Source organism: Cupressus sempervirens, chromosome 10 (assembly GCF_028749045.1).
Source record: "Cupressus sempervirens isolate cs-2001-9-10 chromosome 10, ASM2874904v1, whole genome shotgun sequence".
NCBI lineage: Eukaryota > Viridiplantae > Streptophyta > Pinopsida > Cupressales > Cupressaceae > Cupressus > Cupressus sempervirens.
Window position 1 is genome coordinate 830048270 of NC_143127.1, and position 144179 is coordinate 830192448.

Genomic DNA, 144179 nt, shown 5'->3' on the forward strand with positions numbered 1-144179 from the left:
GGAGAGGAAGAATTAAGTGGGAAAGGGACTCCAGATTTCTATTTAAGGAGTCATAAGGTCACAAAGAAAAAAGAAGGAAAAAGGTCAAGCATGAAAGCATAAAGTGCTAAAGGAGGTGCTAAGGAGTAAGAAAGCACAGTTACTCTACTTCAACAGATAACCACAGATATGGTTACATTGGTATGATGAGTAAGAAGACTCAAGGAGACAAAGCTTGAGATGACAAGCTATCAGAGCTAAAGTGATTAAAAGCCAAGCAAAGGATTGAACTGAAATGTGATCTGTAATCTGCAAAATATGTTGTAAGTTGTATCAGATCAAAAAGCCATTATTGTTACTCTCTAGCAATTGTAATAGTTAGTTTAAATCATATGGACTTAGGTTGGTTTAATAGCCATGTTGTAAATCCTTTAACAGGGTGACATTCCAAGTGAATGTTCCAAAGTCCTTTCACCAGGCTCATTCCTAACAATATGGTGAAATCCTCTAACAAGGTCACATTTAACAGTGTGTTGTAAGCCTTTAATAGGGCATCACTTTAGAAGAGTGAGAATTATGTAGCATGTTACTCGTGGTTTTCCCAAATTGGGTTTCCACGTAAATCACTATGTCATGAGTTGATCTTGCATGTTTTATTGTTGTATGTTGATTTGTTGTAACTTGCTAAGATGATTGATTTAAGCTTGGATGGATGAAAATTTTACGGGCTCACTATAATTTGAGAAAAAGTATTATTAGGGCATTTAGACCTTGGATAATAGATTCGCCTCCCTACCCCTCTTAGTTATTCTAAAGAATTCTAACAATTGGTATCAGAGCCTTGCTATTGACTTAGTTTAAAGGGACTAGAAGCAGAAAAGATCAAAATGCCTAAGAGAGAAGTCCCCAAGCTCAACAAAGACAACTTTGTTGCATGGAAAAGTTTGATGAAGCTACATCTTAGATCCATAGGAGATTATGCCCAAAATTTAATTGTTACTGAACATGTTGATCTAACTAGTACTCTTACTGCAGAAGATTTGAAAACCAAACAGGAACCCAATCAGAGAATGCTAGAGATTGCTTCTGCACTCAACTATGCTAAATTCAATGATATCAAAGGATGTGATACTACATTCAAGATGTGGAAAGCTCTATCAGTCATTTATGGAGGAGATCTGAATGTCCAAAGAGAAAAAAGAGAAAGTCTCAAAGGAAAGTTTGATGATATGAAAATGGAGGAAAGTGAGAATGTTGCTTAGTATGGCGCTAGAATAAAGGAAGTGGTAAGTGAAATAAGATGTTTGAGTGGTCAATTGGATGAAGATACTGTTAATAGTAAGTTCTTGAGAACCTTGCTCCCTATCTATGCTATTAGAGTATCAACAATACAAGAACTAAGATGTGTACCAGGAAATAATCTAAGTTTTGAAGGTATAGTGGGTAGACTCACTGCATTTGAGTTATCTAACTTTGACAACTACAGATCAAAGAATGTTGAATCTGCTTTCAAGGCCAAGCTATCACTAAAAGATGCTGAATAGGTGAAATCAAAGAAAGGAAGAAAATTGAAATATGTATCCAGTGACAGTAGCACTGATGAGGAAGATGTGGAACAATTGGAAGCATTACTAGCTAGAAGATTTCATAGAGGTAAAGGAAAATTCAAAGGAAAAATACCTATTATTTGTTTCAATTGCAATGAAGTAGGACATATCACTGCTAGATGTACACAAAAAAAGGATTACAAGGAAGGGAACAAGTACAAATACAGAAGAGAAGATGATAAGAGAGATTACAAAGACAAAGGCAAGAAGTGTTATATCGTTGAAGAGAATTCTGATGATAATGATGATGAAGTTGTTTATGTAGCCATGAAGGACCAATCTGATGAAGAAGAACCTACAGCATTGGTAACATGTATGAACAAGAATGACAAATGGATCATAGACAGTGGATGCTCACATCACATAACAAGAGACAAAAGTAAGTTTGTTAACTTTACTCAGTATGATGGAAATAGTGTTAGATTTGGTAATGATGCTCCATGTCAAATAAAAGGAAAATGCTCCATTAAGCTTACAGAGGAAATTTCATGTGATAATGCATACTATGTTGAAGGACTAAACTATAATTTGTTGAGTGTCTCATAGTTAGGCAATGTAGGATGCAAAGTAGAATTTGGAAACAAAATTGCAAAAATCTATGATATTGATGGTAAATTGATAGGAAAAGGAGATCAAACAAGAAGTAATCTGTTTTACCTTGATATGGATGATGTTTCTTGTTTTGTTGCAAAATTTGATGATGAATGGTTATGGCATAGAAGGCTATGTCATGTCAACTTTGACAATCTGGTCAATATTAGTAAAATGAAGAAAGTCAGAGGTTTACCTAAATTGAAGAAGCCTGACAATATCATGTGCAAACAATGTCAGCTAGGAAAGATGACAAAGTCAAGTTTCAAAAGTAAAAACTATACATCTAAAGAAGTACTTGAGTTAGTCCATACTGACTTATGTGGTCCAATGGAAGTACAAAGCTACAAAGGAGATAAATATATAATGTTTTTTGTTGATGACTATTCCAAGATAATGACTGTTATGATCTTAAAGAAAAAATCTGATGCTTTTCAAATGTTTAAGTGGTATGTGGCTAGAGTTGAAAAGGAAACAGGAAAGAGTTTGAAATGCCTGAGATCAGACAGAGGTGGTGAATTCACATCAAATAAATTTGAGATATTTTGTAATGACAAAGGAATCAAAAGACAAACATCAACTCCTAGAACTCCCCCACAAAATGGAATTGATGAGAGAAGAAATAGACCTGTGATTGATTGTGCCAGAACATTAATGATGGAAAAGACTGTTGCTCTAAAATACTGGAGAGAAGTTTTAAGTGTAATTGTTCATACACCGAATCATGTACAAGTCAAGAAATGTACAAATACAACACCTTTTGAATTATGGTATGGTCACTCACCCAATGTAAAACATTTCAAAATATTTGGTTGCAAATGCTTTATCCTTCAAGATGCTAGAAATGGAAAATTTGATGCAAAAAGTGATGAAGGCATATTCCTTGGTTACTCCACTAGAAGTAAAGCATATAAGTGTTTGAATACTAACACTAATAAAATTGTGGAAAGTGCAAATGTAAACTTTTATGAGCATACAGAAGTCCAAGCTGAAGAACCAAAGAGAATGGATGAATATAGAACCTTTGTGTATTCCTATGAAGGAATGCTTGTTGACGAGGATGTTTTCAATCAAATTGGGATTCAACAAAAAATTTCAATTTCAGTCGAGTCACAACTAGTGAATGTTGAGTTACATTCAAAAGATGAGTTGCAGAATGAAGGAAATGCACAATCTGATCCTGAAGTCAGTACACATGAAGAGATGAAGAACAACTTGACAATGCAGTGCATAGTGATCCTGAATCTAAAAGATCAAACATGGAAACAAGGACAGAACCAAGATTATCCAAATATGTAAAAAGACATCACCCTGCTGAATAGATAATTGGTGACAAAGATGCAAGACCAATGACAAGAAATAGACTAAGACATGAATAATGTCTGATCAACAATTTTGAACCTAAGACAGGATATGGTGCATTACAAGATGATGACTGGTATAAAGCTATGGAAGAAGAAATTTATCAAATAAAGAAGAACAAAACCTGGAGTCTGGTTCCCAGACTAGTTGACAAAAATGTGATTGGCACCAAGTGGGTATTCAGAAACAAGCTAGATGAGAATGGTGAGATTACTAGAAACAAAGCTAGACTAGTATGCAAGGGTTATGCTCAAGAAGAAGGATTGGACTATGGGGAAACATTCGCTCCTATTGCTAAAATGGAAGAAGTAAGAACTTTACTTGCATATGCTACATATAAAGGTTTTAAAGTCTATCAAATGAATGTAAAATCGGCCTTTCTAAATGGTATATTAGAAGAGGAAGTCTATATTGAACAACCAGAGGGATTTGTTGATGAGAACAACAGGGATATGGTTTGTAAATTACATAAAGCACTCTATGGTCTGAAACAAGCACCCAGAGCATGGTATGAGAGACTTCACAAGTATCTAGTGCAAATAGGATTTGAAAGAACTGATGATAACAACAACATGTACATCAGATAAGAAGAAAGTAAGGATATTATTGTATCTAAAATCTTTGTGGATGACATAGTTTTTGGAGGAAAGGAAGTGATTTGCAAAGGTTTTGTTGACAAAATGAAACATGAGTTTGAGATGTCTATGTTTGGAGAGATCAATTTTTTTGTTGGTTTGCAAGTACATCAACTAAAGCATGGTATATTTGTGACTCAATCAAAGTACATCAAGGAGATACTTAAAGCATTTAGATTAGAGGAATCCAAACCAGTTAGCACACCAATGGAAACAGGGAATAAGCTATCCAAAAATGATGTATCAGCTGAAGTCAATCAAGAAATGTATAGATCCATGATTGGAAAACTACAATATGTTGTACAAAGTAGACCAGTCATAGCATTAGTAGTTGGAAAAGTGGCTAGATTCTCTGCTAATCCCAAAGAAAATCATCTCATAGTAGTAAAAAGAATAATGAGGTATCTTAAAGGAACTGATAACTTTGGTCTATATTACAAAAAGGATGAGAAGTTTGAGCTCAATGCATATAGAGATGCATATTGGGGAGGCAACATTGATGAAAAAAAAAGAAAAAGTGGAGGTGCATTACTTTTAGGTAAAAAGCTAGTTACTTGGACTAGCAAGAAACAAACATGCACATCCTAGTCTACTGCAGAATTAGAATATGTGGTAGAAGCAGTCAATTGCACAAACATTCTGTGGCTCACACATCTATTGAAAGGAATGAAAGAAGAGGTAACTAAACCTGTGATATTGTATTGTGATAATACAAGTGCTATAAACATATCCAAAAATCCAGTAATGCATGCAAAAACCAAGCATATTGCAATCAAGTATCACTATGTCAGAGAATTGGTAGAAGACAAACAAGTGAAATTGGAGTACATTCACACAAAGGAACAAACTGTAGATATCTTCACCAAACCATTGCCCAAGGATGCTTATGAATATCTTAGAGGCAAGCTGGGGGTAATGCCCCTAACTCAAGAAGTCTAAAGCAACAAGGAAGCTGCCTTGCACCAATAGGAACAAATCATTAAAATACCTAAAGAATGATGCAGAGGATGAGAACAGGAGTAGAAACTCTAAATCAGTCACAAGCATGGTGACAAAGGGAGAAAACAAGAAAGGAAAAACTTATATTTTACATGTTAAAGATGCTACATCTTTGGCATTTATGTCAAAGAGGGAGATATATGTAGAAACTAATCAATACAAAGCAAGATGGAGATATATATGAAAGAGGGGGAGATATGAGATCAGTAGTAAGGATGCAACAGTCAAGAGGAAGAAATAGAAAGAAGCAGAAAACACATATAAATTTTGGTGGTAACTAAGTTGATCAATTGATTAGTCTGGTTTTCCATCAATGCCAAAGAGGAAGATTGTTGGAAATGATTGAAAAGATCATGAGGGAGATCATACATAAAAAGTAATGGAATTGGTAAAGAATGTTCTCAATCATTGTTTTGTCATTGATGTCAAACTTGCTACTTGTAGGAATGACAATTGCTTTAGTGATCCAAATATTACCAATTGGTTGATTGACAAGGAGGAGGCAATCAATAAGATGTAACTAGAACACTTAGAGAAAGGTTGAAGTTATGATGTTATAATGAAGTACAAGGATCAACTAAGCCATTGATGAAATAATGTATTGATGACATACTCTAAGACATAGAGAATGGGCACACTAAAACATATCTTAAATGTAAGGTTTTAGCTAAGTCATTTGTAAAGCCTAACTAAGTTTATTAGAGAGAGAGTCGAGTAAGCTAGTTAGTGCTGAACAGATTCCTAGTTGAAGCTGAGCAAGAAACAAGTGCCGAGTAAATATCAGGTCCCAAGAAAGAAACAAGTGTTGAGTCAAGAAAAAAGTACTGAGTGAAGATCAGGTGCCGAGCAAATACAAGTGCCGAGCAGATACAAGTGCCGAGTAACACAGAGGTGCCAAGCATCAGTAAACCAATAATGTCGAGTTGCTGCATTATTTCAAAGATTGGATATTTGCCAGATCTGAGCCAACAAGGTTGTTATCTAGAATTTTATGAATCAAATAGAAGATAAGAATGATGAGCTGGTGGCACAGAACACCATGTAGAACATTTTTGGAGTATACAATTGGACTCTAGATGAAGTTTCTAGATAAAAGGAAGATATGGCGTAGATACATTGTATCCTACCTAATCTACCTAAAATCATAAAATTGGAGAAGAAGAATCAAGTAGCAAAGGGACTCCAGATTTCTATTTAAGGAGTCATAAGGTCACGAAGCAAAAAGAACGAAAAAGGTCAAACATGAAAGCATAAAGTGTTGAAGGAGGTGCTAAGGAGTTATAAAGAATAGTTACTCTGCTTCAATAGATGACCATAGATATGGTTGCATTGGTATGATAAGTAAGAAGACTCAAGGAGATGAAGCTTGAGATGACAAGCTATCAGAGCTGAAGTGATTAAAAGCCAAGCAAAGGATTGAATTGAAATGTGATTTGTAATCTGCAAAATATGTTGTAAGTTGTATCAAATCAAAAATCCATTATTGTTGCTCTCTAGCAATTGTAATAGTTAGTTTAAATCCTATGGACTTAGGTTGGTTTAATAGCCATGTTGTAAATCCTTTAATAGGGTGACATTCCAAGTGAATGTTCCAGAGTCCTTTTACCAGGCCCATTCCTAACAGTATGGTGAAATCCTCTAATAAAGTCACATTTAATAGTGTGTTGTAAGCCTTTAACAGGGCAGGCTTTTAACAGGGTATCACTTTAAAAGAGTGAGAATTAAGTAGCATGATACTGGTGGTTTTTTCCAAATTGGGTTTCCATGTAAATCACTGTGTCATGAGTTGATCTTGCATGTTTTATTGTTGTATCTTGATTTGTTGTAACTTGCTAAGATGATTGATTTAAGCTTGGATGGATGAAAAGTTTATGGGCTCACTATAATTTGAGAAAAAGTATTATTAGGGCATTTAGACCTTGGATAATAGATTCACCCCCCTGCCTGTCTTAGTTATTCTAAAGAATTATAATAGGGAATCACTCAAAACTCAATAGGATGATCAGAATAAGCATCGATGGAAAATTCAAAAATAGCTTCTCCTTTGGCGGGTTTCGAACCAAGAAGTAAGTTTTTTGAAAAGGCCTAAATAGAAGGGTAAAGTTACTTGTGGGCCCCATTTTTCACTTGCGAAGCCTTCTTTATATTTTTTGAAGGCTTATAGTAAAGTGCTTAAGGCAGAAAAGATAAAGCGAAAGCTTAAGCGAAAAAATGGAAATCACCTTCTCCATTGCGGGTTTTCTACCCTCGAAACCAATTCTTTGCATCTAATGAAAAATTGCTACTACAAGCATGGTAAGTGTTTAAATAGATCACAAGATGTGTTTAGGACAAAAATGGAAGCAAATTAGTGAGATTTGTATGGATATTTTGAGCAAAATCTAGCCAAGCGGATCTTCCTTCAGGGGGTACTCCAATCTTGCTTTTTCGAAACTGGGTGAAAATGAAAAGGTAAGTCAGTAATAAAGAAGAGTTACCATTGGGCTAACAAAAATAGTGAAATGACAAGGAGAAATCTGTTAGAACCCTTACATTTACTAACCCAACAAATTTATCCTTAAATTCACTCGTGTGGTGCAAATTATTGAGTTTAACGGGCATATCAAGGGTTTTTATATAAAGAAGAACATAACAGAATTTCAAATCCCTGCTTTACTATTATATTGTTATATTGAATAGTGCTTCTGAAAAGCTTCAAATTTTAGGGTTCATTTTCTTACATTATCATAATTATTGAATTTCTATCATTCTATATCAAGAAAGATTGCATCAAGATTCTTCAGTTTTGATTGGCTTAGTGGAATCAAGTCAACATGGTAGAGTATCTTTGATACTTCACTACATTTCTTTGATATGCAAGATTTTTAGAGAAGGTTGAGAACTTCGCTGATGCATCCTATAATGGAGAAGCTCCAAGGAAGCGGATTGGTGGAGGCAGCCAGGTTTCCTATTGCAGTACAAGCTCCAGAGCTGATTGTGGAATGTATCAATCATTACAACCTAGACACCAAGCAGATCCTATTGCTTGATCAAATGGTATTGATTTCAATTGATAGGCAAGTAGTGGTGAATTGTCTACAAATTTTGGAACAAGAGGACTTCTCTGAGCTAACAATTGGAGGAGCCATGTATGAATTCTCCCTGGAGAAGATGGTGTGGCAGAAGGAGATCATGAATTCCTGGTTCCAAAAGCCTAGAGGGGCAAAGAGTAAGGTCCCTAAAATCCTGTTTGGCATGGATCTTAAGCCCAAAATTGTGGATATTTTAGTCCTCTTACATCAACTAAAAGGTGAGGTAGAAGCACTCAATTTTATAGAACAATTCTTCTTTATGGTGTAAATTATCTGCTTAGACACACAATATGTTGACTGGTCATATGAAGTTAGTGAACATATTTCTAGGACTCTCAGTGTAGCTAAGTTTTACAATTCATTTTATATGTCATCTTTCTTGATATATATGTTGGCTTCCCTACAATTGTGGCTGGGACTCCCTAGAATAGAGAATTTTCCTAAAAATGTTAAGAGTTATGATTTTTATCCATGCTTGTAGTTACAGAATAGCTCTGAGGAGTATGTATGGGTTAATGATGCATTTACTATGAGAATCTACAAGGAGCTCCAAGGGTGTCCGGATTGGAGATTCAGCCCAAAAGAAATGGCAGTCATCAGCCAGTTTGGCTATTATTTTATCCAATTCTCATCTTTCTCTTATTTGCGTCTTGTAGCATTTGACAGATTTCCCATGAAGCTACCTAGATATTTAGATGATATGATCATGCTCATCGAGATCGTCAGGCAAGCAATTCAAGTAAATGTGCTAAGCGCCAGTTTGAAAAAGAAGGGGTATGAATTCCCCATACAAGTTGGAGCTTATAGTTGTGAATCCAGATCTGATGCAAAGAACATACTCAAAGCATTCGAGAATAAATACAAACTGGAGGAGTATGAAGTGGTAAGGTCCATGTTTGATCCAAATGGGTATGCTAGAGATGTGCTCCAAATCGAAAGCGTCATCAAACATGTAACTATTGTGGAAGATTATTGGGCTGATTATAGAGATGAGCTAGAGAGCTGGGACCACGCCTTTGCTAGACTTACAATAGATCAAATCAAGACCTATGGCATCAACTTGGATGTAGAAGGGCTAGAAGATGATGGTCAAAATATGTATAGTAAGACATATTTGACCAAATTGAGAAGCATTCCAATCAGCTCTAAGCCATGTGTAAATATAGAAGAAGATATTGATGTTATGATGGCCCAAATCATCAAGAGAATTGGGAAATGGGTTGAGTGGATAGTAAAAAAGAGCCAGAGCAAGAGAAAACCTACTCAAGCCTCTCTAGCCACTACTACTCCCACTTCCTCTCAAAGTGCCATGCCAAGTGCTACAACTTTGGCTACTCAAGGACCGGCTCAATCTGCAGGAGGAGGTGATCAACCCCTGGAGAAGAATATTTCAATGACTCCAACTTGCCAAGGAGGTTTTATACTAGTGATTGGTGCTCAAGCTGGTACTAAAGAAAAAGGAACAGAAGAGCCAAAAGATGGAACCCCTACCCCAATTCCACTACCCCAATTCCATCTCCACATGTAACCCCAGTTTCATCTCCTCATCATAGCCCTACCCCATATGTAGGTGCTTCTCTTTTGAAGCCAACTAGTTGTCCTATCCAAATAGTAGAAATTGGAGATGATAAGAGTAGCAGTAGTGAGTCCACCAAATCCAATGAAGCTGCAAAGAGAACTCGAGAAGAAGAGAGTGTCTTAGGTTCATCTCGATTCCTCTCTCAAGATCTGAAGAACCCCTTCTCTACAACAATAGTAGCAAAAAATCCAGTAAAGAAGAAAATGTTCAGCAGAGAGTCACTTGGAATGGCTTCTAAGGTGATTGGTACAGAGTCCTGGCTTGAAGACACCTTAGAATGAAAATGAAAGAGGAAAGATGAAAGTATTCCTACAAAGGGTGTTGTGTCCCAAGCGGTACACTTTGGGTTGGCCATGGTAAAAGCTAAGAAATAGAAAACTTTATCCATACTTGAGCAGGATCTAGATATTGGACATTTGACTATGGAGATTGCAAAACCAAACAAGGCAAGGAGGATTGAGGATATGACCCCTGAGGACTTCACTCTGTATTCAATTGATCTTGGAAAGGCCAAGCATGATACAAAACTTGGCTTATGGAGATCAGGCAATGAGATAATAGAAGGATAGTTATAAAGCCTCAAATTGTCAAAGATTAAGATTCAAGCTGAGATAGAGGAACTCAAAAGATTCATCAAGTAGCTAGTTGTTCCATTGGCAACCATTACTGGTGTGCCTGCTACTAAAAATCCTATAGCATAAGAGGTGCAAGCATTCATCTCACAGCTTCAGAAAGATAGACATTTCGGTTAGATTGGGAAAGAGTGGATTGATAAACTCAATGCAGATGGAGTTTCTCTGATTGATCAAATTGAGAATGTTATCCTTCAATTGGAGACTAAGAAAGATAATATCTTGTCTAATCAACATACTTTGATCATGAAGAAAGCACGATGTGATGAGTGTATTTCTCTCTTGAAAATGGTTATCTAAATGAAGGCAAAGGAAGCGGTTGAAGTAAATTTTTTGAAGAAAGGAACTGAACCCCTATTTGAATGGCTCCAGGGTATGCAATTCAAGCTAGAGATGATTCAAGAAGCTAAAAAAGGACTTAAGGAAATAGGATATCAAGTGAAAAGAACTCAAGATGGGGCATTTGAACTTATGAAAGGATTACACACTGATCGACAAACTAGTGGTCAAGGGAGAGCCCTTATTGGAGTAGAGATAATGAAGAACAACTTCTCCATGTATTTAAGTAACCTATCAGGAATGGCTTCAAGCATTCAAAATAGAGTGATAGAGCTCCAGACATTGGGTGGATGCATACACATAGCTGCTGAAGAATTGACAGGACATCTAAACTCTATGAAAGAATTGACTCAAGAACATTCCAAATGGCTCTTAAGATTGACAAATGTACATGTGCCTAGTCATGAGGAATTAGTTGCCATTATAGTTGCTGCCAAAGCATATAGTGCGAAAGTTGAAAAGGGGAAGAAGTCTAAATAATTCGATGATCCCTCCTTTTCACCTTTTTGTGTGACTTCTACCAATTTTGTAAATTTTGTAATATGACAAATTGGCATCTTGCCATTTGTCTCCTCAGAAGATGAACCGATTTAGATTCCTATTGTAATGGTCATCTCTCAAAATCTATATGTATGAAGTTGATATATTAATGAAAGGTTGGAAAAAATTTTGGTGTGAAGTATTGTTTGTTGCAGAGACAATTGAATGGTATTTTATTTCAAATCATTTTTCGTTCCAAGTATTGTGATTAGTTCGTATTTCCTTTCTGTATCACGAAGAACTAAGGAAGAATGGAGTTTCATTTTTCTTGTTTTCCAAATATAAATGAATGTAATAAGTATTGTTATACTCCATTTGGCGAAAGGATTCTGTTAGTTTTTCTCGATTCATTAGTTGTATTTCAGATTTGAGTTTGATTTAGTTTAGCATCAATTGATTATGCAAATGGATTTATGGATTCATAAGATGTGTGGACACATGAATCTATTTCAGTATCGAGAAGTCTTTCTTGCCTAAATTAAGTTCTAGTTAGGCTTAATTTGGTTTGCCTCTTCTCCTCTCAGGTTAAGAGCATACCCCGCATTAGTTTTAGGAACAAAACATAATTCCTTGAACATCATTCATATAGGGAGCTATACCTACTAATTCAGAGAAAAGCCAGTAATTACAGAGCAGCTTTTCAACTATTGTATTCAGATATTATTCCTAATTTGAGGTATTAAGAGTCATATTTTCACAAGAAACAAGAAAAGAAAAATCTATTTACCAACATAGAGCTGAGTTCTCACAAGGAGAAGCCTTACAGCTTGGAGAAAATATCTAGAAATGGAAGTCTACAAACTTGGGAAGATCATAGAAAACTAGGAAATTGAGATACATCTCATTCTACACTCTCTAGAAGAAGCTAGGGAAGAATTGAGAAAATCCTTAAAGAGAAGAAGAGAGATTGCCATAGCTGAGAATGATGCATAGTACAAGGAGATTAACACCTCAAAAGTGTTTGCAAATGGATATTCCAAGGAGTTTTATGTAGCAATAGCATATCTGATGGAGAAGAATAGAGCTCAAGCAAAAGAGATCAAAACTCTCAGGCCTGAACAAGAATCACAAGCCATAATCCTTTGTGAAGTGACTGAATAGAAGAAAAGAGCCATTGAAGATAAGGCTATGAGAGAAGATGATAAGAGAAACCTAGCCAATAAATTGGAGGAAAAGTCAATTGAGCTTGCAAGAATTTCCAACATGCGGCTAGACACCCTAAGCCAGATGATGAATGCACATCATGAGCTGAATATCAAGGACATTGAGATCTCTACACTGAAGTTGCAAAATGAACAACTAGAAAATGACTTGAAAAGAGATAAGGAAATTGTGGAAAGCTTCAACAAACCTAATGAAGCCATCAAGTATTTTGAAGAGCTACTGAGATCACCAAGATCTAGTAATGAGACTTCAGGACTAGGATACATTAGCACTAAAAAAGGAGAATCATCCAAGACTACAGAAGAAAGAAGTGACAAAGGTAAGAATACTAAACCCACTTGTCATTTTATTGGTAGAAAGGGACATAGCTCTAATGTGTGTAGGAGCAAGAATGCCAATCAACATGACAAACCTAAAAACACGGGTTACTATCACAAGTGCAACAAGCAAGGTCATCAGGCACATGACTATAGGACAAGAACCATCAGAACACCAAGATTTGAAGGTCACTACTACAATTTCAAGAAGTATGGACATAGAGCTTTTGAGTGTAGATCAAAGCCTATGTGGACACCAAATCAACTAGCAAAGACCAAAAGTCATGGACATCACTACAATTGAGAATACAACAGTAGCTAAAGTTATCGCTACAGTCAAGAGTATCGACACATCATTGAAAATTGCATAAGAACACATTTCAATGGAAACTATAGTAGATGGTTGAGCTAAACTACATGCTTCAGTTGTTTGAAGACTAGACACATCAGCAAAAATTGTCCAACAAGGTCAAAGGCACCCAAATCAAAGTTCAACAAAGGAAAAGGAAAGGTAGATGTTGAACACATCAAAGTTGAGATTAATAAAACATGGAAGAAGAAAGATGGAAGTAGCACATCCAATGGAGGGATCACTTCACCTAAAGGGTCAAATGGTCACACTTCATCCAACTAAGAAAAAGAAGGTATGTGGGATTGATATTTAAATTCTTTATCATACATTAGTTTAAAGACAAGTAAGTATTGAAAAGGATAGGTCATCATGAATAGAGATGCAAAGTTAAAGCTTCAAGTTTTCACAAGTGTTGTTGAGTAAGGAAAGTTGCCTTCAGAAGCTGAGTGAAATCCTAGTATATGTCAAGTTGTCTTTCAAAGTTAGTAGAAGCCAAGTGATTAGTTGCAACTGAGTTAGTAGTGGATGCTGAGTGAAGGGAAATTTGTATTGAAGCTAAGTAAGGGAAACTCCAATGTATGCTAAGTGTTGGAAAGACAATGGAAGCTAAGTAAAGCAGAATTGCTTAAGGAGTCAAGTGGACAACTATAAACACACTAAGCATTAAATACTATGAAACAAGAGTATATGATCACATTTTGAATCATTTTTCACCATTGCAAGGAAAGAGAAAAAGATGAGAAGAGTACAAAATGATTTCCAAGAAAAGTTTGAAGCATTTGAGCAGATTTTTACAAAGATTCAAGACAGTTTTGATGATTCAAGGTATTTATACTTGTGTCGAGCTACACAATTTCAAAATTTTGTTGTGTTTAAACCCTAGCTTGAAAAAATTGCTTCCATCTTTAGATAAACTTAGGATAAGGAGCCATTTTAAGCCTAGTTAGTATCAAATGAAGTTAAGCAACCTGATTTCAAACCTATCCCTAAAGTTGTGTATAAAAATGACCTTCCCAGAGCTCTATCCATAATTCCTCCTAAGGTTGTAATGGTTCAAGATGTTAGGAGATGCTATAACTATAAGATTGGTGTTATTAGAGACATGAAAATTAAGGAGGCATATGATAAATTGTGTGAAAATAGAATCTTGAAAGAAGAATTCCAAATCGTTGAAAATAAGGTCTTAACTCATGCCCAAGATTTTGCTACCATGTTTAAGAAAAAATGAGATCAGAATTATGTTAAGTAGGATACATGATGGTAGTTTGTGCTTGGAAGATGGGCTAGTCAAAATCTCAAAAAGGATTATTCATAGGGTAATAGGGTATCCAACACTAGATTAGCCCAAAACACTAAGGAGTAACTCCAAAGAAGCTATTGAGAAGACTACTGGAGCTAAGTGGAACAAGAGAGGCATGACCATTGATATCATTAAGGATCCTCTTGTTGATTTTTTTGTTAGTGTCATATCTCATAAATTCTACCACTCTAGCAGACTCAATAGTGTTCCATGTATTACAATGGATGTTGGTTATAAACTTTTTAAAAAGGATCATACTTATGATCTAGCTAAACTGCAATTACAATAGATCAATGAAGATTTGGGAGCTATAAGAAGAACAGAGGGAGCTCAATGTAAATCTAGAGCAATTTTGATATGTGTATTTTTCTATATACAGAATGAATTCCCCTCTTATGGAAAGATAAACTAGAAGACGAATAGCTCTATAGTAGCCTAGGTAAATGAATACATTGAATAAATGGGAGACAATTTTGAGACTATTATGACCAGTTATTTTAGAGACTTAGGATTCCAATCTCACTTATGGAGTAGCACATAAATGATATTTGTTTTCTTGTTGATATTGACTACACCTACATTCAAGCAACCATACTAAGGGTAAGATGGCTTAGACCACTTGGTTATGAAATAAATATGGACGAGGCATCTGCAACAATTACAATATTGCTTGTAGAAGAAGTACATAAAAGTGTCCAACACTTTGGAACATATGATGTAGTAAGATCCAAGGTGGATATGGAACTAAAAAAAGCCTCAACACTAAAGAAAAAGGATAAATTAGTGAAGAATCTCAAAGCAAAATTTGGTGAAGGCTCCGTAGCAGAAGAAGAAGAAGAAGAAGAAAAAAATAGGGCCAAGGACCACTAGCACTAACACAAGGCATGGGTGAAGATGCTATGGAACAAGAAGGTGCTGAGTGAGAAGAGGAAGTACCAAAGATAGAGCCTAAGAAGAGGAAAGCATAGAAATATCTTGTTGAACAACCTAAAGGTGAAAAGAAAGCTAAGCCAAGCCCTACAAAACCTACCACAAGGGAAGATACAAGGGCTATAACAAAGGTTGCAAAGGAATAAGAAAAGACGAAAGCCATAGAGTAGGGAGGACCAGCATGGAAGAAGCAGAGGAGAAAATATGTGGCACCTCTAGAATTAGATGAGGAGAGGATAGAGTCTGATGACAATGGTTAGTTTAAAGTGGTAAGCCACACCACTAAATCTGATTTGGAAAACATATGTGACAACATTAGGGACAATGCAGACTTGCCAAGACTCAAAGGCATTGATTTTAATAAGTTGACAAGAGAGGAGCAAAACATGGTGGAAGAATCAATATATACCATGGTGGCAAAGTTCAAGAATACTCCACTTGAACTAGATAATACTATGCCTAAGGAGTTATATTCCATTGTAGAAAATAAATGGCATTATTGCCTAAATATGGAAAAGGAGATAAGGGAGTCAACATTGGATCATGTGATATTTGAACTCACAAAAGGTCAAATAAGCAAGGCTAATAAGAAACATGGGAGAAAATTTGGACCCAAATACAGGGCATTTAGTATTTTGCAAAATAAAATTGAAGATGTTGTGAAGAAGTCCACTCTAATGTGGAAAGTAATTTATGGGCTCACAACTATAAAGGAAGGATAGAAAGATCCCTTTGAGGAAAGGAACAATGACGAGGAAGAAGAAGAAAATGATAAGGAGGAAGAAGGAGAAAAGGATAAGAAAGAAGAAGGAGAAAATGACAAAGAAGATGTTACAATGGAGAAAGACACACAAGAAAGTGAAAAGGCAATTGCTAAGGAGCAAAAATAGGAATAGAGTGTACAAGACACACAAATGCCACCACCAAGTCCTCCACATGTAACACCCACATCTGTAGAGACAATAATTGTGAAGGATGTACCTGACACCTTTGATCAAAACATCAACCCATTGAATACAAAGGATCTTAGAAAGATCCTTCACCAAACTACTTTACAATCATAGCTATTGTACCAATCTAATTTTGGTGAGTGTGGATGAACTTTAGAAAGTTTTAGTTGAGATAACAAAGGATAAGGTGAATCCACAAGAACCACCTTCACAAACACCAATAGCTACAAGTGGAAAACCACAAGTACAAGTAGCACAAGACGCATTAGCCAAGGTTGACACCATAGTCACAATGACTTCAACTATTGAGGAGCAAGAAAAGGGGAAAATAGGATAGAAGTATAGCTCTATTCCTATAGCACAAAGTCAAGGTGCACTCCCTCAGATCACTATAATTGATCAAGTTAGAACTGAAGAAGACAAGGAAGAGAGCCCTAAGGAGAAGGAACAAGAGGCAATTCAAACATTGGTCAATTTTCCTACTACAGGGACTTCTACTAGAACAACATGGCAACTGAGCACTGATGTAGTACCACTACAATTATTAGCACCAAGCTCAACCTCTACCAAGTTAGCAAGGGTACTTCATAATCGAGACCCTGCACTTGATGAGGAGATAGTCATTCCAAGATATGACTATAAAACTATGAGTATCAATTAGATTAATGAAGTGCAAGAGGCACTAGAAAAGAAGAAGAAACAAGAGATACTCAGGAATGAGTATAAGCAAAGGCAAGCATTGATAGAAATGAAGGACATCTTTCTAGACGCATTCAGCTTGCAAGTACCTGATGAGACAAAACCCATAATGGAGAAATTATCCAACATAGTGGACTAGATACAAAATGAGGACCTAGACACCAATGCCAAATTGCTTGAATGGTCTGAAAAGAAATTCTAGATGAAGGTGAATGAGAAAATATCTAGTGAGATAGCACTTTCTCAAGTAGAACTAGCAAAGAAGATAGAGAAGGTAAAAGTAGTACTTAAGAATATATTCTTACCATACTCCAAATTGTGTGATTCCTCATACTTCAAAAAAGAGACTAGCCAGAGGATATTGAGCTTCGAGAGGAACCTTAAAGTATCTAGCATGCAACTAAAAAAGGATCTAGCTCAAAGTGAGAAGCATTTTTCTACAACGCTTCACACACAAAAGGAATTAGTTGTACTCATAGAAAATGAGGCAAACACCAAGGCCAAGCTATTACAAATTCATTATGCTATAACCCGTGACATGGAATTTTTGCACAAAGAACTGGCCTATGCAGAGAATGTCTTGAAGAAAGATCCCAATCTTTCTACATTGGAAAGCCTAGTACACCTTGCAGTAGAGACATCCATCTAGCTTAAAGAACTAGAAATTGCATTAGATAATTGGGATGGTGCTCTAAAGATCATAATGGAGATAAACAAATCCTTTTTGGCTAAGTATTCAATTAATGCATAAGAACCCTTTGACATAAGTGTCAAAAAAGGGGGAGATAATAAAAGAGATACCCAATAAGGGGAGATACCCAATAGGGGGAGATATAATAAATTGGGTCAGATAATAAAATTTTGAGTTTTGAGGAGAGAAAAGGAGATAAAGCCAAAAGGATATAAAAATTGCAAGAGAAGATGTGTGAAATGGTGAGTAAAAACAAAGAAAAAAGAAACAAAGTAGATAGAAATAGGATAGAGAAGGGAAGGAATGACAAGGAAAAGTTAAAGAGTATCAGAATAATTAGCATGAGACAAATCTAGCATAAGGAGTTTTGGATACAGAAGTGACACATCAGCTCAGGGGGAGTTACAAGTTTTGAGGTATATAGTTTTCTACAAAATTTTAAAAAAGTTTTTTGAAATTACGTACATATGTTGAACAAGATGTATATTATACTTAGAGAGATCAAATTCATAATGTTTAGTTAAGCGTTGTTAACACTCATGTCAAAGGGGGGAGATTGTTGATCTCAAAATTGGTTTTGACAATTGAGTGTCAACACACTTAAGCAATTTCTAAGTTGATGTCAAGTATAATATAGATTCCAAACTATAGTATTTGTTGAGCCAGAAGTTCAATAGGTGTCGATTTATTCAAGTGATGAGTAAGTTTCAAGTTCCAAGTGAAAATTGATGTTGAGCTAGTATATGTGCCGAGAAAAGTATAGGAGCTGAGCAAGATAGAGTTACTATAGAAGCTGAGCAATATAGAATTTCTATATGTGCTGAGCATCAACAATCAATAAGTGCCGAGTAACATAGAATCAACATAAGTGTTTGTGCCTTCACAAACTTAGATGTAAACCATTTTTGAGCTGACTCAAGATGAATCTTGAAGGATCTAAAAGATAAGATCAAATTTATTACATTTCCTATGCAATCAACATGCAACCAATCAAAAAAATGGAGAGAGCATGCAACCAATCTAAAAAATGGAAAGAATTGAGTGGGAAAGATGGATGAATCTGGATCATAGATTCATACCTAACCCTAAGTCTCAAAACCTTTTTAAGGAAGATGAAACCCCATAATTTAGTGTAATATGAGAATGCATGAGAGAATGCTAGTGAAGTTTTGAAGGAAGTGATAGGGGTGTGAAGACTTAGAGAAGAACAATATTGCAGAATTAGGTTATCAGAATAGAGTATCAACACTACGAACAAAGTTATATCAAATCAAGAAGGATCAGATCAGATTGGACAGAACAAGGATCTAGAATTAGCAATTGAGATTGTAAGTCATCAGGTCAATGCATTCTACTATACTTTCTAGCCATTGTATTAGGGGAATGAAAATCCTATGATGATAGGTTGGTTTAGCATCCATTTTGTAGAACCTTTAACAAGGTGTTAAATCCTTTAACAGGGTGACATTTCAAGTGAGTGTTTGTAAATCTTTTAGACAGGTCACTTTTAACAGGGTGTAAAGCCTTTAATAGGGTAGGCCTTTCACAGGGTAGACCATTGATGGTGGTCAAACTTTGTAACCTTAACTGGTTACATATTGCTGTAGTGATAAGTTGTCAGTGTCATCCCCACCCCAATTTTACCTTCTCATTTTGGAGGGTTTCTAGGTGATCAAATCTTGTGTTATTTATGTTCATGCATGCCTTTACTTTCATGTTTATTAGAAGATGTTAGATGCATGTGATTGGTTTTAGTTATATAGTTTTAGGGGTTAAAGTTTGTTACTTCTGATTCACTCCCTATTAGAAGTAAATCTTCCCACTTGTAAATTCCAATAGTGAGCAAGGAGTCCTCTTAGGTAATTGCACAATTAGTGCCCTGATTTTAGCAGAGAACTCCTTATCACAATTATGGGTCCATTTTCAAGGGACCAAAAATTTTGGAGAAGGAATTTTTGAAGATAGAAGGCTTTGAGAGAAGAAATATCTCTCACAAATCTTTTTGGTGTGTGTGATTTTAGCATCATAATCTAGGTAGATTCTTGTGTTTTGTTTTTCATAGTTAATTATGTTATTTCCTTTTTCCTGTCTTCTTCATGACTATGAAATGTTTATGGAAATTCTTTGTGATGAGTATTTCAATATTGTGAATTTTTGGTATGCATGTTCATTCTTTTGTATATGTACAAATTGAAATATATTAGAATCCTAGTGTAAGTAGATTTTAAAAGTGAAAATTAAACAGGGAGGGTTTTGAGATGAAATGGAACTTTTAAATTAATAATTTGATTGGTTCGCTATAATTTTCCTATTAGAGGAAAATTAGAGCTGTTATAAATTATATATAAACATTATTATGGAGGAAGATATTTGTTGTTTTAAAAATTTCTATAAAAATATTTATAGAATAAAACAATTTTATAAAAATTAAAAAATTAAAATAATTTGGAAGGGTGGGGAAAGCCCACACCCCCCCTCATCTAATCCTGTTAGCAACCAAAGGGTTGTTGTCATAGGTACTATGACAGTAGTGGTATAGGGTACCACTATGACTGTAGGCCGTATAGAAGCAAGAAGGTCGCATGATAGCCTCCCTTTTTGGGATGCTGGGCAATTGTAAGAATATATTTTATGTTATAATTTTATTATTATTAATTAATATTAATTATTAATTTTATTAAAACATTTTTATTAATTGTTAATTTATTATTAATAAATTTTTAAATATATTTAAATATAGTAAATAATTAATAAATTTGTTAGTTATCGTTAATTAATCAAATATTAATATAATAATTATTTATATAATTATTAATTAATTTAATTAAATGTAATTTGATTGAGTTTAATTAATAAATGAAAGTATTTAATGGTTTTAGATATATTTTGTTAATAATGATATTGACTTTAATAAAACTAAAAATATTTTATTGGAAGATCAATAGTTATTATTTTAATAATTCAAATAAATAATTACCCTTAGACTATTTTAGAAAATTGACTTAAAATCAAAGAGGGGTACTTCTGTATTTTATTTGAATATAAGAATGGGTTAATTTGTACGGGTAAACTATGAATCTCATCTTCTTGAAACTTACATTGAACAAAAACTAAAACCTTAGTGTTAACTTAACAATATGTTTTCAAAATCAAACCAAACTATGTAACCTACACTATGTTATCTATATATTGTCTATGTTTTGGGTTTGGGTTGACTAGAGTGTTGACCAGTTTTAAGACATCTACCAAAGGCCTAGGAGTTCTGTGATTGTGGTATTATGTTGTAATTGATCTTTATCTTTTAAACTCAACCATGGTAATGTGTTGGTATGCTCTATAATGAGTTGATTATATTGTTGGTTTTTGCTTTTAGTGTCCTTGTGGGATAATGAGATGGATGTAATGACATACTTGAATTGACCATTTTTGAAGTCTTCAATCAATGTATTTGGGGATACTTTCCATTTTCTTGTAGAGAATTGATGGGTTATTGTGATTTATCTTTTGATGCTTTCCTATCACTTGTATAGGACTAAGGTGAAATATTATGATTATTTGATTTGTGATTTCATGAGCTTAGGGTAGGTTATCTATATATAATTTTAGGAAGTGGCTTGCAATGGAGGTCAAGGCCCTAAGTGGTTGCTAGGGTAACCCATTGTAATTTTTTTAATAAGTGAAAACACTACACTAAATAAGTGGTAACCCATGCATCGAGTGCTACGACAGACTAGGAAGGGAGTAGAGACTACTTGATTGCGACCATGCATCATTACTATGCCTTGTTAATACAAAAGGATAATAGTGATGCACAGAGTCACTAGGGGGCTGAGGTCAAGTTAGACTGCCAGGGTAACTTTAACATTGATTCATGTGATGACACTTGCCCACTTACATAGTAGATTCCCTCTGTTTCTTTGTGTGCCTCTGAGTCTAGATGTCGATTTATCTTGGAAACTTTGTGTTAGATTACTTTTAGGGTTTCCTAGACTTAGATATTACTTTTGATATTTGGATTGATATCTTGTTTGGGACTTGAGACTATCTCCTTAGCCTGGTGGAAGTGGGCTTTTTTGATTACCACATGGTCGGATGGTAGTGCTTTTTACTCTTACCATTGAGATCTGTCTGTATATGTCGTGGCTGGAGTTCCTTGTTTGCATTTCTTTTCATTCTATTCTTGTGTATTATGATGAATGGTTATATCTTTATGATGGATGGTTATATCTTTATGATGGATGATTTCATTTATTGTATTTCACTTTTTTTCATGGATCTAAAAAGGATGATGTAATCTATTTTTATAAATGTATATTCTTTTAGCCTTTCATACTCTATGACATGTATCATGGATGATTGAGCATTCTAAATTTTATTGCCAAGTGGCATTCAGAGAAAATGTATATTATTTAAATAGACTTGGACTTATAATTATTCTTTCATGAAGAGATGGTATTTATTAGACTTAGTATTAATTAATTTTAAATGTGATTTAATGTCTTGGGATCCTTAAGGAATGTAATCAGTTATGTTTGCTTATGTATGATTTTATGTTATTGCTTCCACTACTTTATGTTTCACGTGTATGTTATTCTTTCAAAAAAATTTTTTTGGAAAACTTATTAAAACTCTAGGTTATTTATTTTTGGATCCCTTGGTTGGGCATTACATTATAAAACTACAATATTTGGGGTCAAATTGTGACAGCGTTATGAATTGTGATGATTTTCATGTTTTTTTTGCAATTGTTCCTGATGTCATCACAATACTAATGTTGGCATCATAATTTCAATGTAGATGTGATTATAAACAAAAACAAAATTAAAAAATGGCATAGATCATTCCCCCCTTTTTTTTTATTGTGGAGAGTTGCATGCAAAAGAGGTGGAGAGCTCTAAATGAGGGTAGAGAGCTTTGAACATTTTTGTGCCCTTGTGATCAATGCATTTCTTTGTTGTGATCTCTTCATTTCATTGTTGTGCCTTTGCTCTCTAATTTTTTATTGTCATCATTTCATTTTGCTGTCATCCCCTTGCTCTACAATTTCCTTGATGTGATCTTTTTATTTCATTGTTGTACCCTTGCTCTGCAATTTCATTGTCATGCCATGTCCTTGTGATCTTCGTGTCCTTTCTCTATGATTTTCTTCAATGGGGAAGAGGTACCTATGTAAATGTTATTTTCTTTTCCTTCTAAACATACATGTCTTTATATTTCCTTCTAAACATGTATTGCTTTATATATACAAGGAGATCTTTTTAAAGTTTCTTATTACATATTAGCTCACAATAGAAAAATTGATCTAGCTGCATACATATTCAAGAATCCAAATAATTAAACAATAAAACTCACTCAACCCATGCTAAGTGACTTACCTCAAGATCTTGCACAAAAATAATGTAGACTGAGAAAAATGGGTAGAGTTCACAAGAAATTTTACAAAAACATATCATAGAAGATATTTTTAGAGACAAACAAGACATAACCCAATTAAATTGGTATAGTTTCTAATTAGCAAGGTTGATTAAAAATTCATGTAGAACTATCATCGGATTGGCTATAATAAATTGAAAAATTAGTTATTCCCAACTAGTAGGATCAAATATAGTTTTTGAAGGTGATAAAATTACATACGCAGATGCATGACTTGCATTCCATACATGAAGTGCATTCCCCGACTTATAATGAATGGTTAGATATAAAGGCTCCTTACATTGCCCCAACAATGGAAACCAAGGATGTAACCATGCATGTATTGGCACAGTCTCCTTGGACAGGTCCCAAGTATCTATGGTTGTTGTTAATTTGGGCATTGTTGTATGATCCAGAATGTTATGAAGTACTAAAGCCTGTAGTAACTTCTCTGATGTCTCTGGAAAACATAGGATAGGTTCAAGGTCCCTTGGCTCCCAGAAATTTATAGTAGTTATTCTCACTACTAGAAGAATAAATTCAGTGAAGATTTGAGTGTAAGGACTTGAAGAAGAAAGTTTTACTTTTGTGTAAATGTTATAATCACAAGGCTCATTCCCTTGTAGAAGTCTCCTCCATAATGAAGTTGCCTCTAAACCATGCAGAGGATGTTGAAGTGATTCCCAATGTTGTTATAACCAATGGAAAATAAAATGCGGATACAATACATGACACATTTCACAACTTGTAGTCTTTATATATAGAGATGTATTTTTAAGGTGCTTATTACATATTAACACAAAAAAAAAATTCATCTAGTTGCATACATATTCTAGAATCCATATAATAAAATAATAAAACTCACTCAACTCATGCTAAGTGACATAGTTCAATATTCCTCATGAAAAAATGTAGACCAGGAAAAATGGGTATAGTTCGCAAGAAAATTTACAAAAACATATCATAGCATATATTTGTAGAAAGAAACAAGCCATAACCAAGTTAAGTCGGTCTAGTTCTTGATTAGATGGGTTGATTACAAATTCCTATAGAATTGTCATCAGATTAGGTAAAATAAAATAAACAATTAGTTATTCCTAGCTAGAAGGATCAAATACACTTTTCCAAGGTAATACAATTACATTGGATATGCATCACTTGCATGTCAGGCATGAACTAATGAAAGATGTATAAGAACTAAATAAGGAATCATGTGAACAAATCCTTGAATTTTCAAGAAAACAAGAAGGCCAAAACAAGAAGAAGAATGGAGGGAGTGACAATGAGTTACAACAAAGACGAATGAAGAGGAAGGGGATAGAGGACAAGGGGCCACCTAAAAAGAAGAAAAAATCAAAAGGAAAGATCACTTCACAAGTTGTGACTAAATTAGACTCAACAAGAAGTTCAAGTTCAGGGTACTCACCCTTATGTCCAAGTAAGAAAGAGATGGATTTTCCCTCTAATGAAATTAACAAACCACATATTGAGAGACATTTTGTGGTCAACATTAAGGCCCTTTCAAATTATGATAAAATAGGGCCCTAGGGCACAAATGTCTTGGACATTAATTTGAGCACAAAACATTATGATTAAGCAATTCAAATTCATGATGATGAACTAGGTGAGATCACCTCCCTAACATGGCTATCAAAGTGAATGTGATAGGGACAAATAATTATAGCCCAACCCATCAAGAGTTAGAAAGGTAGATCTAATATTTACCTTTAGATTTGGTTTTCTTCATGCAATCTTATTTCATTTCCAAGGTTGATTTCTAGATAGGTGTTCCATTTCCCCATCCTTTTCATATTTTTATGTTTTGGTGTAAATGTTGTAGCAAATTCATAAAGGTTATACTTATGGGATTACAACTAGTCAATTTTTTGTGAAATTTCCCTCGGGAAAAAATGCCTAGCCCATTTTCTTTCCTAAACTAGAATGTGATAGGCATTTTTCTACACTTAGGAAAACTTCAAATTTAGTATAAAGGTTAATATTTTCAACTTTTCAATTATGGTGATTACAAGTTTTTTTTAAAAATGCCTCCACAAAGAGAGTGTGGTGGAAGAGTCAAAGGTCTTACACCTAAGATTTTTAGAACCCTCTAGAGGAAAATGCAAGAAATGCAAGAAAAAATGTGTAGAGAAATGAATCTTTCCATAGGAGATGATGAAGGAAAGGATGAAAAAGAAGAAGAAGGAAACAAAAACCTAGATGTAGTAGAGGAATTTTTAACCTATAGGAAACAAATCTTTTCAAAGCCATTTCCATTATTGGAAAAATACCTAAGTTTGATGTTCCCACATTTTTGGGAAACCTCAACCTGGAGGAATTGATCGACTAGATCAATGAATTGGAAGAGTACTTTGAATATGAAGATATTGAAGATCTAGACAGGGTCAAGTTTGTGAAGGCCAAACTAAAGGGTCATGCAAAGATTTGGTGGTAGGAGATCTAGTTGGTTCAGAATAGAAGATAAAAGGAAAAAATCACCAGATGGTTCTTAAAATGAAGTGACAATTCATTCCTATGGATTATGACCCTGATCTATTTAAGAAAATGCAAGGCTTGAAGTAAGAGAGATTTTTTTTCAAGAGTATACCAAAGAGTTTTATCGAGTTCTCATTAGAACCATCCATGTAGAAGATGATAAGGAGAAAGTGTCCTATTGTCTTAATGGGTTAAGGCAAAGCATTTAGGATGAGATGAGACTAGTTTGAATGACTAGTATTGAGGAGGCATACTAGTTTTCCCTAAAAGTTGAGGAGAAAATGAGAAAAAAGTTTGACAAAAAGAGTAGTGGAAGAGGTCATGGTGGAAGATCTAGTAGATGATCTTATGGAGGCCAAAATGATGATCAAAAGAATAAGGATGAGGCTAGTAGTAGCAATCAGAAACATAGGGGAAACAATTCCATCATTTCCATGATCACAATAGAGATAAGAGAGGAAGATGTAGAGGACAAAGATCTAGAAGCAGAGGCTTTCGTGGTGGAAATGTTTTCATTGTGGAGAAGAAGGGCATAGAACATTTGAATGTTTCTAGCACCAAGGAACGATAGATCAAAGAATAGAAGGTCAAGTCAGAGTTACACATGTTGATGAAGATGCTAGATCATCACATTTTGAAGAAGCTGAAAGAGGAGAAGTCCTAGTTAACAGAAGAGTCCTACTTAATGGTGAGAATGAACTTGATCAAAGGAGCTTGTTTCACACAAGGTGTAGATGTGAAGATAAGTGTTGTGATGTGATCATTGATGGTGGAAGTACTGATAATTTGGTGTTAGAAATGATGGCCACAAAGTTGAAGCTAAAGAGACAGAAATAACCATAGCCATACCATATTTCTTGGGTGCAAGATGACCACAAGGTCATGGTCAATGAGAAATGCTCAGTGAAGTTCAAGATTGGAAGCTATTAGGATGAGGTATTTTTTGATATCATACCAATGGACATATGTTATATTTTTCTAGGTAGGACATGACAATTTGACATGCATACTACACATGATGGGTGAGAAAATACCTACACTCTAACAAAGGATGGTGTGAAACATAAGTTGAAGACATTGACGAAAGGTATGTAGTACTGCAAGAATATGTTTGTTGATGGAAATGAGTTTTTGCAAGGTATGAAGTATGAACATATGTGTTTTTATAAAATTCCAAAAGATGGTAAAGAAGGAGTAGAGGAGGTACCTGGAGAAGTTGCATATATGTTGGGAGAGTTTTCTGATATTGTGTCAAATAATATACTTGATGGATTACCCCCAATGAGGAAGACCAATTACTAGATGAATTTGATCCTAGGATCTAGTTTTCCAAACAAAACAGTGCACATAATAAAACTAGTAGAAAGTATTTTTTGACCCTTGGCTAAAAAATGAGAGGGGATAGGAAAGAGTTTAAGTGGACTGTAGGAGCAGATAAGAGTTTTATTCTATTGAAACAAAAAGTTACAGAGTATCCTGTTTTAGCACTTCCAAATTTTAACAAGATGTTTCAAGTAGATTGTGATGCTAGTGGTACTACAATAGGAGTTGTTTTGAGCTAAGAAGGTAGACCCATTTCTTACTTTAGTGAGAAATTGAATGATGCCAAAAGAAAATATTCTATTTATGATCAAGAATTTTATGCTATAGTTTAAGTATTAAAGAAGAGAAGACACTATGTTCTTCATAAGGAGTTTGTTTTGTAAACTGATCATTAAGCTTTACAATATTTAAATAGTCAAGGAAAATTAAACCAAAGGCATTTGAAGTGGGTTGAGTTTTCATAGAGTTATATAGCTATTTTGAAACAAAAGATTGGGAAGTCTAATAGATTTATAGATGCTCTTAGTAGAAGACAACTTGTGATAAAAAAAACATAGATTGAGGTGGTTGGTTTCAAGGAACTCTGTAATCTGTATTAAGAGGATCCTAATTTTCATGAAGCTTGGAAGGCATGTATAGAACCTATTACTCTTGATAGGACAAAGTGGTTGGATTTCATAATCCAAGATGGTATGTTGTTCAAAGGAAGTTAGTTATGAATTCCAAGAAGTTCAATGAGAGAGAATCTCTTCAAGAAGAAGCATACTAGAGCATTGGCTAGAGCTTTGGTAGAGACTAAACTATTTCTTTGGTTGCTAAGAATTATTACTCGCCATAGTTACAACAAGATGTGAAGCAGTTTGTATAGAGTTGCACAGTATCTCAGATGGAAAAAGGAGAGAAGCAGAATACAGGGTTGTATCAGCCATTACCTTACCAAATAAGCCATAGGAAGATGTGAGCATGGATTTTGTTCTCGGGTTATCGAGGACACAACATGGGCATGATTCTATTTTTGTGGTGGTTGAAAGGTTTTCAAAGATGACACATTAGATTCCTTGCAAGTAGACTAGTGATGTTGCTCATGTGGTAGAGTTGTTTCTTAGATAAGTGGTGAGACTACATGGCCTGCCAAAGAGTATCATTTCAGATCAAGATATAAAGTTTGATGGGTATTTTTGACATACATTATGGAAGAAATTAAAGACAGATTTAAAGTTTAGTTCATCACATCATCCATAAAGTGATGGACAGATAGAATTTGTAAACTAGAGTTTGGGAAATTTGCTAAGATGTTTGGTTGGAGGCAAGCCAAAAGGATGATATATGATTTTACCACAAGAAAAATTTGTATATAGGAATTCTATCAACAGGAGTACTGGTATACCAACATTCCAAATTGTATATAGGAGTAGTCCTAGAAATGATTCTAAATTGCAATAGTTGGAAAATAGAGAGATAAGTAGTGCTAAAGAAGAAGACATTTTTGAACATTTGAAGAACATCCATGAGGAGGTAAGGAAGCACATTATAAAGATGAATACATAGTACAAGGCTAAGGTAGATGTGAAAATGACATATAAGGAATTTCAAATTATAGATGAAGTCATGGTTCATTTGAGAAAGGAGCATTTTCCAGTGGGTACATATAATAAGATGAAGATGAAGAAGTTTGGACCATGTAAGATAGTGAAAAGACATGATTCTGGAAATGCTTATGAGGTGGAGTTTCTTGATGAATTGAATACTTCACTAGTTTTTAAAATTTCAGATTTGACGTCATATTATGAAGGAGGTGATAGAGATGTTCAGTTGTAGAAGTATATTGGAGTATTCCAAAAACTAGTTCAATTACAAAAGAGACTGAGAAGATACTGGACATTTGTGTTGGAAAAAGTACAAGGAATACAACTTATGAAGAATACCTAGTCAAATGGAAAGGGAGACTAGTAGAGGATTCATCATGGCTAGCAAGGGAGGAGGTAACCATCTTGGCTTTCCTTTGGACACTTAAGATGTGATAATTCACTTCTCAAAATACCCCAAGTGTCTGATGCAGGAGCATCCTGGGTGTAAGGGAAATCTTGCATCACCCAAAAATACTTTTATTTTTAGTCTTTTCTATTTTAATCAAGAGTGTGGGATTACTATTTCTAGTAACTTACTATTTTTAATAAGTTTTTCATTCAAGCTTAAAATGTCCTAATTTCATAGATGGATTTTTATCTTGGATATTTAGCCCACCAGTTGAAGCTCAGTGCCATATCATGCATATTTATGGATTTATTACTGATTTTTGGTTTGCAATTTTGGTATATAAACTTTAGGCTCACCATGGCAGGCCTTAAATTTCTTGGATGAGGCCTAAAAACTCAATGGATGGGCGTTTGTGCAGATCCAAGAGTATAGATTAGGAGCTTGGGTTTTTGAAAAGTGGTTATAATAGCTAATCAAAGTAATGGTTCGAGAGTTATGGTCTTCCAAAGTTGGGCCGACTGAAATGTCCAAATTAAGTGTCAAAGGTGTATTTGGCTGACTTTATATGTATTTTTAGGTTTTTTTGGCCCTAGGTATTAAGTTTGAATGTCTAGAACCTTCCCTAGTGACATAGAATTGCTTATTTAAGAAATGCTCAAACATTGTCTAGGACAACTCTTTTCTCTTGTAGATTATTGTAATGAAGGTGCCATGTGGGTTACCATATTGTAATTGTGAATTTTGTAATTTTGCATTTGTGGTGATAATAAGAATCCCATATTTTGTTCTTGCAATTACTATTGTTTCTTTGTTTCTATTATGTTGTATGGTTTTAAGGGGATCACCCTTCATCAAATATGTATAGACATCATAAGATATCCATCCCAATATTAAATTAAGGTGTAAGATCATCATCTTTCAATAATTTTTATAGATACAAGTGACATCATTGGGAAGTTGTCACTTCCTCATGATATACATAGGGGGTAGGCCCATTAAACCACAAAGTTACCTGCATGATACCAAAAGTTTGCATGAATTCAAAACTCCCTCTAATTTTGATATGATCAAGATCTTCAAAAAATCAATTGAACATATCCTCTATCTACTTCTTCAGATGAATGTGATAGAATCCCTTTGAATCTTCTACCAATCTCTCCTTTCTTTTTCTACAATAACATTCTCAGAGGAAATGATCAAGTCATAGATCTCTTATAGTATTAAAGAAAAAGAGAGAGACTAATATAATACTCATGAATAACAAATACTTATGTGTACATCATCACTCATAATGGAAGATGCTTCAAATCCTTTACTCAATTCCTATGACATTTCAATACTACTCTTTATTTCTTCATTATATATTCTTATGTATTTTAGCATCCATGCCTATCCATTGAGAAGACACTCTATAACCACTCGACATGCTTAGCCACATATGATTATCTCCTTATTAACCAATCATGAGGGGTCCACCTTTCCAATGTAGCCACGTACTAATTATGGAAGTTATATGCTTTCAATTTTATTTATTTTTCCCTTTTTTACATTTATCTTTATTAAATGTCTTCTTATCTTGAGTTGACTATGATTATGGAATTTCTCGAACATTATTTTTGATGATAAACCCAATAACATGTGTTATTTTCTAATTATGTATTATGATCGAGGGTTGGGGGAGATATGGATGGATGTATCTTCAACACCCCTTCTCTCTTGGTATCACCTAATAGAATTTTATGTCATTTGATTCCTCATGGTGATCTCCTTGAACCCACTTATTCATTTTACTAGGTGACTAACAATTGAGTCAAACTTGCATGTGATACTTACCCATGTAGGTAAGAAGCACTACTTTCTAAATTATTGGTCTTCATAATTTGTAATCACAAAATTCTATGAGTCACTCTCAAATTTCTTCATTTAAACTTCACTCTCTTCCTTTGGTGGCTTACGCTTCAAATTCTACTTCTTCAATAATCCCTTCTGAGTTTCCTTCTTTTTGATACTTTTGTTTTCTTTTGTTTCCTCTAGCAATTGTCTCTATGATGATGTAGGTATTAATGATGCCAAAGAGTGCATTCTCTATCCATATTTGTGGATTCCTCTATATCCCCTTTGATCATATCCTAAATGATGCTCCTATATATCTTATTTGTATCTCCCCTACTATTGGTGAGAATTTCTTGCTATTGACTGTATATCTTACTCACTAAATCACTTAAATTATATTCCTTATGATCAATAGAGATAGTTCTCAACTTCATAATGATGCATATTCTCAATTCAAACATTAGAAATTGTTGCCTCTAATGTAATTTCATGTATTGGATTGATCCAATGGAAATTTAGAGTACATGAATGTCATCGTAAAATACATAGGGAATAGGCTAGGAAAAAGCCTGTATTTTGTTAGTGATTCCTATTTTATCAAGGTTGTGGTAAGACCAATAAACAATCTAACTATTCAACACATCATTGAGTCTTTCACTATCATGCTTGTGACTTCAATCAGCTCATGCAACCATGGTAAGAAAATTGATATTTTATTTTTCTAATCTCTTCAATGTCTATGATCTGAAGCTTCCCTCCAAAAGAGTAATATGAGATATAATATAAACTCTATTGTTATAGTCTAAAAAATTCTTTTCATCTATGTTTATCATTGCCAATCTTTTGATTTCAATACTTATGTTAATCCCAAGGATTCATTCCTTTTCTAATACCATGTTAGTTTTGGAGGATCTTTGCATATGTAATTGCATTACCTTCTTGGTGTATGTTTTCCAAAGGGAAATTCCCTCTCTTATAGCATAATCCATGAAGGGATAGGGATATACATTTTTTAGTATAATAATTTATTATTTAAATAGATACACACAGACATATAATAAAAACTATATATAACTCCAATTTAGTCTCTTGAGTTTATGCTATTGAAGCTATCAAATGCTAACAATTATTACACCAACCAACAATGTTTTGGATCAATCTCCAACTAACCTTAGTCATAAGGTCTCTATTCAGGTCTCCAATTTTCCTGAGATTCAATCTTCCACTTGGTTTGTATCTATAGACTTTATCCCAGCCAACGAGGCTTGTCAATGATTTATCTTTAGTACTCAACCATAGGAATTTGCATTATATATTTTTAATTATATCCCCAAATATTCTAGAAATGTTAAACAAGGATATAAAATAGACATGAATTCCTTAGAGAAAAGAAAAGAGAAGCTATAACTTTCCTATCGAGCTTAAGATCTTGCCTTTCCAACAAGTAATTTTTCTTTGTGTGTGCTCCACCATAGATTTTTAAAACTGATGAGAAACCTATTTAATGGTGAGTGGTTGACCAGGATAGGTGTGACAGAGGGAGGCCACCTAACAATTAAGTTCCTTGGTCAACTTCTTTTGTAGGTCCAACTCTGTATTCAAAAAATATAACTTTTTTTTCTAGTAATATACATGTGTTGTTTAGAAGCTACAACATATTGGTTCAAGAGACCTTTCCAAGCCCTAGCCTCATAGATTGAAGATAACCCATAAAGGAAGGTGTCACCAAAAAAATATTGGAGGACTTCCAAGGGTAGAGTAGTGGGTGGCTTAATTCCCTTGATCTTTCCCTATTCAGCTAATACCCTAAAGTTCCAGCCAAGGATCACCGCTATAATAATAAATAAATAGCAGGAAAGGGGGTCAACCTAGAGAAGTCCCCCTACTAGTGTTGAAAGAATTCCTAGGGGAATGATTGATTAGTACAACAAATTGAATTGTATTAATAACTTCCATAATTAGGCATACAAACTTCTCATCAAAACCAAGCTTATGAAGGAGTAAATAGAAACCGCCTTTAACCTTGTCATAGGGTTTGGAGATGTCAAGTTTCATTACCAAACAAGATTCCTACTTTTCTGCATGGAATGCAACACTTCATGGGAGGTTATTATTGTATCAATTATATATCTTCCTGAAACAAATCCACTCTAAGAAGGACCAATGAATCTATCAAGAAGGGATTTAAGATGATTCACCGCCACCTTAGAGAGAATATTATTAATAATGTTATAGAGGCTGTGGTGTAGGAGCATTTCCAATATCTACCATTGCAAACACATCAAGAGGATAAAAAAAAAAGGGTTAGGATAGGATTTCTATCTAGAATTCAATGATATAAATAATTTCCAAGTTGTAAGGCAAGGAGACATTAGGTGTGTTATAAACCTAATTGTCTACCTTAGTCATTTTATGAGCAATTTCTAGGTAAAATGAGGATACGATAGTCTAGAATGTTAAATAATGATTATTTATTGATTAAAATCTTCTTGTAATCCTAGGTATGATCTAGGATTAAAGTTACTAAAGGTTGAAAGCATTTGATAACTTTTGCAACAGGCTGTCAAAGTTGTTAATGTTGCATAATGCAACTTTTGTGCAAAAATGCAACTTTTAAATCCCAATGTTCACAACAACCTTTATTGGTTGGAATTGTTTTGGAATGACATAAATAAGGTTGATAAATCTTTCTCAGCACATAAGAGAAGAATCTATTGTAATCATTGTTTCAAATTAATAAAAATTATGGTTTCAAGGGAAAAATTATAATTCCTAGAGATTCCACCATGGAAAAAAGATAAGCCTCAGTGGAAAGAAAGGGGAGAGGATGTAAATTAATATTTTTTGGGTGTTAGAATAGGAAATGTAAGATGTTGGGGGAAAACACTAAATTCTCTAGACAAGCATCTAAATGTGGCTATCCAATTTTGGGTTTTGGAGGCACAACTTGGCCTAGGGGTGAAATAGACCATGGGAAATTAGACTTAGATGTGTTGACATGTCCCTAAAGTATTCCAATAGGATTGGTTGGAATATTTTTGGATTTCTTGTACTTTATTTGGAAAAGATACCTAATTAGCCCTATTCAACCTAGGAGAATTCTGCAAATAACTTGAGTTGGGAGATTGGGCAAGATGTCTGAACTTGGCAGGGGTTGTTGATTTAAGGATTGTAGAGTTCAAAGGTGTTTAAGACTTTTTTTAGTGGAGTTAAAAGAAGGTTTCCTTCAAAAACGCTTAATTTCTCCTTGTAGTCCTATTTGGAGTTTTAGGTGAGCATGTTGAATTCCAAAGTTCATGGTTTACTTCCAAATATCATAGTTGATTTTCCAAAGTACATATTGCAGGGACTTGTGTATGAGAACATTTGGAAACTACATCTAATGTTGGAAGAAGCCCTATTTCATCCCTAAATATCTCAGCCTAAATTTTGTGTCTTGTTAGGCCTCAAGGATGTGTCTTAGACTTTGAATTTGATCTAGTATAAGGAGAGTGGATATTCAGAATCACATAGTGAAGTCTAATATTGTATGGTTGTGAAATATTTTGTGCAACTATAAGTGACACACCTTGGGTATAAATAAGGGACTCTACTCTAGGTGGTATCAGAGCCACTTAGTAGATCGTTGGAGATAAATAAGTTGCGACTATGTTAGATGGTGGAAAAGAAAATGAAAATGAACTTCCTAATAGAATGAAAAATGCTGAACTACTAAGAGTGGTGAAAAATTGTGATACTGAGAGGAAGAAAATGAAGAGAGAGACAGGAAAATTAAAAGATAAATTGAAAAAAGAATTCAATGGTAAGTCTAAGAATGAGGAGGGGAGTGATGAAGAAACCCCTTGGCAAGAGGAAAAAGAAGAGATCCCTACAAAACATAGGTTATTCCTTAAGACTTTGAAATCCATGGAGAGAAGGACCATGCACACTAAACTTGATCTTCCTATCTACAATGGGAAGATGGATCTAGAAGAATTGATGAATTGCATTGATGCACTCATTAGTTTCCTTGACTATGAGGAGATACCAGAGCATCAAAAGGTCAAAATAGGGAAATCCAAGTTGAAGGGGTCTACCTTAACTTGGTGCAGCTTCACTCAAGTAGAAAGGGTGAAGATGGACTAAAACTAGGTAAACACATCGAAGAAGATGGTGACCTTGATAAAGGAAGCCTATGTGCCCGAGAACTATGAAATTCTACTTCACAAGAAGAGGAAAAGTCTAAGACAAAAGTATGTGGGTGTCTCTAGTTACACTTCAGAGTTCCACAAAGTAACTATGAATTCTAAATAGATGGAACCAGATTGTTTGAAACTTGCTAGGTATATGCAAGGGTTAAGGATGAATATCCAAGATGAAATGAGTCTGTGCTCTCCTAACATAGCTGATAAATGCTTTCAAATTGAATTGAGTGTGGAGGAAAAGCTTAAGAGGAAACAAGACCAAGGAGGGAAAGGAAGAAAAGTAAGATATTTTGGAAATAGAGGAAAAGGAGTGAGTGGTGGTAGAGGACAAACTCCTAAAGACTATGGGGAGACCAATCAAGAAAATTCATTTGGTGAGAATAGTGCTAGATTATCCCATAGGGGTAGAAGAGGAAACTCAAGGGGAAGATTTGGAGGAAGATCATCAAGACCTCCAAGATGTTACAGATGTAACCAATCAAGGCACTTAGCATCTAAGTGTCCAGACAAGAAAAAGAATCAGACTAATAGGAGAGCAAACCTAGTCAGGGAAGAGGATAGTCAAGAAGAGGAAAAACAAGGGTCTTGTGCAGCACCTAAGAAGGGAGAAGCCCTAATGATGATATTGACACTTTTGATTGCACCAACTAGCCATGAACCACTTTGTAAAAAGAATTTGTTTAGAACCACATGCAAGTGTGGGGACAAAGTTTATAGGATGCTGATTGATAGTGGATCTACTAACAACTTAGTATCTAAAGAGGTAGTTAAGCAGTTGAAATTGAGGAGGGTACCACATACAAACCCTTATAAGGTGTCTTGGCTTACAAAGAAGCAACAAACCATTATAGAGGAGCAAGCTTGGGTGGAATTCCAGATTGGAAAGTATAAGGACAAAGTTCTATGTGATATTATACCAATGGATGCCTATCTCTTTCTATTAGGGAGACCATGGAAATATAATGTGGAGGCACACCATGATGGTAAGCTGAACACTTACACCATCAACCATAGAGGTGAAAAGATAACTCTCTTACCCTTACCAAATTCTACAAAAGAGAAGAAAGATTCAAAAATTTTGTTTTAAGATGGAATTATTTTTCTAAAATATGTGAATTAGGAAAAGCCTCCATGCTATGCCCTAGAATTTTTTCCTAAGGTTGAAATATCTAAGAAGGTTGTGAAGGAAGTGAAGCCCTCGAGACATGTAGGTCCTAAGGAGGTTGTAGACCCATTAGACTAGTATAGGGACATTGTCACCAAAGAATTTCCAAGTGAGTTGCCCTCAATCAGAGATATAAGTCATAAAATATATTTGATCCCAGGAGCAACCTTGCCTATCAAAGCAACATATAAGTTAACCCCAAAGAAAAATCAAGAGATGGCATGATAGATACAAGAAATCCTTGATAAAGGATTGATCTCAAAGAGCCTTAGTCCTTGTGCAATACCTGCCCTATTGGGACCCAAGAAAGAGGGCATTTGGAGATTGTGCACTTATTATAGAGCAATAAATAAAATCACTATTAGGTATAGATTACCTATGCCTAGGATAGAAGATCTATTGGACCAACTAGGGGGAGAAAGATACTATTCCAAGATAGACCTAAAAAGTGGTTATCAACAAATAAGGATTAGGGATGGTGATGAATGGAAAACTACTTTTAAAACCAATGAAGCCTTGTATGAATGGCGAGTGATTACTTTTGGTCTGTCAAATGCTCCAAGCACATTCATGAGACTAATCAATGAGGTGCTATAGACATTCCTTGGAAAGTTTTTCAAAGTATACCTTGATGACATCGTTATATTCAGTAGGAGTAAGGAGGAACATATAGAACATCTTAACTTGGTGTTGTATAGATTGAATGAAGAAAAGATTTTTATAAACTTAGACAAGTGTATATTTATGCAGAGATAAATTTTTTATTTGAGAGCTGTGGCCTCTGAAAGTGACATAAAAATGGATCTTGAGAAGGTGGAATCCATATTGAGTTGGCCTTCCCCTAGGACCATGAATGAAGTCAAAAGCTTTCATGGGCTTGCTTCTTTCTATAGAAGGTTCATCCAAGATTTTAGTCAGTTGTGTGCTCCTATCCTTTTGACAATCAAGGGTGGTAAGAAGTGCATGTTTGTGTAGAACAAGGATGTAGAGGAGGCCTTCCAAATGCTAAAGAATAAGGTAATGGAAAAACCTATCCTAGTGTTCCCTAATTTTAGGAAAAGATTTACAATTGAATGTGATGCTTCTAACTTGGCTATAGGGTTGTCTTGAGTAAATAAGGGAATACTCCTCTTATGACTTCAAACTATATGCCTTAGTCTAGTCATTGAAGAAATGGAGGCACTACCTCCTTCCAAAAGAATTTCTTTTTTCACAGACAACTGAGCCTTATGTTTCTTGAATAGCAAGGAGAAACTATGCCACACAGACATGAAATGGGTATAATCCATTCAAGCCTACACATTTTCAATAAAACACATGAAGGGAGTTGCCAATAAGTTGGCAGATGCACTAAGCGAGAGGAATCTAGTTCTGCAAGAAATACAACTCCAAAGTATAGGGATCAATGCCTTGGAAGGCATGTATAAAGATGATAATGACTTTAAAGACATATATAAGGTGTGATCTAACTTCTCTGAGGCTTATCACACTAAATATACTGAATACTTGATTTAAAATGGGCAACTACTCAAGGGGCATCAAATTTGCATTCCCCAATGTTCTATGAGGGAGAATATCATTAGAGAAAAACATGCAGGAAACATGGGAGGACATTTTGGATTGGAAAAGACCTTGGAATAGGTGAGAAGGTTCTCATATTAGCCAAAAATTAAGATTGAAGTGAGGAATATTGTGGATTCATGTACAATCTATCAAAGGGCCAAGGGTACATCCACTAATGTAGGACTATACCAACCTTTTCCTATTCCTACAATGCCTTGAGAGAGTTACAACATGGAATTTATGATGGGATTTCCTAGATCACAGAAGGAAAATGATAGAATATATGTTGTAGTGGATACATTTAGTAAAATGGCTCACTTCATCCCTTGTAAAATCACCAATGATGCATCAACAATTACAAATTTATTATTCAAGGAAATTTTCAGAATTCATGGTTTACTTTTAACCATGCTATCAGATAGAGATGTAACATTTATTGGTCACTTTTGGAGGACCTTATGGAAGAAATTGGAAACTAATCCAAGTTTTACCTCTGCCTACCATCCACAAACAGATGGGTAGACAGAAGTGGTTAACAATTTACTTGGAAACCTACTTAGATGCTTGAAAATGTAGTATGGAGACCAATGGGAATTAGTCCTACCACAAGAAAAAATTTCATTTAATGAATATGTCAAAAAAATCATAGGGAACATCCCTTTTCAAATAGTTTACGGAAAAAATCCAAGAGGTGTCCTATAACTTAGGGAACTACCTTCCAACACTTCATTCAATGCTCATGGAGAGGATTTTTTAGAAAGCATGAAAGAGGTTCGTGACCTAGTAAGGTTGGAAATTGAGAAGAGTGCAGAGAAGTATAAGAAGGCTAAGGACAAACATAAAAGGGATGTTCATGAGTTATAGATTGGAGACTTGGTTTGTGCATACTTGAAGAAGGAGAGGTTACCAAAGGACAAGCATACCAAACTACTCATGAAGAAAGTAGGACCTTGTCATATATTGAAGAAGCATGGAATGAATGCTTATGAGATAGAGTTTACCTCACACCTTGGTATCTATCCCATATTTAATATTTGTGATCTAACCCCATATAAATGTGATGTGAATGTAGGTTCAAAGGTGTAACTTGAAGAACTGGAAGAACATGTTGCAGGAATACTAGCCCATGAACCAAGAAAACTTGACAAGATCTTGGACACCAAGGTCATCAAACAAACCAAGAAAAATGCATATGTGAACTATTTGGTTTAGTGGAAAGGATTTCCTAAGAGTCTATATGGATGGATGAGAAAGAGTTCCAGAAGCATGGCCTAAGTTTGCAAGAGCTTTTCTCAAGAGGACTTGAGATTAGTGCACCCCAGGGGTATAGTGCAGGAGAACTTCCAATATCTACCATTGCAAACACATCAAGAGGATCAAACACAAAGGATTAGGATAGGATTTGGATATATAATCCAATGCTAGAAATAATTTTCAAGTTGTAAGGCAAGGAGACATTAGGTGTGTTACAAACCTGATTGCCTACCTTAGTCATTTTATGGGAAAATTGTAGGTAGAATGAGGATAAGATAGTATAGAAAGTTAAATAATGATTATTTATTTATTAATATCTTCTTAGAATCCTAGGTATGGTCTAGGATTAAAGTTAGAAAATTTCAAAAATATTTGACAACTTTTGCAACAAGCTATCAAACTTGTTAATGTTGCATAATGTAACGTTTGTGCAAAAATGCAACTTTTGAATCCCAATGTGCACAACCACCTTTATTGGTTGGAACTATTTGGAAATGAAATAAATAAGGTTTAGAAACCTTTATCAACATAGAAGAGATGAATCTATTGGAATAATTGTTTCAAATCAATACAAATTCTATTATTTTCCTATGAAACTGTATCAAAAACTACTTGTACACAATTGTATAGACTTATATGTAATTCTGAAAGATTGGATGAATCAAAGAATGTTCTTATGAAGGATTTTCAAGTGATTTGATACTTTTAAGATGTAATTGTTAAGAAAAATCAAATTTTGATTGCTTGCTAGTCACAGTGAGGCCCAAACTAGGGTTTTGAGAGAAAAAATTATGTTTCCAAGATATTCCACCATGGAAAAATGATAAGCCTTAGTAGAAAGAAAGTGGAGTAGATGTATATTAAGATTTTTTGGGTCTTAGAATAGGAAGTAAACAATGTTGGGAGAAAACACTAAATCCTCTAAACATGCATCTAAATGTGAGTGTCCAATTTTGAGTTTTTGAGGCACAACTTGGCCCAGGGGTGAAATAGAACCATAGGAACTTGGACTTAGATGTGTTGAAATGTACTGGAAGTATTCCAATAGGATTTATTGGAAGATTCTTTTAATTTATTATAATTTATTTGGAAAAGAAACCTAATTATCCTTATTAGGCCTAGGAGAATTCTATAAAAACTTGAGTTGGGAGATTGGAAAAGATGTCTGAACTTGGGAGGGGTTGTTGATGTAAGGATTGGAGATTTTGAAGGTGTTTAAGACTTTCTATGGTGGATTTTCAAGAAGGTTTCCTTCACAAATCCTTAGTTTCTCCTTGTAGCCCTATTTGGAGTTGTAGGTAAGTAAGTTGATTTTTGAAGGTTATGGTTGACTTCTGAAGTTCATAGTTGATTTTTTGAAGTACATATTGGGGGGAACTATGTATGAGAACATTTGGAAACTACATCTAACATTGGAAGAAGCCCCATTTAATCTATAAAAGCCTCAACTTAATGTTTGTGTCTTGTTAGGCCTCAAGGAGGTGTCTTAGACTTTGAATTTGATCTAGTCTAAGGAGAGTGGGTATTGGGAATCACATAGTGGAGTTTGGTCTTGTATGGTTTTGAAACATTCTATGTAACTATAAGGACACACCTTAGGTATAAAGAAGGGGGCTCTACTCCAGGTTGATGGGTCTAAAATATTCCATTATAGAAGGATCTCCAACTTTGGGAACACAAATAATATAGGTCGAATTTAGCCCTCTCAGTAGTCTTCCCATCCTTATGAAATCTCTATCAACATCTAGATCCAATCATACTTCATGGTCTCTCAGAATTCCTAAAAGAAAGTCAAATAGAAGCTATACAACCCTAAGGCTTTGAAATCTACCATAAAAAAGACAACATTTTACACTTCCTCTTCACTAACCTTCTTGATAAGATATTGTTTAATAACATCATTAATAACTAGTGTGATGACTCTTAAGAGAGAATCCTTGACCCCAATATCCTAAATTTATAGCTAGTTGTTGTATATATTCTAGAAGTACCTAGCTACCCAACCATTATTATCAACTTCCTCCATTAATTTTCTATTATTTCCATCAAATATTTTAGCACATTATAGTGTTTTTTTTGTTATGTTTAGAAGCATATCTATGGAAAAAAATAGTGTTTCTATCCCCTTTATTCATCTATTGGATGCAAGATTTTTGCTTCTAGTAAATTTCCTTCCTCCCAACAACCAACTTCCATTTAGCACACCATTCATATTCCTCTCAGTTAATAGTCTCAAAGGTATCCCTATTGGACAATACACCTTGTAGAATCTCCAGATTATCTTCAATATCTTTCTTCTATTTAAAAATGTCTCCAAAAGAAGATTCACTCCAATCCAAAGCTTCCTTCCTAATGATGTCAAATTTCCTTGGAATCTTAAACATGGTAGTCCCCTCAACTTGTGTATTCCACCATCCATTTTCAAAATATTTGAAATGGGGATGTGAGTGCCACATAATTTCACATCTACAGGGTCTCCTCTTTGAGGACTTTCCAGAGAACCACCTAAATATAAGCATATAATGATCAAAGATTGTTGTTGGGAATGCTTAGAGGGTGGTGAAAGGAAGAATATTCCAACCCACATATATGATTACTCTGTCAAGTCTTAATTGAAATATATTAGGGTTAGATATTTTGTTGGACTAGGTAAAAGAAGCATCTCGAAGGTTAATGTCTAGGAGATTATTTCTACTCATGAAGTCCCCTAGGTCATACATGCTATCAAAAAAATCCACTAATCGACCCACGTTTTTTGAGGGGTATTGAAATCCTTAGAAAAATCAACATTTTCTTTTCATTGGAGGATAATGTCCTGAGATGATTCCTCCCACACAATAAACCTACTAGATCTATTGTCAGTGGCATAGAAATTGAAGAGAAGCCAACTATGATATCTACTAGTAAACTCTACAACTAGAAAATTAGGATTTGTAAAGACCTCCTTATCTATAATCATTGCAAGATCCCAAAGAGTTTTAATTTCTCTAGAGTAACCCACAACTTCACTGTAAGAGAATAGAGCCCCTAGTCATATATAGCCAACATCTTTCATAAAATTTAGTCTAGTCATTTTAATTTCCTAAATGAGGATAATGTACAAATTATTTTTAAAAATATTTTTCTTTAATACAACATTCTTCCTGGGCTATTTAATCCCCTTACATTCCATTAAATAAAATTTATTTCTTTTGTTTTTGAGTATATTCCAAGATGAGTTGTATCTCCTGTGCAATTTCCCATGCTATCACTTTGGTCCTAGCAGTTCTTGCAGGAGGTCTCCCCAATTTATTTTTTGAACCAAAATCAACCTTCATTGCACCTTGAGATTTCCTTTTAGAAACCTACCAATGAGATGTAGAGGGGGAAGTTAAGGTCAAAGAGCACAAACAATCTTGATTATGAAGGTGACAATAAGGTTGATAGAGGTGAGCCATCTATAAGAAAGAACCAAACCCAACAAAGACAAGGGAAAATATCATCTAAAAGTGTGAAGCCTAAGAAACCAACTTGTCAGTGTTGTGGTAAAGAAAGTCACATATCAAATGTATTTTGGCATATAAAGGTTTAACCCAAAAGATATAATACCTTCTACGAGTATTAAAAAACATGCCACCAGTATAGTCACTCTTCTCAAGAGTGTAGATATCATTTAAATAAGAAAAGATTAAATGGGTACGATCACTTCTATAATAAGTAGAGTCACACGGATAAGGTCTATAGATCAAGAAAATGGTCAATCCAAAAATATTAGAGAATCTCTAGTCATCATTGGAAGAACAAGTTCAATAAACCTATATGTTCAACCTGTGAGAACACAAGACTTACAATAAATTATTGTAAACTGAGAACTAGTCAAAGAAACTACTCAGGACCATGGAGAGGAACATGTATGACTTGTTACTATTATGGAATGATAGGTAAAATTTCTAGAGACTATAGGTCAAGAAGAGAGTCCAAAGTGAAAAATATGGGTAACATGAGAAAGAGAAAGATTGTGGACAAAGAGGAAGTCAAAAGAGACTTCAAATAAAGTATGGGCGAAGAAGGCCAATGAGAGCAAAGTGGCTAAGACTATAGATCAAGAAGAGGATCCCAAGTTCAAAATATAGAAGAAATAGGAAAGAGAAAGATTGTGGACAAAGAGGAAGTTAAAAGAGACTTTAACAAATTATGGGCAAAGAAGGTCAATGAGAGTGAAGTGGCCAAGTCTAAAGAAGTTGGAAGCTTACCAGTTGAAGGTGAGTCTTCCAAGGAAAACTAAGCTAATTCAATATTATAATAGGTTGTGTGTGAAATAAAATATCATTCATTCATCCCCTATTCAAAATTGGTAAAAAATCACAAATGAAGCATGAGGAACTTGTGATGAGACAAGAATGTTTAAGAATTATGACCATTGTTACACAAGTTATTGGTATTAATTACAAAATGATTGGTAGGAAACATTTTTTTTTTCATTGTAAATTAATTTTAACCTTTAATAATTATTTTTTGAATGGTATAAATAGGTTAACAAGGTTCAATCAACCACTTTTGAAAACTCAAACTCTTCAATTGAGAAAAAATTGTGAAAAATCTAGCTGAGAAATTACATGCCATTCTACCCACAAAGAAATCCATAACCTAAAGATGAAAATTTGTTAGCAAGAAGAGAATATTAGTTTCAAAATAGCACAAAAGGCATCATGGAAAATAGAATTCACAAGGTTGAGCTGATTGGAAACAAAGAATTTGATGAGCTAGATTATGCAATTACCTCACTAAGGGGAGACATAGGGAGTTGAACAACAACACTATCCTCACTTCATGCAAATGTGATACTAATTGAACATGTTAGTGCATATTTAAAGTCCAAATTCATGGAGTTATGAGTAATTTTTTATGAGGTATTATATAAATTCATGGAGAATGGAAGACTAAAGAAGGGAGGACAACACCTATTGAACACCACATTGGATCATGCAATAGATATTTCTGACTTCATTTTGGAAGAATAGGCTTGGTTTGTAGTACAAAGATTATACAAAGAATACATATAGCTCAGAAGACCCTACATAATCATGAATAAAGTCTTTATAAAGAAATAGGTTTCAAACATACAAGAATGAAGCTTAAAATAGGAAAGGTCACACTTTGGGAAGTGGCTAGAATGAATAGAGAAAGGAAGGAAGGATAGTTATTAGACATCAATGATATACTAGACCCTGAGATGAGGTTGTTTGCTACAATGGTAATTTCATAATGAATCTACTTTTATAGCATACCAAACAATGAAGCCTATGATATGGTACATGGAGCATACCAGATTATTCACAATGATGGCCCACTTGACCTAAGAAGAAGGTTGTATGAGTGGACAATGAAAAATCTAGAAAAGATAAAGGAAAAACACAAGGAAGGCCAATATAAATATCAAGCTATGTTGGTATGTATATTCTTCCATTTTAAGTGAAAATACCCTGATTAGGGTTTAGTTAATTGATTACAGGATAGGTCCATTTCTAAACAAATTTGAAAAATGTATTTGATGCTGAAAGATAATAAATATGATTTGTTCAAAAGATATTTTAATAGATTCAAGGAAGTAATATGGAGAAAAGAAAGGATACACTTTACTCTTGTAAAGGAGTATAAGAATAAGGTGTGTTTTATAAACCCTGGAGAGATACCTACATGATACAAAGTATGAAGCCTAGAACACATTAACTTAAAAATTTCAGTATGAGATGAAAAACAAAGAGGATAGACCCTATATTAAGTTACTACCATTAATTCTTGTTGATCCCAAGCTATGAATGTACAACACTAACATAAAGAGGAGGAGTGTAATCACAAAAATTGAGAAGGGAATAGATGAAACCATAAAGGAAGGAAGGAGGTGAAGAAAAATGAATGATAAAACCAAACCTCATTCTTGTTGAAGAAAAAAGAAGAAGGTTATTAGTGCAGAGACACCAAGCCCAAGGAGGTAGGAAGGTGAAGAGATAAATGTCAACACAGAAAGAGAGTCTTCCTCACCTAAAATAGAGTATAATGAAGAGGATACAACCAAGAAGAGGGGGGGGAGAAGGTGAAACAAGAATCATTCTCCTATTAAAAGGAGATTAAATATTTCCATGGATGAGTCACCATCAAGGATGAGAAAACCTATAAAAAGAGGTAGTAAATTTTAAACCTCTCCACTTTCAATTGAGGATATAGTAAATAATATAGGTCATAGTGGAAACTATAACACAATAAAGTATAGATATTCTCTCATGAGTGAAAAGGATCAAAATGATGCTATAAGCATTGTACTAGTTAGTATGAGAACTTACAAGAGGACACCAAAAATGGTGAAAATTGACGTAATAAAGAATCAGTGCATATCATTTGGAAAAGATGACAAGAAGGAATTGGTAAACTCAAAGCAATTATGGATGATGCATTGACTAAAGTTAGAGCATAATGTATTCTATTAGATAGGAAAATATATGTGGATGAATACTTTGAAGAATTTGGAATTTAAGAAAATGTTGCACTAACAATTACATTAGGATAAAAGGAAGTATTTGAATTTGTAGTCAAAAGATGAAATTCCATAGAAGAAGAAATGAAACTAATATGTGCTCAAACAAAAAGTGAGAAACACAAAGTTCAAACTTTGGAAGATCCAAAAGGGAAGGGAATTTAGATGTAGGGGAAGAAGAAGAAGATTATGTCCATTAGATCTATTAGAGAAGCTGAGGCAGAGGGATATTTTGAACAAATTCTAAAGATACCTATTGATTTCAACCCTCTTACATCACTTAGGAGAGAAGAGAACACAATCTCTTATAGTGGAGTTATTCCAAAGAATAGAGATAACCCCTAGAATAGAAGAATAAAAGGATGAAATAGATGTGTTGATATCATAACGAGATAATTTAAGCATAAAAAATAAGAGTGCAAAAAAGAATATCACTAGATTTGTACAACAAGAACCAACCAAAGAAACTAAGAAATAGTAAGATGACCCACTAGTCAAGAAAGCTGCTCTAGAAAAGTCCAAATGGATATCATAGTCACTTAAATGCCTCAAGACTCAACTAAGTCCAAACCTATAAAGAGAAAAATATGGCTAGAAAAGACACAACCATTACAAAGAAAGATGAAAAGGAGGAAAAGGAGAATATTTCCATCCCTATGAAGGATCACCATTTGAGAAACATGCTCAAGAAGTAGAAGACCTTGAGAAAATTCAAGAAGAATTTTTTATAAATGTAAGGAGAATAAAATAGATGAGAAATTAAGATATCGATCACCATCATCAATTAGTTTGAGTTCTCAAAAAAATCAATCAATCTCACTTGAAGTAAGCACAAGAATGAACATTGATCAAAGACAAAGAAGTGATCAAAGGTCTACTTATTGATGATAAGTATGACACAAATGTAGATCTCATAGATCAAATTGAGAAACTAATCAAGACTACATATATCAAGGAGTCAACTAGTGAAATATGAAAGAGGAAACAAGAGGATAAGATTATAAAACTCATTGATCGCTACACAAAGGAACTTGAAAGAGAAAAGGACAGTACAATAGATTTTTTGAAGAATGTTTCATCCATTCTAGTAAAATTTCAGATTCAATAAATTATATGAGAGATTGGTTGAAACTCTAAAAAGGACTCATAAAACACTACAAGTCACCCAAAATCATTTGACATCACAAAAATTTCAACAATTGAGGATATAGGCCAGATCCGAGAAAATCTACATCTAATCAATAGTATCACTGCAGATGAATATAAGAGTACATCTACACTCTGTCAGTTGTAATGCTTTCTATCCTTAGTGATAGGAATTATCTAAGGACATATACAAGAAGAAGAGAAAATTCTATCCATCAATCCCATGGATACCTTTTAAGATATGGAGAATGAATTACCAGAGATCACAACTCTTGTACTAATACTTAGGAATATACACTAGTCATGGAAGACACACCTGGATGCTACAAAGACAAGATACCTGAATATTCTATGACCCTTTTTCATTGATGATAAAAAGGGGGAGATAATATAATTGTTGAAAAGGGGAGATGGAGTTTGAGGGAGATAAAGTGTCAAGAAAAAATGTGGAGAAGATAAAAGAACAAGGGTAGACAAAGAGAAGATCATGTAGAGGCAAAGTATAACATTAGGAAATAAAGTGACAAGTAATAGACCAAGGAGATGATGAGAGAAAATATGAAAAAAGGGGAGTTGACCCAAAAAGGGAGCTAAACATACTAAAAGGAAAATATAAAATAAAGTAAAATGAAAATAGAGCTAAGTATAGATGAATGAGCATAGGGGGAGTGACAAAGAAAATGGCCAAGTCCATTTACTAGTTAGATTCTATTGTTATCAATCCCATAATAGATGAAGAAAAAAGTGGATCAAGATCAAAAGGATCATGCATTTTTTCATCAATGCCAAAGGGGGAGAGTGTTGACTCTACTGATCTCTTTGCCATTAAAAAGGGTAGCTGGTGTTGTAAATAATTGAGACAACAAAGTGTTGTCATTGATTGGAATCACTTAGGTTTCCTGGGTTGTTCATGAACCACTTGTTGATGGAATTGAAATTTTGAACTCACTAGTTTTAGTAGGATAATTTTATAAGGTTTTGACACAAATAAATATAAGATATCATACATCTAAAAAATGGTGTGGATGTTAGTTTGCACATGAAGACACACAAGTATGTACATAGAGAGACAAGAAGTATGAGCATATATGCTGAACCAATTTGAGAAAAGAAGGGAATAAAGAACAAGTGATGTTGAATAGAGGAACGAAATGAAAGACTATATCAACCCAAAAGCATCTTTTTGCACTATAGACATATGCAAGAGGATATAGAGAAGAATAGTGATACATATACAATTTCCACAATCGCCTAAGAAGAAAGGGAAGATCAAATTATCTTCTAAAGGTATATACTAGAGATCTTTTAGGAAAGCTATGCTACATATTCTAGATCACAATTTACATCTCCCTAACCATTGTAATCATTTAGTAAGCTCTTAATTGAACATGTTTCAGTATCAAGCATATGATAAATCCTTTGACAAGGTGCCTCTTTGAAGGAGTGTTACAATCTTGTAAAAAGGTAGCCTTAATAGGATGATTGTAATCCTAATAGGTTGCATGCATTGTTAAATACATGTGTCTCTTAAAGGAACAATTTTTACCTCTATATTGGGTAACATTTTATCTACAGTAAAATGCTAGTGGGTATATTATCCCCATTGTGGTTTTCATCCTCTCATTGAGGGTTTCCACATATAAAATATATGTTTATATTGATGATTTATTTTTCATGTGAGTATACATACTTCTATTTGAATACATTTATACTTTTTTTGGTGCTTGAGTGGTCTCTATTAAATGTATTTGAAATGGCTAAGTGAATAACTTGTTTTTGAGGTGGTATTATTTCACCCATGTTGTTAATATAGGTTGGGACCAACGCCCAAGTCCCATCTCCCTACCACATCTATTATTTGGTCTAATTAGACATATTAGGAAAAGTAGTATAATTCATGATTGCACCAGATACCTCCTTCCTTTTGTTTGATTTTGATACTTATGGGAATTATAAGGTTGGGAATTCTATGTATTATTTAGGGTTCCAAAGAAGTGAAATATGTCATGGTTGGGTAGGAAAGAATCCTTGTCCTTTTTTATCTATTAGTGATGATTAAATAGTGAGAAGGACTTACATCACAACTTGTCCCTATGTGTAGGTTAAGCACACTTACATAGATGTGATTATGAATTCTTAATATATTATGATGTAATATTTGTTTTGCTTAAAATTGTTTTGAAATATTATGGTGATGAGATGGGCATAAGGGCCTAGGTCTCACATAAATGGAAAAAGTGGATCCACTAATCTATTATAGGTGATTGACAAGTACACTTAGATGACTTACTTAGCGAGCACCACACGTTAGATGGTATGTATGATTGATTATTTTTGTAAATCATGATCAATATGTGATTAAAGATGAGTTTAAAGGGGAAAATTGATTCTTAATATTTAAATTAAAATATTATCTCCTTGAGTTTAACATTGTGAATGAAATTTCATTATTGCAAGTGTATATGTGACTATGATAGGAAGTAGATATGAAGCATCTACTAACATGGTCAATTTCATGAGATGTCAAGGTATAGTAAGTAAACATAGTTATGTGTCTACTTTCTTATGCATTCCAAGTATAATGAAACAACTAATTTTTTTAAAAAAAATTGAGAGAAGATAATATGTTATTTAATCTTTTTTTTTTTTAAACTTATGATATAACATGGACTGATACTAATTTAACATCTTATTAAATAAATTCAACTCTTTTTTTTTTCCTACTTTGCAACTAATGCATGTCTATGTTTATGGTGGTTGTGATCTTTAATGGTGACAAGCGTGGGAGGTTCTGACCCTAGACCCCCTAACTTGTTCTTGGTTCTTGGTAACTAGTCAATGCAGGTGTAACCCCTAGTTTTTGCTAACTGTGTTGACATCCCTCTTGCCCCTCCTATGTCAGACTGTTAGAGTGACGATCTAGATTTTATGAAATCTTTCCTATTGAAGGTCTCTCACTAGGCTATTGGAAGATAGTGGAATGATATATTTTTCAAGGAAATTATTGATAATAAGGGTGATGTCCCAATGGTGGTTATGCGTGTGAAGGGACCTGAAATATTCCTCTAGGACTCTTTGGATGAAAGCATCACTTCCTCTTACTAAATTTTCTTAGTAGAAAGGTTCCAATCTTTTAGAGCATTGATTGAGGTGGTGAGGAAATGGAGTATTCATTGGAAACTCAAAGGTAGTGTGGTGGTTTCTGCAATACTAGGAGGAATCTTCTTATTTAAGTTCATTGGAGAGAGTGATGTCAATACTATGCTAGCAGCATCATGAGCTATGGAAAGCATGACCTTCTGCTAGATAGATGGAAAATAGAATTTGAACCAACAAAAAATCTATACTATTTGGCCCTGGGCTAGGTTAGGATCACAAGTCTTCACCTCAAGTTTTGGGATGAACAGGTTTTGAAGGAAATATGAGAAACCTTGGGCCATTTCATCACCCTAGATGAGTTTATTAGAGCTCATACTTAACTAGTGTTTTATAGCATTTTGATCAATTTATTACTAGCTGACCCCTTCCCACCTCCATCTCTCTCAACCTGAAGTGGGCTAAGAGAATCCATGTGTTGGTTTATGAGAATGTAACCCAATTTTATCAAAACTAATCAAATTTTGGGCATGTGGACCTAGAATGTAAATCTTTCATTCAAAAGGACAAGAAAAAAAATCTCTTTCATAAGAATTTATAAGGTCATCAATATTGAGATGGGTACCTCCTTGTCTACCCATGAGACATGTTTTGAGCCCACACAAGTGGCCTTTCCTTAGGTCAAAAAACTTAAGTTAACTATCATAGGAGAAGGTGAGAGGTACCCATTTACCATGGAGATCAATGATCTCCTACAATCCCCAAAACCCACCTAGGATCAAGGAGAAATATCCACAGAGAATGGAGAAATTTGAGATACTACCTAGGGATAGAGACAAATAGCCATGGAGGAAGGGGTTCTAGAAAAACCCATGTTTATGGTTATTGATATTACTAAGGAGAATGATATTTGACAATATTTGGCACCCCTAGTAGAAATGACATAATAAAGAAACTATGGGGAGATTTTCTTGTTGGCTATCCTAGCTTGGTTATGAAGGCCAAGGATGTGATGCTCTTTGAGGAGGATAAATTTGTCTAGGAAGAAAAAAAAAGTGTTAGAAGCCCAATTTGAATGTGGGAAGTGAATCCAAGGTGGGACAACATAATAAAATATTAGGGAGAACTAAAGCTACAAATATGGAAATTGCTAGTGGAAAGTAGTCCACTTTGGAAAGATCCCAAAGGAGAAGGAATAAATGAAAGTCATATCTTGGAATACATGAGGATTGAACAAACTCCAAAAGAATTTTTCTATGAATTTTATTTTTTTTAGTAATAAAGTGGACATCCTACTCTTGCAAGAGTTAAATATGAGGTATGATAATATTCCCACATTATTAAAAACATTTGGCTCATAGCGAATTTACACTGTGGAAGCCAATGGTACATTTGGAGGTATTGTGACTCTTTGGAACCTGTGCCTATTCTCATGTATGCTCATTTCACATTCACAAAATTTCCTTTCTATCATGTTTGATAATCATGATTTTTTCTTGTTGTTATTCAATATATATGTCCCCAACTCTCAGTCTGGGAGACTTATGATATTGGAGGAAATAACTGATGCTAAGGCACCTTTTAATGATTAAAAAACCATCTATATCAGAGATTTCAACACCCCTCTCTTCCCCTCTAAGAGTTTGGATGGGTATTTGGACTTCAATGATAGTATCATGGACATGGCTAGCTTTATTAGTAGGAATGACTTTGTAGATTTGGAGCTCATGGGAGCTAAGTTTACTTCATCAAATAATATGAAATGATAACATCATTTTTAGGTCTATCTAGATAGATTTTTGTGCTCTACTCAATGGGATCTCAACTTTGCCTCATTCCTTCACATCATCCCCCATACTGCCTTGAACCACTCCCCTATCCTTCTACTTTGGAAAGAGAATAATTGGAAGGGACCAAGTCCCTTTCAATATGAAATAATGTGACACTCTCACCTTGAATTCTAAGACATGGTGTTTGAGTGGTAGAATATTAAAGTTGAAGGAATGAATATCTCTTAATTAACTAAGAATTTGGTGAGCATTAGGAGATAGGTTATCTCATGGAATAAAATCCTATTTGGAAACATCTTCAAGTACAAGGTAGCCATTTAAGAGAACCTAAAAATGCTACAAGTTAACATAGAAGTAGGGAGGATTACTATTGAAGACAACCTGGACGAATACAAATAGAGGAAAAATGGAAGGAAAATATTATGCGAGAGGAAATCTACTTGAAGAAATGCTCTAAAATTCAATGGATGACAGAGGGAGACAAAAACACATCATTCTTTCATAGATCAATGTTGGTCCACTGTAAGAGATATTTTATTACCACATTGCTTGATGCAAATAATACCCTTCTCTCCAAAGTTGAAGAGCTCAAAACTTGATCTTCCCAATTCTTTGAGGATACTTTGGCTTCCTAGAATATGAATAGTGATGGTGAGGTTAGGGAGAACCTACTCAATACCTTTCTTACTATCTTAAAAAATGTTGACAATGAGATTCTCCTTAGCCTAGTCTTTGAAGAGGAGATGAAGGTGACAATATTCTCAATGAAATCTTACAAAGTCACTACCCTTGATGGCTTCCACCCCCCTTCTTCCAATTTTTTTGGGAAGTCATTAAAAGTGAAACCACCAAATTTTTTAGGGATTTTATAAGAATGGGAAAATTATTGAAAAATTTAAACAAGATGTTTACTATTTTGGTCCTTAAAATTTGAGAACCTAAGAGTCTTGTGAACTTCTGACCAATAAGCTTGTATAACATATTTTACAAAGTTTTTTTCTACAATTCTAACCAACCACATCAAACCTCTTCTAAATCTATTTATAAGCCCCTCTTAGAAAGGCTTTTTTTCTTGGATGAAAAACTTTGGATACAATTGTCTCCTCTCATGAGATAATTCATTGTATGGAGAAGTCTATGAAGCTTGGGATGGCTCTTAAGATGGACATATCAAAATCCTATGATCATATCAATTGTTACTTCCTCTTCAAAGTGATGGAGAAGATTTAGTTTAACAAGATGGTCATTGAGCTTTTCAAAGTTAATATCAACACAATTCAGTTCTCTAAGATTTTCAATGGTCCTCCTTGGGGTTCCTTGTTAGCATGAATATTGATGGTATTCCTTTGGGGGAGTATCTTAAGAATTTCTTAAGCATGTGGGAGATTATTCTAAACTATGTCTTGATGAAGTGACTAAGTCACATAGAGAGAGTCAAAGACATGCAAAAGATATGTTTGATTTATGAACAATATTATATAGATAGAGTACCTAAGAAGTAGTTTCTGATGTTTAGATTGTATCTCCTAACAAAAACAAAATCATGATTGTTAGAATTATTTAGAGTAATTGAGAGGGGGGGTAGGAATTAGTTACTCAAGGTCCAATAAAACTTTTCACTTATCCTAGTGAGCCCATTAAACATTCATGCATCCAATCTTATCAATCTAAACTTGTAGGTAATTGATGCAACAATAAAACATGAAAGATCAATACATAACACAATGATTTATGTGGAAACCCAAATTGGGAAAAACCACCAGTAACATGTTACCTTATTTCTCGCTCTTCTGAAGTGATGCCCTATGAAACGCCTACCCTATTAAAGGGTACAAAACACACTATTAGGTGTGACCTAGTTAATGGATTTCAATCACTCTATTAGGAGTGAGCCTAGTTAAAGGATTTTGGAACATTGACTTGGAATTTCACCCTATTAAAGGATTTTTCAATGGATGTTAGACCAAACTAAGTCCATAGGATTTTCCCTAACTGATACAATTGCTAGAGAGTAACAATAAGGGCTTTTTGCCTACTTTAACTTACAACATAACTTGTATATTTTAGATCTCTATTCACTTCACAACTTTGTTTGGCTTTTAGTCTCTACAATTTTGACAACTTGTTCACTCTTCAAGCTTCTATCTCCTTAAGTCTCCTTTCTCATTGTGCCAATACAGTCACTCTTATGGTCACTTATCACAGCATAGTCTATGTACTCTGTTCTTCCTTATCAGTGCCTTCACCTTGATACCACACACTCTCTCCAACATTTTTTTGCTTCTTGACCTATAATTCCTTAAGTAGGAGTTTAGAATCTTTTCCTGCTCTCATTTTGCGTTTGAATGGATTAGGTAAGATATCATGTACCTTCCCCTTATCTTGTTTCTTCTAGAAACATCATGTGGAATCCACTTGTATTCACCTAAAAATGGTTAACCTAGGATTCTATACCACCAGCTCAACATCCTTATCTTCCATCCTATCCAAAAAATTCAAGGTAACAAACTTATCAATTCAAATATAGTGAATCTTTGACTTTTAAAATAATGCAGCAGCTTGACACTATTAACTTTTTGATGCTTGGCACTTACTATGTTACTCGGCACCTACTACATTTTCACTCGGCATCAACTATGTTTTATTGATGCTCGACACCTATTACATTTTTCTCAGTACCAAGTTACTCAACACATACTAGATTTTCCATTTACTTGACACATACTAGCAATCTACTCGGTATGAACTAACTTTGCTTAGCACCCATGATAGACTTTGTTCAAGCTTTGCAAATAGTCTTTGTTATAACTTGTTTTTCTTAAGTTCTTAAGTGTAGCCAACCTTTGTATCTTCAAGTATATTGAAAATACATAATTTCACCATTGTCTTAACTGATCCTTGCACTTCATTACGACATCCTAACTCAACCTTTCCTCTAGGTGTTGTTGTTACATCTTATTGATTAAATCCTCTTCATCAATCAACTAAGTGATAGTTCTTGGATCTTATAAGAAATTGTCTTACCAAAAAATAAAACGGTTTGATATTAGTGATAAAGCAATGATTGAAACATACTTCTTCAACAATATCACTAATTCATCAATGATCTTTTCAATCAAATTCCAATAATCTCCCTCTTTGGCATTGATGGAAAACCAAACTGATCAACCAAGTTACTAAAATGAAAAACATAACTAGGTTAAAATAGTAAGACAATGCCAAAAAGAAATCTATTATCATTTCTATCTTAATCAGCTTTCATATCTCCTTTTTTTCTCATACATACTATTTTTGCTGATCTTCTCCCTCTTATATCTGTTATCCTGATTAATTTCTTTGCTTCTCCCTCTTAGCTGATGTATCCCTTTCTCTACCTTTTTGTTATAGCTCTCTCTATTTTTCTACTATTTCTCCCTCTTTTCTTTTGCATCATCAAACTTAATCAATTTCACCCTTATCATTTCTTTTTCATCCATTTTGATCAATTTTTTTTATTTCTCCCTCTTTGACAACAATTCCAAAGACATAATAGGTTAACATCTTTAACTGTGTAGATGTAGATTTTGTAGTTACCATTGTCTCTCTCTGTCACCATGATTGTGACTGATTTTGAATTTTAGTACTTTAATTACTTCAAGAAAAACCTAAAGTAGGATCCTCTACATCAACTTTTTTCATTCAACAATTAGCCTATTTGATGCAAGGCAATTCTGCTATTGCTCAAACAACCTTTGATAGGGGTATTACCCCCAACTTACCTCTAAGATATTCGTATGCATCCTTAGGTAATGGCTTTGTGAAGATATCAATTTTTTTTTCCTTTGAACTCACATATTCCATCTTCACCTCTTTTTCTTCCTCTAATTCTCTTACATTATTATACTTGATTGCAATATGCTTTGTTTTGGCATGCATTATAGGATTCTTTGATATGTTGATGGCACTAGTATTGTTACAATAAAATATCACTGGTTCAATTATTTGTTCCTTCATACCTTTGAGTAGATTCTTGATCCAAACAATGTTTGTACAATTTATGGTAGTAGCAACATACTCAGCTTTAGCTATGGATTGTGAGGTACAACTTTTCTTTTTTCTAGTCCAAGTGACTAATGTTTGTTTTGGCATGAATTATAGGATTCTTTGATATGCTGATGGCAATGGTATTGTCACAACAAAGTATCATTAGTTTAGTTATCTCTTCCTTCATACCTTTGAGTAGATGCTTGATCCAAACAATGTTTGTACAATTTATGGTAGCATCAACATACTCATCTTTAGCTATGGATTGTGACATACAACTTTTCTTTCTACTAGTCCAAATGACTAATCTTCTACATAAAAAGAGTGTTTCTCCACTGGTGTTTTTTCTGTCATCCATATTACCTCCCCAATCCGCATTTGTGTAGGATTTCAACTCAAACTTTTTAGGTTTTCTATAGTATAGGCCAAAGTCATCTGTTCCTTTTAGGTACCTCATTATTCTCTTTACTGCCATAAGATGATTTTCTCTTGGGTTTGCAAAAAATATTGCTACTATTCCATTAGATAATGTAATGTCTAGTCTACTATTTACAACATACTATAGCTTTCCAATCATTGATTTGTACATTGTCTGATTCACTTTAGCTGATTCATCATTCTTGGATAACTTATGTCCTATTGTCATTGGTGTATCGACTATTTTGAAACTTCTAAGCCAAATGTTTTGAGTACGTCCTTGATATATTTTGATTGGGTCACAAATATGCCACATTTTAGTTGATAAACTTGCAATCCAACAAAGAATTTTATTTCCCCAAGCATTGACATCTCAAACTCATGTTTCATCTAATCAACAAAATCTTTGCATAGGGCATCCTTTCCTCCAAATATTATATCATGAACAAAGATTTCAGATATCAAAATGTCTTTGCCTTTTTTAGTCTTGATATATAGGTTGCTATTGTCATATGTTCTCTCAAATCCAATCTTTACAAGATATTTGTGAAGTCTCTCATACCAAGCTCTAGGTGTTTTTTTCAAACCATAGAGTGCTTTATGCAATTTTTATACCATATCCTTGTTGTTGTTGTCATCAAGAAATCCCTCTAGTTGTACTATGTAAACTTCCTCTTCTAGTATACCATTTAGAAAGACAAACTTTACATCCATTTGGTAGACTTTAAAACCTTTGTAAGTAGCATAAGCAAGTAAAGTTCTTACTCCTTCCATCCTTGCAATAGGGGAAAATGTTTCCCAATAGTCTAGTCCTTCTTCTTGAGAATAACCTTTGCAGACTAGTTTGACCTTGTTTCTTGTTATCTAACCATTCATATCTAGCTTGTTCCTAAATACCCACTTGGTACCAATCACATTCTTATCAGCTGGTCTTGGAACTAAATTCCAAGTTTCTATTTTCCTATATCTATTCAATCTCCTCTTCCATAGCTTTACACCAACCTTGATCTTCTAGTGCATCTTTCACTATCTTGGGTTCTATCTTGCTCAGCAAACATGATTCATTTCTTCATTTGTTCCTTTTCACTGGTCTTGCTTCCTTGTCCCCAATGATTTATTCAGCAGGGTGGTGTCTTCTTACATATTTGAATAGCCTTGGTTCTATCCTTGTTTCCATGTTTGGTCTTTCAACTTCAAAGTCATTGTGCACATCTCTTTTAGGTAGTTCAGTATCTCCTTCATGTAAACTAATTTTAGAATCAAAATGTGCATTTTCTTCATCCTGAAACTCGACATTTATTGGTTGCGACTCAGCAGATACTAAGATTTGCTGCTAGTTTACTATTTGATTGGCAACTTCTTCTTCATTAGGCATTCCTTCATAGAAGTATACAAATGATCTGTATTATTTCGATCTTTTGATGGATTCATCATTTTGAACTTATGTATGCTCATCAAAGTTTACATTTGCACTCTCCACAATTTTGTTAGTGTTAGTATTTAAACACTCAAATGCTTTACTTCTAGTGGAGTATCCAAGGAATATACCTTCATCACTCTTTGCATCAAATTTTCTATTTCTAGAATCTTTAAGAATATATAATTTACAACCAAATACTTTGAAATTTTTTACATTGGGTGAGTGACCATACCATAATTCAAAAGGTGTTTCATTTGTACCTTTCTTGATTTGTACTCGATTCAGGGTGTAGACAGTTGTGCTTACTGCTTCTCTCTAGTGCTTTAGAGAAACATTTCTCTCCATCATCAATATTCTTGCACAATTCATCACTGATCTATTCCTTCTCTCTTCAATTCCATGTTGTGGGGGAGCCCTTGGTGCTGATGCCTATCTCTTGATTCCTTTGTCATTACAAAACATCTCAAATTCTCTTGATGTGAACTCTCCTCTTCTGTCTAACCTCAGGCATTTTAGATTCTTACCTGTCTCTTTTTCAACCCTTGTCAAATACCACTTAAACATTTGAAAAGTGTCATATTTTTGCTTTCAGAAAGTGACAGTTATCATCTTAGAGTAATCATCTACAAACAACACTATGTATCTATCTCCTTTGTAACTTTGTACTTCAATAGGTCCACACAAGTCAGTATGAACAATATCTAAAACATCTTTTGAAGTATAGGTTTTGCTTTTGAAACTAGACTTGGTCATTTTTCCTAACTGACATTGTTTTCACATTATATTGTCAGGCTTCTTTAGTTTAGTAAAACCTCTTACTTTCTTCATATTGCTGATGCTAATCAGGTTATCAAAGTTGATATGATAGAGTCTTTTATGCCATAGCCACACATCATTAGTTTTAAAAATAAGATAAGTGACATCATCAATATCTATGTAAAATAGATTGCTCCTATTTTTTTCTCCTTTTCCTATCAAATTTCCATTGTGTCAAAAATCTTGGTAATTTTGTTTCCAAATTCAACTTTGCAACCTATATTGCTTAGTTGTGACACATTCAACAAATTGTAATTCAATCCTTTAACATAATATTCATCGTCACATGTAATCTTTACTATGAGCTTAATTAAACCTTTTCCTTTTATTAAACATGGAGCATCATTACCAAATCTAACATTGTTTCCATCATAATGGGTTAAAGTAGTGAACTTACCTTTGTCTCCTGTCATGTGGTGTGAGCAACCACTGTCAATGATCCATTTGTTATTCTTGTTTACATAGGTTACAAGTGTAGTTGTTTCATCTTCATCTAATTCATCCTTCATAGAAACATAGACTACCTCATCATCATTTTCATCTGAGTCACCAACTTTTGCAATGTAGCACTTTTTGCCTTTGTCTTTGTATTCTTTGCTATCTTCACTTCTTTTTCCTTTGTATTTGTCATTTCCTTTGAAGTTTCTCTTCTCTGCAAACCTAGTAGGAATATGTCTTACTTCATTGCAATTGAAACAAATAATGGACAACTTACCTTTAGATTTACCTTTTCCTCTATGAAACCTCCTTGCTAGCAATGCTTCCAACTGTTCAACATTTTCTTTAGTGTCACTGTCATTAGAAACATACTTTATCCTTATCTTCTTCATTTGCTTCTTTTCATCAAAATATTTGAGCAGAAACTTAGCCTTGAATGTAGACTCAAGACTCTCTGGCCTGTAGTTGTCAAAGTTGGATAACTCAAATGCAATGAGTCTTCCCACTATACCTTCAAGAGATCGTTTGTTTCTTGGTACACATCTCAGTTCTTGGATGGATGATACTCTAATAACATAGATAGGAAGAAAGGTTTTTAAAACTTTGCTAGGAATAGTTTCATCATCTAGATGACCAACAAAACTTCTTATTGCACTTACTACTTCATTTATTTTGGATGCATATTAAGCAATGTTTTCACCTTCCTCCATTCTCATGTCATCAAACTTTTCTCCGAGGCTTTATGCTTTTTCTCTTTAGACATTCTTATCTCCTACATAAATATTTGTTAGAGCTTCCCACATATTGAATGTAGTTATACATCCCTTGATGTCATCAAATTTAGCATAGCTGAGAGTAGAGGCAATCTACAACATTGCCTGATTGTGCTCCTTCTACTTTTTCATATCTTCAATAGTAGGGACACTAGTTGGATCAGCATGTTCCACTTTAATTGAGCTTTGTGCATGGTCACCTATTTATCCAAGGTGTAGCTTCATTAAAATTTTCCATGTAGCGAAGTTGTCTCTATTAAGCTTGTGAAATTCTCTCTTAAATATCTTGATCTTTGTGCTTATAGTACCTTTAAACTAAATCAGTAGATGGCTTTGATACCAATTGTTATAATTCTTTAGAGTAACTAGGGGGGTGAATTAGTTACTCAAGGTCCATTAAAAGTTTTCACTTATCCTAGTGAGCCCATTAAACATTCATGCATCCAAGCTTATCAATCTAAACTTGTAGGTTACTGATGTAGCAATAAAACATGAAAGATCAACACATAACACAATGATTTATGTCAAAACCTAATTTGGAAAAAATCACTAGTAACATGCTACTTGGTTTCTCACTCTTCTAAAGTGATGCCTTGTGAAATGCCTACCTTGTTAAAGGCCACAAAACACACTATTAGGTGTTAACCGGTTAAGGGATTTCAACCACCCTATTAGGAGTGAGCTTGGTTAAAGGACTTTAGAACAGTCACTTGGAATGTCACCCTATTAAAGGATTTCTCAATTGTTGTTGGACCAAGCTAAGACCATAGGATTTTCCCTAACTGATACAATTGCTAGAGAGTAACAATAAGGGCTTTTTGACCTAGTTTAACTTACAACATAACTTGTATATTTGATATCTCTATTTAGTTTACAACTCTACTTAGCTTTCAATCTCTATAGTTTTGACAACTTTTCCACTCTTCAAGCTTCTATCTCCTTGAACCTCCTTGCTCATTGTGCCAATACAGTCACTCCTATGGTCACTTATCGAAGAACAGTCATTGTACTATATTCTTCCTTCTCAATGCCTTAACCTTGACACCACACACTCTCTCCAACCTTGTTTTGCTTCTTGACCTATAATTCCTTAAGTAAGAGTTTAGAATACTTTTCCTACTCTAATTTCCCACTCTCATTTTGGGTTTGAATGGATTAGGTAAGCTATGATGTATCTTCCCCTTATCATGTTTCTTCTAGAAACATCATGTGGAACCCACCTGTATTCACCTATACATGGTTAACCTAGAATTTTGTACCACTAGCTCAACATCCTTATCTTCCATTTGGTTCACAAAATTCAAGGTAACAAACTTATCAACTTAGATCTAGCAAATCTTTGACTTTTCAAATAATGCAACAACTTGACACTATTGACTTTCTAATGCTCGACACTTCTTATGTTACTCGACACCTACTACATTTTCACTCGGTATCAACTATGTTTTACTAATGCTCGACACCTATTACATTTTTCTTGACACCAAATAAGTTACTCGGCAGACACTAGATTTTCTATTTACTCAACAGATTCTGGAAATCTACTCAGCATGAACTAACTTTTTTTGACACCCACTAAAGACTTTATTTAGGCTTTGCAAATAGTCTTTTTTATAACTTGTTTTTCTTAAGTTCTTAAGTGTAGCCAACATTTGTATCTTCTAGTATATTGCCAATATATTATTTCACTATTTTCTTAACTAATCATTGCACTTCATTACAATATCATAAATCAACCTTTCCTCTAAGTGTTGTTGTTACATCTTATTGATTAAATCCTCGTAATCAATCAAGTAAGTGATAGTTCTTGGATCTTATAAGCAATTTTCTCACCAAAAAATAGTAGGTTTGACATCAATGACAAAAAAATGATTGAAACATACTTCTTCAACAATCTCATAATTCATGAATGATCTTTTCAATCAAATTCCAATAGTGATATGTGCAGTAAGAAAGTGATAATAGATATCTTGATGATGAGATCAATGAGTGTGCAAGGTACGAGGTTACACAGTAAGAAGTTCTAAAGATTGTGAGCTAACAATGTTGTGTAATTTTAAAATAATTAATTATCTAAAAGAGGTCCTATTATAATGAACTAGAAAGCCTCAAGGATAACTCAAAAAATTAATTTGAGGATATGGTATAAAGGAAGTTTATTGACCTTTTGGTGAAGTGTGTATTCAAGTGTGATATGTAAAGTATTTGGTAATGCGAGTAAGAGTTCCAAGGGATTGTTAGATGTCAGGTTCGTGATATGGTATCGAGATCAGAAAAGGAAGTCCAATGGACATGATAGAGGAAGTAAAAGTACAATTCATTTCTATTATTTTGCAAAGAAAAATATGAATATCAGTTGAATAGTGAGTTCAGTGATCTTGGCCTTAAATTTGTTTGGATAGTGAGTCCATTTGCCTTCTACAAGTCCTAACAGGGTTGGAGTCTCCTAATAGGGATTCAAAGTCTCTTAATAGGGACCCATATGTACTGAATGTATTTTATTGGCTCCTAATAGAGTCCATCCTCTAATAAGGAACATTTATATTAGTACATCATTTTGTGGGTACCATACCCATTGGGTTTTTTCCTTCAATTAAAAGATTCCCTAGTTAACATATATGGTGTTATTGTGTATGAGTATCTTGTTATGTTTGTTGATTATATTGTTCACATGCTTTAAGGTTAATAAGATTGATAAGTTCCTTATAAATGATTCACCCCCACCCCTCTACACTAGTAAATTTGGACTCAATTTTTAATGAATTTTGGTCAAAATTTTGACCCAAGTTGGTTGAAATTTTGACCAAACAATTTGTAATAAATTTTATCGTCAAAATTTTGACCAACCTGCGAGTTGGTCAAAATATTGACCAATACATTCATTGAAAATTTTAAATTTTTGCAAGCTCTAATTTTTCATTGTTAGTCAAAATTTCCATCAATGTTTGGTAGAATTTTTTAAGAATTGGTGGAAATTTTGACCAATTCTTGGTAGAAAACTATCAAGAATTGGTCGAAATTTCCACCAATGTTTGGTTGAATTTTTTTTTATGCTATATCAAGAAATTGTTTCTTATCCAAGCCATTTAATTTGTAACCTTTTAAATCTCTACAAAGATAAAGTTGGAGCAGGAGAATTTTTCTTCTCAAAGGTATCCACTAATTGTAAAGTAGATGCTTTACAATTAGAGGACACCTTTGAGTTTTCTTTACAATTAGAGGACACCTTTGAGAAGAAATATTCTCTTGCTCCAACTTTATCTTTGGAGAGATTTAAAAGGTTGCAAATTAAATGGCTTGGATAAGAAATTATTGCTTGATACATCATGGACCAAAGAAGAACATAAACATATAGCATTGACATGTATTCTTTGAAATGAAAGAATCTAAGAATGTAAGCAAAAGTAGAACTATTCAAGTGTAACATGCCTCATTATCCACTCTTGATATTGCCAAAGTTGACAGAAATTTTTTCAACTGTGAATAATGATATATTATATAATCAAAGTAACAATGGAATTTCATATTCATGATAGTCAGTTTTCAAAGTATAGTACAATACAACACATAAGTTGGAGAAGAAAAGTATCCTAAACTAAACAACACTATATGAAAATTATGAATTTTATTCCATAAGAACTTCAACACTGGAACAACTACTTTTGAAGTTTACTATGGAACAACTACTTTTGAAGTTTACTTGTGCAGTCATTTTTCTCTTTTTTTAGAATTTAATGATTGAAAAGTACTTCAGTTTCTTCAAATTGTTATGGAAATCATAGTTGCACTTGTCAATCTAAAGAACTTCCTTTATATTTCACCTTGTATTCCAATTGCTTTCTCCCTTAAGACAGGAATAAATTCTATATAGCATTCAATCATCACTTTAGCAGCACTACAGGAATGCCATTCAATTAAAAGTAAGAATTGACACAAACCAAAAGAAATCCAACTTTCCACTACAAAACTTATATTGGAGCCAAAATTTTGTCCAATTGTAAGTTTCCAAATAAATTGGCATCAAATACAGTGAATAATAAATTCCCTTTCATGTTCAAAAACAATTAGTAAAGCCTCAGTAGCTTCACCATGATTTATAAATAAAAACCTAACCTTTGGAGGAATTATCTTCTTGAGGTTTCATTGTAGGGAAGAGCAAGATTTCCTGAAAATGGTGTATAGTTATTAGTTCTTCCATCAATTATGTGTCATTAGAAATAAGCAATGAAGCAAATAGAAATGACCTTAATATTCTAGGAGTCAGTCAAAATCATACCAAGATGATCTATTCACATTCCCCATCCACCAATTGGTGGCAACCCATACTCTAATGTAGAACAAAATGTTTCATCTAAAGCCATTGCTTCATCATCACCAAATTGCCTATCCTGAAATATTTAAAAATGTGCAAAATGAAAAGTATTAGAAAAAATTTAGATAAAATATTCATCTACAACAAACAAACATGCAACTTTGGAAATTTTTTGAGAGTTTAATCCCTCATCTTAAATTTTTAACATGAGGATGCAGCTACATCATGTTCCTACCATAGTGCTTTGTTTTAAAGTTGAAATTGTTGTGAATTGTAATAATAACATTAGAATGTTGACATTTATTTATCATTAATCAGAATTCTTTGACTGATAATTGTAGTAATAATATTGTTAGATGAACATGTACTATATTATTACTGCAATAAGTTAAATGTGATGTAATTATTGGCATTAGTTGAGGAGAAAGGTGTCACAAAAGTATTATTTTCTTTTGCCAAAGCCCAAATTAATATCTGAGATCAATGTTTCTAAGGTTATCCCTTGAAATACATCACATTTGAGAAGCCAACTTCTTTGATCAATTCTAAATAGTTCATAAGATTTTCTAACATGAAAAAATAGCTGGTATGTGCCAGAAGATAGATATTGAACAAGAAGATAATATGCAGACACTGACAGTCAATATAATGCCTATAACATTAGGTAGTTGGTATTTTAAATTTATTTTTACCAAAATGAAGTTTTTGAAGTGAAGAAAAAAACTTGTTGGTTCAAATCAATTAAATAAGAAAAGATTGTTTTATGAACTTCCATATAGAATCTAGTGAGAATTAAAACAAATGCTAAGATAGAAGCAAGATAGGAAACCACTACACTCATTGGAGGGTAAGAAAGTCCCTAGAGAAAAATGTCTTATCAAGAAGAGTGGATCCTCAAGTCAATCAGTCAAAAGAATCACTGGTTATTAAAGATATACAATTTTATAGCAAGCAAGTAAAAATATTCCCAATACTATATCTAACTATTAAATTACATTTCAGGCCTCTTCTCCCAATAATTGATAGATCTCACACAAAGCATTAGCAATTAGAATTCAAGGAGCCAATAATATTTTATACTAGGAAATTAAAATTCAATTCATTTTATTCTGATGTTTAGTAATATACTAGAGCACAGTCATTATACTGAAACATTATATCTGCAAAAATAGGTAGAGTAATTATATTGCAAAGTTTTGATCAAATGCAAATCTATGCAAAAAGAAATTCGAATAGTATCTCATTAGAATAGTATGTACACTTACCTACCTATAGCAGCACTATTCGTGTGCTTCCTTGAGATCAAATTTGGAACTATTTACCCTAATCCAGTTGATAGAACCTTCACTCACAACATCGCACAAATTAAATCAATTTAGTATTTGCTCAAGCCTAACCCCATTTGAATGAGACAAAGATGTCTTTACCAAAATCACTTCCATTAAGAACTGTATTCTAAAACTGATGCCAGAAATATACAATGCTAGAGTAACTATCTTACTTATAGTCATAACAATAAGTGCACTAAGAGCACCAGAAAAGACAATGGACTATGGATGACACATTGCCATGAGTGTAGCAATAATGAAAGTCTCATCTCCAATCTTGTACAGATAAAAAAACATGTAATCAACATACTAGAAGTATTAAAAATCATACTACAAGAAGCAATTATGGTGCAAAGATCCTAGTGAATTCAATTTAAAAGAAAAATATTCAAAAATAGAATACTACCTCACTAACAATGATAATAGACTAACTTACAAAAAAACCATCAAGAATACCCAGCCAGGGGATTCCAAAGCACCATTAATTATATTCAAAATTGCAAAATTACAATTCAATGCAAGTATGGCACTCTCTACCTGCATCAACAAAAAGTATGATTTAATAGATTTAAGTAATGTCTTCCTTGAAGATAATAAAAACATTTAACTTGGTTTATGACAAACATGCCAACTAACATACAAGGCATTCTATAAGAAAACACAACATCCATGAATTAGGTAGCCAATAGTTGAATCAAATCATACATTTAATATCTTCCTAAAGAAATATCTTGACATGTATTTAGGCTATTTGTTAGACATTAGAAACAACCTCCAATCTATTTCTTAAAAAAATTCCTGATTTTGAGTACGGACATGATAAACATCCTTCAGATGGATGTGCATGTTTCACAATAGAAAATTTACCTCTAATGACAAGCATGTCTCATTTAATCAATAATAGGAGCAAACTAAGTGCTTTTCAAATTGGACTAATATTTACCTCTAATGTTTCTTTTGAAATAGTTATTTTTTCTTGATGACAAAAGTCTAATTTGGTTGAAAAGGCCATGGCATGGGGGTCATATGGGTCCTCATTGTAGCTAGTCGACTGTCCACTAGTGAAAAGACCTCATTCTAATATGAAAATCTTGAAATCAAAGAGAAAAATTAGCAGAGATTGGCTTTGAAAAAAATTGTCTTTTAATTAGCACAACTACATTAGAACTATAGTAATTAGACTCTCTCTAAGAAAACCATAAAGACTAAGTGGAAAGTGAAACAAAATGACTTGGAATGGACTATCTCTCTAGGTTTTGATGACATACCTCCAACTTTAGCTAAACTCTCCAACTTTGGGTAAACTTGAGGAAGGGAGTCATCCAAAAAATGGCTTGAATAAGACTATTTTTAAGAAGCTGAGTCTTTTCTCTATTTTGGATTAGCCTTTTTTAACACATTCAAATCTTCTTAGTAAATCAGTCCATCTCTAGCCCAAGTTCTATGTCAATTAATAGGATATATTACCACACAAATTAAAAAATCTGCAGTTTAGAAGAATGTCAAGAAATTAGGAGATGAAGATATTCGTAGGAAATATGAGTCATCATGTGTGAAAGGAACTTTGAAAGGTGAGTATAGGAAAGTAGGAGAGATAAAACTAGTATAGTATGTTAACATTATCAAATTTTCATTGAACCTGAACAGATATGAATCATATGGAGCAAAATTTGTGATCAATTTTTTTGGCTTAGAGACAAACGAGGCAAGATTACTAAGAAGGTTTTAGAAGTAGTCACAAGCTTCAATGAATGAGGTGATGTATCTACTCTATGGATTACTAAGAAAGATTTGGTTATATAGTTGACAAAATTGAAATGGGATTGAAGAGCTATGACAGTAGAAGATATTGAGCAGGAAGATGTTACGGTAAAAGTTCATTTTCTGAATTGAAAGATAGGAGAGGTTTATATCTAGATCATGGATCAAGATACAAAGATATAGAGATAGTGGGAAAATTGGAAGCCCCAGACGCTTAGATTGTGACACCAAATGTGTTGTGACTGGCCAACATTTAGATTTGAAACCCACTATTGAGACAATTCCTAATGAGAAGTAGAACACAAGTGATGTACACAGAAATAGTTTTAAGATCCAGTGCAATGGCCACAATTCAAATGAATTGGATATGATTACAAAACAACTTGTTCAGATTGAAAATCAGCAATCCAACTTGATTGAACTTATGAAGGTAACTTGCCAAAATCTTGATATTTTTAGGTCTACAAAATATCCCATTGTTTTGAATTGGAAGAGCTAAAGACATATGAGTTTATAGTCAATATCATAACAAACTTGTTAGTTATAATTCTTTCAAGAATAGCTATCAAGTATTGCTCCTAAGATGCCCTTCAGTTGACATCTATGAGAAATAAATACCATTCAGTCTAATTGTGTGCAATCTATTTCTTTTTATGTTTTCTAATAATGATCCATTCATCTCTATTACAAATCATATATTCAATAGAAAGATAAAAGCAAGGTTCTATTATTTATATTCAAGTTTCTCATTTCAAATTCCAACCACTTTTTATTGAGTCCAACCTCAGACCTTCTAATTTGTCATAAGTGTTTCTGGTCACTATTGCTAGTTTAACTACTTGTTTAGTTGTTTTTTAATGACAAAAATCCTATTATCTTCTCACCTATCTTAGTAAAAGGCTAAAAGCTCTTATGATAAATTTCAAAATTAGTAAGGTGATTGTAATTTCTATTGTCATAGAATCTTTCCCAAGTCCAACATAGTAAAAATGTTCCTTTTGTTTCCTAAGGATTTGGAAAGCTTACAGTACAACTCCATGGGTAAGGCTCAAAATTCTTTGACAGATGTTACAAAATTCAAAGGATCGCTAAGATATTAGTGCAAGTGCATGGAAAGTCAAAGTGAATTAAGAATATTTGCAACATATAGGGAATAAGAGATATTTTATGTTAACTCCTGAAGAGTAAAAGATAATTTGCAAAAGAAGGCTACCCTAGTTTGTCCTTAAGTTATTATTGACTTTAAAATTAGTTGGTACTTCTTGAAAAAATGTATTTGGAAACTATAAAAATTTTAAAGTGCTAACAACTCTTTTGATTGTGTCAGTTATTTAGACTTCTTGATAACTCTAGTTGGTAAACTTAATTTTTGCTTCCAAGATTTAACCATGTAAGTTTTGAGTCAAATTCATCAACCCATGTTTCATGAGTTCTGGTTCACAAGAACCCATCTCTCATGAAAATGAAATGAACACTACACTCACTACATCTAGGTGAGAAATCATGATGAAGAGGCCATTGTTTAATCTCACCATCCATGTTTCTTCAAGCTTAATATTTTTGTGGTTTTTGCATTGAGAAATCATGATAAAGAGATGTCTTAAGAAAGAATTGATACACATGTTCCCATGGGAGTACTTTATCTATGCTTGTGAATGGTAATTGTTACCACATATATTTTTCTTGTGTCTGGGAATGGTTCAGTCTTGAGTCTTTTCTTAATCTTGAAGTTGAACTTGAAGTTTTGTATGATTTCAACTTCAAGTTTGAGCTTACATCAGCCTTCCATGTGTCAAAGTACACTTCTTGTCCTCATGTCAGTCTTCGTGAAGTCGAAGTTGAAGTTGAGGTTCGATCCATCCAAACTTTAACTTCAAATTCGATGCCAATTCGGTATACTAACATATTGTTTTCATGCAGGTTTCCAATCTCTGAACCAAACCAAGGTGGGCCCTAATAGAAACACTTCCCAAGGTAGGTGGATTAATAAATTAGAACTTTAAGGCAGTACATGTTCAGAAATGGAAATATCTTGCGAAAGGGAAAATTTTTCATTTCATGATGACATGGAGTGCTAGTACGTGTGTTGATTTGATGGGCATTTATAAAAAAATTACTTAGAGAGTATTTCCAATGCATGGTGCATGCATAAGTAATTATTGCATTTACTTTCCATATTTGTCCTATAATTTACCTTGTAATTCATCCCTTAAATGCATTCATTTTACCTCTTTTCCCACTCATTTTTCCATTTGCAAAGAAATTCCAACACCGCTGAGTAGGGAGAACAAATCGCAAGCTGTAGCTCTGTTAAACTGTAAGTGTTTTGTCATAACCCTTGGAAATTTAATTTGTGCTTGCTTTGTTTTGGAAGTAATTCAATTTGTATCTTTCCAAACCCAGTTTTCAATTAGCAAGTCATGATGTTATTTAATCCTAAAATGCACAAGTTTGAAAAGCCATTTTTGCTTAGTTACTTGCCTGAAATTCGTGATACATTTTGGTTAATAAAAAATTTCCCAAAGTCATCGAGAGAACTAGAAACACCCAGTCAAGTCCCATTCATCAAAAGCTAGCTAATAGTGGGTTACTAGAAGCTGTCACCTTTCCCATTGCAATCACACACCTAGATATTGTTATTGAGTGTGCAAATCATTATGACCCAAACACTACAAGCATCAAGAAAGTTTCAGGGGAGGTAATAGTTAGAATTAATAGAACTAGTGTCTATTCAACCTTTAAAATTCCCCACAAAGACCCCTATGAGCCATGGACATTTGAAGAAGTAGAGTACCTATATCCTGAAGGGAAAAATAGCTATGATAGTAGCCTAGCTCAATACTGGCTCCTAAAACCTACAGAAGGGGGTTCAAGGTTGCCCAAACCTTTAACTATCAAGCATTTCATAAAGGAAATTGTAGACCTTGTACTCCTACTAAATACGAATAAGGGTAATGAACATACATTTCATTGGGAGTCTTGGATGTATTTCTTAATTCAAAAGATTGTTGAAGGAAGTAAGTTCATTGACTTAGCTAACCTGATTACTAAGAATTTGCACAAAGGTTTAATAGCTGTCAACAACTCTGGTTCATTTTTCTTATCTTCCTATCTGATTTATATCCTAACAGCATCTAAAGAAAAATCTCCCACATGCACCTTGGACCGATAAAATGCCCATTTACCAGTATTACAGTGATCTTTAGGAGGTTGTGTTATGTAAGGAGTTTAGAAGGGTAAATGATAGGCTATCTAAAGAAGCCATGCAAGTTGTACAAATCTATGGGTACTTTTATATTAAATTTCCTAGGTTCACATACATTAGGATGGGTGGCTTTTCTGGTGAACCATTGAAGTTACCTCATTATTGTCTAGACTCTATAGTTTTATCTTAAATATGTAGATAGTTCATCTTTGTGGTAGAGTCTTTTGAGATTCCTAAGAGATCTTCTTCTGTATTTTTTTCCTAATGAAATTGGATATTATAGATGCGCCAGCCTAAAACAAGCCATGTTAGCAAAGGAATCATTGGCTCATTTGTATTTTAAACCCTTCTCCTCCCTAGAAATATTTTGATTATTCAAGTTTTATCAGAAATAATTTTAAAAATGTAGTCTCTCTTGTGCACACTCCATAGTTGGAAGATTATTGGGAAAATTGGTTTAATGAATTTGAAGTAAGGAAAAGGCTGTGGTCACGCCTGACTATTAAACAAATCATTATGTTCAACATGGATCTTGATACATGTGGGCTGAAGGAGGAGGATTCTAAAGAGGTGCTTGATCCATTCTACATCAACCAAATTGAGTGCATGCCCATTCCCAAAATTGATTGGAGAAGGAGGGAAGAAGATGATTTTTTCCCTTGCACTAATGATGTGCTAGCTAGAACCGCCAATCGGATAAAGTCAAAAACTGTTGTCACTTTTGACCTTTCTGGGAAGTTTTCAAAAATTAAAAGTAAAAAGGTTCCCAAAAATAAAATAGAGATCACTAATCAAGATATTCATGATCCTGTTGCAGGTCAGGTTGAAGTTGAAGTTGAAGTAGTTCTAGAGCCACTTCACCTTCAAGTTCAATAGGGTACGCCTAAGGCAAAGCGGGTGACCCCTTGAAGCATGAGGAAGGCATTAGCCACCAAAAGCAAGGGTACCATAACAATTGATCTCAAGGTAGTAGAAGAACTACCTATGGTGAATAGTGTACCTGAACCTCAAAACTTGCCAATAAATACTAAGCGTCTAGAAAGTACTCTTGCCTTAGCCAAATTCTCCCCTACTACCAACATAAAATAGATCACACCCAAATGGTTGGAAACTTCTGTGGAGAAGAAGAGGAGCATGGTCCCTCTTTGTATGCCAATCAATGACTTAGTCAACAAATGTCTAGGAAAAACACCCAAAGTGAAGAAGGCAAGAACTAAACCAAGGATCAACTTTGATAAGAATTCTAGGTGTTGGTTAGCTAAGATAGGTACACCACCAGATGCAAGCTCACGTGAGTCATTGGCTTCTTAGGATTACCAGATAACTAAAGTTGATCTATTGAAAGGGAACCATGAGGTGGACATGGAATTCTTCGAAGCCTCTAATAAAAAGATTGTACATAGGGTATGGAAAGATGGACAAGAAAAATAGGAAATGAAGGAAACTATCAAGAACATGGCACAATATATTAATGCTATCCTTCATCCTAAAGCAAAGCTTATTAGAGAGAATGTCAGTGATCATCGATGTGTCCTTTGAAACTAACCAACAATCTCTTGAGAACTTGTAAAAATGTAAAGCAGTTGTAAAAACATTAGGAGAATGGGTGCAAGGTGTCCTAGATGACACCGTGAAACATTTAGGTCACCTGGATAAGGCTTTGAAAGAAATATTAGTCATTACTAAAACTGTGGAAATGAGCAATGAAGGATATGAGAAGGAAAGAAATAGTTGGGAAAAGGCAGTGATATGGATAGAAGATGTCCAAGAATTTGGATTGTAGAAATTCCAGGTTGAATGTCCTATGACAGGCTTAGATGAGAAGGCCCTGTATGTGATCAAAGACTATATTGAATGGAGAAACAAAGCATTGATATAGGTTGTGACTAAGATCAAGGAAAAACTGTAAGAACTTAGGATCATACACCAGATAATTTAAAATGATCTTAAGTGGTTTGTCAAGTAATTCACAGGTAAGGAAGATGACTTTGTTGCCCAATTTGAAGAGGTAATCAGGGATGTTCAGAAAAAGTTCCAAGAACTCTAGGACAAGAAGGCACCAACTAAGAAAGATTTTTCTAATGTAGCACATATGAAAGCCATCCTAATCATTAATTTGAAGCATTTAGAAATGCATGAAGAGAAGATAGTTGAGCTAAAGAAAGAAAAAGAAATCTGGAAGTAGTAGTTTGCCTACATCGTTCTGCCAAATCAGTCCATCATGTTAGCCTTTTTGACTGCTTATGAAATGTGGAAAGTGGCAAGAAACATGGCCAATGGAGATGGTGCTACCTAATTGAAAGAAGTAGTTATGCATAGTTTCTTAGTTGTTCTTTTTTTGTCATTTTTCTTTTCTTTCTTTCTGGTTAACAGTTATGTTAACCAAGGGACTATCTTACTCTTGGCAGGGTAATTTTGGCATCTATCCAGCCCCATGCCTATAAATATGTAATAACTAGTATGGAATAGGGGGAATCTCTAGTAGATTGATAGACATAACTATTTTTGTTTGTGGTTTAAATTTCAAGTTTTAGAAGTAGCATTTCAAAACTTTGCAAATACGAAGAAAACTTTGCAGTTTGATTTTGGTTAAAGACTTTGTAAGTAGATACTATTATCTTCTTGTTTAAATTAGTATTTTTAAATATACTATTTATGCGAAAGCTCTTAGTTGTGTTTGTTATTGATTCTGAAGTTGTCAATTCAGAATTTGTGATGCTATGAGTAGTTAGTTTTATTAAATCTGCCTACTTGATTGTTTAATTTTCAGTTATGTGGATAATCTTGATAATTAAAATCAAGTGGTTCTTCAGCATAATTTTTTTTTTTTATATTGATGAGACAAAATAAGTTGATTCAACAATGTTAGTAGATGATATTCTAAAAAGGTCATTCTATTGAGTTATAAGATCAAAAATTCTTTACTTGTAATAAAGGCAGCTGTGCCTGTTGTTATTGAAGAAACTTTAAGCAGAGAATTCATTAGACTTGTGTAGGAACTCATTTGTTGGTATACATTTTTTCTCTATTTTACATATAAAAATTATATGGGAAAAATTGTTTACTAACAGTTTTTGGCGACTCCACTAGGGAAGATTAAAATGGTTTTTCCTCATCACAAAATTTTCCCAATACTTCAACCAGGCTTAAGGTTTGATAATACTTAAGAGGACATTATTTTAGATCTAAGTACACAAGCCTAGAATAGTTTGCAAAGGTTAATCAAGTGCTTGAAAGAGAACAAGAAAGGGTAGAACTCATTACAGGTGTACCAATTGCTAACGAAGAAGCGATAGTTGATAGACTAATCCCAAGGCCATTCAAACTATTGAATGTTAGTCTATATTGTGGTAAACTGGCTAGTAAAAAGTATACTTGAAGTGAATAAAGGAAGGGGTTTATTGATGAGTCTTATGAATTTGTGAGGAGCCTTAATTTTTCCACTGATCTCTCCAAGAAGTGAAAGAAGTCTGTCAAGAGTAAAAGTAAGCCAACTTCTACTAAGAAATCAACCCTCGTACCTGCAAGTCTTCAAGCCCTAATCTTACAAAGGAAATTAATACCTTCTCATTTAAACATCCAACCTTTGAATTTCATTCCACCCAAAATGGATGCTAACCCGTGGGGTGCACAAGTAGGTCCCTTGGTTCTTGGAGGTAACTTACATACACTTCCTAAAGGTGCTAGAGAAGTGTTACCCAAATTTTATGGTGATGGAAATAAATCAACTGATGAACATCTCAATGCTTTTAATACTACATGTACAGTCCTTGTTGTTGCACATGAAGATGTGGCTATGAGGATATTTGTACAAACCTTAATTGACGATGTTGCTAACTAGTTTTATCATCTCCCACAAGGGTCCATTACTAACTGGAATCATATGCGTACTACTTTTGAAGATAGGTTTAAATCTACTAATGGTGAACATACCTTGCTACTTCAATTAACCCAGTTAAAAATGGAAGTACATGAACCGATGAGAGATTTTGTAGCAAAATTCAATAAGATAATTCAAAAAATTCCTACTACCAAGAGACCCAATGATGAAAATCGTAAAGGATTCTTTGTTAATGCAATGCCTCCAGACATTAGCTTTCACTTAAGGAAAAATAGAGTAGCAAATGTTGAAGCTGCCCAAAGACTGGCAATTGAACTAGAAGATGACCTTTTAGCTGCAGGGAAATGGAAAAAAGAGATACAGAGTTCCAAACCTCAACCATCTTCCTCAGAGTTCAAAAGCTCATTAATGATTTGATGACTATTAAGAAGCAACTCCCTAAAATGAATACATATTACCAAGATATTCCAAGAAAATATCTAGGGAAAAGTAGTTTTTAGGGATAACAGCTTACATTACCCTCAAGTCAATAAAAATTACAAATTGAAGCTCCACCTAGAAAAAATAACCTGTTTGTTTTTCATCTTAAAAATGATCATGAGGGAAGTTCTTGCCCAAAAAATATTAGATATCGGCAACTTGAAGCAAAAAAAGTGGCTTCCACTAATGTAATAATAGAGGAAGAACCTTCTGAGAACCTGGTGACTCCATAAGCTATTACCTCAAGTATGAATTGGATTTTGACAAGGGTAATGACATTTTATTAACCTTGGAAGAGGCTTTGTGTTTGGTCTTGACCTGAGGGCAAAGAACCACAATAGTTGATGTTCATGCTAAAAATAGTATGACTCCTACTTAGACCAAGGAGCAAAAGGCAAAGGGAGAAACTAAGGGTAAGTCATCACCTGTTTTAACAACTACTCCTCAAATCTTGAAAAGGGTTGATTCTAATTCTACATTTGACATTGTTGAGTTTTGTAAAGCATCAAGGATACAAATCTCTCCTGCAAAATATTTGAGAATGAATCCTGGAGAACTAAATAAATTGATTGAATATGTTAATCAATCATCTCCTAACATAGCAGCTAACCAGATCAATGAAGTCAAGGTTTTAGGAGATAATGAAATAGTTGCTCAATAGAAGAAGGAATCTTCCAAGGGTAAGAAATTTGAAACACAAAAGTCCCATAAACAAGAAGAGGCAATACAACTAGAAAAAATTAGTCCTGAACCTTGCTATAATCACAAACCTAATCCATTCTATGCCTCCCTCTTTCTCCATGGCTTTAAGCTTAGCAACTGCATCATAGATTTAGGCACTTCTGATAATATAATGCTAGCAATAGTAGCAAAAGCTTTAGATCTTCCTTTAACTAAAAAATTTGGCAAATGGTATTCTAGGGATTCAAAACAAGTACCTTTAATAGGTCAAATTAAAGATGCCCAAGTTTATTTAGCTACTTACCCTTAGAAAAGAATTAAGCTCACCATCCTAGTAGCAGACATGCTTACAAGTTATGGTATGCTTCTTAGCTAGGCTTTCTGTTGAGACTTGGGAGGGGAAGTTAAAATGGATTGGTCCCAAGCTATTATACCTATGGGGAAGGAGAAAGTAACCATGTTACCTGAAGCCAAATCCAAATATATAGTCTTTCCATCTGATGACCCCAAATCTAAAATCCTTTATCAAGAGATTGATTTTGCTAACTATTTGATCTTGTCTAAAAATGAGAAAACAAGTGAGAAATCAGCAAAAGAAGATTCACTGTGGACTCTTGAGTTTGATAGGAGCTATTTTTCAAATGGATCTGGGGCTAGTGTAGTATTGATATCAACTGATGGTGACAAATTCCTTTCTTCTTATAAACTTTCCTTTGAAAATACTAATAATATAGTAGAATATGAAGCTTTACTTCTAGGTATAGAAGAAGCCAAGAGGAGAAATATCAAATTGCTAAAGGCAAGAGGAGATGCTGAATTAATAGTGAAGCAAGTTAAAGACATGTTCTCAATGAAGAATCAAAGGTTAAAACACTACAGAAATCATGTATGGGATGAAATTGAAGGTTTTGATGCTTTTGCAATTGAAGTAATTCCCTAAGAATAGAATGATAAAGCTGACTCCTTGGTAGTATCAGCTTCTTTGTTAATTGCCCATTCTGATTTTATAAATAGAAACTATTCAATGGAGATCACTCATAGATCCAGTGTCCTTGATAATAACAACTAATGGAAAGTATTTAAACATGATGCTCACATTAATGCTTTCTTGCAAAGTATTGAAAATTTTATACTAACTATTTTGAAGGCTTGGATGTTGAATGTAGAGAATTTTGTCCTAATCTCATTGATGAGAGTGGTGTGTTACAATTAAAAGGGAATTTAATACACAAAGGCCTGGTTGAGCTTGAAAAACTCTTTGATAGGTGAGATACTTTCTTAGCTCAAGATTTAACACCTAAAGAAAATCCAAATGCTGATTATGAAAAGGTGAATTTGGGAGATAAACATGATCCCAAAATTATCAATTTGGGAACCTATTGTGAAGAAGGTGAGAAGGCTAGATTCATCAAGCTCCTTAGAGAATATATAAATGTCTTTACCTAGTCTTATGATGACTTAAAGACTTTTAGAAATGGTCAATTCAAACACCATATTACTTTGAAACTAGGTACCTCTCCTTTTAGGCAAAAATTGAGAACATATAATCCAAAAGTTTTTGATGTAATATTTAAGGAAATAGATAAGATTCTTAAAGCTCACATTATCTTTCCAATTCATCATTCTACATGGGTGGAAAACACAATACCAGTCAGAAAGAAGAATGGGGAGATAAGGATTTGTGTTGATTTTAGAAACTTTAATCAAGCAAGTTTGAAGGATAATTTTTCTTTGCCAATAATGGATCAAATTCTTCAAATAGTTGTTGGTTCAAAAATGATTTCATTCCTAGATGGTTTCTTAGGTTATAATCAGATAGAATTTTCTTAAGAGGATGAACACAAAAAAACATTTACAACACCATAGGGCACCTTTGCCTACAAAAGATTGCCTTTTGGCTTAATAAATTTTGGTGCCACCTTTTAGCGAGCTATGAATTCAACTTTTGGTAACTTATTGGATAGATGCATCACAATGTGACAATTTTTTCAAGAAGGTCAAAGAAACACCTAAAAGGTCTGACGAAAGCGCTCCAAAAATGTAGGGAGCATGGAATTTCATTGAACCCTAAGAAATCAATTTTTTCTGTAATAGAGGGAAAGTTAGTTGGGAACATGGTCTCAAAAGAAGGAATCAAAATCGACCTAGAAAGGGAAAAAGCTATTCAACAATTATACCTTCCTATCAATTGCAATGGCATTAATTTTTTTTTTGGACAGAACAATTTCCTGAGAAAATTTGTACCTAATTTTACAGAGATCGTCAAGCTTATGGCCAAATTACTTAGTGAAAAGTAGAATTTTAAATGGGATGAGCTAGCATCTAAAGCATTCGAAGAGGTAAAAGTGGCTATTGATAAAGCTCCAATGCTTTTTCATCTTGATTTCAAAAGAGATTTTATAATGTATTGCTATGCATCAGAACATACCATGTCTGGAATATTGCTTCAAAAAAATGGTAGAGGAGAAGAGATGCCTATCTCTTTTATGAGTGTTCCATTGAAGAAACATGAACTGAATTACTCCTTGTTTGAAAAGCAAGCCTTTTCTATTGTGAAAGCAGCAAAATACTTATGGTACTATATTTTACATTCACATTTGGTAGTTTATGTGCCATCCATTACTGTTAAGAGTATCCTCACAAAGCAGGATGTAGCAGTCAATAATGGAGCAACATGGGTAACAAAAGTGCAAGAATTTGATCTAGATATCCAACCAACTAAATTGGTTCAAGGACAAGGGTTGTGTAAACTTATTGTAGAAAAAGATAAAGAAGAACCTTACCCCAATTGTTTATTTGTTGGCTTGAAAGATGAAAGGTTTTCTAACATAGCTTATTTCTTGACATATGAAGATGTCCTAATAATTTAGAAGGAAAGGACCAAAGGACTCTTCAACACAAAGTAGCAAAGTTTGTAATCATTGATGATGTCTTGTACAAAAAAGGTCTAGATGGTATGCTTTTAAGATTTGTTGATACTAACCAGCAGGAAAAATTACTGAAAACCTTCCATGATGGAGCCTACGATGGTCATTTTTCATCAGAAATGATAGCTTTTAAAATTTTAATAAGTTGATACTATTGGCTAGGTATGTTTAAAGTTTCTTATCATTGGGTAAGGAATTGTGAGAAATGTAAATTATTTATCGGGAAACCACAATTAGCCACTCTCCTTCTTAAACTTGTGATTATAGAAGAACCCTTTCAACAGTGGGGATTGGATTTTGTAGGGCCTATTAATCCAAGTTTGAGAGTAGGACTTACACACATCATATGTTTAGACAGTGCTACTGATTATTTTACTAAATTGGTTGAGACAGTCCCTATTAAAGCAACAACATCACATGTAGTGTGTAAATTCTTGACAAAAAATATTTTGACCCATTTTGGTACTCCCAGCAAAATAGTGACTAATACTGCACATAATTTTTCATCTTGAGAAATTCAATTGTATTTCTTCGATCATGGTGTCCAATTGTCTCATGCTTCATATTATTTCCCTCAAGGCAATGGATAGGCAATGTCCACCAATAAAAACCTGGTGAATATTATAAAAATGTTGGTAGATGAAAAAGGAAAAGATTGGCACAAGAGGTTATATGAAGCAGTTTGTGTTGACAAAAATTCTCCCAAAAGAGCCATAAGCATGACACCTTTTGAACTGGTGTATAGATTTGAAGCACAATTGTCCCTACCTTTGGAGCTAGCTACTCTGAATTTTCAAAAAGCAATTGAAGATGAAATTTTTTCCATCGAAAAAAGAATACTGTACCTCTAGAAAATAGAAGAAGAAAGAAAAGAGTTAGTGGATCATATCAAAAACCATCAATCAAGGGTCAAAATAATTTTTGATCGAAAGGAAAGGCCATGAAGATTCATGAAAGGAGATTAGGTATTGTTGTGGGACAAGAGGAAAGAACCTAAAGGAGCCCACACCAAATTTGAGAGCTTATGGAAAGGCTCATTTATGATATCTAAAGAACTAGGTTCAAATGCCTTCAAGCTACAATAACTTAATGGAGATGATCTTCCCCTATCCTATAATAGGTAGGACCTCAAGCTGTACCAATTTTGAATATGTTGTTTGTCTCATTGTAAATACCACCTTTTTGTTTTTTGTTGTTTAGTTTCTTCATTCTTTGTGTTATGTTTTTGTCTTTTTGAGTCAGTCTGCAAAACCAGAGTCCCTGGGTTCATTGATGATCCTTCCACTTTCATTCCCCAGCTAGAGTCGATTGTTATCACATATATTTTTTGTGTGTCTAGGAATGATTTAGTCTTGAGTCTTTTCTTAATCCTAAAGTTGAACTTGAAGTTTTGTTTGACTTCAACTTCAAGTTCGAGCACGCATCAACCTTCCATGTATCGAAGTCCACTTCCTGTCCTCAAGTCGATCTTGGTGAAGTTGAAGTCAAAGTTGAAGTTTGATCCATCCAAACTTCAACTTCAACTTTGATGTCAATTCGGTATACTGATGTATTATTTTGATGTAGGTTTCCAATCTTTGAGCCAAAGCAAGCTGGGCCCCAATAAAAACACTTCCCAAGGTAGGTGGGTTAATAAATAAGAACTTTAAGGTGGTACATGTTCAGATACAACAAGATCTTGCAAAAGGTAAAATTTGTCATTTCATGATGACATGGAGTGCCAGTACGCATGCAGATTTGATGGGCATTTATAACAAATTACTCAAAGGGTCTTTTCCAATGCATGGTGCACAAATAAGTAATTATTGCATTTACTTGCCATATCTATCCTACGTCTGCCCTTGTAATTCATCCCTTAAATGAATTTATTTTACCTATTTTCCCATTCATTTTTCCATTTGCAAAGAAATTCTTGTACCGTTGAGTAGGGAGAATGAATCACAGGCTATAGCAGTGTTAAAATGTAAGTGTTTTGTGATAACCCTCTACAATTTAATTTGTGCTTGCTTTGTTTTGGAAGTAATTGAATTTTTATCATTCCAAACTCATATTTCAAGTAGGAATTCATGACGTTATTTTGTCCTAAAATGCCCAAGTTTGAAAAGCCATTTTTTCTCAATTCCTTGCCTAAAATCTGTGATACATTTTTGGTTAATAAAAACTTGTTCGATGTCATAGAGAACTAGAAACACCTAGTCAGGTCCCATTCATCAAAAGCCAGCTAATAGTGGGTTACTAGAAGTCGTTGTCTTTCCCACTACAATCACATGCCCAGACCTTTTTATTGAGTGTGCAAACCATTATGACCCAGACACTAGGAGCATCAAGAAAGTTTCAAGGGAGGTAATAGTTAGAATTAACAAAACCAGTGTCTATTCAACCTTTAGAATTCCCCACAAAGAGCCCTATGAACCATGAATGTTTGAAGAAGCAAAGCGCCTATATGCCAAAGAAAAATGAAACTATGATAGTAGGGTAGCTCAGTCCTGGTTCTTGAAACCTATAGAAGGGAGTTCAAGGTTGCACAAACCTTTAACTATCAAGCATTTCATAAAGGAAATTGTAGACATAGTACTCCTACTGAATAGGATTAAGGGTAATGAACATTCAATTTATTTGGAGTCTTAGATGTATTTCTTCATTCAAAAGATTGTTGAAGGAAGTAAGTTCATTGACTGGGCCAATCTGATTGCCAAGAATTTGCACAAAGGTTTAATAGCTATCAACAACTCTGGTTCATTTTTCTTATCTTCCTATTTGATTTATATCCTAGCAGCATCTAAAGAATGGGAAAATCTCCCACATGCACCTTGGACCGATGAAATGCCCTTTTACTAGTATTAAAGAGATCTTCAGGAGGTTGTGTTATGTAAGGAGTTTAGAAAGGTAAATGATCGTTCTAGGAAGGCTGGTCTTTGAACTTCAAGGTCATGAAAATGATAGGCTATCTGAAGAAGTCATGCAAGTTGTACAAATCTACGACTGCTTTTATATTCAATTTCTCAGGTTCACATACATCAAGATGGGTGGCTTTTCTGGTGAACCATTGAAGTTATCTTGTTACTTTCTAGACTCTGTAGTTTTATCTAAAATATGCAGACAGTTCATCTCTATGGTGGAGTCTTTTGAGATTCCTAAGAGGTCTTCTTTTGTATTTTTCCTTATTGAAAATGGACATTATAGATGCCCCAGCCTAAAACAAGCCATGTTAGCAAAGGAATCATTGATTTTTTTGTGTTTTAAACCCCTCTCCTCCTGGCCAGATTTTGATTATATAGGTTTTGTCAGAAATAATGTTAAAAATGTAGTCTCTCTTGTGCACACTCCATAGTTGGAAGACTATTGAGAAAATTGCTTCAATAAATTTGAAATTACGAAAAGGTTGTGGTCATGCCTAAGTGTTAAACAAATCATTATGTTCACTGTGGATCTTGATACATGTGGACTGAAGGAGAAGGATTCTGAAGAGGTGCTTGATCCATTCTACATCAACCAGATTGAGTGCATGCCCATTCCTAAAATTGATTAGATAAGGAGGGAAGAAGATGATGTTTTCTCTCACACTAAAGATGTGCTAGCTAGAACTGCCAATTGGATAAATTAAAAAATTGCTATCACTTCCAACCTTTCTGGGAAGTTTTCAAAAACTAAAAGTAAAAAGGCTCCCAAAAAGAAAAAAAGAGATCACTAATCAAAATATTCATGATCCTATTATAGGTCAAGTTGAAGTTTAAGTTGAAGTAGTTCCAAAGCTAGTTCAACTTCAAGTTCAAGAGGGTACCCCTACGGCAAAGTGGGTGACTAGTTCAAGCACGAGGAAGGCATCAATCACTAAAAGCAAGGGTACCATAATAGTTGATCTCAAGGTAGTAGAAGAACTACCTATGGCGGATAGTGTACCCGAACCTCAGAACCGGCCAGTAAATACTGAGGGCCAAGAAAGTAGTCTTCCCTTAGCCGAATTCTCCCCTACTACCAACAAAGAATAGATCACACCCAAATGGTTGGAAACTTCTATGAAGAAGAAGAGGAGCATGGTTCCTCTTTCCATGCCAATCGATGACTTAGTCAGCAAATGGTTGGGAAAAACACCCAAAGTGAAGAAGGCAAGAACAGAAGCAAGGATCAACTTTGATAAGAATTTTTGGCATTGGTCAGCCAAGATAGCTACACCACTAGATGGAAGCTCACACGAGTCATTGGCTCCTCAGGATTACTGGATAACTAAAGTTGATCTAGGGAAAGGGAACCTTGAGGTGGACATGGAATTATTTGAAGCCTCTAATAAAAAGATTGCGCATAGGGTATGGAAAGATGGATAGGAAAAACAGGAAATGAAGGAAACTTTCAAGAACATGGTGCAATATATTTATGCTATCCTTCATCCTAAAGCAAAGCTGATTAGCAAGATGTTGGCAATCGTCGATGTGTCATCTACAACTAACTAGCAATCTCTTGGAAACTTGTACAAATCTAAAGCAATTGCAAAAATAGTAGGAGAATGGGTGCAAGGTGTCTTGGATGACACTATGATACATATAGGTTACTTGGGTAAAGCTTGGAAAGAAATATTAGCCATTACTAAAAAGGTGGAAATGTGCAATGAAGGATATGAGAAGGAAAGAAATAATTGGGCAAAGGTAGTGATATGGCTGGAAGACGTCCAAGAATTTGGATCGCAAAAATTCTAGGTTGAATGTCCTATGGTAGGCTTAGATGAGAAGGCCTTGTATGTGATCAAAGACTATATTGAATGGAGAAATGAAGCATTGATACAGGGTGTGACCGAGATCAAGGAAAAACTACAAGAACTTAGGATCATACACCAGATAATTCAAAATGATCTTAAGTGGTTTGTCAAATAGTTCACAGGTAAGGAAGATGACTCCATTGCCCAATCTGAAGAGGTAATTAGGGACGTTTAGAAAAATTTCAAGAACCCTAGGACAAGAAGGCACCAACAAAGAATCATTAATCCGAAGCACTTAGAAATACATGAAGAGAAGACAACTAAGTTGAAGAAAGAAAAATAAATCTAGAAGCAACAGTTCACCTACATCAATTTGCCACATCAATCCATCATCTTAGCCATTTCAACTAGCCATGAAACATGGAAAGTGGTGAGAAATATGGCCAGTGGAGATGGCGCTACTTGATTGAAAGAAGCAATTATGCATAGTTGCTTAGTTGCTTTTTTTTTTGTCATTTTACTTTTCTTCCTTTCTGGTTAACAGTTATGCTAACCAAGGTACTATCTTACTCTTGGCAGGGTAATTTTGGCATTTTTCTAGCCCCATGCCTATAAATATGTAATAACTAGTATGGCATAGGGGGAATCTCCAGTAGATCGATAGACAAAACTATTTTTGTTTGTGGTTTAAATTTCAATTTTTAGAAGTAGCGTTTCAGAACTTTGCAAATATGAAGAAAACTCTATAGTTTGATTTTGGTTAAAGGCTTTGTAAGTAGATACTATTGTCTACTTTTTTAAACCAGTATCTCTAAAGATACTATTTATGAAAAAGCTCTTAGTTGTGTTTGTTATTGATTTTGAAGTTGTGAATTCAGAACTTGGGATGTTGTGAGTAGTTAGTTTTATTGAATTTGCCTGCTCAATTATTTAATTTTCAATTATGTGGATAATCTTGATAATTAAAATTGAGTAGTTCTTCAGCATAAAAGTTAATTTTTTATTGATGAGATAAAATAAGTTGATTCAACAATGTTTGCAGATTGTATTCTAAAAAGTTCATTCTATTGAGTTTTAAGATCAAATTTCTTTATCTGCAATAAAGGTAGTTGCACCTGTTGTTATTGAAGAAAATTTAAGTAGAGAATTCCCTAGACATGTGTAGGAATTAATTTTTTGGTATACATTTTTTCTCTATTTTACATATAAAAATCATATGGGAAAAACTATTTACTGACAGTAATCATGATGCTTGTAAGTTATAGTTGCCCCAAAATGTCTTTGTCAGCAAGCTTTGATATGTTCCTTAGTAATGTGCTAAAGCCTAAATCTAAAGATATTATATTTATATAGGCTCTTGTGTTCTAAGAAAAAGTTGGCCCACTAGATGATGTTCATTTAATAGAGTCTACATGATGAGTGTTCAAGTGTTGCTCTGATTATTTTCACTCTCTGCTTTTCTCTAGGCATTTTTAAACAAATATGTTTATCCTTTTATTGGATAATTTTATAAAGATTATAATAGATTATAGGACCAAGCATAAGTTGTATTCATTGTTGATCTGGCTTTTTAGTTGATTTTATGCATGCCTAGATGGAATTTAAAACTTTCTGGGGGCCCTATGAAGTACAAACACAGATGATAGATCAATAATTAAATGAGCATACAATTTTATATGTGCTTAGTACTTCCATTATTTGTAGTTGTTTGCATTTTGTTTCTAGATAGTGAAAAGCTGAAATTTTATTTTCAATTGTTGTGCTTCCAAATGTTTATGGGAAGCTCACAAGATGGGTCGCATTCTCTAGAAAAAGGGTACATGGTTTAGAAAGAACTGTAGATGAAATGGCTCAGAGTCCTTCTCTATCAATTGGTAAGATTAGTACTATTGAAGATGGAAGGGCTACTTGTTGTAAATTCCATAGTTCTATGCTTTTAAGCTCCAAATTTTGGAGGAAAAATGAAGGCAAATACCCACCTGCACAACTTACCGCATCTAAGGGGTCATTAATGAGTAGATCTGGAAGAGATGCATCATACAGAGTTGAAATGGGGACCAATATATGGGATAGGAAGTTCAAAGGCTTGTGGGGTGGTTTTATAGTGAATTCCTTTGTAGATGTCTGAGGGACATCAAAGAGGGTGACCACTAAGTTTATTTCAAATGACACTCAGAGGTCTATATTCAAAAATTTGAAAGGAAATCAAATATTTACCAAAGCACATGACATAAATAGGTTTAATGAGAGTCCCTTGGTAAGGAGTACATTGCAAGTATCAGAAGATGAAGTTGTTTCTTTCTCTAGTATGTACGTTGCAGACAAGGATGCAAAAATAGAGGTGCATAATTCTATGAAATAAAATTCACGGCCAACAACCACTGACAATTTATTGAATAGCAAGGTAGGTCAGGGCAGTGATAATTTTTGGAGTGTTTGGACACGAATAATAGAATCTCTATGGAAAGGGGATGTGGAGTAAGGATTTGGTGAGGTCCTTTGCATTGGGGATGATATCTTGTTGATTAGGCTTATGAATTGGACTAGTCCTATGCTGGAACATTTATCTAAAGGAACCATTTTGGAAATGATGAAAGCTCTTAAACATTTCTTGTTGAATCATAAATTCTTGGGTTTAGTAATCCCCTGGATTCAACATCGGATTTATCAAATGAACCTATACTAATAGGATGTGCATTCTTTTTTTGGGTATAATGATAATTATAGTTTATTTCTTTAGCTAAAGGTTATGATTTTTTGTTAATTCCAAAGATTATATCGGTGTAGTCCCTTAAAAAAATTACTATGACTACATCATTTATATGTCATCCCCCATCTCTTTGTTATCAAGAAATTGTAAGAGGTCTTTTTAAATATTATATCCCTCAACATTTGCATGATTGTTATAGAGACTAGTCCAGATCAATAGTGGGGTTCACTAATTTTTGTTTTGAATCTAGGATATCATCTGTGCCCAACATTTAATTTTCTTTTCTCCAAATTTTTGTAAAGTATCCAAACCAAAGCACCATTTTGAAAGAAATAACCAATATAAGTTTCTTATATTATTTCATTTATATTACATTTTTTCTTGATGCTTAGGTTGTTAATTTTATTGCAAGCAATGGCTCGGATTATCTGGGCCTCTCTCTTGATATAAAGAAAGACATGTTATCAACCTTACAAGAGGCTTCATCAAACATTTTTCTAATCCTTGAAATAGAAACTTCATTGCTCAGAGTGCATCCAAGTTGTCTGTTCTTTGGATGGTGGAGTCATTGAAAGGAAGGTAATTGGAGGAACATAAAATATTTTTTGTGTCAACACTACTATTTCTTCCGATGGAGATTGACAAAAAATGAGTCGAGAGCTTCTCTTTGTTATCTTCTTTAGGCATGCAAATGTCCCAATCGAACACTCACTTCCACCAAAGAGTATGTTGTTCCTTTGTCATGGACACTAGTCCCATAGTCTTGTTAGACTCTCAACATTGTATTCTTTTGATAGAACTTGATATTTAAACAAGATATTTCTTTCCAAGCCCTATAATTTATTAGAAAGGTCACATTTATGAATAGTACATCTGCAAGGAAGTGTGTCAATATTGAACATAAGACCAACATTATAAAATGATCAGCATTGAGAGTAGTCAGCTAATTTTTTGATTGTATATTCATCATTTAAACCTATTTATGATTTCAATTACTTAAGTAAAATGAATCTCATTGATATGCCAGTGTTGCAACTCACCTTTCAGAATTATCACAAACATTAGACTTCATTTTTTAAGGTTCGGGATTGATTTCTTAAATCTTAAACATCTTTCAAAGCTATAACTTAAATAAAAAGAATCTGTGAACACACAATCAATTTAGGATTGGAAACATTTTAATCCAAACCTATTCCACTATTAGTACTCAAGAAAAGTCATGTTAAAACTATTAGTTTGTTTGACATAATGTTTCAGTATTGTTATTTATGACTAGTTCAAACCTTTGAATCATTAATAAAGATGAGTATCGAGATACACCTTGACCAAACACCATGCAACACTTCATTAACAAATAACGCCATGCGAAAAACTTGATAGGAAACCTTTGAATAAAGATATTTCACATTTTTTTCCTCAAGGTCAGCAATAAAGCTCCAAGACAGAACTAAAACTTGACTTGATGTCAAATCTCAAGCCTTCGTCCAATTCATGTGTAGGATTTCTGTTAATAATTGAGACACCAGAAATGCTTGCTAATGAAATGCATTGATCCAATACCCAGTCAATGGTCATATGCATGCAAGACTAAAGGATTCATTTGATTATTTGGAGAACATATGACCCAGCATACAGGTAGGTAGTAAACTATACATTTGGAAAACATTGAAACTCGAAGTTTCCTTTATTGGGCATTCACAATAAGCACAGAATAATTCCCCCTTACAATATATACATGCTACTTCACAAAGCACAAGATAAAATTGTTTAAAAGAAAATATAAGATAATATTACCAGTCACCATGGTATAGAGCCTAGATTTAGAACTTCCCTCTGTTCATAGAGTTCTTGGATGGTTAGGACTAGTTTCTCAAACCAAATGTTCCCAACCCACTTTAAAAACTAGTGAATATAAGAAAATTTATTCTCCCACATCATAATAGCAGAGACAACTATGTTAATAACACATTTGAACAAGAAAGCCACCATGGCTTTATATTGACCTACTATTAGTTAACAAAACTAAAAGCTCCTAGTTTGCAATAATCTCAGTCCCAGAGCTATGACATTGATGCTCGTAGCTAGCAGGAATAACCTTAAGAATGAAGACCAATAGATAAATTCTATTTAATGATGATTTTGAGATTTCACAAGCATTTTAGCAGCCTAGTAAAAAAATTTGTCAGTTTATAAGAGATGGAGAACTACTTGCTAGATCAGATATGTGGACGTGTTCCACTATTGAGTTGTAAATAATTCTTCATTAGTAAGAATGTAGTTGAGAATGAAATTAAAGAGCTATTACAGTAGAAGATATTAAGTAGGAAGATGTTACAGTAAAAGTTCATTTGCTAAATCGAAAGATAGGAGTGGTCCAAATCTAGATCATGGATCAAGATACAAAGATACAAAGATATAGAGATTTGGTTACACAGTTGACAAAATTGAAATGGGATTGAAAAGCTATGATAGTAGAAGATATTAAGTAGGAAGATGTAAAATTTGCATCTATGGTACTTGGCTACAAATTTTATAAGAGCAACAGGATAAATTCTATTTCTACTACCACTATACAGTGCCTTAGGATGTTGAAGGAGAATGCACAAATAGATGTTTGTGAAATCTTGAGAGAGCAGTTCATGGAGCATTTGAAGAATATTAAGAAGGATATTTGTCAAAAAATACTACTCATGAAACATGGGTCAATGAAATTGACTAAAAAAACTACATTATCACAATAATTGTTGTACCTAAACGTTTGTAGAAATTGGTGTTACTCCTCTATCGCAACATCCTTTTTGCGAAAATTCACCATCTCAAGAATCTTATAGAAGTTCAACTTTTAACTTCATTATAAAAATTGTATTGGTTATACAAACACTAATTATTGATATTACATATGTATACTTATTTTATCAATTTCTTACATGTGTAGGGATTTGATAGAGATTTTTAAAAGATATATAAGCTAGTTTATATTGAATTTGTCCCAAAATTGAAAAAGGTGAATCCAACATTAATGTGTTATGTAATTGGCATGTATATATTTAAACTAAACAATAGTTAAATATTATCAAATAGGTGCAACTTGGAAAGCAACCCATGCATTGATGAACTTATAATCCAAATGCCTATAAATTTCAATAAGTTAACCTTAAAATTGGATGCATATAACAATCACAGATATTTTTTGCTAGTGTAGGGCATACATAAATTCAAAATACTGAAGAATTACTTACCATTACAAATTCAACAAATGCAATATGGGTTGAATGAACAAAATCCCCAAGCAGTCTTAAATGAGAAACTTGAATGCATGCTTTAAAAACAATCATTAGCCAAGTCAAAAGTTTTCTAAAAAATTTTAAATAAAAAAGAGAAGGATGTTGTCCTCGTACCCACCTCACCACAAAGTTATTCAAAAAACATCTGTATGTCTACTTAAGAAATCTACAAAGAAATTGAGAACCTACCATTAACTAGTAATTTACACAACTATTATAATAGTACCAAAATGATACAATTCAATGCAACTTTGACTTAGATATCACACACTAAATGTCATTAAATCAGTAAACCTCACCTTTTTGTCAATGTTTTTACAGTATATTGTGTGAGCACACATCTCCTTCTCATCTTCAGACTGCAAATAGAAATCAAAACAAATGGAATCCACTAAACTACAGCTGCAATGCATCCTTGCAATCATTTAGATTCATTTGCATCACAAAAATATTATAGGTATATGTACCAACCAGAAAATTAAAATTAATTACACCCTAACTCCTCCCACATAATCTCATGATTTCTATAAATAAAAATAAAAAGGATTGATCACATCGCTCACTTTTGGAAGATATGTAGGGTTAATTGGAAGAATTATAGTCTTTGAAGGAAGGATCCTGATAGGATAATATTCCAGCATGGTTCCTACAAGGCTTAAAGCTCTTCTTGCACCCTCTACAAGAATAAACAAGTAGAGCAATATTGCATTCAAATTATAGTCCCAATGAATGTAAATTTGTCCATGTACACAACCAATTAAATTGAACTGCACTAAGAAACAAATGTGGGACTCACCTCCATTATGAAACTCTACAAAAGAAAATTGAAGAACTGAATTGGGGTCACTACATATGTGGCAATCAATAACCTTTACATCAAAAAGAAAGTACCCTTTTTAGAAAAACATGTTTTGTCCAAAATCTGTGTTACAAGATTACTAACTAGTAAGTAAATAAGTAAATATATACCGTAACACAAATCAAATCAATGCAAGAGATTGGTAAGTATCCTAAGGATCTAAATATTTTAGTTAAGAATTGGTTAGGTAGGGCGAAAAAAACATGTCAAGCCATATTGGCCCATCAGACTGAAAATATACAGGGCAACCGACAGGCTATCAGAGGACCACGAAGTCATAGAAGAGTTCAAGTAAATCCCACCTCTAAAAAGTCCAAGCATTGAATAAGGATTCAAGTGTAGGATATTATCATATGATATCCTTACACAGAAGAAAATAATGCAAAAGAAAACCCTTACATAGCTCTAACTCCTTCACGTGCTCCATCAAAAATAAAAATGTTTTTTTATTGTAAAGTTAAGCCTGTGTTGGTCAAAATTTTGACCAACACGAGCTTATATCATTTTTTTTTTTTTTTAACTCTCCTTTTACAATCTGACCAACCTAAACTTTTTTAGTTGATGGTCAAAAGTTTTGGTAGAAAAATGAGGTCAAATGTAGTAGTGCTAGTTATATTGGTGGACTCTAGTTTCTAAGAATTGGTATTAGAGCAATAGGTCTTTGAAGGGAAATTTTAACAACTTTAGGAGATAAATGGCTAGTCACTTCGAAAAAGAAAGTCCTAAATTTGATGGAGTTAATTATGATGGTTGGAAGGAGAAGATGAAGACTCATTTGTAATGTATAGGTCTAGGATATTGGATTTTGACAAAGAATGACAAAAGGTTTTAGAAGAAAGTAATCTTGAGGAATGGAGTAAAGATGAAAGAGATCTATTTATGTGGAATATGCAAGCAAAAGAATCGTTTCTATCAACTCTTTCCAAAAATGAATACAATTAGGTAAGATCTTTAGAAACATCCAATAAAATTTGGAAGGCTTTAAAAACTACTTTTGAGGGAGATAAGCATGCTAAAAGAGTAAGACTACATAATCTTATATGTTTATTTCAAGATACTAAAATGATGGAAGATGAATCTGTGAGAATTTATATTGTTGCAGGAATTAAGTCCTGTGAAGGAGCTAAAGAGGAAGATGAGATTGTATGGAAGATTCTAAAAACTTTAACATTGCCATTCAAATAATTAGAACATATAATTGAACTTTTCATACCTTGTACTAAGAAGTTCACCATGGATACTTTTCTAGGAAGATTCGAAGCAACAAAATCAATTTTGACATACTTTGGAGAATTGACAATAGTGGAGAAAAACTTTAGTGCATTAACTCTTCATCCTTGTTTTACAAGAAGTGCAAACACAAATGGAGACTATGCTAGTAACACTAGATCCAGATATGAAGAAGACATAAAGATTAAAGAATGAATATCACTTCTTATGAGAACATAACCAAATGGTAAGAAAATATTTAAATGTTGGACTTGTGATGAATTTGGTCATTATTCTTCTAAATGTCCTAAGGAAGACAATGAATATAAGGAAAGAGTTCAAAGTGAAAGTGAAGATGAGTTAGTATTTGTGGCTATTAAAGAAGAGATTTTTGAAATTGAAATTTGAGAAGAAAATGCCCTAGTTTCTCAAGTTGGAAAGAAATTTGATTCTATTATGAACAATGGACATTCACATCATATGACTAGAGATATGAGTAAGTTTTTTAAGTTCATAAATCATGATGGAGGAATTCTTAGAGTTGGTAAACATATATCTTGTCCCATCATAGAAATATGATCTATTACTCTTGATGGAAAGAATAATATTGATGATGTTTATTTTGTTGATGGATTAAAGCATATGTTTAGTGTTGGACAATTGGTTAATAAAGGTTATCATTTTTAGTTCATACAGAAGACTTTCTATATCAAAGATATGGATGTTAAGCTGATTAGAACATGTACAAGATCCAGAGGTAATGCATTTCAATTGAATTCTACTGAGATGACTTGTTTGGTTATGGAATAGAAGGTTTTGTCACATAAAATTTGATAATATTGTGAAGGCTAGTAGTACATTTGCAGTAAGAGATTTATGTAGAATCATGAACCTGCTAATGTTGTTTGCAAAGAATATATCATGGCTAAGCAGAAGAATTTTTCATTTACCAACAAGAAGTTCACTACCAGAGATTTTTCATATAGACTTGAGTGGTCATACTAGAACAAAAGGATTCTATGGAGAAAGGTTTTTTATCAATTTTGTTGATGATTTCACTAGAATGATGTGGGTAGCATTTCTTAAAGAAAATTCTAAGACATTTGAAAACTTTAAGGTGTTTAAGAATAGACTTGAGAGTGAATCTGGCATAAATATTAAATGATTGAGGCAAAATTGAGGTGGAGAGTTTAACATGTTTTTTGAAGAAAATGAAATTAAGATATAGTTATCATCACACAAGACTACTAAAAAAAAATGGGATAGAAGAAAGAAGGAACATATCTATATTAGAGGCAACAAGACCTATGATGTTTGAGAATGATATATCCAAGACATTTTGGAGAGAAGCAATCAATACAATAATATACACCATGAACACAATGCAAATAAAAAAGGCTACAAACAAGACTCCTTATGAATTATGGTTTGGACATGCACCATTAGTAAAGTATTTCAGAATATTTGGAAGAAAGTGATACATAAAGAGAGATGATGACATTGGTAAGTTTGATCCAAGAGGTGATGAAGGTATTTTCCTTGGTTATTCATTGAAAATAAAAGCCTATAGATGGTTTAATTAGAGAACTAAGACAATTGCTAAAAGTGCAAATGTAAAGATAGATGAAAAATTTGGAGTTAAAGAGAGAATGGAGGATTATGTTTCTAATGATGAGGAAGATAATCCTAATCCTATTAGAGAAAATATTGAACTTTTCTTTGAGACTAACAATGATTTACAAAATGTTGAGCAAAGAGGGGAACATAGAACAAAAAAAATAGAACAGATAAAAGTTGAGTTAGGAAATCCTACACTTAACATAAATTTGACAGAGAACCACCCTACATAATAGATTATTGGAAGTAAAGAAAAAGGAGTAATGGAAAGTATATTGTTGGAATTACAATAGGAAAGGTAAACTTCTTGTGGGGGGCTGTGAATCAGTAGTTTGAACTTTGACCCATAAAACTTTCACCACACATCCATCTCATGCTTTTAATGAGAAAACTAAAATAACGTAATATTTAGGAAATCACACACAAATAAAACTAGATATGATTACACAGAAACCCTCCAATGAGAAGGAAAAACTGGGATGGGGATGACACTCACAAATCTTCACTATTATAGTAATGAAGTGTATCTAATGAAGCTTACAATGTTTTGACCATGAAACATTATCTACCGTATGAAAGATCTACCTTGTTAAAAGCTTACAAAGACTATTAGGTCTCACCTTGCTAGAAGATTTCAACACCCTATTAGAAGTGTGCCTTGTTATAGGACTTTAACTTACAAATAAGTAAGCACCCTATTAGGGATCCTCTATTAAGAGATTTTGACTGAAATCACCTGTTAAAATTTCTTAGCTTTGATCTATTAGCCAAGTCAAAAGTTTTCTCAAAAATTTTAAATAAAAAAGAGAAGGATGTTGTCCTCGTACCCACCTCACCACAAAGTTATTCAAAAAACATTTGTATGTCTACTTAAGAAACCAACAAAGAAATTGAGAACCTACCATTAACTAGTAATTTACACAACTATTATAATAGTACCAAAATGATACAATTCAATGCAACTTTGACTTAGATATCACACACTAAATGTCATTAAATCAGTAAACCTCACCTTTTTGTCAATGTTTTTACAGTATATTGTGTGAGCACACATCTCCTTCTCATCTTCAGACTACAAATAGAAATCAAAACAAATGGAATCCACTAAACTACAGCTGCAATGCATCCTTGTAATCATTTAGATTCATTTGCATCACAAAAATATTATAGGTATATGTACCAACCAGAAAATTAAAATTAATTACACCCTAACTCCTCCCACATAATCTCATGATTTCTATAAATAAAAATAAAAAGGATTGATCACATCGCTCACTTTTGAAAGATATGTAGGGTTAATTGGAAGAATTATAGTCTTTGAAGGAAGGATCCTGATAGGATAATATTCCAGCATGGTTCCTACAAGGCTTAAAGCTCTTCTTGCACCCTCTACAAGAATAAACAAGTAGAGCAATATTGCATTCAAATTATAATCCCAATGAATGTAAATTTGTCCATGTACACAACCAATTAAATTGAACTGCACTAAGAAACAAATGTGGGACTCGCCTCCATTATGAAACTCTACAAAAGAAAATTGAAGAACTGAATTGGGGTCACTACATATGTGGCAATAAACAACCTTTACATCAAAAAGAAAGTACCCTTTTTAGAAAAACATGTTTCGTCCAAAATCTGTGTTACAAGATTACTAACTAGTAAGTAAATAAGTAAATATATACCGTAACACAAATCAAATCAATGCAAGAGATTGGTAAGTATCCTAAGGATCTGAATATTTTAGTTAAGAATTGGTTAGGTAGGGCAAAAAAAACATGTCAAGCCATATTGGCCCATCAGACTGAAAATATACAGGGCAACCGACAGGCTATCGGAGGACCACGAAGTCATAGAAGAGTTCAAGTAAATCCCACCTCTAAAAAGTCCAAGGATTGAATAAGGATTCAAGTGTAGGATATTATCATATGATATCCTTACACAGAAGAAAATAATTCAAAAGAAAACCCTTACACAGCTCTAACTCCTTCATGTGCTCCATCAAAAATAAAAATGTTTTTTTATTGTAAAGTTAAGCCTGTGTTGGTCAAAATTTCGACCAACACGGGCTTATATCTTTTTTTTTTTTTTTAAACTCTCCTTTTACAATCCAACCAACCTAAAAAAATTTAGTTGATGGTCAAAAGTTTTGGTAGAAAAATGAGGTCAAATGTAGTAGTGCTAGTTATATTGGTGGACTCTAGTTTCTAAAAATTGGTATTAGAGCAATAGGTCTTTGAAGGGAAATTTTAACAACTTTAGGAGATAAATGGCTAGTCACTTCGAAAAAGAAAGTCCTAAATTTGATGGAGTTAATTATGATGGTTGGAAGGAGAAGATGAAGACTCATTTGTAATGTATAGGTCCAGGATATTGGATTTTGACAAAGAATGACAAAAGGTTTTGGAAGAAAGTAATCTTGAGGAATGGAGTAAAGATGAAAGAGATCTATTTATGTGGAATATGCAAGCCAAAGAATCATTTCTATCAACTATTTCCAAAAATGAATACAATTAGGTAAGATCTTTAGAAACATCCAATAAAATTTGGAAGGCTTTAAAAACTACTTTTGAGGGAGATAAGCATGCTAAAAGAGTAAGACTACATAATCTTATATGTTTATTTCAAGATACTAAAATGATGGAAGATGAATCTGTGAGAATTTATATTGTTGTAGGAATTAAGTCCTGTGAAGGAGCTAAAGAGGAAGTGTTGGCATTATGATACATTTTTGTCATTAGTTACAACACTTATTGGATTCTGAATGCTTACCGAGCTCTCACCGGAAGCCAGGCTTTACCTAGTTATCAGAGTTTACCGAGTGATCAAGGTGAACAAAGATGTCAGTGTTTACCGAGTGATCAAGGTGAACAAAGTAGCCAGTGTTTATCAAGTGTTCGAGGTAAAGAAAGGAATCAATTTTACCGAGTGAAGATGTACTTAGTATTGACCGAGAACTTCATGATAACCGAGCTCAGACGGTTATCAAGGAAATTAATTTTACTGAGCTCAGACGGTTATCAAGGAAACTAACTATCACCGAGTCACAAGGTTCCATCGAGTGTTTCCTTTGATCACCGAGCTACAGTTCAGATAGAAGTATTCATCGAGTGACATCTCTTCTACCGAGTCTCCAGTGGTTACCGAGTTCAGAACTACTCAAAGTGTTTAGTATGAACCGTGCCTTCACTTCTACCGAGTGCATGACGATGCCGAGTAACGCAGTGGACGTCGAGTATCAGAAGGACACCGAGTCAGTTCAGTGAACCTGAGTTTTTATCTTGGGCCGACTTTGTATAGAGATTTGCACTTGTTGTTTTGGCTGACCTTGAATGTATTGTTTATTTGGATGGTATATGTATGTAATGTATTGTATCATTCAGATGTAAGGGAGTAAGAAATGAAAAGAAAAGCAATTGCAATGGCAATAGAAATTGTAATTAATGAAACTGCGAAAGTGTGAAATAAATACATGTGTGCGAAAGTATGTGTGCTGAGTTGTGAAGATATTCAGCAAGGTCGAGTTTTGGAGCAGAAAAGTTTTATCTATCACATCAAGGTGAATTAGAGCATAGCGGATCTTATCAGCAACCAGTTGCAATCAAATCCATTGTTTCATTCTAACAGGTGAATCAGTTTTTGTAAATCCTTTAACAAGGTAGACTTAACAGTCTTTTGTAAATCTCCTAACAGAGTGCATACTTTATTGTATGTTTGTAAATCCTCTAACAAGGTGGATCTAGCAATCCTTTGTGCTCCTAATAGGGAAGATCACCAGAAGTGGTCATTGTAAGCCTTAACCGGCCAACTTCATACTGCAGTAATGAAGCTTTGTGGGTTTCATCCCCACCCCAGTTTTACTTTCTATTTGGAAGGTTTCTGGGTCACCAAATCTGTGTGTTCAAGTGTTGCAAATGATTTTTCATGCTTACAGTAGGTTACTTGGATGAATGGTGAATATATCAGTATGCAGTTTTATTGTTAAAATTTTAGAAGTTACTGATTCACCCCTCCCCTCTCAGTAACTTGTCATATCTTGAATATTTCCAACAATTGGTATCAGAGCCTAGTTGGTTCTCAAGATAAAAGTTTTACAGCTTGAACAAAGATCAAGGACAATGGAGATATTTAGACTTGACAAAACTATTGAGAATGAAAAGCTAGATTTGAAAATGGCCATGGCTCAACTCAATGAAGCAAAAGAGCATCTTTCACAATCCTTGAAAAGAAGAAAAGAACTTGCAAAGAAGATGAATGACCATCAGTATGTTGAAGAAAATATTGAAGATCTCTCACCATCAAATAGTTCAGATGAAGCTAACAAAGCAATCAAAGAACCTTTAGAAAAGAATGGATCTCTGCAGGAAGAAGTAAGAAAGCTCAAAAGGGAACAAGGAATCTAGTCCATCAGGCTATGCGAAATCTTGGAGCAAAGGAACAAGGCAGCTGAAGACTTAGAGGTAAGGAATAATCAATCCTCTCAGCTTGAAAATATTGTAACTCAATTATCTAATGCAAATGAAGAAATTATGAATCTGAGATCTGAGAATGAGAATTTGAGAAATGACTTAATTACTGAAAGAAAAATCAATGCAAGCTTACAAAGTGATCTAATCTCTGAAAAAAAAGTCAATGAGAGAATGGTAAAATCTCAAAAGGACATGGATCAATTGAATCTGCAAAATGAAGAAAACTTTCATAAACAAAATGGTAAAGCAAACCTTGGATACAAGGAAGAAGGTGAATCCTCAAAACAGGGTACTCAAAAGAATCAAAAACCTACTTGCAGCCACTGTGGTAAGATAGGTCATACATCTAACAGATGTTGGAGCAATGGAAAAGGCAAATTTAATGGAAAGTGCTACAATTGCAATCAGCATGGACACAAAGCCAATGAATGCAAAGAGAAACCAAAATTTGAAGGTAAATGTCACAAATGCCAAAAGCAAGGTCATAAAGCATCACAATGCAAATCCAAATCATTTAATCTAGCTGAACAACTTGTCAAAGAAATATTTGGTTGGGACTACAACACTTGGTGCAGATGTCATTATTGTGGAGAATATGGTCATACTGGCATAAACTGTGCAAGGCATCACCTAAGAAAAAGAGATACCAGTGTAAGATGTTATACATGTACAGAACTTGGTCATATATCTAAAAACTGCATGAACATAAAGAAAGTCGAGGATGAGAAGAAAATCAAAGTAGACAATATTTGGAAGCAAATGAAGTAGCAATAGATTCCAAAATCTACCAAGCCAGATAATTCAAGTAATGGAATGGTCACTCAAGAAGTGAGTGACTCTCCCATTTCCAATTAAGACTCATCAGGATAAGACCAGGACTGTATCTACAAAGCAATATCCTAAGCAGTCCTAGAATGAAAATATGATCAAATCAGTATTTCAGATACATCAGGATCATGGTCGATACATGACCTTACCGAGCTTAGTCGGGTGCAATAAGGCCTCTTTCACCAAGTTGCACTTACTGAGAATGGTTAGTTCTTCTCTTACCGAGTTAAGGGCAGTTTAACCTATTTTCTTTTGGTCACCGAGTTGCGAAGTTTAAGCCTAACTAGTGGATGACAGTCTGTCGATCGCAGCTACCTACGTACTGAACATTAATAGCGAATTTTTCATCAAAAGGGAAGATTTCAACCTCATTTTTCACCACGAATTCGAAAAAAAAAAAGAGGGCTTTCAAGCGAGTTCAAGTGATTTGAAGAAATTTTCTAGCGAAGTATTCTTACGAAATCTTTTCACTCACCAAGTAGCAATGGCTTCCGCAAGCACCAGCAGCAGCAAGGCGAAGAGAGGTTATGAAATTCTTGTGAAGGGAGTCGAATGGAAGGCGCCCAATTTCAAAATTGTTCCTGCCATCGCTGAATCACTCGATCCACATGGAGCTCAATTGCAGATCCCTCCAAAGGTACTTCTAATCAATGATATTCGTACTCATTTCAAGTGTACTATGAAAGAAATAGGGACACTAGATATGGATAGCACCCTAGCCAAGTTATGCGTGGATGGAACCCTAAAACCTGAGTTCAAACATTTGGAAACCAAAGGCTTAACCCATATCATGCAGCTGCCAAGAAGTTTCCAAGTGAAATGGGTGAGGTATATCTTGAGTCGAGTGCATAATGGTCAGTTGTGGTTGGAACAACCAGTTTTGATAACCAAGAAGATGATTCACAAAATCACGGGTCTCCCAATGCTCAGCAAAGCCAAAACCACCAAAACCCTAGGACGGGATGAGTTACAGAAGAAAATCCAAGCTGAATGGGATGGCAGAGGTTTAAAACTCAACAAAGTTTCAGATATAGAACTGAAATTTGGTATTTATGTTATTGCATACAAAGTGTATAGTTCCAGCAGGCTGAATAGTGTACCTTGCGAGGTTTTAGATTTGGCATATAAAATTGTAAAGAAAAATATGGAGTTTGACCTAGCTGATGTGCTATTAAAACAATTCAATAAAAACATGGAAAGCATAAGGACTGCAAAGACAAACCCTTGTAAATTTGGTTCTTTGCTAGTTTGTTTATTTTTCTATGTACAGAAATTCTTTCCATCTAAGGGTGCAGTTGTATGGAGGAAAGATACTCCAATTTTGTATCAAATAAATGAATTCATAGTAGAAATGGGTATGAATTTTGACAAAGTAATGGATAATTATTTTGAAGATTTCAAGGAAAGGATGAACAATAGATTCAAAATACCTCCAAAACTTGTTGAAGAGTATAAGGATGATGTTTGTTTCATGGTTGACTGTGACAAAGTGTACATACAGGCAGTTAGACCCCGAGTTGCATGGGTGAAACCTCTTCCATATGAGGTAAATATTGATGAAACAAGGGATATCATTGAAGCACTGGTAAATGAGCCAGTAGACCCAAGGCAATGAATTTTTGGTACTTATGATGAAGCAAAGGCCAGAATTGAACTGGAAATCAGAATTCCACAGGCCATCAGCAAAGGTAAGAGGAAAGTGGAAAAACTGAAAATTGAAATGAGTCCTCTTATGCTCACCGAGGGAAAAGGTGAAGATAAAGAAAGTGAAGAAGAAGAAGAAGGAGAAAAAGAATCAGAAAAAGAGCAACCGGCAAAGAAGAAAGGCAAGGTAATCATTACCAAGCCCAAGAAGCAGCCTACTGCAGTATTCACTCGGAGGACGAGAAAAGGTATTCAGGAACCTGTATTGGTCAAACCTGCACCTACATTCGATCAAAGGCTCAAATCATTGGAAGAAGGAGCTGGCATCGCAAATTTCAAGGCATTGAGATTTGAGACAAGGACTGATGCAGAGAAAATGCAAATTGAGGAACTAGTACTTAACAAAATGGGAAAATGGAAATACTCCCCGGACCAGATTGCTCCTCATATCTCTAAAGAACTACTGGAGAGAGTACAGCCAAGATGGGAGTTAGCCACCAAGACGGTAAAAGATATATATGAGCAATCCTTGAAGAATCTTCGGCCTAGCCTTACTGGAGCAGAGGTAAAATCTGAATTGAAAACCTATGAAGGTAAAATGATGATCAGATTCCACACTTGTTTGATTTTGATCAAAGATATAGAGCATGTTGTAAATGATGCTACAAACATGTGGAAAAACATCTATCATCTACATAAGCCCAGTGTAGACCCAGTAGAAATAAAGGATGATGACAGCAGCAGCAGTAATGATGAATCAGATAGCACTCCATCCATCACAGTTACACCAGGAGAGTTGCATGCAATGATGGAAGAGAAAGAGGAAGAAGACAAAGAGGAAGAAGCTGAAGAGGAAGATAAGGAGGATGATATGGTAAAAATTGCAGCAGCAGTTATTGCATCTCTTCCTCACTCCCCAGCTAAACCTATGACATCATCAAGGTTGGAGTCAGCTTCAGCAGGTTCATCTACACTAGATTTACCATCTACACCTGCCATATCTCAGCTCCAGGTATCATCAGTGGAAGTGACTACCACTTCATCTACCGAGCTGCATCCCTCTTCGTCTATCGAGCTGCACCCCTTTTCATCTACCGAGTTGGCCTCCTCGACTCCATCATCATCAGTTGGTATTACTATGAGTTCTCAAATTTTGACTACTCCAATTTTTTCTACAATTTTTTCGCCATCTACTTCAGGCACAGTGAGCTTAGATACTATATTACCGAGTGTATCACCATTTTTGGCCAGTACTCAAATTTTTGACCCTGTACATACTCCTATTGGCACTCAAACCTCAAGCATCCCAGTTTTTACTGCTTGTCCTTCTGTCTCTACTGATGTGTCTATTCCAAAGGTCAAACCAGTCATCTCAGAAGTCAAACAAAAACAACCATTAATACTTATGATCACTGGAAAGGAAATTCCTGAAGACATTGACTTGGACATAGAGATAGTAATTCCAAAGATTGACTTTGATAATGCTACCATTGAAAAAATGAGGTATGCTAGTCAACTTATTGAGAAAAAGGCTACTCAGATGCAGTTAAGATCGGAAAGGGATAAGGAATACAGGATAATTGAGGATGCTCGAAACATAATTACTGAGGCTATAGGTGTTGATGTTGATACTTCTTAACACATTTTGATTCAATTGGAAGAGGCAGTTAATAAATTCAATGAAGATGCCTCCGGACAAGAAAAGCTAATTGAGCGTGCAGAAAAGAAATTTGATAATAAGGTATTGGGGCACATTGCCCAGAACATTGCAATAAATTAGGTTGCATTAACCTCAGTTTTGGCAGATATGGAAAATTCTTTTAATAATGTAACATCTCTTTTTGCTAAGCTTTGTGATGTTACCGAGTACACTAAGGGAATAAGAGAGAAAATAAATAAAATTGATGAAGATCTGAAGGTGAGCGCACAGAACTTGAAACTTGACCCCAGTTCAAGCTCATCTCATCACCTCAGGATCAATTTTTTGTCAGAGAAGCAGGCAGAGCTGTTGAGAGAAGAGGCAAGGATCCGATCTACATTGATAGATATCCAAAACATGATCCTTCCCATCATGGATTCAATGCAGAAGCACATTGCACATTCAAAGACATTAATCCATGATAATAACTTCTCCATTGCAGACCATGTGATTGAACTTTCGGCTGAAGTTCAAGTAGCTCTTTCCACCTGCAAAATTTTGCAAGAGAATTGGGATAAAACTCTCCAACTTATTCTTCAGGTACATTCAGAGTTCATCTCTCATTTTGGTGTTTCTATATAAGTATATATATATTCTTGTATTCTTTGGCATTATTGTCAAAAAGGGGGAGATTATTGTTGGATATATATGTACATTCTATGGGGGAGTTGTATATAATAAAGCTATGTAGATTCAGAATCAGTCATCACAATGTCAGATAAATTTTGTCTCATAAGTGTTTTTGTCACTAATGCCAAAGGGGGAGATTGTTGGCATTATGATACATTTTAGTCATTAGTTACAACACTTATTGGATTTTGAATGCTTACCGAGCTCTCACCAGAAGCCAAGCTTTACCTAGTTATCAGAGTTTACCGAGTGATCAAGGTGAACAAAGAAGTCAGTGTTTACCGAGTGATCAAGGTGAACAAAGCAGCCAGTGTTTACCAAGTGTTTGAGGTAAAGAAAGGAATCAATTTTACTGAGTGAAGATGTACTTAGTATTGACCGAGAACTTCTGGATAACTGAGCTCAGACGGTTATCAAGGAAATTAATTTTACTGAGCTCAGACGGTTATCAAGGAAACCAACTATCACCGAGTCACAAGGTTCCATCGAGTGTTTCCTTTGATCACCGAGCTACAGTTCAGATAGAATTATTTACCGAGTGACATCTCTTCTACCGAGTCTCCAGTGGTTACCGAGTTCAGAACTACTCAAAGTGTTTAGTATGAACCGTGCCTTCACTTCTACCGAGTGCATGATGATGCCGAGTAACGCAGTGGACGCCGAGTATCAGAAGGACACCGAGTCAGTTCAGTGAACCTGAGTTTTTATCTTGGGCCGACTTTGTATAGAGATTTGCACTTGTTGTTTTGGCCGACCTTGCATGTATTTTTTATTTGGATGGTATATATATGTAATGTATTGTATCATTCAGATGTAAGCGAGTAAGAAATGAAAGGAAAAGCAATTGCAATGGCAATAGAAATTTTAATTAATGAAACTGCGAAAGTGTGAAAGAAATACATGCGTGTGAAAGTATGTGTGCTGAGATGTGAAGATATTCAGCAAGGTCGACTTTTGGAGCAAAAAAGTTTTATCTATCACATCAAGGTGAATCAGAGCATAGCGGATCTTATCAACAACCAGTTGCAATCAGATCCACTGTTTCATTCTAACAGGTGAATTAGGTTTTGTAAATCCTTTAACAAGGTAGACTTAACAGTCTTTTGTAAATCTCCTAACAGAGTGCATACTTTATTGTATGTTTGTAAATCCTCTAACAAGGTGGATCTAGCAATCCTTTGTGCTCCTAATAGGGTAGATCACCAGAAGTGGTCATTGTAAGCCTTAACCGGCCAACTTCATACTGCAGTAACGAAGCTTTGTGGGTTTCATCCCCACCCCAGTTTTAATTTCTATTTGGAAGGTTTCTGGGTCACCAAATCTGTGTGTTCAAGTGTTGCAAATGATTTTTCATGCTTACAGTAGGTTACTTGGATGAATGGTGAATATATCAGTATGCAGTTTTATTGTTAAAATTTTAGAAGTTACTGATTCACCCCTCCCCTCTCAGTAACTTGTCATATCTTGAATATTTCCAACAGGAAGATGAGATTGTATGGAAGATTCTAAAAACTTTAACATTTCCATTCAAATAATTAGAACATATAATTGAACTTTTCATACCTTGTACTAAGAAGTTCACCATGGATACTTTTCTAGGAAGATTCGAAGCAACAAAATCAAGTTTGCCATACTTTGGAGAATTGACAATAGTGGAGAAAAACTTTAGCGCATTAACTCTTCATCCTTGTTTTACAAGAAGTGCAAACACAAATGGAGACTATGCTAGTAACACCAGATCCAGATATGAAGAAGACATAAAGATTAAAGAATGAATATCACTTCTTATGAGAACATAACCAAATGGTAAGAAAATATTTAAATGTTGGACTTGTGATGAATTTGGTCATTATTCTTCTAAATGTCCTAAGGAAGACAACGAATATAAGGAAAGAGTTCAAAGTGAAAGTGAAGATGAGTTAGTATTTGTGGCTATTAAAGAAGAGATTTTTGAAATTGAAATTTGAGAAGAAAATGCCCTAGTTTCTCAAGTTGGAAAGAAATTTGATTCTATTATGAACAATGGACGTTCACATCATATGACTAGAGATATGAGTAAGTTTTTTAAGTTCATAAATCATGATGGAGGAATTCTTAGAGTTGGTAAACATATATCTTGTCCCATCATAGAAATATGATCTATTACTCTTGATGGAAAGAATAATATTGATGATGTTTATTTTGTTGATGGATTAAAGCATATGTTTAGTGTTGGACAATTGGTTAATAAAGGTTATCATTTTTAGTTCATACAGAAGACTTTCTATATCAAAGATATGGATGTTAAGCTGATTAGAACATGTACAAGATCTAGAGGTAATGCATTTCAATTGAATTCTACTAAGATGACTTGTTTGGTTATGGAATAGAAGGTTTTTTCACATAAAATTTGATAATATTGTGAAGGCTAGTAGTACATTTGCAGTAAGAGATTTATGTAGAATCATAAACCTGCTAATGTTGTTTGCAAAGAATGTATCATGGATAAGCAGAAGAATTTTTCATTTCCCAGCAAGAAGTTCACTACCAGAGATTTTTCATATAGACTTGAGTTGTCATACTAGAACAAAAGGATTCTATGGAGAAAGGTTTTTTATCAATTTTGTTGATGATTTCACTAGAATGATGTGGGTAGCATTTCTTAAAGAAAATTCTAAGACATTTGAAAACTTTAAGGTGTTTAAGAATAGACTTGAGAGTGAATCTGGCATAAATATTAAATGATTGAGGCCAAATTGAGGTGGAGAGTTTAACATGTTTTTTGAAGAAAATGAAATTAAGATATAGTTATCATCACACAAGACTACTAAAAAAATATGGGATAGAAGAAAGAAGGAACATATCTATATTAGAGGCAACAAGACCTATGATGTTTGACAATGATATATCCAAGACATTTTGGAGAGAAGCAATCAATACATTAATATACACCATGAACACAATGCAAATAAAAAAGGCTACAAACAAGACTCCTTATGAATTATGGTTTGGACATGCACCATTAGTAAAGTATTGCAGAATATTTGGAAGAAAGTGATACATAAAGAGAGATGATGACATTGGTAAGTTTGATCCAAGAGGTGATGAAGGTATTTTCCTTGGTTATTCATTGAAAATAAAAGCCTATAGATGTTTTAATTAGAGAACTAAGACAATTGCTAAAAGTGCAAATGTAAAGATAGATGAAAAATTTGGAGTTAAAGAGAGAATGGAGGATTATGTTTCTAATGATGAGGAAGATAATCCTAATCCTATTAGAGAAAATATTGAACTTTTCTTTGAGACTAACAATGATTTACAAAATGTTGAGCAAAGAGGGGAACATAGAACAAAAAAAATAGAAGAGATAAAAGTTGAGTTAGGAAATCCTACACTTAACATAAATTTGATAGAGAACCACCCTACATAATAGATTATTGGAAGTAAAGAAAAAGGAGTAATGGCAATTATATTGTTGGAATTACAATAGGAAAGGTAAACTTCTTGTGGGGGGGTGTGAATCAGTAGTTTGAACTTTGACCCATAAAACTTTCACCACACATCCATCTCATGCTTTTAATGAGAAAACTAAAATAATGTAATATTTAAGAAATCACACACATATAACACTAGATATGATTACCCAGAAACCCTCCAATGAGAAGGAAAAACTGGGGTGGGGATGACACTCACAAATCTTCACTATTATAGTAATGAAGTGTATCTAATGAAGGTTACAATGTTTTGACCATGAAACATTATCTACCGTATGAAAGATCTACCTTGTTAAAAGCTTACAAAGACTATTAGGTCTCACCTTGCTAGAGGATTTCAACACCCTATTAGAATTGTGCCTTGTTATAGGACTTTAACTTACAAATAAGTAAGCACCCTATTAGAGGATTTCATATAGCCTATTAGGGATCCTCTATTAAGAGATTTTGACTGAAATCACCTGTTAAAATTTCTTAGCTTTGATCTATGATTAGCATTCAATTGATTGATAACATATCACTTCTAAACTGATGTATCTTTGATCCTTCTTGATCCGATATCTCTTTGATGTATGCTTTTCATTTCCTTTATTCTATTCTAATTAATTCTGCAATAGAATCTTACTTCATAATTTCTAATCACCATGAATGCTCTGTTTGTGCATTCAAACTTCTCTTTTCACTCCTTCAATACCTTACCTACTCATAAAGAGTTTAGGGTTTCATCCTCCTTAATAAGACATTGGTGAATTAGGGTTAGGTATGAATCTATGATTGATATTCATCTATTTTGCCTCTTAATCCTTCCCATTTTATGATTGGTTGAATGTAATTGCATAGAGAATCCAACTCGAGATTTGTCCTTATCTCCAAAATATTGTAATTCATGCTTAAGTCATCTTTAAAATGGTTTACATAGTTGTTTGTGCCTTTACAAATAAATATGTCAAAACTATGTCACTCAACATCTAAAGTATCTGTTTCTTGGCATACACTAATATTTCTATTATTACTTGGTATATGTATTGCTTGACACCCACTATTTACTCAACACCTGAATCACTTGGCATAGTCTATCTACTCTATACTTGAGTGACTCAACATGGTCTAATATATACATGTGCTCAACATAAGCTACTTGTTTGGAATGAACTAAGTAAATAACTTAAGTGTGTTGACACTCACTTGTCAAAACCAATTTGAGATCAACATACATGAGGAATTATGTCTAATTTCTCAAGTTCAACCTAAAAGCGCAGATGAGGCATACAAGGATAATCATTGGGTTTAAGCAATGAAGGAAGAACTATATAAGATTGTGAAGAAAATAATATGGGAATTGGTTCCTAGACCTAAAGATAAGAATGTTATAGGAACAAAATGGGTATTCAGAAGTAAGATAAATGAACAATGTGAAGTTGTGAGAAATAAAGCTATATTGGTATGTAAAGGATATCGACAACAAGAAGGTATAGATTATGAAGAGAATTTTTCCCCTATTGCCAGAATGGAAGTAGTAAGAATGTTCTTGGCTTATGCAGCAAGTAAGAAGTCTAAAGTGTATCAGATGGATGTAAGTCAACATTTTTGAATGAACAACTTGAAGAAGAAATCTAAATTAAGAAGCCTGATGGATTTCTTTTGACAAAAGAAAATGATATAGTATGTAGATTGAAGAAAGCATTGTATTGTCTAAAGCAAACACCTAGAAGGGTAAGTGCACCAAGTTGTGGTGCCAAAAGGGGGTATAAGTGGCTATTTTTTTTTTCTCTTCTAAAATCAAAAATTTCTAAATTTTGACAAGAATTTGAAGATAGTTACGTTTAAAATTTTAAGATATGACAAAAAAAAAGTAGTTGTCCTTTGAATTTAGTTTCTACACTACTATTGTTTTCCAAAACGGTTTAGTTTTAGGTCCTCATAAAAAGGTCAATAGAAATTGGTACTATTTTTTTAGAAAAAAAAATATCATAGTGCAAAGTGTGGCCCCCCTAAAATTTTAACTTACTTTTTGAAATTATTTAATCACTTTCGTCAAAAGTTACCTAACACTATGTAGTTTATCCTAATTTTTTTGGATAATTTTATAATGTGTATTTTTTTGATGAATTATTTAATTGGACACATCCCAAAAATGTGAAATATCTATGTGGTCCCCCTAGAAATGATTGAAACTAATCTAAAATCAAAACTTCTTTTTTTCAAAGTGTGTAGAATGGAGTCTAGTTTCCAAAAAAACTAAGTTGTAAATATGATGAACTAGCTAAAATCTACACCCCAATTAGTACATGTTGATTTTTGATAGAAAATGAAAATACATTGAAAAAAGATTATAGTTGAAAGGCTTGAAATAGTTTAAATTCGAAAAAAATTATATGGTTATTTAGCTAACACAGTGATCTACAAGGTCATGTAACTTGATTTTATCAATGCTCAACCATGAGAAAACTTGAAGGAGAGCACACAAGAAAAATCAATCATTTGTTGTATGTTTGATGCAAAACACATCTCAAACTACTTTAGAGACTCCAAACCTTTAGGTTTACATAGCATGTATGCACTATAGTGCGCACACACTTTGTAATCATGGATTTCAATAGAGAGGGAATACAAGAAGGAAGGAGAGAGGGAGAAAGGGTAGAGAATGGGAGAGAGTAGAGGATGGGGAGAGAGTGGGAGATGGGAGATGGTAGGATAGGGAGAGAGGGAGGGAGAAATAGATAGAGAGAGAGTATGGGATGGGAGAAGGTGGGATAGGGAGAGAGGGATGGATAAATGGAGAGAGAGAGTAGGGGATGAGAGAGGGAGAGAGTGAGAGAGAGGAAGAGTAGGGGATGGGAGAGGGTGTGGTACGGGGGAGAGAGATGTGAGTGAGAAATATATAGTAAAAGAAAGGAGTGGGAGAGAGATTTAGGTAGAGAAACATGGAGATGAAGATCAAGATAGATACATGAATATATATATATATATATAGAGAGAGAGAGAGAGAGAGAGAGTAGGGGATGGGAGAAGGTGGGATATATATATAGATAAAGAGTATGATAGAGAGGGAGTAGGGGATGGGAGAGAGGGAGGGAGGGACAAAGAGAGAGGGGAGAGTGTGGGAGAGAGAGTAGGGAATGGGAGAGGGTGTGATAGAGAGAGAGAGAGAGAGTGAGAGAGGGTAGGATAGGGAGAGAGAGAGATAGAGTAAGGGATGGGAGAGAGAGAGAGAGTAGGGGATGAGAGAGAGATAGTAGGGTATGTGTGAGAGAGAGTAGGGGATGGGAGAGAGAGTATGGGATGGGAGAGAGGGAGGGAGAGAGAGAGAGAGAGAGAGAGGTTGGGGGGATGGGAGAGGTTGGGGGAGGGCAGGAGGGAGGAAGGAAGAGAGAGATAAAGGGAGAAATGGAGAGAGAGAGAGAGAGAGTGAGTAGGGGATAGGAGAGGGTGGGCTATATATAGAGAGAGAGGTTGTGATAGAGAGATAGTAGGGGGGAGGGAGGGAGGGAGAGAGAGAGAGAGAGGATGGGAGAGAGGGAGGTAGAGAGAGTAGGGTATGGTAGAGTGGGAGAGAGGGAGAGAGAGAGAGAAAGAGAGAGAAAGAGAGAGATTAGGGGATGGGAGAGAGGGGGAGAGGGAGAGGGAGAGAGAGTAGGGGATGTGAGAGAGAGGGAGAGGGAGAGTGTGGGATAGTGAGGATGGGATAGGGAGAGAGAGATAGAGCAAGGGATGAGAGAGAGACTAGGAGGTGAAAGTAAGAGAGTAGGGGATGGGATATAGGGAGAGAGAATGGGAGAGGGGGAGAGAGAGAAGGGGATGGGAGATGGGGAGGTGGTTGGGGGAGAGAGAGATAGAGAGAGAGAGGGGGGGGATGTGAGAGGGTGGGATAGAGAGAGTAGGGGATGGGAGAGAGTGAGAGAGAGAATAAGGGATGGGAGAGGGTGGGATAGAGAGTGAGTGAGAGAGGGTGGGATAGGAAGAGAGAGTAGGGGATGGGGGGGGAGGAAGGGAGGGGGAGACAAGGAGGGGGAGAGAGAGAGAGTAGGGGATGGGAGAGAAATAGAGAGGAGAGGGGGGGAGAGGGAGAGCGAGAGGGAGAGGGAGAGGGAGACAGAGAGAGAGAGAGAGAGAGAGAGAGAGAGAGAGAGAGAGAGAGAGTAGGGGATGAGAGAGGGTGGGTTAGGGAGTGGGGAGGGAGGGAGGAAGGGAGGGAGACAAAGAGGGAGGGAGGAAGGGAGGGAGGGAGGTATTAGAGAGAAAGAGAGATAGAGGATAGGAGAGGGTGGGATAGGAGGGAGGGAGAGAGGGAGAGAGAGAGAGAGAGAGAGAGAGAGAGAGAGAGAGAGAGAGAGAGGAGTAGGGTATGGGACATAGAGAGAGAGTAGGGAATAGGAGAGGGTGGGATAGAGAGATAGAGTGAGAGAAGGTGGGATAGGGGGAGAGAGTAGGGGATGGGAGAGGGAGGGAGAGAAAGTGAGAGAGGGATAAGGAAGAGAGAGTAGGGGATGGGAGAGAGAGAAAGGGATGGAAGAGAAAGAGAGAGGGGGGTGGGATAAGGGGGAGAGAGTGTAGGGGATGGGAGAGGGTTGGATAGGTGAGAAAGTGTAGGGGATGGGAGAGAGAGAGGGTTGGATGAGAGAGAGAGAGAGAGTAGGGGATGGGAGAGGGTGGGATAGGGTGAGAGATTTTTTACATAGTGCATACGCACTATAGTACGTGTGTGCTTCATAGTGTGTACACACTATATGAAAATACCAAAAAATGGTTATAATAAAAGTTTGGGTCCCTAATGACCCATATTTTATTTTTTGTCCATTGTTTGTTCTAATGTTCCAATAGAAAACATGAGTTTCATGTTGTTGGAAGTTAGCAAACACCCAATTCAATCATTGGATACATTATTTGAAGGCTTTTTGAACATTCCTTCATGCTATTGGACACTACAAAACACCAAATTCAATCATTGGATACACTATTTGAGGGATTTTTAAATATTCGTTCATGCTATTGGAAGATAGAAAACACCAAATTCAATCATTGGATACACTATTTGAAGGGTTTTTGAACTTTCTTTCTATAGAAAAGGTCAGTGCAGTCCTTTTTAAATATTCTTTGTTTTTTATGAAGTGTTAGTAACTACATGGACCTAGTTTTTGAACTTTCAGTTTTAGGTTTTGAACCTCTCTGAAGTACTTCAAACTTGGTTCAAAGTGGTTTGAAATGGTTCAACATTTCAAATGGGTTCAAAAATGCAGATTGGTTAGTTCAGAAAGGTTCATAATTCTATCTCAATTCATATTCCAGGCTCAGACTTTGTCAGTTCAATGATTGTATAGTCTCATTGGTTTAAAGTGGCATAGCAAATGTGTTTAGAGAATAGTTATCAGAAATGCAAGATTCAATGAATTTGATGGTTCAAAGGTTCAAGTACATAGTTCAAGTTTAAATTCCAATGGTCTAGTTCAAAGATCATTATTTCCAAGTTCAGATGGTTGTTCTAGAATGTGCAGGATTATTGTCAAAACCTTGTATGCTATGATTCAGAAGTTCCGAGGTCATAGTTTAGCGATACATCTCAGTGAAGAATAAGATACCATTATGATCAAAGGGTTCAAGGCTTAAAGTTATACAAGACTTATTGTGTGATTGTCCAAGTTCAAGTGATGATTAGATATGTGTTTCAAAGTTTGAGAAGAAAATATGACTGTTATGGAGCTTGAGTATGCACACTCATATAAAACCTGATGATGAATAAAGTGCTACTTCTAGGGAGTATCGTATAAAAGCTAAATTTAGTGTCATGTTTCTCCACAGGTGAAAAAGTGTCAAATCTTTTTGTAGATTGCTTCTTGAAAATCTTCTTCTTGGGTGCTCTAAAACTTTCAAATGAACATGAAATTCATTTGTGCTCATCACATGCTGAATCAGTGATGCATGCAATTCAGGATTATAAGTCTGCAGAAAGGGATGGCATGTGAACCATTTGACAGTATACACGTTCATGAGTCACATTGCATCAGTAAAGAAAGTTTGATTCATACAGCGGGTATATCATGTAGCCTGATGTCATTTCATGAAATGGCCACAGGAGGACACTTAGCAAATAATATGAATTAGGTCCAAGGCATGGCCAGCCCAGATGTAAAGAAACAATGTGAAAGAATATGCCCAATGTATTTAAAATCTTAGAAATCGTGGCATGTTTGATGATAGGTGGGGATATAATGTAACTGCACCATTTGGATCAAGATATAGCAATATGCTTGATGAGGGCACGAGAATCAGCGGGCTCGAACCCATATGATTATGATGGAGAATTTAAATTCATTAGCAATGGGCATCAGGTCATGCTCGATGGAAGAATGCGGATTCACATAGTGACCTTGAACATGTGCAACAGAAATGAATATTTCTACACCATTTTGCAAATCATATAACAGCCACCCTCCTTTCCACCACGGTCATCCAAGAAACATCATATCTGTCAAGAGTCCGTAGTTTGAGCAATCTGGCTTTGCTGAAATCATGAGAACTTGATTATCTTGAATCAAGGTGGCTGTGAATAGCATACAGAATGCTATATTGTCCCACGCTTGATAATCAGATGGCTCTTAGTAAATGACTACTGATTGGCATAGGAACCCACAAAACAAAATGTTGGAACCTGCTGAAGACAACGGTTTTCATTACTTTAAAAGATCAATATTCTTTCACGAAAACCTGAGTTCTTCTTGTGGACTTTCCCCATAATATCGACTCCTTGCTATAGGAATATTGGAGAAGGATTTAGGTTATTGCAATCATCATGCGAATACTAAATCAGAGAACAGAAGTGGCTCTTAATGGTGTGCTATCAAATCAGGTAAGGAGTGAAAGTCACCCACTTCAATGATTAGAATAGAACCTGCAAGTTTTATTAATGATGCCTTTGAAATCATAAAGTTCAAAACCAGCTCGTGATGGGTAATTCACACTAATGGTTTAATAGAAGATCAAGAACAAGGTATTGACTGTGAAGAAGTTGATAAAGATATCATATGGGTGGTGTGATCCGTGGCACCAAACCCGATTCCCCCTCTCATCTATAAAGTCTTACGCATACAAATGGTGGATAATATGTCGCAGTTGGACAACTTAGAAAGTTCTTCATTTTCTCAATGATGTTGTGAATGGAGTTCATTGTGTGGACTTTTTATTCCATCATAATGTGCAAAGCATTGAACCTAAGATTTTGAAACATGTTATACTTGATATGCCCGGGCTGTTATTCGTTACCGTATATGCACTGCCGGTGTTGTTTTGGGCAGAAATTTACTACCAGGCACGTGCTATATCAACTAATTGTCTTAGACCCACATTCATGACTATCAATGTTGTCATCTATATTTTTCAGATATGCATATGGATCCTCTTGTGGTAAAGTCTCCATTAGTTGAGATTTACCGAAAATATTTTTGCAGGTGTTTCCTTCTTTGTAGGATTGGGATTTTTTCTTTGAGGCAGCAAACCCTTTCTCATGCTTCGATGCTTTCCAATTGAATCAAAAGGGCATAGGAAGAAGCTTCAAGAGGTGGGATATGTCACTATCATATGCCTCATGTGTTTTTCGATAAGGTGCATATTTGAAGCAATATATATTCTTAGAATGGATTTCAATATTATCAAGAGGGGGATCTGATGAGTCGTCAGATATATGCCACCTATCAGAAAACATATGTGCCCTCGTAAGCTTTAATTCTTATTTCTATTAAAAGAAGATTCAAAGTTAGAGAGAGAGGATTTCAAGTAACACATACTTTCAAGAATCAGTTACATAACTGAAAAGCTACAGGAAGAGGAAAGAAAGATAAATAGGCCAGCAACAGAGAAAGAAAGGGTTCCATCTTTTCTCTTCAGGACTGCAGACTTGGCACTACAGCAAAGAGGTAAATCTTTTTTTAGATTGTTTTTAGAATTAGACCATTTTCTTGTGAAGGTTATGTGGAGCAGAGCCAGGGTTTCCTTTCTTTTTTCTGAACTGTGTGTTAGAAAATAAGAGAGTTGTGTTTTGTTTATGAAATACAGAGAAAGAGTATTAGTTTTCTTTAATGGTGATTGTATTTGCAAATGCATCTTTATGCTTTAGAGGAGAGAGACTTGGAAGTTAATTGTATATCCAAAGTTAGAGTTTGAGTAATTAACTTTCCACTAATCATGATCTTTGTGTCACTTTAGTTTTCTCTGAAATATGCTTTTACATCTCCATAGCTTTGTTTTTGCACTTTCTCAAGAAGATGGAAAATGTCTTTCTTAACTCCGTCCTTTGAAACATGTCGAGTGAATGGGTTTTGTATCATTTACCATTTTTTTTCTTTTAGCTTTTTAGGTTTTCACATCTACATTGTATTTATGGGTAGATGCTTGATATCCTTTTGTGCTTTTTGGTTAAAAGCATTCATTATTTTTTCATTGTACATCTTACATGGGGAGTTGTATCGATAAAATTCAGAGGAAGGTTATCAATCTAATGATAACCTGTCCAACTGTTTGTGACAATTTCTCCTTTCACTTGGGCATTCAGGGTCAAATTTGCACACATTTTCTCAAAGGACAATCTGTTCACTAACATTAAGTAAAATAATTTTTTTATAGTAGTTTTTGAAACCCACTTGTTAACAACATAAAAAAACTAATAGTATAGGTCTAGCAACCAAGCAATAGGAAAAACAATAGGCCTGACTCGGCCAACAAATGAAAGAAAAAACCAAAAGGACAAAAGCCAAGGAACAAGAAAAAACTAGGAAGTGCAATCAAGAGACGAGATCTTTCATCAATTCTTGATTCTTTAACTCCATATCTTTCTTGGCCTCAGTCTCATTGGTCTTGGAGTGACTATCATCTTGAGAAGCCACCAATTCCCTCTTTCTCTTTTACACTTTTCTTTTCCTGCTTGGGCTCTCCTCTTGCAAAGAAACCTCCTCCTCAATCACCTTGGTTCACTATATGTCCTTATCCTCCTTCCCCTTTTTATTTTCATCCATCATCCCATGCAACTGAATGATGTTATCATTTAGACCTTTAATTATTTTAAGGCTCTAATTAGCCAAGCTATGAAGCATAGTATCCATCCTTTCCACCCTTTTTTCAATCTCTGAAACCCTAGCCTCCAATTTTCCAATTTTGACATTCTCATCCACCCCTTCTGGCCTATCCTATCCTTGCAACCTGAACTTAATTTCCTCAATTTCATGAAATATCCATTTTATGGACCAAAATTTGTCCACAAGGTTATTTTTGGCATTGTTTAGGAGGTTCAGACCCATTTCCCGTGTATTGTCGCTAAGAATCACAGGCCTGGATCAATAAGCTCTTCTAGCTGAATTTTTCCATTTGTTCCCTCGAGCACCTCCAGGTTAATGTGTTCTCTAACAAGCCCCATCTTCAATATACTAGCATGGAAACTCCTCCATACTATTTTTCTTCCCTTTTCATCTAGAGAAATAATATTTTTTACCAAGCCCTCTTCCTCCTTCCTCTCTTCTAGAGCTTCAAAAATACCCTCCTTACCCTTTTTGTGAGCTGTCTCAACTTCCTTCCCCCTCCTCTTTTCCTTTTGATCGAACTCTCCACCTTTTTAAATATTCTTTGTTACTATAGAGACACATTTTATTATAATTTGACAAGTTGTTTATTATCTAATGAATCCATTAAAATTTGTATTGTTGAATGAATTTTTATTTGGAAATGTTTAGAAAATTCACAAATTATTTAATATATATTGTGTATTCATTGAAATAATTATAATTTTTATATGTATTTGAATGATTTGTAATTTATAAATCATAAGTAATTCAAATGTTTGAATAATTTGACATTTATAAATCATCATCATGTTGAGGAAGAAACCAAAAACTCAAACGACGAAAGAGAGGGAGAGAGATTTGGCAATTAAAAGAGATAAAATGAAACTACTATGTGAAAAAAGAAAATTGCAATGCAATAATGAAATATTATCTTTCAAAGAATAACAAAAACCACCGATATAAAGAAATAAAGAGGAAGAATTGGACAGACAAATAGAATGAATGAGATTCTTACACTCAAGAAGATAATTGAATTGTGAAGCTACACCATCTTCCAATGTTGGAGTCATATCATCATCTCATGTTGAAGAGATGCTAATTTCTACATTTGACAATGTACACACTCCATCATATCATGTTGAAGACACAACATCAACATATCAAGTAGGTGATATTTCATCTTTTGCATCTTATTGCCAAGGCACATCATCTTTGGTTCAAGGTATGCAAAATACTCAACCTTATGTTGATGTTCAAAATCTTGAGGGAATAGAAGAGATTATAATACCTTCTAGAATTCATTTTAGAAGACGAAAATATTTGATTGATATTGATACTTGTCAAAGAAATCAATGCCTGACAAGATTAATAAGCATACTTGTCAAAGAAAAGTTAATCGTATGTGGAGATTATTCTTTGAAGAATTAAATATTACATTAATTGCAATAGATTTTCACAATCCATGATATTCTGTGTCCGAGCTTTTGGGTAAGATTGTGTAGGACTTTTTAGCATCAACATTTTGGATCATACTTTATGATCCATCATGAGGATGTTAATAAAATGATGAGGAATTTGAACTTTAGGCCCATCATGAAAATTCTTGGGCTAAGAGCGATGAACAATTCAAAAGAAAAAAATATTTTAAATAATCTAATAAGTGCATATGACAAAATGTGTTCTAAATCATGCACCAAAGATAGTAATATAATAAGACACATACTTACATCAAAAATAGTAAATACCCAAATGAAGAAAGCTTGACTCATGAGAAAGATCAATCAAAACATTGAAAATTGGTAGAGGTACCCTAAGGAGAGCCATGGTAAGGTAGAAAGATTGGAAGATCCAAAAAAAATGAGTTATGGATATTTAGTGATAGACTACCATGAAAGGATAAAGAAATTAGTGAATCTTTGAGATCATTGATTGAATATTTTTGAAAAAATAACATGTCTATTTCTCCTAATCAAAGAGATGTTGTAAGGAGGATTGGTAGCAAAAATCGCGATCCACATGCAAAACATTTTTTGGACTCAACTTAGACACAATTTTTTGCAAAATTTATTGGTATGTATCCTCAAATTTGAATAAGTCAAAGATTTTTTGAGATGGGTAAACCTTTTTGAAGATAAAATAAACGTGCACAACTTGTTGTTGTAAGATACATATTTAATTTTCTAACCATTTTGATATTTTTAGGCATATATGTGTGTTTTTACATTCTATGTTTTTTTTTGTAGGATGTGACATGAATGAGCCACCTAGATCTTCAAGAGAATTCATATCCAACATTTATGTGAAATAGGGGACTATCAAAAAATTTACAAGATGTCATGCTTGGATGGTACATGCTTATTTTGTGGTTCTTTGCAGCTTTTATCAACTTGTGAATACATGGATAGTACACATGCAATTGGAAATGAAATAACTGATTATGAAAAATATAAGAGAGTGACATATACTCTAAAATATGGGAAACTAGGTAAAAGATGCGATTTAGTCATTGAAAATATTTCAATATATGAGTTCATGAAGATTTTCTGTGAAAAGTTATTAACGAGTATGAAAGGCATGCACGTAGAGCTCAATGGATGGATTTTCAATTCAAGTTGTGCAACGATACATTTCCATTGGATGCCATTGTTTCAGTTATTGACTTTGTAGAGAACTACACACTACAACCATAAAATGAAGTGCAAGGAAAGTATTATACTTCTTAATAGGTTTCCATATTTGTTCACATAACATTCATGCATTCACCTACAAGTACAGAGGATAACATGAAGATATTGAGGGAGTACCATTTTTACTTTAGCGATGATCGATCACATTCTGTAGAGTTTGTACATGGTTGTTTTTTACTATTTTATGGAAATTTGGCTAACATGGGCATACCATATCACCAACACATTATTTGGTTAAACAATTATGCATCTCAATTCAAGAATACATAGATGTTCTACCAATTGAGTAGGATGCATAGGTTGTCTAGAATTCAATTTATTTGGAATTTCATAGAGGTTGGTCATGGAAAGGGAGAGCATGATGGTGTAGGTCCATGTATCGAAAGAGTCTTAGCTTGTGAAGAACTAAAGTAGAAAGATGGAGCAACATTGACAGAGCAAAACTCATCATCTAGTGGTGTAACACTACAATAGGTCCAAGTAAGGAAGGTGAGTCTACAGTTCATAGATATTTTTGGTTGATAGATAATACTAACATTGCATGATATGAGGATTGTTGCACACTAATAGGATCAAGTGAGTTTCACTCTTTTAGAAGCTCTTATGTAAGTTTATGGAGTATCCACATATAAAAAAAGGCATGCTATTGTCCATCATGTATAGAGGAAAATTGGGATGAGTGTGAGTCGACTAAATGGGTGGACAAATGGGATATATCAATTTTGGACCCAATTGACACCTTTCATATCCCCCAAGCACTAGAAATGGTAGAGATGGATTCATCTATTGAATTTGATCACTTGCAACATCTAGTGCAACCGAGTTTTATATATATATATATTTGCAAATTCAATATGTAACTTTATAACTTTTACCTAAGTATTTGTTGAATTAATGACCACATTTTGTACATTTATCACTGGAGGCCATGTTTTTGTTGTTATTACACCTGAAGCTAATGAAGAAGGGAAAAAATATTATTTGTGTCATTATGTCTAGGTGAAAAAATAATTGGATTACTCAGTTATACATGGTGAAGGTTTAGAGTACCATATAGTTGCGGTGGTTGTAACCAACACATGGCTTAGATGATATTCTATGAAGAACCCTAACTTGTGGTTATTCAAGGATTGACAAACAAAGAGGAAGAATCTTTAGTATTCAAACCTTGTTGTTATGTCAAATGTCCACTTTATAAAATATGGTGGAAAACCACATAATAAGACTTTTTGGAAGGTTCGTGAGTTAGACCATAAGGCAATACTTGAGACATTAAAATGTAGACTAGATCTAGTTGGTTCATTAGATTCAATATAATTACAAAAATATGGAATCCTAAGGTAATATATTGTTAGTTTTAGGAAACTAAGGTATTTGGTTACTTAATAGGTCCTAGGAATCCTAACTAGGGTCCTAGAATGGTCCTATATAGACTCATTTGATCAAAAGATGTAAAGACCAAAAATTGTTCAAAAGTTGAAAAGTTGCTTGAGAAATCTTTGCAATCGAAAATGATAGTTTTGGAAATTATAACTACCCATAGTTAGGTATTTGAGCATGGGGAAGCATATTTTGGAAGGGTAGAAGGATTTCAACAAGGGGAAGCACTCAAATTCCTAGGTTGGTCAAAAGTTGCTAAATGAGCCAAAAGTTGCTCAATAGGTTAAAAGTTGTTAGGGATGGACAACTAAGGTATTTGGTTACCTAATATGTCCTAAGAATCTTAATTAGGGTCCTAGAATAGTCCTAGATGGACCCATTTGACTAAAAGATGTAAAGAGAAAAAAATTGCTCAAAAGTTGCAAAGTTGTTCAAAAAGTTGCACGAGAAACTTTTGCAATTTTTGCAAAAAGTTTCAAATGGAGGTTTGGGAAGTTGTAACTACCCATGATTGTGTATATGAGCATGGGAAATATATCTTGGAAGGTTAGAAGGTTTCCAGTCAAATTTCACACTCGTTTCCAACCCAGTTACATTTTTTAGCAACTTTTACAACTTTTGCAATTTTGTGCAAAAAGTGCAACTTTTTCAAAGTTCACTAGATTTCACTTCTAGGAATTGAAAAAAACTCCAAATTATTAAAAATAAACAAAAAAATTAATCTTAAACTATCTTGACAAAAAAAATTGAAAGACCCAATTTTGCCTAATTATCAACTTTTGCTCATATCTTGCATAAAGTGGCCTAGTTATAAATATCTTGCTCATATCTCTCTCACCATTGATTGTGGGATCAAACTATCTACTCCATTAGCTATAATTGATTGAATAAACCCTAGTTCCAAGATCACTTCATCCCATTGACCGTTTGAATGTTCTCGGGCATGCCAAACTGAACTGACCCTAAGAGTCATTAAATTCCATAGGTTAGCGATATTTGATGAGGCACATCTTGGAGCTCGTGTGAGGTATGGATGCAATTCCAAGTGATACATAATCATGTTTTCAACACCTAAAACAACCTCTCTTTCTTTTTCAAGATTGTATCCCATTTTGATTTTGTAGCCCTATCTCGGGTGATGCTAAAACTTGTAGTGTTGGCCAGTACAAAGTCACCAACTAGTGAATCTCTCTAATTGTTCATTGTGGGATCAAACTATCTACTTTCTTAGCTACATATGATCAAGTAAACCCTAGTCCCAAGATCATGCCATCCCATTAAACACTTGAACATTCTCAAGCATGTCAAACTGAATTGACCCTAACAGTCATTAAATGCCATAGGGAAACTATCTTTGACGAGGCATATCTTAGAGCTCGTGCAAGATATGGATACAATTCTAGATGCTATAGGATCAAGTTTTTGACACCTAGAACAACATCTCTCTCTTTTTGGAGATTGGATTCCTTTTTTATTTTGCAGCCCCATCTTAGGTGATGTTGAAACTTGTAGTGTTGGCTAGGACAAATATGTCAATTGATGAATCTCTCTAACCATTTGTCATGGGATCGAACTGTCTATTTCGTTAGCTCTGGGTGGCTAGGTAAACCCTATTCCAAAGCTCATCCCATACTATTTATCACTTGAACATTCTTGGGCATGCTGAACCAAATTGACCCTAAGAGTCATTAAATCCCTTAGGGCAACAATCTTTAACGGGGCATAGGAGCTCGTGCAAGGTATGGATGTAATTTTGGGTGCTACAAGATCATTTTGTCAACACCTACAATAAATTATGTCTCCTTTTGGAGATTGAATTTTGTTTTGATTTTTTGGACCCATCTCGGGTGATGCTGAAACTTGTAGTGTTAGCTAGTACAAAGTTGTGAACTAATGAATCTCTCTAACCATTCATTGTGGGATCAAACTATCTATTTTGTTAGTTCTAGGTAATCGGGTAAACCCTATTCCCAAGATCATCCCATCCCATTGACCGATCAAATGTTCTTGTGTATGTTGAACCAAATTGATCCTAAGAGTCACTAAATGCCATAAGGAAATGATCTTTGATTGGACATATCTCAGAGCTTGTGCAAGGTATGGATGCAATTCTAGGTGCTACATGATCATTTTTCCAAAACCTACAATAACCTCTCTCTCTCTTTTTGGATATTGGTGTTGACAATTGGATATATGTAGTGATTTAATTGTTGTTATTAATGGCAACACATGGTGTACTTGTAGTAAACCTTGCTAATAAAGATACTTAGATTTTGGTACTTGGAAAATTATCTAAGTATGAAATTGGTTTACAACAATACATTATTTTATATGTAAAATTTTTTTGACATCATATTATGAATAACAAAGATAGATGGAGATAGTGTCCATGTTGATGATGATGTGTATACCCTTGGACATCACTACAAATAGTATAGAAAAGAAACATTCATAATTTACCAGTGAAATAATGAAATTAAAGGGAAAGGAATTATTTTGTCTACAAAATAATTACTTAACCAATTAGGGCCTACATCCTAAATGTTTACTCTAAGTTGGAAAAGTATATTGTTGTCTTGGCTGACCTAGCAACAATTTGTGAAAAGGCATGATATTTATACAAAGGATATCTTGTGAGAAGTAGCATGTAATTGTAATATGAAAAGTCATATGCAAACTTTTTTTTATGACGCGATATATGCAAAATTTTTAAGAACCTAATTTCATGATCTGAGATTGAGCTGAGGTAAGAGATCAGTCAAGAAAGAAGATACAACATCTATATACTTCAGGATTAATTACTTGTTTGGGTAGTGAGCTCTACTTGCATCCTTTGTACTACAACTCCTAATAGATTTGGAATCTCGTAATAAGAAATTTCCATACTAAATTGTCTCAGACTCCTAATAGGGTCCATCCTCTAATAAGGAACATATATATTAGTATATTATCTAGTGGATATCATCCCTACTATGGTTTCCCCTTACCTAGGGTTTTCCTATTTAACAAAATATGGTGTTAAGAGTTCTCTTTATGCATGGTTATTATTACTATTCAAAATTACTTGTTTACTTTCTTATTCATGGTTCAAAGTAATTAATAATATCTAATTGGTGACAAAAGTTTGTAGAATATTGATTCACCCCCTGCCCTTAGTATTCTCTATTTCTAACAATGGGTATTAGAGCACAATTACTTAGAAGAGGCTTAAAAAATTGAGTAAGATCCCTATGGATATGAAATAGTTGATGAAGAACCTTGAAGAGGAACTTGAACAAATTGATTTCCTTACTAAAGAAAGAGATAAGCTGAAAGATAGATATGAAGACTCCAAAGTATACATTGGAAAACTGAAGGATAAGGTTGAACATCTCAAATCCAAGCCTAAATCAACTAAATTTATTGGTGATGATGAATATTCACAACTAAAAATAGAGCAAAAGATCTTGAAGCATGAATACCAATTTAAAGTTGAGTTTGAAGAAAGATTGTAGAAAAATTGAATCTAATTTGAAGACTGAAAATTTAGATCTTAGAGCGATTCTAGCAAAGAAGACATCTAAATTGAAACATTGAAAAAAGATCATGAAGAACTTCATAAGTACAACACTATTGTGAAAGGTGAACTAACTCAGCACAAGCAACAACTTGAAGAGCTTCACACTAGTAGAAAAAAACTTGATGAATCAATGTCAATACAAAGACCTGCCTAAGATAAGACTAGTCTTATTTATCTATTTAACATGTCTGCAAAGAAACCTGAAAGTAAATCAGATCTGAAAGAGAAAGATAAATTTGATGATAAGATTCAATTCAATCAATCTTTTGATAAATCCAAAGAAGTTGGTCAAGAGAAGGAAATTGAAAAATTGGATGAACTTAAGAAAGTGGAATCTCCTAAGGAAACCATGTATGAATTTAGAGGTAATTTTTTTCATGTAATGAAATAGGCCATATCAAAAGAGATTGTACAAATAAATTTTTTGGTCTTGTTATGAAACTTTACTATCATCATTGTCATGGAATTGGTCATAATTAATGCAATTTATTGTAGGAATTCTAAATACGATAATGATAGAAGAAATAGTAGAATGTCTAGAAACACTAACCCTGTAGATAAAAGAAGACCTACTGAAAGAACACAAGAGAAAGTAGACCTTATGAAGAAAGGAAGCAAATCATGTGTTATAAGTGTAAAAACTTTGGACACATAGCCCAAAAAAATTCAAGCACCTATTGATCAATAGAATCCTAGAAGAAAAACCTCAATATGTCAGTTATGCAACAACTTCAAACCTACAACAAAGTACTTCAGAATGGATAGAAGCAATAATGGAAGGAACTTCAGAAATGATAGAAGGAATCATGGAAGAAACTTCATAAATAGAAGCAAAAATTGGAGGAACTTCAAAAATGATAGAAGAAATCATAAAATAACTCTAGAACTAAGAAAGACAATGAAGAACAAACAAATGTAGTCAATTAACTTTGAGAAGAAGTTAATGAGGCATTTGTATGTAAATGGATTATATATTTTAGAGAAAATGTTAGATGATTCTAAGATAGGAAAATCAAAGTCAGTAATCGAGTTTGATTTAGCCAAATTGAATTAAGCTTGTTCACGACACTAGAATACAAGCTTCATTTAAAGATTGAGCTATGAGTAGCAAGGTTGAGAGAAGATGCATCTTGATGAGTTTGGATTGTAGTTAAGCTTGCTTGCAATTTGGAGCTTATTGAAACAAGTTATGAAGTAAATAAGAGTTACTATTATTACATAGAAAGCTTACTCTATTACAGAAGATGAAATCTATGTTTCTACAAAAAAATTTGTGAAGTGAAGTTTTGTGGAGCATTGTCATAATGAAAGGAAGCTATGGTGAACCTCAAGTAGCATTCAAAGATCAAACCCTTGTTCTTGAGCAGATATTTGATTTCATACAAAATAAATTTATTTATTTTTTATTTAGTGAAGTACACAATTAGAATGCAAGTTCCAGTTGGATAAATAGAGTAAGAACTTGATTATTTCTACATTGTGATTATCTAAGAAGCTTAGAGCACCCAGAAGAAATTTGGCAGAAGTGATTTCAAGCAAAACCCTACTCCAAAAAAAGTATTTTATCATTTTCCAAACAAAAATTCCTTGATAAATTTTTATTTGGTGTAATTAGGGATATGCCAGTTGTTTGGAATGTTGAAAATGTCAAGAGACCCAAACTGAAGGTTGTTCCTATGAAACTCCTAGAGGAAAACCTTAATTCAACTTTACCAAATACTTCAAACAACATAGTTTTCTTAGAAGATGTAGGAAGCTATCTCTATAGTAAGTTTGAAACCATTGGAAGTGAGTTTATGAACAAAGATATGGAAAATATTTTCAATCATGATATGACTACTAAGCTTGTATATGAGCATTTAAAAGACTTAGGCTTAGTCAAATATCATTTTTACCATGAACTTGATATAGAAGAATGGACACAAACCATATTGAGAAGAATTCATAATGAAAATATTTGGGTAGGAGACAATGTAGTTGACATCTCTACTAACCTTATTCATGAAGTCACTAGTCTTAGTAAACAAGGTAGTATACCTATTGGTGAGAAATTAGTTAAGAAAAAGGTTGAAAGTTATACTAAGAGAATTTAAAATGGTAAAACAATGGTGATCAACACCATCCGATAACATGATGTAAAATTCTTAAGCAAAATCATTGCATATTCTATTTTTGCAAGCTCTAAGACTAATGAATTGTCAGTCGGTTTCATTTATGTAGCTTATAAGATGTGTGTTGAGAAAGAACAAGTGAATTTAAGTGAGATTCTAAGAGTACAACTTCTTGAGAATTTGGAAAAAATCAAGAGAACTAAGAATGGTGTATTCAAATTCCTATCTTTGATTAATCATATTTTCTTTCATGTACTTAAGATATTTCTATTTTTATCAATTACTGATATTATGACTAGAGAAAGATGCACTATGGACAAGATAGAAAATGTGTGTAGAAGGCATCCAGTACAGAAAATCTTGGACATCAAAAATTTAATTATGAGGCCATTTCATAATAAGACGAAATAGAGATTCAGAATTACCATTACAATCATTGACAAATTTAAGAATGATATATGTTTTATGGTGGATGCTAACCTAACCTATATTGAAGTAGTAGAACCTTGGTAAATATTTCTTGATCCCCTAGATTATGAATTGAGGAATGATATAGCTATTTTTTATATTGATTTAATTTTGAAATCTGATAAGCATCATACAAATTTAGAATGTATGAGGAGATAATCCAATCAACCTACTAGGCATCATTAGAAAATACATCTCATAAGAAGATTACATCTATAATGAAGAAAACATTATTTAAGGATGGTATGTCAGAAGAAGAATCTCAAGCAATTAGACAAACAATCTCTAGACTAAAACAAACTAGGCAACAAGGTGTAATGTATGTAACACCTCTGTTAGTTGGCCAAGCATTCGATGTATTTATTGAAAAAAATCCTATAGAATATAGCATTCCATATGCTATTATATCAGCTTAGAAACCAAGTGAACCTTAGAGGAAGTCTGAAAGGTTAGTAGAGACTCACAAGTCTAAAAGATCAAGGAACAATCTACTAGACCAGAGAAAAGAAAGAAGACATTGTTGACAATTGAAGACTCCAGTGATGAAGAAGAAGAAGAGCAACAGGAACACAAACAACCAGAGAAAGTCATTATTTCCAAACAGTCAGAAGGTAAAACAAGGTAACCCTGAAAACTAAAGATATAGAAGATTAACACAACCATTATTAATGAAGGGAACTTTTTCCAGATGAATAAGTTTAATGACTTTTACAATGATATGGAGAAAGAATAGATTGATATCTCTAATGTGAGTTATATGATTCTTAATAACTTGAAACTTGAGAGTATTAAAGGCATGATGAATCAAAAAGTCTATGATAGACTTGTATCTAAGAAGGCACCAGTTCATGAAGAAGACATGGAACATCATAAGTCAATGCTAAGTACTATGTGCAAGATAGATGATGAAGATGAAATCAAGAAATTTATGAATAAACTAGCACCTTACTTGCAAAGTAAGATGAGGCCATTTTTATTCATGGGAGGAGAAAAGAATGTTATAAGAAGTGAAGCTACAACACCCATCAATCAAATGATGAGTGAGTTAAAGGAAGAACCTTCAACTGCAGAGAAAACTTTGGAAGTATTAGTAAGTGGTGATACTATGCAAATTGATCAAACAAATGTCACTATTCACATTAATGAAGATCAATTCAATCAGATTGAGCCCCTTTCCAAAGACATTTAGGATTAGTTGAGACTAATTAAAGAAGAGAAAATATAGCTAGAATAAGAAAAAAAAGATTGAAGAAGCCAAGCTGAAACTAATTGAAGAGGAAAAGAAGCAGAAAGAAGATAAAAAGAGGAAAGAGGAAGAAAAAGAGAAAAAGTTGGAAAGAGAAAAGAAAGAAAAAGAAAATGAAGAAAGTGAAAAGAAAGAAAGAGAAGAGAAGGAAGAAGAAGAGAGAAAATCAAAGAAGGTAATAGAGAAGAAACTAAAGGAAGATGAGGTGAAAGCATCTAGATCATCCTCTCCCACATCTCTTGCTAACCTTACAGGTGATGACCTATACATGTGATGATGGTGATCACTCTAACTTGATCTCATCCTTGACAAAATTATTTGAGAAGAACAAAAAGGGAAAATTTCTACAAAGAGCAGAAATGGAGGTGACTGATAGATTACATATCACCCTCACAACCAAACATACTGAAGTAGACCTCGAAAAAAGAGCTCAAGCTATTGTAAAATCATTTGATGATGAATTTACAAATTTTTTGAATGTTGTTGAGTGGTAAAGCTCGAATTTCACATGATGCTTATCTTTTTAGCACCATTTGTTAGAATATTCCAAATGATTTGTTGAGTCTTGATACTTGTATCAAGGAACTCTAAAGATGTCAACAAGTTGGAAAGGTAAAGTACACCAATTGTACCTTATCTCATAAGTTGACCAAAGATTTGGATAGAGAAATTCAAGGGAAGTTGAGTGAGATGGAAGTCCTAACTAGTTAGATAAAAAAACCCTCTTGTAGAATTGATGAATTGGAATGAGAAGTTTCCAATGTTAACATAGACATTAGGAAATTGGAACTTGAGAACAAAATTATATTTGAGAAGAGTATCAAAATTCAGAGATTCTATTGCTCTGAAGATACCAACCATTGAAAGGAAGTTGGAAGAATGTGTCAAAGCAAAAGATAGTTATGTAAATTTCACCTACTCCAACCTTAATGCAGTTGAGATTGCATCATATGTCTTATGTGCAATGGTCACTACTTCTAAAGTAGAGAAGGATACATGGGAGAAAGGTATGAATAGTTTAAAGGAAAATTTTGATGATTGTATGTAGATATTAGTAGCTTGAGGTAGCAAAACAATGTTTCATAGAAAATAGACAAATTTTTTTGATAGTTTTTGGACCTTTGTCATTGATGTCAAAGTAAGAAGTTTTAGAAGAAAATTGTGTAGTAAGTTATGTATGTAGAAATCATATCCAAAGGGGGAGAAATTTAGTAATTGATCATTTGTAATGTAATAGTATAAGTATTGTAAGTTTTAGTTAAGATATTTTCACTTAGCCAATTTTCCTTACTTTGTTGCCATCAATGCTAAAGAGAGAGATTTTTGACAATTAGCTATATGTAGTGATGTAATTTTTCTCATTAATGGCACACATGATGTACTTACTTGTAGTAAACCTTGGTAATAAAGATGCTTAGCTTTTGATACTCAAAAAATTGTCTAAGTATGAAATTGATTTATAGTTGTACATTGTTTTATATGTAAAATATTTCTGGCATCATGTTATGACTAGTGGAGATAGATGGAGATAGTGTACATGTTGATGATAATGTGTATAACCTTGGACATCAGTACAGATAGTAAAGAAAATAGATATTCATGATTTACTAGTGAAACAAAATAACAAAATAAAAGGGAAAGGAAATATTTTATTTACAAAATAATTACTTAACTAATTAGGGCTGACATCCTAGATGTTTACACTAAGTATGAAAAGTATATTGTGGTCTTAGCCAAACTAATAGCAATTTGTGAAAGGCATAATATTTATAGAAAGGATATCATGCAAGAAGTAGTGTGTAATTGTAATATGAAAAGTGATATGCAAACTTTTTTTGTGAAGTGATATATGTGAAACTTTTGAGAACCTAATTTCATGATCTACGATCGAGCTAAGGTAAGAGATTAGTCAAGAAAGAAGATACAACATCTATATACTTGAGGATTAATTACATATTTGGGTAGTGAGCTCTTCTTGTGTAATGGCCCCACTTTAGCAATTGTCTAGTTGTGTGGTTGTTAGCCTTTTATTTTATTTTATTTATCCCACATTTCTTGTTAAACGTGGTCAACCCAATGAAGTAGGAATCAAAGCAAATCTTGTGGCTATTGTTAGGCATGGTGGAATATGAGAAGAACATGGATGTGTGAGTTACAAATCTTCTCTTGGCATTAGAGGATGTCTATCCTCTCTTGTGACATTCTAGACATCATTCCCTTGGGGTTTGACCTTTGGAATTCATTGTTATCAACTCATTAATAGACAACTTGGATGCATTTCTAGCTACATGTAGATTGGGTGTAATTAGTGAATTGAAGAGTTTGTTATGTATTTGATTTTATGATGCCGGAGTAATTAGTGAGTTTGCTATGTATTTAATTTTATTAGTTTGAGAACTAATATTAGTTCAGTAGTAATTCAATATTTAGTTTTCTTAAATTCCTTCTTGTTCATGCTATGTGGTTTCAAAATCTATGCAAAAACATTAGAATCTTTATCAGCAATTGGTTCAATTCTTGGGAATTTCCAGGATGCCCATTACGGTGGTATCATGATGGTTTCTTTTCATCCTATGGCATGGGAAATTTATATTATTTTCTTTCTTGTTGTTACATTTGAAGTGACTAGCACTCTAGCATTTTCCAGCCATGGAAAGACATAGGAGGACTGGTAGTTCTAGAAGTCAATAGAGTAATGATGAAGTTAGCATGAAGATGAATGCTTTACAAGAGAGTATGGAGAAACTTATGCTTCTTCAACAGAAATTGACAAAGAGATTTTCAAATCTAGAGACAATTGGAAGGGTAACACGGTATATGGTTTCCACCTTGAGAAGGATGACATCAAGGTTGCAAGGAAGGAATCTTGAGTTTTCCCGATAGAAGTCCTTGATGCAAATGTACCTATATTTAGTATGACACCTTCTAGTCCTATCTAAAATGTTTATGATGGACTTACTTCACAGGGACATGTGGTTATGTCAATGGCAATAGAGGATGATGACCCCAAGCTTCAACAGGTTAAGGCTCCTAGACCTCTTGCTATAGTTAGTACAGATATAGTCGATGTAGTTATTACCACTAATAATTTCAGCTCTCTTGAGGACAAGATTATTATTGGAGATTTGTATGTGAGATCTCATGGTGTTGCTATAGTGTTGGAGGCAGTTGCTTCCTCAGGTGGGATTAAGACATGTATAGAGCCACCTAACTATGATTTTGGTGATGTGGGTGTTTCAATGAAGTCAATAGATGTGGGTTTATGCTCAAGTATTATTGATTCACAATCTGGGATTGAATCATGTGTGCAAAGTCAGGTGTCCACATATGAGGCTTTGTCAGGTGATGACGATGCAACAATAGTGGGATTAGGATAATGTGAGGATATTTTCATATCAGTAGGCACTTCTGTGTTAGTTGACCCATCCAACAAGGAGTTTAGCAGTATGCATGTAGTTGTTGACATGTGTTCTAATGATGGCATACATATTGATGATTATGAGTTTTCATCAACTACAAATTCAGTTTAGTTTTTTGTTGTGACAATTAGTGTTGTTCCTATGTCCATATATTTTGATGTGGCTACATCTATTGTTGATATAGTTGGCATGAGTGCATATGGTTCTCCTGTAGCTACATCTTTTTCAATGCACGTTGGTGATGATTAGGATTTGAGCTCAATATATATTATGTGGGTAGATACATGGAAGAAGAGGTTTCATAGATCTTCTATGGAGTTTCCTTCTAGTGATATTCTGACTTCTACATCATCAACACAAGTTTTGGGTGCTAGGATGTAGCAAATGTTGTTTCTCCTGATGATGCTAGTTTACAATTGGTTTAATGTCCATAGGGATGTCGCATACTACTTTAATTGGGATCCAGGTGGAAGTTGGAATTCATTGTGTTGGTAGATTTCTTGAGGAAAAGTAATTTCAAGGAGGGCGGACTATAATTTCTCCAATTTAGTAGTTGTCTAGTTGTGTGGCCATTAGCCTTTTATTTATTTTTATTTAAGTTTATTTATCCCACATTGCTTGTGAAACATGGTTGACCCAATGAAGTAGGAATAAAAGGAGAGCTTTTTATTGTTAGGCACTATGGAATATATGCAAAGAAGTTGGATGTGTGAGTTATAGATCTATTCTTGGCATTAGAGGATGTTTATCCTCTCTTGTTTCATTCTAGATGTCATTCTCTTGGGTCTTGGCCTTTGGAATTCATTGCTATCAACTCATTAACAGGAAACTTGGACACATTTCTAGCTATAGGAAAATTGGGTGTAATTAGTGAGTTGAAGAGCTTGTTGTGTATTTGATTTTATGATGCTGGAGTAATTAGTGAGTTTGATATGTATTTAATTTTATTAGTTTGAGAACTAATATTATTTCAGTAATAGTTCAATCTTCAATTTGTATAAATTCTTTCTTGTTCATGTTATGTGGTTTCAAAATCTATGCAAAAATATTAGAATCTTTATTAGTAGTTGGTTCAGTTCTTTGACATTTCCAAGGTGCCCAATATATCTTGTAATTGGAAGTGCATGTTTGGGTAGTGAGCTATTCATAAATCCACTATACTATAACTCCTAATAGGGTTGGAATCTCCTAATAGGGATTCAAAGTCTCCTAATAGGGACTCTCTATACTGAATTTGCTAGTTGACTCCTAACAAGGTCCATCCTCTAACAAGGAACATATATATTTGTATATTATCTAGTGGGTATCATCCCCACCAGGGTTTCCATAGTTAACAAAGTATGTTGTTATGAGTTCTCTTTATGAATGGTTATTATTACTATTCATCCTTAGTCTCTTACTTTCTTATGCATGGTTCAAAGTAATTAATAACTTCCATTTGGCAAAAAAAGTTTTTAGAAAATTGATTCACCCTCCCTCTTAGTATTCCCTATTTCTAACAATTTAATTCCATTTTGATTTTGTGGCCCCATCTCGAGTGATGCTAAAACTTGTAGTGTTAGCTAGTACAAAGTCATCAACTACTGAATCTCTCTAACCATGAAATAAGGGATCAAACTCTATGTTTTGTTAGCTTTGGTTGGCTATGTAAACCCTAGTTCCAAGCTCATCCCATTTTGTTCACCACTTGAACGTTCCTGGGCACGCAGAACTAAATTGACTTTAAGAGTCACTAAATGCCATAGGGTAGTGATCTTTGATAGCACATATCTTGGAGCTCATATGAGGTATGGATGAAATTTAGGTGCCATGGGATCATATTTCTAAAACCCATAATAATCTCTCTCTCTTTTTGGAGATTGGATAACATTTTGGTTTTAGGATCCCCATCTCGGGTGATGTTGAAACTTGTGGTATAGGGCACCTAGGTGGCAACTAGATATGTCATCTCATCCAATGATAGAGACTCATGATAGAAGGTAAATGGATTATCATAAACCTCATTTTGAACATGTTATTTTGTTATGGTAATAAGCTAATCCTTGTTTGTAAGGTCAAGGAACTTGAGGTCAGTTATAAACCCAAGTTGCCTTTATCCTAAGAATTTTTCTTTTTTTGTTTTTTTTGTTAATATGTTAACTCAAGAAGTATTTTTAGAGTCATTAAACCTTATATAGGTCATATGTGTTACCAAAAACCACTTGGTTAAGTTTTAGGAAGAGTTAGTGCAAAAATTGTATTTTGCAATAAAAGTCGCTAACAACTTTTTGGCAAATTGTGATGTGAATATCAAGATTTAACTATGTGATTTTGAGTCAAACTCGATGACGCATGTTTCATGAGTAGTGATTCAACATGAATCTATCTCTCATGAGAATAAATGGAACACTTAGCACTCATTCGATCTAGGTGATGCTCACAGGGGTGAAGCACCGGGACTTCCCGGGAGGTCACCCATCCCAGTACTACTCCAGCCTGAGCGCGCTTAACTACGGAGTTTCCTCCACAGTTAAACCCAAAGCTTGCAACCCCATATGCAAAACCTTCACCAAGTGTTGTGCCTTATGAACCATTCATTAGAAAGCCCCTTAAGCTCATCAATTGATAAGTAGGAGATGATTTCCACAGCTAGTCAAATTGTGATGTGAATATCAGGATTTAACTGTGTGATTTTGAGTCAAACTCGATGACCCATGTTTCATGAGTAGTGATTCAACATGAATCTATCTCTCATGAGAATAAATGGAACACTTAGCACTCATTGGATCTAGGTGATGCTCACAGGGGTGAAGCACCGGGACTTCCCGGGAGGTCACCCATCCCAGTACTACTCCAGCCTGAGCGCACTTAACTACGGAGTTTCCTCCATAGTTAAACCCAAAGCTTGCAACCCCATTTGCAAAACCTTCACCAAGTGTTGTGCCTTATGAACCATTCATTAGAAAGCCCCTTAAGCTCATCAATTGATAAGTAGGAGATGATTTCCACAGCTAGTCAAATTGTGATGTGAATATCAGGATTTAACTGTGTGATTTTGAGTCAAACTCGATGACCCATGTTTCATGAGTAGTGATTCAACATGAATCTATCTCTCATGAGAATAAATGGAACACTTAGCACTCATTGGATCTACGTGATGCTCACAGGGGTGAAGCACCGGGACTTCCCGGGAGGTCACCCATCCCAGTACAACTCCAACCTGAGCGCGCTTAACTACGGAGTTTCCTCCACAGTTAAACCCAAAGCTTGCAACCCCATTTGCAAAACCTTCACCAAGTGTTGTGCCTTATGAACCATTCATTAGAAAGCCCCTTAAGCTCATCAATTGATAAGTAGGAGATGATTTCCACAGCTAGTCAAATTGTGATGTGAATATCAGGATTTAACTGTGTGATTTTGAGTCAAACTTGATGACCCATGTTTCATGAGTAGTGATTCAACATGAATCTATCTCTCATGAGAGTAAATGGAACGCTTAGCACTCATTGGATCTAGGTGATGCTCACAGGGGTGAAGCACCGGGACTTCTCGGGAGGTCACCCATCCCAGTACTACTCCAGCCTGAGCGCGCTTAACTACGGAGTTTCCTCCACAGTTAAACCCAAAGCTTGCAACCCCATTTGCAAAACCTTCACCAAGTGTTGTGCCTTATGAACCATTCATTAGAAAGCCCCTTAAGCTCATCAATTGATAAGTAGGAGATGATTTCCACAGCTAGTCAAATTGTGATGTGAATATCAGGATTTAACTGTGTGATTTTGAGTCAAACTCGATGACCCATGTTTCATGAGTAGTGATTCAACATGAATCTATCTCTCATGAGAATAAATGGAACACTTAGCAGTCATTGGATCTAGGTGACTAGCTGTGGAAATCATCTCCTACTTATCAATTGATGAGCTTAAGGGGCTTTCTAATGAATGGTTCATAAGGCACAACACTTGGTGAAGGTTTTGCAAATGGGGTTGCAAGCTTTGGGTTTAACTGTGGAGGAAACTCCATAGTTAAGCGCGCTCAGGCTAGAGTAGTGCTGGGATGGGTGACCTCCCGGGAAGTCCCGGTGCTTCGCCCCTGTGAGCATCACCTAGATCCAATGAGTGCTAAGTGTTCCATTTATTCTCATGAGAGATAGATTCATGTTGAATCACTACTCATGAAACATGGGTCATCGAGTTTGACTCAAAATCACACAGTTAAATCCTGATATTCACATCACAATTTGACTAGCTGTGGAAATCATCTCCTACTTATCAATTGATGAGCTTAAGGGGCTTTCTAATGAATGGTTCATAAGGCACAACACTTGGTGAAGGTTTTGCAAATGGGGTTGCAAGCTTTGGGTTTAACTGTGGAGGAAACTCTGTAGTTAAGCGCGCTCAGGCTGGAGTAGTACTAGGATGGGTGACCTCCCGGGAAGTCCCGGTGCTTCACCCCTGTGAGCATCACCTAGATCCAATGAGTGCTAAGTGTTCCATTTATTCTCATGAGAGATAGATTCATGTTGAATCACTACTCATGAAACATGGGTCATCAAGTTTGACTCAAAATCACATAGTCAAATCCTGATATTCACATCACAATTTGACTAGCTGTGGAAATCATCTCCTACTTATCAACTTTTTGGCAATTTTAGCAATTTTTTGGAAAATCCTGACACAAACCTTGTAACCAAAAAAACAACTAGTAATCCATTGGAATAGATGTTAATTTATTAAAATACCCTCCATGAAGTTAAAGGAGGGATAAGGTTTACATACAACAAATTTTTCATACTAAATATACAAATTTTTTGAGAAATTTCCTACTATACAAACTTGTACAGTTTGGGAGGCCAAATCCAGTTGGATGTTTTGAACAAATTTTTTTTTCTAGATTAAAGTGAATTTTATTTTAGGTTGATTGATTAAGTTTCAATAAAGTTAGAGAATTTTCCTTCTTGAGTAGGTTTCAAAACCCTTAAATTTAGGGTTTCAAGTAAGTTGTGACCCCAACCTGCATTTCTATGGTTAGTTCTCAATGGCATTCTGAGATTTGCAAGGTTAGGGTGGGTAGATTAAGTTTAATAAGTTCATAATTTTCTTAGATGATCTAAGGGGTTAATTAATGTGCCCTAGTATGAAAATATGGTTTTTTTAGTCCTTAAAATGTTGATTTTGTGGGCAAGGCTTATTTTTTACATCCTTAAAATGTTGATTTTGTGGACAAGGCTTGGAGTTAGGTTATGAAACTTGGAAAAGAGTAATTCCATTTTTGGAAAGGTGTAATAAGACCCTCTCTAATAGAAAAAAAAATCCTAATAATCCATTCATGCACATTCCAAGTGTTCCAGGCTTGGTTTGGCCAATTAGCCCTATGAGGTTGGCGTAGGTTCAAGAGTGTTGGAGTAGGTTGAGGAGTTGAAGATTTGGGGTTTTGTGTAACATAAAAAATGGTATTCAAATACCTTTTTTTTTTGCGAAGTTCAATGGAGAAAAACAAATTTGCTATCCCAGAACCACAAAAAGGGCTACAAGGGCAATTAGGCCTCTTAAGAGAAATTTTACAAAATGCATGTTAGGAGAGTAAACTAGTTGTGGAAACCTCATCATTAGGTGTTCCTTGAAGTGTATAAGGTGTTAGTTTGAAGAAATAAGTTTATTTGGACCCATTTTGATGAGGCTAATTATTTCCTCTATTTTATGATAGTTTTAAACAGTCTGTTTAGGACTCAATTTTACTTCCATCAAGACATTTGTGAACTTATGTTTACTTAAACTGATGATTAACCTATGGGTAGATAGTATGCCATATTTTTCCAATATTATATATAATGTTGTATTTCATATAACCATCAAAATGTGTGTTCTAATAATTGAATTTAATTTGATAATGCTTATTTTCAAATATCTCTGCATTATAACTAACCTATTAGCAAATGAAGCTGAAGATGGTTGGAAGAAATCAAAGTTGAACATTGAAGATAGCCAACAACATTCAAGGAGAAAAGAACTTGAGGTTTAGCCACAGTGGAAAGGTTATAATGGTACCAAAAGACACGACCACTAGTATGGAGGAGCTATGAAGAATTGCTATATTCTCTACATTTATTATTGTGTCAAAGCAGTTGTCCAAAATTTATTACCTATTCCATGAGATTTTATCTTTCCTTCTTTTTCTCTAGTGGATTTATAACTAGTTTGTTTTCTTTTATATTTTAGAATAAGTGTCAATATTCTATATATAGGGATCAAACCAATTGTGTTAGGGTTAGAAGAAGAAGAAAATTTATGACAAGAAACTATTAACTCTTGCAATGAGTTGTTTTTACAGTTCTATGTATTGTTGTCATGTAATGAATTTCTAGAACATAATGAAATAGTTTCTGATTTACATTCTGTGTTAGTAGATTAGTAGAAGCAAACCAAGGGGTCCCACTTGGGAGGTGGATTAGATTAGAGTAATGTAGATTTTATTTTCAAGCATCTTTGGTATTGCAAGTAGAAGTTGTAAGTTCCTTCCTATAGCATCATACTTTGTGAAAGTTCCGACAACATTTGTAAGAACAATTATAGTAGATGAATTGAGTTGGAATATAAGTTACTATTTAATTTTATTTTCAACATTCATTTGGTGAAGAGTTAAGTGTGTTAGTTCCCTGCAATGCTAGTGTAGGTTCTTTCCTTGCATTTTACTTTCCTACAACATAAGCATAATGACTCATTAAGAACCTAGTGCACATACTATGCTGACCATTTCAAGTAAACATGTAAACATCCTTGGGTTCACAAAATTAAATGCACCTCATGGTGGGGGAAAATGGTCCTTAGATTGAATACACTTCCTAAGTATGGCCTTGAGCATGATTAATATACACCTATTGTGAGGCAAACCATTTTTGGCACCATTGTCGGGGATGGTATCAAGATAGGAGCATTTTTGAATCATAGTTCTTAGTTAAGTTTTTTTAGAAATTTGTAGTTTTAAAGCTTTCTTCACTAGAGTGAAGAATTCAATTGCATGCATCGAAGAGGAAGACAATGAGATGAATATGGCACATTTATTCCATAGGGGTCTGTTAATTTGAACAAAGAAATTAAAGAAGAAGAAGCTGAGTTTCCTTTTGAAGATGCAAGCCCTATTTTTCCTACAGAATCATCCTTAAGAGAAAAACCTATAAATATGAGTGGTCTTCAACCTTTTGCCAAAATATTGGCTAGTTTCCTTGATAACACTGCTCCAAATCCACCAGTTGTCAATAATCTAGTACCCAATGTTCCTTTTCAGCAGCAACCTCGTGATCTAACACCTCCAGTAATGGCACAACCTACTTTTCCATTCCCTCTTCCAAGTCTTGTAACAAATGCTAATCTCAAAAATATACCTCCAATTGCTCTCCCAAAGTTCTACAACCTTGCAACTGAAGACCCTGATACTTTATTTTGTGAGTTTGACATACTCTGTCATAGTCGTACTAATGCCCATAAGCTCAAATTATTTCTAGCAACATTGAAAGAGTAAACTTTATGATGGTTCATGGGCTTAAAAGCCAATGCAACAGGAACTTGGGATGAAATGCAAAATCTATTTCTCGATAAATATAAAGAGTATTGCGAAGCATCTGGTTCAAGAGGAAATGATATGTTTAGGATATCACAAAAGGAAGAAGAAACATTGGAAGACTATGTTTCACATTTCTTGTATACACTGCAGAAGAACCCTCAACATGTGTTGTCTAAGGATTCACAAAAGCTAGTCTTTTTGAGAGGTGTGAATGATAATTGTCTGGAAGCACTAGACCTAATAGTTGGTGGTGATATATATCAATCTTCGTAGGATGACCTCAAGAGAATCTATCAAATTTATTCAAGGTCAACTATGAAGAAAGGCTGGGGACCTCGTTCCATAGTCACTAAAGGAATTAATTATGGTATTTCAAAGTTAGACATATTCAATTTGCTCACAGATTTTAAGTAGGATATTATAAATGATGTTGCTACACATCTCGACACAATGGCTGCCAAGAAGAAGTATGTAGAAGTTGAATTACAACTAGCTGAATACTACCCTTATTGTTGGAAGCAAAAGAAGGATTTCTAATGCAAACTAGTTGCAAGCATGGAGAACCAGCATCTTCCAATTGAGTACCTCAAGATAGATGGAGATGATAAGCAAGTATTTTTTGTTGCTCAACACCGACCATGGGCTCAACATCAAGGTATGCCTTAGGACCCTTTGCAAAATTAAAATTTATATGGTAATCAATGGAATAACCATAATCCCCAAGGTCCTCCACAATATAATCAATCTAATTAAAATAATTCTAGGAAAAACAATCTACAACAACCCCAATGGCCTCAGAATTTCCAACCATCCTAGCCCAACCAACAGAATAACCAATGGTAAAACCAACATAATCAATGGCAAAACTAGCAGAACCAATGGCAACCTCCACAAGGGAATTGGTAGTCTACAATACAATGGAGGAGGCCTCAACAATGACCTAACCAAAATACTAGTAGTCCACAATTACCAACCCCAACTCAACAACCTACCCTAATGCCACCACCTTTGAATTTTAGACGTCAAAAGCAGACATAGTTACCTGCACAACCTTAGCCAAATCCTAATAGCCAACAACTACAAAAACCCATTATATTGTTGATGCTTAGCAATATCCTACTTACACTTTGAGCATTGCAGATATACATCTGAGATCTAGTACAACTTTACTAGCTACTAAACCACCTCTTATAATTAAAATACTAGATACTACTATAGCATCAGAACCCCTAGTCTCTAAAGAGGTTAACTCAACCAATGTCACTATCTTAGCCCAAGCTTAGCCAGTGGTGGAACCTCCTTTTCCATAGAAGCTTGTACAAAGTAAACCTATACAAATAGTTGAATGGTCTTTTTATATTGTTCATCCGTTGAAGAACATGCATGTCCAAATACCCTTATTTCAAGCTATTAAAGATGTTCCTATCTATGGAAATGCCATTAGAGAAGCCTACCTGAAGAAGCCTGGGAGGAAGATAAAGGATGCAACCATAGTCCATGTTGTGGGACAACTGGCTGACATTATGTTGGGGAAAATTGATCACTCCAAAATATTTTGATCCAAGTAGTCCAGTTGTGGATGTGAGTATAAATGGCCAGTCTGTTAAAAATGCTTTAATACATCTTGGTGTTGCTATAAATTTGATTACCAAGGATACTATGAAGAAGTTGAAAATATAAGGATTAAGGGCTAGTCCAACAATTCTGCAACTGGCAAATAGTTCTACTGTCACCCCTAATGGGATGATAGAAAACATAGTTGTGACCTTAGACTCTCTAGAGTATCTTGTAGACTTCATGATTCTATCTCCCAAAGTTAATCTATCTAGTTACCCTATCATCCTAGGCAAACCATGGTTAGCTACAACTGATGCCAGTATAATTTGTAGGTTAGGGAATATGACCATATCCAATGGCCAAGCACCAAAGAAATTTGATTTATATCCTCCAGCACAACCATTACCAGATTTAAGTACATCTACCTAGCCAGATTTAAGGGATGAAGAAGAAGAATTAAACTCTATAGCACAACTCATGATGTTACATAGACAATCCTTTCTAAAGATACAAGAGGAGGATTTAGTACTTCAAAGAATTCTTACTAACAGTCATGTGGTAGAAAATTATGTATCTGAAAGTTTCGTGTTGGAATTAATCACATATGAGGAACATGATGAGAATTGTACTTTGCTCAAAGAACCCGACATTCTTTATCAACTCTTACCATGTGAATTAGAAACAATTCCAATCTTTGAAGCTACTATGATAGATTCTACAACTACTATTGAGCTATCCAAAGGTCATTATCTTCATGTTAACCCAAATTGTCATCCACACAAATGGAATAGTTAACAAAGTTACTTCAAAATCGTGAAAAGGCTTTTGCATGGGACTATGGTGATATGAAAGGGTTGAGTCCTACATTGTGCACCCATAGGATATACATCAATGAAGGGTGTCTATTACTCTGTCAACACCAGAGAAGGATAAATCCAAGCCTTAGAGAAATAATCAAAATTGAATTGCAAAAATTGCTTGATGCTAGTTTTATTTATCCTATATCTGATAGCAAATGGGTGTCACCCCTAATCACAATGCCCATAAAGGGAGGGAAATGGAGGATTTTTGTAGATTACAAACAATTGAACAAGGCCACCAAAAAGGATCACTTTCCTTTACCATTCATCGATCAAGTTCTAGACACTCTAATTGGAAAAAAGTATTTCTCTTTTCTAGATGGGTATAGTGGTTATAATCAAATTAGTATTGCTCCTAAAGACCAAGACAAAGCCACATTCACATTCCCATGGGGTACTTTTGCATACTTTTTTTTGCCATTTGGTCTATGTAATGCTCCTACAACATTTCAGTGAGTTGTTATTAGCATTTTTGCTAATATATCACATGATTGTATGGAAATATATATGGTTGACTTCACAACATTTGGAGTCACCTTTGAGGAAGCAATGATGAATCTTGGAAAAGTTCTAATAAGGTTTCAAGAACATAGTCTAGCACTTAATAGTGAAAAATGTTTCATGCTCATGCAGGAAGGTGTGGTACTTGGTCATTTCATATCAGCTGCAGGAATACAAGTGTATCCACCTAAGATAGAGGTAATTCAAACATTTCCCATACCTATAAAATTGAAAGATGTAAGATCTTTTCTAAGTAATGCTAGATATTATAGACATTTCATAAAAGACTTCAACAAAATATCTAGTCCGTTGTATAAATTACTAAGGAAGCTGAATTCAGTTGGACACTCGAATGTAATGAAGCCTTCCTGTAGCTTAAGAAACTTCTCACTACAACCCCAGTTTTACAAGGCCCTGTTTAGACTTTTCCTTTTCACATATATATAGATGCTTCTGACTATGCCATAGGTGCAATTTTAGGACAACAATCTCAAAAATTTTGAAAATGCAATATATTATATCAGCAAGAGCCTTCATGGACTAGAATTAAACTACATAGTGACTGAAAAAGAACTATTAGCAGTAGTTTATGCTTTAAACAAATTCCAGCACTACATAACTGGCTATCCCATATTTGTGCATGCTAATCATGTAGCAATTAAATATCTCATAAACAAACCTTCTATAATAGGTAGGTTAGCAAGATGGTTACTATTGTTGGATGAATTTGATATCACTATCATTGATAAGCTCTGAAGAGCCAATGTAGTAGTTGATTATTTATCAAGAATCCACCATGATGAGAATGACACTGCTCTGATAGATGATGCATTTCTAGATGAGCATTTATTTCATATTGCTATTCAAACTCTATGGTATGCAGACATTGCTAACTACATTGCAACTAATAAAATGCCAGAACATTTCTCTTATAAGGAAAAGAAGTTGCTTGTAGAGAAAAGTTTCCATTTCTCTTAGATAAATAATCTCTTATTTTACATTGGACCTAATCAAGTAATGAGAAGGTGTGTGATAGAATATGAGACATATGAAATTCTACGTGCATGTCATAATGAACCATGTGGAGGGCACTTTGTAGCAAAAGAGAAACCTTGAAAATTTCAACAACTAGTTACTATTGGCCTACACTTCATTAAGATGCAGCCAACTATACATGGAAGTGTGACAAGTGTTAAAGGATGGGTTAACCAACAAGAACAGATAAAATGCCTCTCAACCCACAAATGACATTAACACCATTTGACAAATGGGGCATGGACTTGATTGGTCCAATTGATCCTCCATTCAATGAGAAATCTTATATACTTGTGTGCACTGATTACTTGACAAAATGGGTTGAAGTCAAAGCCATGAAGCATGCTTGTGATCATAAAGTTGTAGAATTTTTGTATGAAGAAATCTTTACTCGCTATGGTGTACCCAAAGAACTAGTCACTGACCAAGGTGCTCAATTTACTTCCAATATAATCACAAAACTTATGAAACAATATAATATTAGGCACCAAAAATCAAGCCCCTATCACCCTCAAACTAATGGACAAGTAGAAGTCACAAATTGGGAGATAGAGGCTATCTTAACAAAAATAATTCATTTGCACTGTAGGGATTGGAACAGAAAACTACTAGAAGTTGTTTGGGCCTACAAAATAACATGGGAGACTACTACAGGGTTCACACCATTTGAGCTCCTATATGGGAAAGTAGTATTTCTCTTCATTGAATTTGAACATAAAACCTCAAGAACTACATTGGAGTTGAACATTGAACTTCCTACGACATAGAGAGAATGTCTTATACGTCTTAATTCTTTGGATGAAATGCGCAAGGCTTCTCTACAACATATTGAAATCATACAGAAGCAAAGGAAAAAATGGCATGACTCCCACATTAGCAATAAATAATTTCAAGTTGGTGATTGGGCATTTCTATATGACTCCAAATTTAAAGATATGTCAGGCGAGCTGCAGACACGATGGCTAGGTCCTTATGAAGTCAATCATGTCTTTGCAAATGGAGCTGTCTAATTAACTACCATTCATCTAGTTCTTTTTCAGCTATTAGTCAATGGCCATAGACTCAAGTTATATAAATGACCCCAAACAAAAGAGGACTTCCTACAATAGTTTCAATGGCCAAATTCAAATGTACACTAGGTAACTCATCTTACAGTAGAAGGTGCTAACCTTTCACCTATAGCTCTTTAGCACTAATTTCTTCATACATGCCCATAATAAAAACTTTATGTCCACATAAAGTTCCAAATTTCTCCATTTAATTTCTAATTTCTTCTTTTTCCACCTCATCTCATTTCTTTACCTACCACCCACCCACCTTCCATGTCATCATTTTCTAATGCTTCCAATAAACACTGCAAGTTTGCTAATGGATGTTGTCATTACTGATGTATCTTTTGCCACCCTTTGGTATAAACTTAATAGGTATAAACTTTTCAAATTATTATTCATTTATAGTATGTAGATTTTGTTACTTATATCTAATGCTACATTATTTATATTATGGCAACATTATGCCAGTTCCATACCCCATACTAAGTCTAACAAGTGAGGATACTTGTCCATATTTCGTAGGGGGTAGGGAAGGTTACTAAAACCCAATGAAATTCCTATTTATTTGTAAAGATATTTTTCCAAATCTTTACACTTCCTTTATTTATGGAACTCAATTTTTATAAGTACACAAGTGTTTAGGTGTTGTACCCCTTATTCTTGAATGATTCCTTATTGTTAGGTTGTGATGTGACCCATATTTAATTTTCAAGTGATCCGAATTCTATTTTTGGATGATTTTCACACATCCATGATTTAATCTCATTAAAACCATATTATTACTACTCATAACGAATCATTATGATATTGATTAGCTAAAAAAAAAATATGAAAATGGGTCTATAAAACAACAACAAAAGAAAGCCCAAATTCATAAGAGGGAAATAGTGCAAGCAGTGCAGAGAATGAAATTGTCAAGAAGAAATGGGTGGACAATTGTAGCAATGAGAACTAGTGGAGCATACTATTTTACTCTCATACATAGAGGCAGTGAGGAGATTTAATGTGTGTGGTTGGTTAGGGTATTTCTTAAGTTTAATTGCATTTGATGAAGAAGTAGCCACAAAATTTACAAGAACATTTAATGAGGGAGAAGCTATTGTATGGGGTTTAATGGTTATTTCTATAGAAGAGTGAATAGTAGAAGTAACTAGGTTACCAGCAATAGGAGAACATTATCCTAATACACATGATGCAAGATCAGCTAGGGCTCAGTTTGTCATATTTACTAATCCTCAGTTGGATATCACCAAGCAGGGTTACAAAAGGATGTCTCTTCTACTGCCATATAATGAGCTGGCTATGCACATTATCAGGTACCTCACATGTGAAGGAAGATTTTCATATTTACATGCACATCATTTTAAATTTCTCAATTGTATAAGGCACAATTTCCCAATAAATGTTCCCAATTTCTTATATAATATGTTATGCATTAGTGTTGAAGAAACCCAAAAGGGGAAGGAAAATTTTGTCACCCATCATGCCCTAAGTAAATTACTCATAGAAAGATCACTTAGGGATGCCTCTTGCATGTCATGGGAAAAATTTGTCCAAGATAAAACCCTACAACCCCAAGCTATCCTTAATGAACAACCAAGTGAAGAGAATGTAGTTCCCACTGATTAACCTACTAAGTAGAGCACTCAAAATGCTGAAACAAAGAATGTGCAAGAAGATGTGTCTTTACCTATTCAAAAGACTCAAAAACCTATCTCTAGCCGAGCAAAGAGAAAATAGAAATTACAAGAAGAGATATCTACTCTGGTAGAAGAAAAGCCAAACCCTACAATCGCAAGGCAAAAGAAAACTAAGACGAGTCCTATAGCAGTCACTCCTATAGTAGAGATACCGAAATAAAGAATTCGGCAAAAGAATGTGATACTAGAAGACATCCCAATGAGAAGAAGTCCTAAAATGAGAGGAAAATTTTCTAAAGAATCCACTTCATCCAAGCCAACCACTAAAGAATCCCTAGTACAAATTATTTTTGATAACTCTCCTCCTCACCCTAAAATTGAAAACATTCCTGAAAACGCTAATGAGGAATGTAGGGTTGAAGTAAATAAAAATTAAAATGATTCCCTAACAGGCCAACTAGGTACTTCAAGCTATAAAGATGAAACAATTCCTATAATGAATGAGTTAGTTTATTTAGCCACTAGCCTAGTTCCCTATAAACCAACATGGCTTACTGGTTTCATAGAGCAGTTATGGAGGGAATAGAGAAAGAAGAAAAATGACTATGAAGGAGACAATGGTTCCATTATCCTAAAAAAAACTTCTTTTCTAGTTTTTTGGATAATATAAGCTTGTTGTGGCCCTATGGGAAGAGGAGAGGAAAAAGATGAAGAAATTCATAGTGTCCCAAGGTGAAGAAATTGCAGATTTGAAGGAGCAATTAGCAAATCAAAAATAAAGAATGGATCATGCCCTCAAATTGGTTGATCAAGAACTCACTTGTAGGCCACCACCTCAGATTTATGCTATGTGTTTAAAAGAACAATTCCTTTTATTCCAACTTATGCTAACCCTCAAGAATATAAATGTGAAATTCAAATCAGCCCAAAATTTTCTCTGTGAGTTATATGTGCACAATTTTATCATCCCAGCAAAAACCCAATGGAATCCTTTACTCTACATAGGGGATATACATCTGAGGGCTTTGATTTTTTAGATGTATGATGCAGCTAATTATGACAGGCA

The 144179-nt window shown here is 34.4% G+C and overlaps 2 pseudogenes; both read left to right on the forward strand.

Annotated features, from left to right (window-relative positions):
* The first annotated feature begins 8074 nt into the window (after window positions 1-8074).
* Window positions 8075-85889, forward strand: LOC149536532 (microtubule-associated protein TORTIFOLIA1-like; annotated as a pseudogene).
* Window positions 85890-111802: 25913 nt separating this feature from the next.
* Window positions 111803-113478, forward strand: LOC149536533 (tobamovirus multiplication protein 3-like; annotated as a pseudogene).
* The last annotated feature ends 30701 nt before the right edge of the window (window positions 113479-144179 follow it).